This window comes from Phaenicophaeus curvirostris, chromosome 1, assembly GCF_032191515.1.
Source record: "Phaenicophaeus curvirostris isolate KB17595 chromosome 1, BPBGC_Pcur_1.0, whole genome shotgun sequence".
NCBI classification, from domain to species: Eukaryota; Metazoa; Chordata; class Aves; order Cuculiformes; family Cuculidae; genus Phaenicophaeus; species Phaenicophaeus curvirostris.
In genome coordinates, this window is record NC_091392.1 from 34913937 (window position 1) to 35022659 (window position 108723).

The following is a 108723-nucleotide window of genomic DNA, read 5'->3' on the forward strand; positions in this document are numbered from 1 at the left end:
GTGCCCAAGGACCCTTTCTGTGAAGAATTTTTTCCTAATGTCCAGCCTAAACCTCCCCTGGTGGAGCTTGAGGCCATTCCCTCTTGTCCTGTCCCCTGTCACTTGGGAGAAGAGGCCAGCACCCTCCTCTCTACAACCTCCTTTCAGGTAGTTGTAGAGAGCAATGAGGTCTCCCCTCAGCCTCCTCTTCTCCAGGCTAAACAACCCCAGCTCTCTCAGCCGCTCCTCATAAGGCCTGTTCTCCAGCCCCTTCACCAGCTTTGTTGCTCTTCTCTGGACTCGTTCCAGAGCCTCAACATCCTTCTTGTGGTGAGGGGCCCAGAACTGAACACAGGATTCGAGGGGCGGTCTCACCAGTGCCGAGCAGTTTGGATTGATGCTGAAGTAAAGTTAGGTTTTAGCTAATTATTTTGAAAATTAGGCTGAATGTCCCACCAATATCACATTTTCTTTCAAACGGTGTTTGATAATTCTTCGAAGACGGCAATGCCTTGTGTGCGGTGTGATCCGTGCTTCTGCCTGCTCCTTGGGCCCCTCTGTTTGAAGCCTCTCCCCGGCTCAGATGCAAAGTCAGCCCGAGCTGGAGCCAGCTCCGGCTTAGCGACAGTTTTGACTGTTGTGAGTCGTAGAATTGCTCGGCTGGAAAAGACCTTTGAGATCATCAACTGTACCTGCCTACTGCTAAATCATATCCCTAAGGGATAACGTCTTTTAAACACCTCCAGGGGTGGTGACCCAACCACCTCCCCGGGCAGCCTGTTCCAGCGCTTGAAGTGGTGAAGAAATTGTTCCTAATGTCCAATCTGAACCTCCCCTGGTGCAGCCTGGGGCCATTCCTTACTGCTCCTCGAATCCTGTGTTCGGTTCTGGGCCCCTCACCACAAGAAGGATGTTGAGGCTCTGGAGCGAGTCCAGAGAAGACCAACAAAGCTGGTGAGGGGGCTGGAGAACAGGCCTTATGAGGAGCGGCTGAGAGAGCTGGGGTTGTTTAGCCTGGAGAAGAGGAGGCTGAGGGGAGACCTCATTGCTCTCTACAACTACCTGAAAGGAGGTTGTAGAGAGGAGGGAGCTGGCCTCTTCTCCCAAGTGACAGGGGACAGGACAAGAGGGAATGGCCTCAAGCTCCGCCAGGGGAGGTTCAGGCTGGACATTAGGAAAAAATTCTTCACAGAAAGGGTCATTGGGCACTGGAACAGGCTGCCCAGGGAGGTGGTTGAGTCACCTTCCCTGGAGGTGTTTAAAGGACGGGTGGACGAGCTACTGAGGAGCATGGTTTAGTGTTTGATAGAATCATAGAATCACCAGGTTGGAAAAGACCCACCCGATCATCTAGTCCAACCATTCTGGTTGGACTCGATGATCGGGTGGGTCTCTTCCAACCTGGTGATTCTATGATTCTGTCCTGTCACTGGTTGCTTGGGAGGAGAGACCACCACCCGCCACTCTACAACCTCCTTTCAGATAGTTCCAAAAAACGTTGAACATTTTGAAGTTCATGGTAATATGAAAATGAGTTCTTGGAAAGTAATGGAATATGCATAAGATTTCTGGGAAATGTTGTACACATCCCTGTAGGGGGGAAACACATTCTGTCCCCAGCTCTTGTCTTGATTGATGGAGATCACTCCCTTGCGTTGCCCAGGCCTGATAAAGGATGCTTGCTTTATAAAACTCCAAAACAAGGCTTAGAGATTATATTTGCTGGCATTTTTGGTATCATCAGGGTGCGTGGGGTCCCTCCCCGCCTGGGGTGCGCTGGGGCACTGCTGGCACTGGGCATGGGGCGCAGGCAAGCTGACTCCTGTTTCCCGCAGCCTGTGCTCCCAGGGAGGTGCTGCCAGCAGAGGAGAAGCGTTTTGATTGCTTAATAACCACAAGCTGTAATTGGTACCTGTGAAAGGAAGCAGATGCTGCATCTTCAAACCAGGGGTGCACATGCTGAGCTCAGGAGCACAGGATAATGTGCGGAAAGGGGGTGAGCAAGCACACTGTTCTGCGCTTAACCAGGCTCTGGAATACTGGCTGCTACAGAGCTTGGTTTGAACACAGAAACATAGAATGGTTTGGGTTGGAAGGAACCTTAAAGATCATCTAGTTTCAAGCCCTCTGCCATGGGCAGGGACACCTCCCACTTCTCAAAACACCATCCACCCTGGCCCTGAACACCTCTATGGATAGAGCATCCACAGCTTCCCTGGGCAACCTATGCCAGTGCCTTACCAAACAAGCCAAAGCAAAGTCATGGGCTCTCAAGTTCTTCATGTCTCTCTTTAAATAAATATTCAGGTTTTATGCAAGGTCTTCAAATGCAAGATAGAGTCACGAAGTGAAGATAATTAGTGTCAAATGAAGACGGTTGGGGGTGTTTTATGCATTCAAAACAGTTAGGGTTGCAAAGACAGCTTCAAATTATTTTTGAATGAACTCAGCTATTACTCAGATCTGTTTTGAATCTCTAGGTGATTTAAAAAATCATCATGTACTGGAACAGAATGCACAGTGTACATGATGTTCTACATCATAGATTATGTTCTAAGTTGTAGGTTATGTTGCACGTCCAAAAATAAAGCTTCTTTTTTTTGCCTTAAGAGCCGGCAGTGAGATTATGTTTCTCAGACTGAATTAAAATAATGTTAAAAAAATATCACTGCAAGGAATAAAAATGCTAAGTGTTATTTTTAGCTTGGCTCAAAATTTCCTTTTACATATCTAGGAGTACTTCCCAGTTCCTGGATGAGCATCCATGTCCCAAACTGTCCTGATTTTACATTGGGTCCAGAACCTGACTTGAATACAGACCATCCTCTATCTCACTGCCCCCGCGTTGTAGTGTCCATTGGAAGGAAATACGAGCAGGCTGGAAAAAAGCTGGAAAATCAGAGACTCATAAGAGATATGCTCTGGATATGCTGAAAGTCCTCAAATCCCGCAAGCATGGAGATGCTTAGACATTATTCCTGGAGTTCTTATCCAGCTTGTGGATTTATTATATTACATTTATTAGCTACAGATCTTGTGTTAATAGTTCTGGAAGATGGGAACCCTGTAACTGAGTTTGTTTTCAATTCTGTTGGAGTGTCCTGGTTAGAGAAACTACCAGGTCCCTGACCCTTTGGAAAAGTTCAGAGTATCTTCTGAAAAAAAAAAAAATTTAGAAGTGATAGTTGGGAACAAACAAAGAAAAAGTCTTAATTGAACTTTTGGTTACAATTGTGATTGATAATACTATTTTTGATCACAGGTTGAAAGTACAAGTTTACATTCACGAATGTTCAAGTCGTATGTGAATGAAGTGACTCAGTAGTTTTGCAAGGAAGATTCACTTTTATTCTGGATTTCCCAGAGTCCATACAGGTCCTGTTGAAGTATTGAGATCTAACTGTCTTGCGTTGTTAGCTGTGTGCAGTTGTATGTTCTATATGTGTCTGAACATCTTAAGGAAGTTATGCATAAATTGTAATGATGTTTCAAAGGGCAAGGAAATGAAATATGAATGAGAAAGTCATTATCGTCACTCAGAATCCACCTCAGGGATTACCACTAGCATTTGAAGGACCCTGCCGGGGGTCTTTGAAGAGGCAAGAAAATACATTGGCCTCTTCTTTGCTCTTTAAGATAATGAAAGGTGATCAATGAAGCTTGTGGAACCTGGCAGGGCTGTGTTTTATGCTCAGGGGGCTTTTCCACTTTAGAACCTTTCTAAATAGTTTGACTTGCTAGATTTGTTGCCCGCAGGCGTTTACAGAATAGACTATGAGCATTTTTATTCTTATATACATACCATTAAGCAAATTCTGTAAACTGTGTAGAAGACTAAATATTACGCAAGCTGTTCTATTTATTTTCTGCTGTATTTTCATGCTTTTCATGAGTAGACTTACTAAATATGTCTTCATCTTTCTTGTGGTCAGCAACAGCTTCTTTGTAAATTATTATCTCTCCATGGAGAAACTTCATGGTCGATCTACTTTAATTAAAATGTTAATGCTTCGTGGTTTATACACATCAAAATTATTTAAAGCCTGTGTCGCCTTTACCTGGTAAAATCTAGAAGGCTGAGGTGGAGCATGGGCTGAAACAGAAATGTGATCATAAGAGAAAGAGTTATCAGTAGTATAGCTTGGTCTGGGAGAAGAGTCCTGATAAGGCTTGTTGGGAATAGCAGAAGCCAGAGGTTTTGAGGTAATTGCACGCCTTCTGGACCCATAGCCCACCATGAGGACAGGTGGGAGCAGATGAACCAGTGTCTTCCATCAGCTTCTCTTTCACACCATGGGATATTCTTTCGTCTGACAGCAACAGCTTGAGCTCCCTTGATACCAAAAGCAGGAGGAAAAAAAGACACTGGCAGCTCAATGTAAGGAAGTGGTCTATACCTTAAGTCTCTGTTTCTGACGGATCCACAAGAGCCCATTTATTTGGATATTGTTACTTTGCTGTCTTGTGTGGTAACAATGCAAATTCAAGTATAATCCTCATTTTGAACATAAATGTAGCAGCTGGAGCTCTGAGAACCTTATGACATGTATCGGAGCCTTTACTACTAGGATACAGGAAAAAGGAAGGGAGAACACTTTTCCTACGCATTTATATTATATGTGATTACTTCAAAATTAATACATGTAAATGTATTACTTCAGGTAAGAGTGGCAGAGCCACTGTTTCAATATAATAATGACACCAACACAGCAAAAATACACCTTTATATTAAAAAATCAATTTATTTTAGAAATTTCCCTGAGGAATTGACACTGAGAATGGTGCAGGAATTTTCAAATGGACTTTTAATATCATGCAGGAGTATTAGAGGCAACAAAGTGAAAAGATAAGATATAAGAAAAAGTGCTGTGTAAATCAGAATAGTATTCAAAATTAGAAGAAGCCTCAGCTTAGTCAAGATCTGCAAGTATATCTTGTTGCATAAACTCAAGTCCTAGCTATGTTAGTCCAACTGCATTATGTTTTGTTTCTTTATTTGTAGTCCTGAAGCTTTTGATCTTTCCAAAGCTGCTTGGAACTACTGTGCACATTCTTTTATTGTCTTTCTCCCAGTGAAATAATCCAAATAGTAGAAGTCTGTATGCCCTAAACTGTAATAAGTTGTCTTTGCCAATGAAATGCCTCAATTTATAATACTGCTCAGACAACAAATGAGGAAAAAGATAGCTGTGTTCTAAAGGAGGTAGCAAATAGACACAAATCCTTGACTGTGTGCTTGCTTTCAAAGGCCAAAATTCAAGTCTTATTATCTTCAGTGTAACTGAAGGCTGACAAGAAAAGGGATAATCATGTTCCCAGTTCCAAACAAAGGTAAAAACAGCCTGGAAAAGGAAGAATATTACCTCATCTTTTGGTTATGGCTCACAGTTAAGATTGGATTAAGTGTAGCATGAATCTGCATCTAAATAGCATCCACAAGACCTCCTACTGACACAACTATTGTTGGAAAGTATTATTCATCTCTTGCCCAGAGTTGTCTTTCTGTAGATATTCAGTTGTTGGGGGCTCATGCATGTGACATGTTCCAACTTTCCCCTGCCCCTTTATAACTTCCCATCAGTCTGCTCATTCTCTTGGTTTAGCTATTCACTCGCTGGTTCAGAGCCAGGTTGAAAATTATGGGTAATCAGAAGATGATTTGCAAATGGCATAGATATCCCAACCCTCAAGGCAGGGAAGTGTGTTACAAGAAGGTAAGTATAGTGCAGGAGGTGATGATAAATTCAGTTGCCCTGAATCAATCCACTTCCATAGGAGCTGCTAATCAGAATGCTCGGTAACCTCCATAAAAAGTGTGAAGTTGAATTTTCAGCTTTAAATCATGTACTGTTAAGGTTTTGTTTGTTTTGTTTGGGTTTTTTTATACCTTTACTTTCCCTTTGTTTAAAACCTCCACCCAAAATTTCATTTTTACCCTTAAGTTCAGCACTGATGTATTTTTTGCAATACCTTTCTGCAGTTAATCTCCTCTTCTAAATTGACTGAAACCTTCTGATCATGTTAAGGGCATTGAATATGTCTTTCTTTATCTGAATTGACTGTGTGCGTACACAAACAAAGGAACAGCACTATCTAGATCACTTTCAGATAATTTTGATTTTTCAAAGAATTTAAGCTCTAGGATGACTTAGTGGCATAGGTTTCTGTTAATTTTCTTTTTCCTTTTTAATTTCTGTTTACTTCCTATATCAGGAGTCACTGAATTTGAAAAAAATTCCCTGCTCACTCATGTATTGCACCTGCCTTAGCTCTTTGAGCCCCTGCTGATACAACACTGTACCACAGGCGGTACCTCTCTTTCAAGCTCAGCTATTTAGAGATACAGTTTCAGACAAGAGAAGCCACCTCCATAACATTCAGGTTTGTTTTTTTGAAACTTAGAATCATAACATAGTTTGGTTGGAAGGGACCGTAAAGATCACCCAGTTCCAACCCCTCTGCAATGGGCAGGGACACCTCCTACTAGACCAGGCTGCCCAAGGTCCCATTCAGCCTGACACTGAACATCTCCAGGGATGGGGCAGCCACAGCTTCCCTGGACAACCTGTTAACTTCAAGTTAACTTCAAGCTGTTGTTAACAACTTGTATGCTTCCAAATTTCAGGAGTGGCAATATCTCTCTTTACTGTGTCATATAGTAGCAGAATTAGTCTGGGACTGGGAAGAGGTGTTTCTTATTCAGCAAGTCATCCTGTCTGACACTGGTTCTTGTCCATGCCTACGCAGCTCTGTCGAGTGATGTCTGCATGAGCAGTTAGGGGTGGATGTTCAGAGGAGACATGTCCATGCCGGTGCCCTCCGGGCGTTCATCAATCCTCTTGCCAGGACTGTGGTTTTCATGGCGTGGCAAGTTCCAACCTCTACCCCACTGCCATGTTTGCAGCACAGGGATTGGGTGTCCCATTTCATAGAATCATAGAGTCATAGAATCATAGAATCATAGAATAACCAGGTTGGAAGAGACCCACCGGATCATCGAGTCCAACCATTCCTATCAATCACTAAACCATGCCCCTTAGCACCTCGTCCACCCGTGCCTTAAACACCTCCAGGGAAGGTGACTCAACCACCTCCCTGGGCAGCCTCTGCCAGTGCCCAATGACCCTTTCTGTGAAGAATTTTTTCCTAATGTCCAGCCTGAACCTCCCCTGGTGGAGCTTGAGGCCATTCCCTCTTGTCCTGTCCCCCGTCACTTGGGAGAAGAGGCCAGCTCCCTCCTCTCTACAACCTCCTTTCAGGGAGTTGTAGAGAGCAATGAGGTCTCCCCTCAGCCTCCTCTTCTCCAGGCTAAACAACCCCAGCTCTCTTAGCTGCTCCTCGTAAGACCTGCTCTCCAGCCCCCTCACCAGCTTTGTTGCTCTTCTCTGGACTCTCTCCAGAGCCTCAACATCCTTCTTGTGGTGAGGGGCCCAGAACTGAACACAGGATTCGAGGAGCGGTCTCACCAATGGTCTCACCATTTGTACCACTGAGATTTCAAGGAGGGGCTGTGTTGGGGTACAGTAGGCAGGTGCAGTGGGGTCGGCTGCATCAGGCACCTTTGCAGAAATGCAGCAGGGAAGAGGGATTGCTCTCATCTGTGGCTCTCTTGAGGATCCTCCTGGGACATGGGAGAAGGATGGCAGTTCAGAGGTAGTCCTCCCAACGTGCCCAGAGGGTGTCCAGGGTATGAGGTAGGACAGAAAACCCAGCGGTTTGGATTTATTGGTGTTGTAGAATAAATCACTGCTGTAACTGCCATGGCAGCTTCTTGCTGCCTTGCAATTCAGGGTGGAGGGGACTCACCCCAGAGGAGGAGCCGTCAACCACTGCCCATGATGTAAATCACAATTATGTGTGCACTGGTTACAGTTCTTAAAGGACAAAGACAGGAAAGGGAAACAAATAAGCAGAATATGAATCGATGAAAGCCGCATGCACTGACGAGGTGACACCATCAGACTTACTGTCAGAATACTTGTAATGCAGCAAAGTTGTGTTCTTCAAAGCCGTTCTCAAAGAGTGCTGCAGCGTGATTTTCACATGTATAAATAGAACATGCTTTTGCCATTAACACCTTAGTGGCAGAAAAGTATTATTCTCAACAAGATTATTTGTTTAGTAATGTTAGGACTAAATAATATTCATATGTAAACATTAACTTCTGATGTGGTAAGTCTCATTTTGAATCAGTTTTAGCTGAATTTCCTTTTGTGTTACAGAAAATACACAAAGAACGCATAACTATTTTGCATTTTCAGAACACTTTAAAGAGATTTTGTATAATTTGCAAGCGTTTTAATAAATTCATTAACTCTCTCTGTAAGTTAGGTAGGTACACCATGATATTTATTTTAAGCAAAGGAGACATTTGGGGTCAAATTTTCACCTACTGTATTTGGGAGAATCTGGAATCTAGAGTGCCAGCCACAGCAACATTAGCTGAAGTTGGTAAATGCTGATAGAATTTATCATCTTTATGTATTTTAGCTGCTCATAATGAGTGAACATTTTTTAAAACATTGATTTTTCTCTTTCTGTGGGTGTGAGGTCTTAATATATCATCACTAAAGCCGAAAAAAAGAAATAGAAAATTTCAGAAATATTGGTAAAACAACTCAATCAATGAAAACAATCACAAAAATCATATAATTTGACTCACTTAAAAGGTAAGTAAGTAAATGCAAACTGCTGGTTTGTGTTTGTAACCCATCTGGGGTGACTGAAAATGAGCAAACTAGAAGAATAAATGAGAATCTATATTAGATTCATTAGAAGGGCGATATCATCCTAATATTAATCTGATACTCACTTTATTGCAACAGAAAAGGAAAGAAAAACTGTCTATAACTGTAATTTTGTTTTGTGTAATTTTGTGTGACTTTATTCCTTTTGTTTGGTTGGTTTTTAACTAGATACGGATATTTTTATTAGGAACTGACCACATGTATATGTGGAACAATAATGAATTGCACAGACAAAAATAATAAATTTGTATTTGTGTTCTGGGTAGAAGTTATATTTCTGTCAGACATTTTGCATGGAAATAAAAGCGAGACATGAAAGAAAAAAAAAAGAAAAAAAGGAAAGAGAAATCAGAAAAGCAACAAAGCAACATCAGAAAATGTGGGGTTTGTCAGACATATAAAATAGCTCTAATAGCTGTTTCTATAGCAACTAAAAATGAATGGCTCTGAAGATAACTGAGTTTTTTTTTTTCAGCAGGGACCTTAACATTGCTGTCTACTGGCACACATTCCAAATTATATTCTCTGGCCCAAACTTGGCATGTAAAGATTCAGTATTATCATCATATAATTTCACACAGATGACCTGCAGCAACTTTTATGGACAAGGACTGGTTGCTGGTAGAGTCTCAGCCGCCCTCCCCTGGGCTATAAACCAGAGCCCTGATCCATTTCTTCTGTGAACTAAAGCCCACTGGTGCCCACACATCTTTTGCTTAGCATATTTTAACTGCTTGGAATTAGATTCCCTTTCATTAAGATCAGTTTATTACACATCATTGTCGTGAAAGTCGTAGTGTCCTTCCAAGACCAGTGGAAGCCCTCCAGGCATTTGAAGTGGACATTGCTACCAGAGGAAGGGGAGCTGCCCTTCCGCAAACTCTCCATCTCCTGCCTCCCTGTCCCCTCTGTGCCTGGGTAGGTTCACAATATATTTCACTCCAGGATCCCCCTGAGTTGGCAGGATGTATGAGAATTTGCTAATTATGCATCCCACTGTCCTACACAGTCCTGCAAATTTACCCTGTCTTCATCCACCCCCACCCTGCCCACATTACTAGAGAGTGTGCAACACATGCCCACTGCTTCATGCAATAAAAAGACCTCTCCCGGTGAGCTGCAACACAGCCATCCCATTCTTTCAGACTCTTTGAACTGAAAAAAAGCACACAAAAGAGCAATTATGACTTGAGGCCACAATGGCACTATGTGTGATCTGTACAAGACCGAGGACCGAGTGTTTTGTGGAGATGAAGAAGCTGTTCTCCAGAGGCAACCAGCCATAAAGAGAGTAGCCTCAAGTCCCTCCGCACCACTTGGCACTCTCTTAATTAGCAATAAAGTAATAATCTCTGTAGGCTGTGGCGAACTGGATCAGTACAATTGTCTGGCTCAAAATTACCATGGTAAAAAGAATAAAGCTGATGTGAGGCCATATGAGCCTTTGTGTGAGCAGATGGGAGTGGCCGGAGCTGTGCACAGAGGGGTCAGGGAAGGACGGAGTGACCTCTTTCAGTGCCAACTTTGATTTATGCCAGTTCCAAACAACTGTGAAACTATGGACTTGTTTAGCACCTGAGCTTGCCTTTTAGTTTGTTAAATGGTTTTGGTTTTTGAAGTTCTGGTGCCACCACACCCAATGAAAAACAGCAATTTTTTTTCAGTTATGAGTGCTATAAATGTGTTGAACAAAGGACTTTCAAAGAACGGTGCCTCAAATAGTAAAGTGTTTTTACACAAGCATACTAAACTGCCCAGTGTCAAATTCAACCAGCTGATGCAGAATTAATCCTTAGGGAGATCCTTCTGGGACACAACCAACTCGCACCAGGCTTTATATGAGATGACCCCGCAGTGAACTACAATATCATGAGTTTCTTTAAGTTTTGTTTTCCGTTGCTCAATTAAATTTCCAACAGAGGAATCATTTGGTATACAAGCACAAAGGAGAAGGCCATACAATGCAGTTCACTTGAGAGAATTAACCAGCTGTAAATCTCCGCTGTCTTTGCAGTGCAACTGTCAGCTGCAAAACGGTTTGAGAAATCAGCAGAAAGTACAGGCTGGTTTCAAGAAGTAGGTAAAGAAAAGAACAGAGCCCCTGTCAGTTTAAGACACAAAGCAGCATAGTTTTGTATTGAATTTGATACTTGGTGATGCAACCAGATGCATTTTAGATATGAATCCTCCTGACTTTACTTGAAAGCTGATGTAAAGCTTTTGAATCTTAGAACAGAATCATAGAGTCATTTGGTCAGAGAAGACCTTTGAGGTCATCGAATCCAATTGTCCACTACTAAACCATATCCCTAAGCACCACATCTACCTCCAGGGATGGTGACTCAACCACTTCCCTGGGCAGCCTGTTCCAGTGTCTGATAAGATACGAAGGAAGATTAAGGAAGATATGAAATGTTATTTGGCTACAGGTTCAGTAAATTAATTCATGTTGTCTAAAGTACAAACCGAAATCATAGACTACAAATGCTCCCTCACTCTTCGGAGTAAAGATGTCTTTCTTTGCATTTAGAAAACTAATCCTGAGACGGAAGTAGTGCTAGCACCTTTTACTTTGTAGTGGTATGTGACGTAGTTACACATTTGCATCAATGCAGAGAGTCTCTGGGACATAATAACTTCTTGTCTAATGAACATGTAGAAAAATAAGATGATTGTATGTCATTGGCTGCTTTACAGGGCTGTCCAGACTGCAGCAGCACAATGAACATATGGGCTGCAGAACTGTAGGCTGTGTCTCTACTGTTCCTGTCCTAAGAGCCGGTTGTATCCCAGTTAGGATACCACTGTGGACTCTCTGTGGGCTACCCTGTATTTGTCTCCACATTGCTTGAATCAGGGGAATAGTCTCTAACTAGCATCTGTCCCAGCAATATGTTGTTGTCGACTATGAAAAGGCAAGGTTTGCAGCCCCAGTTCTGTCTTTGAGGTCTTGATGTCCGTGTCCTGTGGTATTTTACATACACTGATCACACTGGAGCATTGGGGAAGGACATGTATGGAAATTAATAATATACTTTGCAGTCCTGCTGTAGCAGATGGGTGCGGAATTCAGCTCTATGGCATGTTTTTTTGAGAGGGAGGGGATTAAGGTAACAGAGCAGAGTACACAAAAAATACCTCTTTCTGCAGAGTGGTTCATCTCTCAGGGTATCATATTCAGCAGCTGCACTCTCTGAGGTTTAAAACAAAAAAAAATGTGAAAACTCCATAACTGGCAGGGATAGGAAAACTCACCAGCAGGAAGATTTTATTCTAATTTCACTATTTAAAGGCTGGGGGCTTTGGCCATCTTGGATGCTGAAGCGAATTACACACCTTCAAAAAGTCTTAATTGTTCATAGATTTGTCTGGTTTCCTAATAGCAGCTCCTAACTATGTTGTAACTCTGGATGTTCCTTCTATTTAACATATATATCTGCTGCTATTTTGAGCACTTCTAAATTTGTAGCTGTGTTTTATTAGAGCTATGGTGGAAAATAATTGAAAAATAAGCTCCGGAGAGATAAAATTTTTAATATATCTGGATTCATTGCTGATACTACTACGGTAGATGGCACTATAACTTAACTCAAATGAGCAAGTCAGCTGGACTGGGATCTTGCAAACCTCTAAATAATGAGATTCTTTGTGCATTTTTAAAGAACATTCCAACAAAGTAAGTAAGGACCAGGCCTTTGGCGTGCCTCTGTGCTGTGGCCAAATTCCAGTTTTAGATTTTTCAGGTCAAATTTTTTCCTAGAAAAACTATGAATCATCCATTTGCGTAATAGTTTTTCCATCTGCTTGCATCTCTCCTCTCAGAGACCTATTTGTGTTCCATTTAATACTTCACCTGAAAATGCATACATGTTGTTTTCTCTATTAAATACTGTTAGAATCTTTGGGTCAGTATCAGGAACATGCAACATAGTGATCTAATCTTGTTATGCTTTTAACTGAAACAATCAAGTTTTGCTATAAATTGGAAGGATCGCATCCTGGAATGATACTGCACATACTGTGTATTTGCCCATTAATTTGATCTAGCTGAGCTACAATGTATATCTGACCCTTTATCAGGCCCGGAGAGTGTTACTAAACTGTTTCCCGGTTACTAAACCTCTTTTCAGTGTATTGACAAAATCACAGACCAATAAATAAATTACTTCTCTGACTTGATAATGTGTTTGGAAGGTAAGTTGAATCTCTCCAAGAAGGGAAGAAGTAATTCCACAAGAAAGCATAGGAGATGTAGAACTTCCCATGTGTATCGCTTGATTGTCCAGTGTATATTGAAATACAGCTGTGGGAGCTACTGCATTCCATCAGGGTCATTGCTTTCTTCAAGATAATTTTGGGTATGTATGGACTTTTGTCTCCTCACTAATACATAGCTGAAATAAAACCAGATCTTGAGGTGTAAGATTTTTTGACTGAGTTCAAGAAGAAACGCAGAAATAATTCTGGTATTTTTTGCTATATTTCCTTGGTGTCTATATGGCTGCGTTCATCAGACCAAGTACGCTGCTGATAGTACTTCCTATAATGCGAGGGCATGTTTTTCTAGTATTAAAAAAAAAATTTGAAACAACAAGAGCTGAACTTGAAAGTCATGGAGAACAATGTCTTGCTGCCTTAGGAGTATTTTTAGTTTTGTAGATAGCTCACAAAGCCTTTCCTAAAGCTAAATCTTCTGTGATTCAAGTTTGCACTAGGGTACACTGGGTTGTCAGAATAAAAACAGAGAACATACTGTTATGTGAACAAGGAAAATTCTCAGAACTGTTATTCATAATGCCTGTTTTTCATAAGATTGGGTTTTTTCCCACCTTGACACATACACAATCACATAAGAAACCTCAAAGGAGAAACTATTCAAGACATAACTTGGAACAGTAAACAACTGGGTTTGGGTAAGACAAACAATTCCAACAGTGTAAGAGTGAATCAAAATAAGTAAGTGCAAACTGCAGGCACGCTTTTTTCATTCCAAAAAGAGCAGTTACCAATGTCTATTTTAAAATACAAATTTACAAAGCAGATTTTGAAGGAAATTACATCTGTTGTGAAATACAGTAAAGACAACTCATCTTTAGTTACACTGGTGTCTTCTTTCTATGGAAATAGTCTTTAAAATGAACCTTAATGATGTTTTTATATACCTCATGCTTAAGGTCTTTGCGTAGTTACTGGAAATAAGCTTCTAAGCAAGGTTCCTTGAGCTAACCTGCAGAAGAGCCTCACTCACTCCATTAAGAAGGGGCTTGCAATCTAGATGCCTTAATTAAAAAAGTGTGGGTGTCCTTCTCATACTGCTGTAATTTTATTATATATGTCACTGAAACATTACATACTATTCCAATAACTTGTTTATTGGATGTTATGATTACATCATTAAATTACAAATATGATGTATAACAGTCAGAATCCTTGGATCCAGGGTTCTGCTTTAGAGAACATGTCATTGAAAAGTGTATGTTTTTATAGAAGCCAATTATATGTATAAGAAAAAGAATGATCCTGAAAATATGTTATTAAAGTAGTGGTTCTATTGATTTTATAGGCAGAATTATTCTTTTGATCTGCCTGTAACAGATTTAAAAATGAAAACAAGGTCGCCATGAATGTACTCAACCTACTGTTTGATTCTGCTTTGCCAGAATTACCCAAAGTCTTTTATTTCTTCTACAGGTACTGTGAAATCATGAGAAGTACTAGAAAAATATTATTCACTACCAACTCTATATCAGTAGGCAGTGTAATTACCCTTCTAGTGAGCCCCTGAATAATCTGGGAAGACTCAGACTAACAACTTTACATTTAGGAAGGTTCATTTTGAAGTGCTCGTATCAGGTTTTTTTCGACACATTATTTGCACATATCTTTTCTACCCTCTCAAAACTTGAAGTGCAGTTTGTTTCCTAAAAAAGAAACTGTCATATAGACAGTGCCTACTCCTGATATTCACCTGCTTCTTTTCCAGTTCCTCAGCTTTCTCAGCGTCGACCAAAAATATTTCGTACTTTATACTTCTTCTCTCAGGAATGCAACACCTACACAAAACTGGTCTCATGATTTAAAGTGTTTCTTTATCTAGAATTACTTCTTTTAAAAAACTAAAAGTAATTGTATTTTTTTATATTGTATTTAGCACACTTATCAGAAACAGTACCTTTATAATAATTCTTTGATTTCACGTAGTAACTGATACATGACCACGTTGACCATGACTGACATAGGCATTACTGAGAATTTTTTTTTTTAATTTTTAAGGGAAATTCAACATTTGAGTCCCCAGTAGATGACTGTGTTCTCGTAGATGTGTTGATATTACACCTGTTCTGATTAATTTAAAAACCATAAGCGAAATGAAGCACATTGGCTTAACAGAAAAGCTTAAGAACCAAACAGAAACAGAGGGAAGTCTTCAGTGTGACACTTCCATTTGGAGGCAGCAGTAATGGGCAATCACATGGTTTCTTGCATTAGTAATTCGTGGTGCTCTGCCGAAGTGATCAGAGTTGTCATCTGATTTTTTTCCCAACTTCAAAAGCGTCTTCCAAATGCCAGCAAACTCTTCAGCCTTAGTTGAAAACACCTTATTGCTTGTGTTTGCTGTGCGGAGGTAAAATGTCAAAATATTTATCTTAGAAACGAATTATTGGACAAATGATGCCCTGTAACTAATTTGTTGGGACAGAAGCATACTTGGTTTGAAAAATGAAGTGATTATGTAAAAATAGATTTATGACTTACACTACACAGTTCTCTTCCCAAGAGTCAAATCTCCTAGTAAATGAACTTTTCTTCTGGTTCTGTGTTGTGCCATGTAATTTTAATGCCAGTGGTGACGGAGTTGCGAAGAACGTCAGTGAGTAATACTCTGAAGAGTAAGCAGACATTACTGTTTGCTTTCAGACACTTGAGTTAATGCTTTTTCAGCTTAGAAGAATGGATGTGAGCTTTTAATTACTAGTTGGATCTCAGAATAGGCTAAGCACAGGGTAAGCAGACAGGAAATCTGAAGAAAAAACTAGGAAGTAATATAATTGTTCTGGTGATTTAGCAGCAGCATCTGTAACTCATACAAACCTTACCTTTCCAGGAGGTAGGCAATACCTTTCCCAGTTACAGCAGGATGCTGAGTTTCTGAAACAAGCTTTTATTATGATCATGCTCACAAGGGGATGCTTAATGCTTAATGTGGATAATCTCTCTAATCATCATGCAATCTGAAAGTTTGTTTTTTCTGGAAAGGTCACTACAAGAGTTCCTGAGAGAAAGGATGAAAAGGGTGTGAACTCTGAAATGTTGTAAACTGGGAGGGGAGTAATATCCTGTCCATTTGGGGCTGTCGAAATGAAAGAAGGAAGGAAGATTAACCCAAGAGCAGTGGGAATACAGCAAAAACATTACAAGAAACATGAAATGTCTCCTGTAAGAGAATCAATGGGAATTATCTGCTATCAGTGTCTAAAGCTGGTGACAGACACTCTCAGGGCAGCAATGAACACTAGCTGAGGAAAGATATAAACAGATGTTGTTTAGTCTCTTTTGCATTCATCTTTCTTTTGTCTTTCTGGTTCATATCCTCTACGTTTACCCTTCTGTATGTGAACAGGTACACTTCTACTCTAAAAGCATTCTTAGTCATATATAATGTGAACTTGCAGCTATGATAACTGGAAAGACTGAAATATTTTCCTTATGCATTTGGGTGGGCAAGGGATATAACCTCGATTTGGTTTTTTTTTCAGTGTAGATTGTAAAGATGCTTAGAGTCTATGCATTGTTATTTTGACTAGCTAAAATTATCACAAGCACTCTTAATTCAAGGGAAAACAAGATACTGTATGGACTTCATTGGCTTACCCAACCAGGGCGTCTAATGTGATAGTGTGAAGATTATCTAATATTTGATAGCATAGGTACCCAAACTCACTGGGAAAAAAAAAAAGTTATTTCCTTCCTTCCTTCCTTCCTTCCTTCCTTCCTTCCTTCCTTCCTTCCTTCCTTCCTTCCTTCCTTCCTTCCTTCCTTCCTTCCTTCCTTCCTTCCTTCCTTCCTTCCTTCCTTCCTTCCTTCCTTCCTTCCTTCCCTCCTTCTTTCCTTCTTCTTTCTCCATTTCTCCCTTTGTTTCTCTTTCTCACTTTCTTCCTTTCTCTCTCTTCCTTTCTCTCTTTCTTTCTCTCTCTCACTCACTCCTCTCTCTCTCTTTCTCTCTCTCTTTCTCTCTCTCTTTCATACCAGGATTCCTGAATTATGTTTTTTAACTGTGCAGCATGTGTGTAATTATGTATAGTTGTGGAAGGCTGAAGAGAATGCAGAAAACTGCTGATTTAATAGAGAGCTTCAAAAATGCCTAGCCAGCCAACACACAAACCAGATTAGTGTCTAAACAAAGCTAAAATTTGTACATTCAGGTGAATATTTTATGATATGTAAGAAAAGAAACATCTGTGGTTCCAGCCAGCTTCTCATGAAAGGAAATTCTGCTTACAAAGCTGTCATAGCAGTGTACACTGATCTGTACACTTAATGGAAATTTCAAGGAGGGAACACTGAACTGTTCTTACTCTCTGGAGCTAGGAAGTGATGTGAAGAACAACCCTCCAAAACCCTAGAGACAGAACCTAATGATTCATGAGATTAGGTTAAAAATAGCAGGGTAAAAAGTAGTAAATGTTCTTTTCGTTGATATGCTGGTTTCAAATACATATAGTTCACGTTTTCTGGCTACATGGGCCTGAAATCTATTGAAAAATGCATCTACTTAAAAAGAAAACAAATAGCAACTGAAACCATTTTATAGGGAAATGAAACTATGAGCTTGGCTTTATATCAACAAGTAAGGCTTTTACACTGTAAAAGGGCCTTGGTGTAAGCAGGAATCAGTCCCAGGAGCTTTAGTCCAGCCAGATCAGTACCCTCTACGGCAGGAGGGTACTTAAACCCACAAAAACTAAGGCATGAGTTTCTGCTTTTTATTAATGGAAATCTCAGCACAAGAGAGAAGAAAGCTGATGCTTTCTTCTGAAACACTGAATTCTTGATCCTGCTTTATAGATCATCCCTCTTTCCTAAATTATGTAGAGGTGCCAGCATAAGAAGACAGCTGGATCTGATGTCAGCTGTCTTCTGCGTGCTACCCTGCACACTCTAAGAGCTCACTTGACATCAGTGCTGTGTGCTACCATTCTGTTTCTGATGTACCATCCTCTGCTCTGACCTTGCAATGTCCTTTGCACTGTGACCTGGGGGGGTTTACTGGAAGACAGTCCTACAGCTGTTTTCCTTAGTGCCTTCTCATGCTCCAGATATCATCTCAGTTACAAAGTGTTTAGGATTCTTCCAAAATGCTTCTCATTTTCTTCAGGGCTTAAAGGTTTTAGGGTGACAGTGAAAATCTTGTGAAAGATGAAGTCCCAACATCCTTCTTCAGATATAATTTAAATTTTACTCAGTCAAAACTCCCACCAACTTCACTCAGTCTTTTGAGATCTGGCCCTATCACATCAGCACATTGCAATCAGCAGTAAAAGCAGTAAGAGAACTGAATCCCAAAGAGTAACATCAGAGCAATGTACGTTATTTCTATCCAAGTAAAAAGATCTTCCAGGATTTTCTTTCCTGGCCAAATCTAAAGCTAAACACATTACTCATCTGTGCACAAGTCTGTTTGCTTTCCAAGCCAAAACTCACTAGAAAAACAGGAAATAAGATTGTGATACATAAAACTAGGTTGCTCTGCTCTGTTAATTTGTCAAAGCCACAAAATGTGTTTTCCATTAGCTTTCAAGAATGGGGTGAAATGTTTAGTACATCTATCTACTCATGAATCAATTCATCCATCCATCCATGCACTCATCCATGCATCTTATTTTTTTCTGAGTGGAGCAAAAGTTCAACACAGTTTTCAGCTGTGTTTCTTACAGCTGTATTTCTGTGTTTCTAATTCTTTTTGTTTAGAGAAAGCAACTGACATCAAACTTTAGATTGTGTTTTGCTATTACTGATAAGACTCCCCCAGTGAAAGGGGAGTAAAACAGAGTAAAGAACCTTACACTTAAATGCGTGTTTCAGCCTCAGTAGTCCAGGAAGCATAGTCCTTCTTAAACTTCTTCCCAAGGGCAGCTAAGAGTGAAGGAAAGTTGTTGGAAGATCCCATGGATTTCCAAATGCACTACATTGCTCCCTAAAGAGCAGTGTTCACCCTCCATTTCCCCACTTCTTAACTTGCATTCTTTTACTAAACCTCCATGCAATAATAAACCCCTACAGCTCTTTATTTTCTGCCCACGTTTTCAGAACTGAATGAAGTGACTAGGTGACTGGAGATCTTTGAAACAACTTCAAGAAATCTTAACAGTGCATGTACTGCTTTTAAGCCTTGGAAACTGTGGCAACTTTGGCAGCTTGTGCTGAAAACAGAACTCCAAATATTTAATGTAGCTCTTTATTTTCATAAACTCAAAAAATGTACAGATGTGGGAAATGATTGTCACCAAGTCTCAATACATCCAAACGCTGCAATTTTTAACAACAAATTTTACTAGGAACACACAGGCTTTTTCACATAAAATTCTTCTGTGAAATTAAGACTGGGTCAGGCAATCAAATGGCAGATGTTAAACTAATTGTCAAATAGTTTTTCAATTTCATGCAATTATTCTAATCAGTCCCTGTCATCCTCCTTCATTCCATCCAAAGTTCATATTTTATGACAGAAAGGTGGAATTGCAACATCAATGTGTATGGATAATGCAGTAAAACGTGATTTTTCACATACTTTATCGTCTTCCCAGATTGTTAGCCCTCCACTTGCATAAAACACAAAAATACAAATTTAGTTGTGTGGATTAGTGTTTACAATAGACAAAGAGTTACTGCTGTGTAACTGAAATAGTATATTAGCCTTTTTTGCCCCTTAAAAAGTGAGTTTTAAAAAAGACAGAAGCTGTAATGAGTTTGATGAGGATCACACAGTGATGGTACAGGTATGATGTTGTAATTAGCTGAAGCCAGAAAATACCATGATAATGGAGAGTGTGTAGACTTTTTGTCAGGACTAACCTCATCTTCGTCCAGGTGAGCTCCAAATGTGAAGCTGAAACTAGATGCAGACTTGGTCTTGTGTTGTGGAACAAACTACATTTTAATGTATTAAGTAATTAGGTGTTTAAGCCATTAAGCCAAATTTCTCATTGGCATGTACAACCCTAGGTGCCAGTATTCTACATACGTGCAACCTGTGTTATAGCTATGATTATTATTGCTAATTTTTAGGTAAACATTTCAAAAGCAAAACTGGATTTTGCAGCTGATGTGGATAGCTAAATGCCTACACTTCAAAGAATATCCAACAGTGTTAAGCAATTCCACAATTCTTCATAGAAGCAGAGCTGCAAAATAGGACCCAGCAGCAGAGCTAAAAGGTGTCCAAAATTGTACACAATGGCTGGAACGTGTTATTTCAGTGGTGACTGAGATGGGTTCAAATGTGCTACTGTACTTCAGTCTGGGTTTTTGAAATCTGAAACATCATGCATTGATGTTCACATCTGTTCCTGAGGCTGAATGACCAGATCATGTGAAAGACTTGGTACCCGTATTGGACCATGAACACCAGCACTCAAAATTGCTACATTTCAGATTAGTGCTCAGACATGACTTCAGCTAGGAGGCATCTAAAATCCCTGATTTTTTTTAATGTCCTGAAGGTTCAGCCTCTGGACATATGCAGAAGTACTTCAGTTTCAACACAGCTCAGCAAATTTTTTTGTCTCATGTGCTGTGTGTACCTCACCAGAATTCAGAAACAAGAGTTTCTTTGTTGATGTGTCTTTGGTGGTCTGCTCCAGGAGGTCTCGAAGCCTCTCTCTTTCACACACCAGCAGGGACAGTCTCCAAGGCTACTGATTCCACTTAAATCATGGTGTGATTGGTGTGGCACCATCAGTCCTTTGTCCCAGAGCTGTCCCAGAGCTGCAATTCTCTCCTTTGCCTGGAAGCATTTAGAACTCCTATTTCACATCTCACATCTCTTCCAGAGACCGGTTTAACCACTAATCTGTGAGTTACTCCACCTTCCAGCTGAATCTGTGTCTCTGTGAAGGAAAGAATTAACAATTTCTGAGGCCTGAGGGAATACCCAGACTGGTTTTGTGACTACATCCCTCTTGCTGTTGAGTAGAATGCTACTGGTCTTTTGGCTGCAAACGAGAAATTCAGGAGTCATAATTAAGGCCAGCATGGGAAGGCAGCCCCTGCGATACTGAGCAGAGATCAGTTCCCACCAGCTACTGTTTCTCCAGACGGTGGCTGGGACTAGCCACTGGCAGCAGCGGAACAGATGGAAGAAGCTGGAAGGGAAGGCACTGGGAAGGGGCCACCAGCAGCAACTGGACGTGGCTATAAGGAGATGGAAGGCGTATCTGATGGATGAGTGTGCCAACCTTCCTCCCCATCCTCCTGCTCCTTGCAGCCCCCCTGGCACAGACAACAGTGTGGCAGGACACGCTGGCTAGGGAAGAGGGACAGCAGAGAACTGCATTTCAAGGAAGGCAGCATCAGCGAAAGCCACTTATTTTGGCACTGAATAAAACACAAATGTCTATTCTGGGAGCAGACGCTGTAGCTGAGGTGGCTGCCCTGCCGCCTGGGCAACGCTCACCCTTTCCCTGGCATTTTTGCTGCCTTTGGACATTCCCTGCACCAATAAGGAGCTAAGCGCTTGAGCGGTGAGCACGCTGTGAGAGCAGATTCACACTCTGCAGGCGTGCTCCGTGACTGAGGATGTGTCTGCCTATTATGCCAGCTCTGTGATTTATCACTTGCCAGACTGAATACCCTCGTCAACCGCCTTGCGCCCTCAGCGAGTTGTTACGTGCTGGGGGAGCGTGGGGGTTCAGTGGTGCCCTGCTTCCCCATTCTTCATAAGCAGGCAGCTTCTCTCCTTCCCCCATGCAAAGGAAACATTCAAGTATCAGGGGGGAAAAAATCTGATTGCTGGGACAAATCATAAACTTACTGCAAAAAAAAAAAAGCACAGAATTAAATCCAGTGACTGATTCTTTATTACAAGCTTTTTACTCTGGTTTCATGCATGGGAGGTCTGGATTCATGCAATGTGTGGAGCTGAGCACAGGGGCATAGAGAATAAGGGATTAAATCAAAGGGAGGGTGGGGTGATGGAAACAGTGGGAGGGAAGAATGAGTGGGAAGAAAGAAGGGAGGAGGGGAGGGGCAGAGGAAGGGTACTGGCAGCTGAAGAATGGGAATGGGCCAGTGGGTGATAATACAGATGATGTGAATCATCCTGTGCTGATCTATTCTTCTATTCTGTTGACTACTGGAGCTAACGCATGACATTTTTTCATGTTTTCGTACTGAGAGAAGTAACTCTCATTATTCCAGTGAGCAGAAGAGCTGTTAGAAATTAAGGACTAGAAACTGGTGATTTTGAAAGACATGCAGGTCCTCACGGATCTGGAAATAAAGCTGAACTGAGTCATATTTTTCTCTCTCATAATCGATTTGCGATGTGCAAAATCAGTGCATGATATTTGCAACTGGAGTCAGTTGCAAAACTTTTGCTGAATTAAACTCACAACCTACCAGACATCTTAGTATTTTTGTAAGGAACAGGAAGACAAGCTTTAAGGGTTTGTCTTTCCTTGTGGGCTGCAGGATTTGGCTAATTCAGTTATACAGATGGTGTATCTGTCTTGAAGTCTTTTCTGGATCTTAGCAGGGATCTCTCGTACTTCATCTTCCAGCATAAATATCCCTATCGAGGTTCATACATCTGTCCCAGCAGCATTGCCAAGAGAACTGATTGAAGTAGCATCTGATGGTATTGTTTGACACTGTAATTCTAATTTCCAAAGAGACTACAGTAATATTTTTTAGCTGGGACTTGATGCCATCTTGTTTGACAGGATGACTCTCTGTTCTTCTCCTCTTTCAGCAGAGTCTTCTGTCACCAGATACTTTCTTGACGGTATTTTTGAAAGTTCTGAGATGCGTCCCTCTGGTCTACATGGCCCTCCTGGAGTCCCTAAAGCTGCACATCCCAGGATGGATGACGAATCAGGCAGAGAGGTGGTTTTATTTTGCTTCTGCTGCCAAGTGTAGCAGCAGCCTAAGGACAGCTTCCACCATCTGAGTGTAAAATTTCTATATATTATCAATTAGAGGGGGTTCTCTTGGCCACAGTTTTGCTGATGAACCACCAGTATCACATCAGGCATTACAGAGGCAAAACCCTTAGCTAGATCACCATGACTACCTCTAGGACATTGCTGTATATTAGAAGGAGCTATGTACACTATATGCTATGGGGAGGTCACCTAGCAGCCAAGATCTGAAAAAAAAAATAAAAGACCTGTATGTGAAGGCAAGGAGCATTTTGATAGGAACGGTTGGACTCGATGATCCGGTGGGTCTCTTCCAACCTGGTTATTCTATGATTCTATGGTTCTATGATTAGTTCCCTGTTTGTGAACACATCAACAATGCACATGGCGAAGCTCCTGTACACAGAAAAACCAGATAAGCCCACCCAGGTATTGCTTGCCAGACACAGCAGAAACAGCTTTCACAGTCTCTGGATGTTATATTTAACTCTGTGACTTTGGAATAAACAGCTCTGGGAATCAAAAAGATGCTCAACCATAGAAGCACAGTCCATGGTATATTTCCAAATAAGACCAGAAGAAACATCATATTAGGTGCTTTAAATTGTTTATGTCTTCTCATCACATTGGTTTGTCCGAGGTTGCATTTTATCTGTATCTCATTAAAAAGAGTAAATAACCTATAGTCACGACTGGATAATGTTGCATGGGCAGGTCTTCCTGTAACTCCAGCATCAACATGTGGAACTGCTGTAATTCCAAACCTGGAACTGTTCACTAAACAAAAATAAGCCTCAACTTTTTTTTTGTTTTTAAACCTGATTGCAAATCCCATGTCCTTATTTTTGTTGTTGTTGAAATATAGCCCAGCGTACCACTAAGATTAGAAATCTTGATTAATTCATCAATTGTGCTTAATTTCCAGTGGGACACAGGGAACAGTTTCATATGTGCCTGCTGTCAGAACTTTTCAAACTGGAGATGTATCAACAAAAATTGTATCATATGTTCCCCATTCTTGTGAATGGTGTACAACAAGATAGAAGAGGAGCATTTATTGGGAAAAGATTGCATGATGCTGTCCAGAGAGTAGAATAGGTCTTTAGCTCTGAACTCGCAGGACTGTGAGTGATATATCTTGCAGTTTGCAGACTATCAGAAGGGGAAGTTTTGGTTGCCCATAATAACACTGTGTTTGCAACATTAGAAACAATACCTACTGCATGACAGGTGACAGTGAACCAGGTTTCATGGGCTGGTGCTGCAGTAGTTTCTCCTGGAATCACAAAGCACTTCTCTAATCTTCCTTGCTTTGCAGAGTAATAAGTCTGTGATGCAGCAGGACAGATTTTATAGAAATTTGCCTTCAACTGAAGAGATTCTGAGGCCAAATTCTTGTGTACCAGAATGAAAAGGACATGCTCGTAAGAAGCACAAAGCATATAGTCAGATAAATGGGAACAAAACTGCAGTGTCCCAGATCTCAGAACTGTCCAGATACCATCAGTGAAAGGACAAGATTGGCTCGGAGTGATGTACATCCCAGGAAGGCAGGACAACAGCCCTACTGTAGCTTATTTCTGTGAATACAGAGGACTAACACAGTGACAGCCCGTACCAGAAGGCAATAGTGCTGTGTTAGTGGATTATGGACAATATTAAATTTTTCAGAACGTGGCAAAATACCCCTGCAAAGCAGGGTGACTTTGCAAAGACTTTGTAAAGCAGTCTGACATGTGGGTCTTCTCAGGAAACTTGTTCAAAAAGCTATCATCTAGAACGTTTATGTCGTTACAAAGATATGCAATACCTAGTATCAGTTTGTGGCAGCCCCACAAGCCATTACAGACAGAGATGATGATTTGTTGATGCAGGACAACTGTTGTGTGACTCCACTCAATGAATTTATTAGCTAGAATGCACAGCCTGAAGTTCTCAAATTAACCTCAACAGTCTTAGCATCACGTAGCAGTGGATCTAACAATCTATTTCCCAGTAAAATTGCAGGGTCACATTAGCCTCCTGTGTTAGGGCCTCATCTTATACTACAGTGAAAATAGTCTTCTCAAATGTAATAACACTTCCTGGGAACTGTAGTATTTTATGCGTGCAAATCCTTCTGAATAATACGTTCATACATTTTAAATCTCCTGTCTGCATTTTTCTTTTTTCTTCTTGACTTACCACTCTTGGATCTACAGTAACATTAATGGAGCTACAGCATTTATCATAGGAGAAAGTGCAGAGCACCTATAAAATTAGACCAAATTGAATATATGGCAGTTAAGGCGAAAGAGCATCATTTTCTGCACTCCGTACAAGGCTATTGTAAACTTACTCTCTTGTTTAATGTTTGTTTGCAGTGTGTAACCATAGATTCACTATATACTTCTTTTGGTTTTTGAATCAGCGTCTAATTTTCCCAAAGCATCATGCAGATCATTTTGAAATGCCCATAAAACATACATTTTAAGCAAACAGGACATGAAGTTGTATTTCAGTCTCTGCTTATGCATAAAAGTTAGACGATCCAAAAGTGCAACAAGGCTGCTCTGTTCTGTGCCCTGGAGCAATCTTACACCAGTACGATAAGCAGTTTATTTGGCAATTCGATTTATAGACATTTCTGATTGTAATGAAGTAACAGTATCCTTCCGTAAAAGGAGAGTTTGTTATAGGAATATCTAGTGAAAGGCTCTTTTGTTCTGTTTTTACTATTTTTAAAATTGCTTTTTATTAAATGCATTGATGAGACTCCTGTCAATTTACTTCATGTATAGCCTGAGCATTCTAACTAGAGTTGAAACAGAGGCTCTGATTTTTTAATCTTTTCAGAGTATGAATCATTGTGTTTGTCCTTTTTACAGAGAAAAGGATGAGCCAAGAAAGCTAGTTCTGAGAATGCCTTTAGTCTTAAGGTCTAGATTCTGTGGCTTTCAGAAAAAATGAGTAATTTTGACTTGGGTTTTGATACTCCAGTTTCATTAATATTTGAGTATTTCTGTTTTAATGTCCTGAATATGTGATTTCTTTGTGTATGTCTCGTCACTTCTCTAGTACTTAATATGAAGACTTTCTTTCTACCCCCACTATCTTCTTCTTAGGGCAACTTGTGTTGAATATTTAAATATATATAGAGAAACCTAATTCAGCCCTTACATAAAGGGGTATATCTCCCAGGAACTCGAAGGCACTTTGATCTGTTTATGCAAACCCAAATTTGACCCATTGCTTTCTTTGTGAATAAGGAATGAGGAACACCAAGGAGCTTAGGTCATTACTCGTGAACCATGTCATTAGTTATACAAAATTAATTGGATCCTTTTCTTTGCTGGCATAAATACATCAATGCTTTCATATCTATGAATTGCTTAGCAACTCATGCTTTTTGTGTTATCTTGATAAGACTCCAATATGCTCAATTTTTTCTCCAGATAAATGGTATTGAATCAGAACCTGAGGTCCTTAGATTACCAACCTGATTGCTGTCTCCGGTTTTATGGGTGTCCCATTAATCAGATCTGTATATTCAAACTCCAGGTATGGAAGGGAGCATAACAATGTGAAGACAGTGGCATTTTGAAGGGTAGGAAGAGATACATTCTTACTATGCTCAGAAAATGCTTCGTATTATCAGTGGGCACTTCCAAGTAAAATTTTCTTCTTCTGTCATTTTTGCTGACAATTTATCTTTTCAAAATTATCATATCTGCTCTCCTCCAGCTAATTTAGATATTTTATATACTTTCTCAAAGCTTGTTAGCACACTCCTTTTTAATAGCTTCTCCTGACTTCCCCCCCACACACACAAACTTTTATCTCTTTTACAAAAGTAATCAGAATTGACTGAAAATCACAGCACAGGCTGGCTATTCCCATCAAATTAAGGAAATAGATTAATTAAAATATCAATGGCCTTTAATGCTATCCTTCTTTAAATTCCAAACTATCCAACTTAGACACTTCACTGACACTTTTTATATTAGTGGAAGTAAAACAAAATAACTTAAAAATTACCAGAACAGAGATTTCTACCCCATTCTTAAAATTGCAGGGAGGAGGGCGCTTAATGAACTCTGAAAAATAGATCCTTGAGTACTTTTGGCTAGAAACAAAGCCCACTAATTTTAAATCCTGAAAGCATCACAGCTAATAAACTCTGGAAAAGTATATATTCCATGTAATGCTCAGCCTCAGGTAAGAGATCTCATTTTTCTGTTTAAAACATCCTGTTTGGGCTTGTGACTGCATATGAACTTATAATGCTGTGATTATTACCGAACAAACAGTTTAAACAGGATCTATTAGCATTTTTGCAACTCAAGAATGTTTATTCTTAGGTATAATTATCACTTATGCACTTTATTATCTGTAGAGTTGTGGAATTGCTTTATGTTTTATAAACAAATATTTTTATATATGTCAGCAAGAAAAGAGTTGAATGTAAGGGGAGAATTATGCTAGCCAAGAGAAGAAATCAGATTTGTGAGAACTCATGCACTATAGTATATAAAATCATGCAACTTCTTTCAAACTAGATGTTAAAGTTGAAATTGGTAGCTGGCACGACATTGAAAATCAGCATAATATATTAGGTTATCAAGCAAGGGTTCTGAAAAGTCCCATTATCATTTTTTGTTTCACCCTGAAAAACCTGACATAGAGTGAAAATTGTATTCTTATATTTGCCTTATTTCCTAAGCATTTTCCAACGTAATAAAACGCACAAAGCGTTTTCTATGCCTTGTTGCACTGTCAGAGTGCTACTGGTGGGGTAACAGCAGGTGAAATAGAAACAGCAGAGCCAAAAGTCACTAAACACTTGAGAGATGTGGCCGCTGATGACATGAAGGCACACAGTTATTTAAGAAAAGAGAAGCAGCTGATGAATGAATGGTTAGAATGTCTCAGCCTGCTATGACCTAGACTGCTTCCTAGACATTTCTGAGAAGGCCATCAGTTTATCCCCAGTGTTAACAGAAAGAAAGAAAAAAATGTAGCTTTTAGGAGTGCCCTAAGGACCAGTCGGCTGCCTAGTGGGGCTCAATCATCAGACTGAAGTGGGGAAAGTCTGTTGAGGAGTGTACAGCAAATGGTTTAGTTCACTTTATTTTTCAGTCTTTAGAGTGCTGTCTTTGCAAATTATTAGGCTTTTAGCAAATATGACAAGATGCTAATCCATGTTACAAAGAGAATAGCAATTAACAAATACTTGTGCAATAATTCACTTGAGATAAAATAAATAAGGTAGACAGGAGTGGTGGGAAACAAGCACATTAATTAACTAATGTTATGCACCCTGACCATGGAAAAAGACAGGATGTAGGCATTTAAGTGTTGTCCAGATTTACCTAACAGGATAGGCAAGAATTATATTGATTTCAGGGGTGCAGGAGTTCTGTTTAATTCCACAAGTGTACAATTGCACGCAATGCTGGGAGTAGAAATATAAGCATAGAATTTTACTTTCAAGAACACCAGGCCTAACAAGAGGATGTTTTTATTGCTTTTGTCTTAACAGAAAAGAAGTCACAGGGGTAGGTTTGAGGCAGATGGGTACTTTTAGTGTTCAAGTTTCTTAATACCAGCTTCATCTGGAGGTATGCAGTTTCTCCTCTATATCCAGGATACATCTAAAATTCACTCAGTAAATATAGTGGGTGAGACAATACAGAAATAAAATAATAACTTGGTTTAGGTAAATGGAAGAATGTCTTTGGTACACCTCGTGAGTGTTGTTAAGTAGAGGAAATGGAACTGGAAAAAGAAGCCAAGCACTAGGATGAATCAGACTGGAAAAGAAGGAAGTCAGTGTGCAGAGGGTATGAGAAGTTCAGCCAGGTAAGAACAACTTCTGTACCCTCCTTGAGGCCAAGAACAGATCCCTGAGGTTCCAAACCTCGTCTGGAACCAGTTATCTTTGAAAGGTGCTGGCACTGTCTCAAATGCATCTGTTGACACAAAAGATAATAAACCATTGGTGGTCTCATTAACTCAGTCGACAGAAAGCAAATATAACCTTGTTCGTGCACTGTATAGAGGATGACATTTCACAGAACTGAATACCTGTTCTTCTACTCAGTTTGCATTTTTTATGTGGAAGATTAGATAAAAATTCTCTTCACTAAAACAGTGTCATTACAAACTAGAGCATCCATGCATCGTTTTCCTGGTTCCTTCATCTGTAGGCACTGAAACAGGCTTCCCAAATGACACCTGAATTTAGGCTGTGAGGGTCATAGCTGAGTCTATGCTCATTTACTGCTGAAGCTGGAAAGGATTATCTGAAAACACGGAGTGAAGGAAGGAAATGTAGGATTGTGCGTTTAAGGTTGCAAATACTGTCCAGCTAATACTGTCCAGCTGAACATAATTATGTCTCTATCTCTGCTGTGGATGCAACTTTGTAAAATCAGACTTACCAGATGCGGCATCTTCCTTATTTTTGGGGACCTACGCTGATATGGAAGGGTCAAATTTGTAGAAAGGTTTAGTATTTACAGCTTCATCTGAAGTTGGTGATAGCTGCCTTTTGAGCATAAAGAAAGTAATACAATGCTAACTACTCTCAAAAATCAGTTTGGTGGTGTTCCAGATTGTCTCCTAAGACCGATGAAAACTTTTGATCCTGTTTTTTCTGTACTCCAGTACCTTGTCTGTAAAATGAGGATAACATCAGTTTTCAGAGAGGCTTATGAATATACGTTAATGCTTGTGAATTACTCATACTCCATTTTTATGAACGTGACAAAAAACCCAAAATCTGAGGAAATTAACAATTTCATCCTCCTAACAGAGTTTTAAATTACTTTTTCTGGTTAAAATAGTGGCTTTTCAAAAGGTACCGGTATTATGTAAATGAAATTATTTTTAAAGTTCACCCTGAATACTAAACAGGAGGATTACACTTCTTTTGAAAGTAAGTCGGTTGCAAATATAGGTTATCTACAAAGTTGGTCAGAAGCTGAGCTCCCTATCTAGATGAACTTTACTTGGAGGCACTGGGCATTGTTTGATAGAGATGCCAGCAGATACAGGACAGAAACTAATAATGGCAGAGTTAATGAGTGTTGCTTGACAGTGTAAGAAAAGAAAATGCTGCTTCTTTGATTCCTATTGAGTTCAGCAAAATACCTTTTCATGACGGTCCATTCTTTCTAAATTAAAGGAGTTGAATTAACAAAATGCTTGATTCCATCCCTTAAAAGGGAACATCCATGGGATCTCGAATGTTGACTCTCAGATGAAAACAGGTCACTCTCTAAAAACTCAATATAAAGCAAAACATTAAACAGTCGCTCATGAAGCAGCACTAGTTATTGTGTGCTCTGACCAAAATAGGGGCCCCGGGTAGAGGGGAAAATTGAGTTCATACAATAAACATCAAAACACAAGCACAAAGTATCAAAGTAACTTTTGCACCAGAAATCATTATTCTGTGCTACATTTATTCTTTAAATCTTTATTCTATACTAGATTTTACATTTCTGCTTTTTTCAATTCTGTGTATACATTAGGTAGAGGATCACTACATAAACTGAGATCGGCGCACTATCAATTCTCCTCAGAGAACGCAGTCCTATATATAGCAAGAAGTTTTATATAAACCTTTATGAATTGATAGATAGAAGATACTTTAAAGGTAGAAAATAAAATACTGTGTTAGAAACTATTATTTATATTTATAACCATATTGAAATTAGAATCGTGGCTGAGATTTGCAGAACAAGGTGGAGAATATATACTAAAATCTTTCATTAAAATTAGATAAATTCATAGCTGATCACAGCATTTTAGCCACGTATTATGTCTCATTAAATAAAAAACGTGTGGTAGAAATATATCTGTTTTTTTGTAATACTTCTCTGTGAACGTCTTTTGAGGTCATTTCTGACCAGAGAGAGAAAGGAAGTGAGTGAGAAGTGCTAAATGAAAACTTGAGAGTTGTTTTAATCCCCAGACAGATCCGTCATCTGTGAGGCTTGCCCTTCCCACTGACTGTGGTCCCTCTGGTTGTCAAGTCCATTCAAATACTGGAGCTGTTCTTCAGCATTGCGCAAGCAGTAAAACCAGCAGCAAAACTGCTGGTCACAGAACTCACAGGCAATAATGTGGTGGTGTTTGGCTTTTCCAGCATTCAGAAGCAAAGACCATTTACTACAGCCTCTGCATTCTGTGGAAGGTCATGTAGTTGCTAGTTCAGCATCAGTCAGTCCGTACATATGAACCAGTTTCTTACCAGTGCATTGTTGTCTTGTTTTTAGAGCATTTTTAGAGCATTTTTGACTTTCACTAAACCTTTTGAATAACCTACCTGCAAGTTCAGCTAAAGTCAGCAGAAGTACAAGCACCATGTCTTTCTAATTAACCCTATTGACATAATTCAGCAATTAAATAAATACAAAGCTTCTGCAAACAGCTCTGTTTTCATTTCACTTGCCCATGGTCTTTGCAGAATGTCAAATGATAGTAGACCTATTCTCCATGGCCCAATCAATACATCAGTGCCAAATGTATGGAAAATGCTTTATCACTTTTGTGTATTCTTCAATTACTTTACGTACACAAATAATCTTTGAAGGGACTGGAATAAGATTTTTTTTTACCACGTTAATCAGTTCTGAATAGAACATAAACAAAGAAAAGAAGATTCTCAAACAAGAGTAAACAATAATATCTTATTTAAACAGATAAAATGCCAAAAGTAGACAGAGAAAGTTAATGAAATCGCTATTGGCCTAGGAACTCAGTAAAAGCTTGTTTCCAAATACGAGGGAAGGAATTAATGATGACCGAAGTTGTGAGCCCAAATCATTACAAGAAGACACAATAGAAATTACAGATGCATGTGTTCATAAAACCTTGTGTTTGTATAAAGCAATGTAAACTCTAGAGTGACTATTCATAATTGACATTTTCAGAACAGTGGAAACCCCAGCTATGAAAGCTCCCAAGCCAATTCCCTTTCCTATAAGATCACGGACATATCATCTTCATAATATATTTAACTATGATTGAAGTCAAGGGCACTTTGGCATAAGTTTAAAGTTGTGGAACACATGTTTGTGTGATTTACTGGCTCAGATTCTCTCTTTGCAGCTGGGGAAGGCTGGACAACAGATAAAGATCTTTTTTGTAATTCTAGATCTAGTCAAAAGTACCAAAAATTCTGAAAGAAATTAGTACAATACTGGCTGGAGAGGAAGAAATAAATTTTGGTGCTTTTAGAAGGAATAATGTCATAAATATAAGCTTATGCAAGGAATAATATCTTTTGTGGGATTTTTCCTCACATGAAGAGAAAAGAAATAATCCTTTGTCTAAAAACAAAGGAAGAAGTCTGATAAAATTACCTAGTAGAATGACCATGCATTTTGGTTACATTTAGACTAAAAGGACAAATTTAGAGGACCAATCTCATGAAACGTGTCCATAATAGAAATAAGACAAATGAAAAATCAGAGTTTACATTAACATAGCCTACATCATAGGATCAGGAGAAGATGCAACTTCTGCTAACTCAAGTTCTCCTTCAAGTTTAGTCCATTATTTAAAAAGATTAGAGGTAAAATAAAATCAAGAACTTTCTTCAGTTCACGTAAGAGCTGGCTAACATTTCAGTCCTGTAAAACATCTCCCTGCCACCACGAAGCTAAGATCTGTACCATGAGCCTGTAAAGCAACAGTCACATTAGGCTTATGTTGTAACACACTTATAATTGCGATAGTCACTTTGAAGTAATATCAAATGCTGGAGCACAATAGATCTGTGAGTATTAAGACAAGATGAAAAAAACATTTTCAGGCAGATATGGAAAGTGGAAATTTTTGAATGATCAAGTATCCATATCTATGGCAATTTAACGCATTAGCTCACAAAAAGATAGTCTTAAGAGCCAAATAATTCTCTGAACTGTCCAATGTTTGATCAGAACCAGAATACTTCACACAGATATCTTGCACAGGAGCTGTCATAATAAACAAAAGGCTCAAGAGTTACTCGGCTTGTAATGAAAAGAGCAGATTTAGGCTCCATAATCATCTGTTAGGATGAACAACAATTAAAACAAGAAAATCAACTAAAGACAAGCTTTTGGTATGCAGTGTGTCAGCCTTTGCAGTGCATGCAACATTCAGCCTTGCTATCTGTTATGGAGATTTAGGTGTCTTGAAATGAGGGCATCCTTCAACTTATTTTAATTCGGTGATCTCCTTACCACAGGCTCTCCAGGGAATTCATGTTTGGGTTCTTGTACATTTTCAGGCTTCTTGTGTGGGAGACTGGCAAAAAGGATTACTAATACAAATGAGATGAGGCTACTCTTTCTTAAACACTTGAAATCCTCATTCCCAGTGGAGAGTTTTATATTACATTAGTACAGTCATGTAATAACAGAAGAAAAAGGAAGACATTTAACCCCCAAGATCTGTCTCCTTCCGAAGCTGGTATAGGATTTTGTTCCCATCTGAGGCTTGCCCAGATGTCACCTTGGTGCCTGATGACCACGCTTAAGGCTGCTGTAATGTATGTGGTTTAGAAACACCCCTTCCAAGGATTTGCCTAGAATATCCCCTATCCTATACTTCTTCTCTAAGCATGGATTTGACTATGCAGGAAAAATTGCTGACTGGTTACTCATAGGGGAGCACAGTGGTAGCAAAATTAATCTTCTTACACAATTTAGTTTAAGCACAAAGCATCCTAAAGCAGGAAATCACCTAAAAGTCTTTGCAGATAAGTAACACTAGAAGAAGATTAATCATATAAAAATTCCATAAGTCAAGACAAAATCAAGGCTTACCTGGTCTCCCTTGCTCCATATCAAAACCTGACTACTTCTACAATTTTCTGATCATTCTGTAAAACATGAACTAGGAAAAAAGTTTTCTGATGTCAGCAACAAACCTTCAAAGCTTCAGGATTGGAAGATTCCTTCTTTCCAGGTTGTGTCTTGTTAAAGTTGCTCTTCAGCCAGCCTCCATAACCACCACAGGAGCAGCTTTTTTTCCATTGATTCACAAACATTTTTGAAGAAAAGTTATTATTTCCAATGTTCTTTTGTGCAGGTTATAGTGTTTGTAAATACTGATTGTATCAAGATAATAAGCTTTCTGTCATGACAGGTTGCCTTCGAAGGCAAGGATCTGGAGGACCTGTTCAAATATTATCACTTTCTATATAAAATAAGAAATAACATCAGACTAAACCTGCCAGAGGCTTCCATATTTGAAATATCATTTTTTCCTCTATTTTTTATTTAATTTGCGTTACAAAACTGCCTGACAAGCACTAATTTATCTACAGTTAAATTCAGCGATACTGTTCCCATATTACTAGTGGGATAGAAGAACTACAGGATTTCGTGCCCAGACCATCTCTAAGGAGCAAGCCATCGCCTGAACTGAAGCACAGCATGAGTCTCCTTCTTCTGACCACAGTTCATTCTCCTGAAGAAACTCTGCCTACCTCTAGCCAGCTGATTCCACTTAGTTAATTCCCACACTCCATGAGCCCTCTAACCCTTCTGTTCCCTCAGTCCAGGCCAGTGCTTTTATGGGCTGGATCATGGAGCTAAGACAGGTGAAAAATGAAGATATCTTTTTGGATTGTCTGTGTATGTTTGGGTTAGCTTCCAGGTACACCAGTTCCCTGATCCAGCCAACCACGTGGCTTCTTGAGTGCCCAGACTGGCAAAAGGGAGGCAGCAGGGTTGGGTGCAGGGATACATCTCTCAGGGACAGCTCAGTTTTAGGTATTAAACCATATGGTTTAATAAATGACAGTCTAACCAGTGCAGAACCAGTACAGATTAATCCAAGAAAAGAAAAGACCTGCCAGCTTCTTTCAGTGAGGTCAAGCAAGTGGCATATTTGTTTACTGCACCACTAAACATTCGTTTTCTAACTGCTGATCAGCATGTTCATAGACATTGTATATCTAGTAAGCTCTGTTTTCATTTCCCTCCCAAAATAAAAAGCTTAGTTCAAAACATCACGATGTGTACTTTTCACTGAGATTTGAGCACATACTATTTACTTGATCGTCTGTGTAGAGGCTCATCATGCATAAATCAGTGCAGAGAAATAGAGGATTGTTTTATTACACAACAAAGTTTTCCAAAAATATCTTAATTTCTTGCTCAGGAAATAGCACTGTTGTTTACTTGAAACAGATATGTTAAGAGGCCTGGAGGAATTTTCGTTAAGGAGACAGACTAGCCATCATTGTGAGTAAGTGTATTACATTGTTCCTGATAATGGCAACTAGGAAGATACTTTGATTTGAAGGTAATTAGCAAAAATAGCAAAATGCTATTCCAAAGCTTGATGAATTTTCCAAATGTTGAAAGTTGAAATGAGTCTAATTCTTGGGAGTAATTTCAGATTATTCAGAAGTATTGCTTAATATCAACAAGAAATCAGCTCTGAAGGTTCTCTGTAATTTCCACAGTATTAACTGCAATGCTTTTCATATACAAATTAGCAGACCTGACAAGATGGTATGTCAACATCTTAAATCCCTCAAATTTTGTTATCCTAGATTCAGATTAGCAAGGTGTTAGTGAGCAGAAATACTACTCTCAGTCTTTTTTCACATGACCCCTCCCCTGCCAAATCCTCTCAGTTGTTTTTTCCCAACAACAGTGTCCATAACCCTTCCATCTCCCAGACATTTCTCCCCAGATTCCAGTTCTCCAGCCTCCTCAAAACCTCTACAGATATTCTCCACCTTCCTTCTTCCCATTTGCATACCTGAAATCTATGGGTCCCCAGTCCACTGAACTTCCCACCAAACTTTCCTGTCTTTCCCAGTTCTTAATCCCGTTCTTAATCCTAGGCTGTTGCCTGCCTAGGCACCCATTATGCCACAGGTACAAAATTAAGTTCTGCCTTTCCAGAGGTAATTTCTTTTCACATTGCATCTAATTCTGTGTGAAATGAAAGGGCAATTCAATTGAAGAAAGATAAAACCGAAACATTTTACAATTGCATTACCATACCCAACACACAATGCTCAATATTTGTCCTGAGTGAGATCGCGTTCCCATGCTTCAACCCCCTGAAAAGAAGAACCGGCGTGTTCCATCACAGTGCATGAAAACGTGTTGTCATACGGTAGCCTAAAATCTCTGCTGTATGCAGATTTTGCTGTTCACAAGATGGAATGAGTGAGAAGTTTGTCAGGCAGCTAGTTGTGGTTTCAGATTCTTCAGCTGATTCAGTGCCTGTCTGGAGAGCTCTAAACTATACCAGCTGCTAATAGTCCCCCTCGAGATCATTTTCTAATTGCAGATTACTAGACACAGCGGGGCATCCCTTTCTTCTCTGGGGGTAATCCTTGTGCTGGGATGGAGAGGAAGAGATTTATGAACGAAGTACGCAAGCCTCAGCTGAGAATTGCCTGTGTGGTCGAGACAACTAATGAACTGGTGAATGCTTGAGCAATTTCTGGTGCATTTGTGCTCTTTCATACAGGGGAATCCATCTTTCACCATGCTAATATCAGCCTGTTAATTCATCAGTGTAGGCATTATAAATCACAATAGCTTCATTGCTGTTTATTCTTCTGATTGGTATCTGTGTTTATGCTAATGTAGCACCATGCTGTCCTATCAAATTCATGTGTCTGTCTTGTGACTAGTACTGAACTCACTTGTCTGATCTGTCTCACTTGAGAAAGCTTTTATCTCGTGTTTTTCCCACACCAGAAATCTGATTGTCGGGTCCTTCCTTGATGCAAAGAACCTGAAGCTGCAGTCTGTATGCCTGAGATATGATTTCAAATTAGAAAGTTTTAATAGCAGCAGTGATCCTTAAAAACTTAATCCTTGTTAGTGCCCTCTGTGTATTTCTTGCCAAAAATATTTTGAAGCTGCAATTATAACATGGGACACTAATTTTTCTTACTAATTTTTGGAAAGGGTAGAAATTCCATGCAAAAGGTGACAAAACACTGAGGAAGATTTCAAATTCCAAGATCGCCTTTGTGGATGGCTCCCTAAAATCACAAAAGCTTCTAGATCTTTTTACTGCTGAGACCTATATTAACTGTGTGTCTGCAAAGTGTCAGTCTAGGTATCGCATAAAGAACAATTTCTCTTACCTGTTGCTTGTGATAGGATTTTCTTTACCTGTCACTAGAGGGCAACAAAGCTACTCACGTCATTCTACCCAAAACAGTCCGAAGCAACTCCCCTGAGATCCACGGGCGAAAATTTCATGTCAAACCTTGTGGTTTATTTCATACCAACCCCACGCTCAGGTGCTAGCTTTAAAACTTACTTGTTGAATAGTTTTGAATGGAGGATCTGGAATGACAGTAAGAGGAGAACAATTAACGCTGTTCACAGCAACAGAACTTTTCCTATTGGGGTCGTTGTCTATTGCTGTGCTGAGAACAAAAGCTACAATAAGTTTTAGACACTGAGTCCCTGATTTTGAACTACCAAAGACAATTTATTGCGGATTTAATTTCGTACAGGATTTGGTCTTTGGTATTGACTTTTACCCACAGCTGCGTACACCACAATATTATTTGCCCGGATTGGATTAAACTGACTTTCTGAAAAGTGATTCAAGAAAACAGGTATGTTGGAGTTCTGTGCAGGCTAGGGAAAAACAAATGAAAAAAAAGGTTGATTCTGCCACATGTAACTCAAATATTGCCAAACAGGCTGACTTGTCTTAACTTGCAAGTACCTGACATGGAAACAATCTATCACTTTGAACATTCCTGATGTAATGCTCTCATTTAATCATGACTATGTTGGCTACATTTAAGGGTGGTGTGACTCTCAAAGGAGATGATGCTGCGAGATTACCTGTTATCAAAGCTGATTTTAGTTGTTTCACTGAGATTAAGTTTTTACAGCCCCTGTGATTTTTACTGGGTTGCCAACACCCTACTCTGTCTTGCAGAGTTCTCTGATTTTATGTGATTATCTCGGGATGGTTTCCAAGTATGTACATGTTGGATTACCATCCGAGTATATTTTCTTCCCTGCTTACTCAATCGGTATCTCCAGATCATCTTTCATAGAGCCTATATATATGCATATTTTTTTCAAAACTCACAAATTCAAATGTGAAGCTCAAATATTTGACTCTTTTCTCTTGCTCCTCTGCAGACACATTTGCAGAATAACCTCATGGTTTCTCTCCCATTCTCTCCCATTCTCTCCCATTTCACTCCAACCAACTATTAATTTATATCTATAAAGAAGGTTAAAGAGCCATATTTGGGTCTTGCAAGTATTTTCTTTCGTGATAAGTGAGAGATGGTCCTGTCAAGTTATAAGTGTTAAAACACAGTGGAATCAGAGTATGCAAGAAAGGCTCTGGGGCTGTTCCCTCCAACAAAATTCCTTGCTTGAAGGAGCACTATTCAACAGAACCTTAATATGTCTCTCTTAACTAAGTAGCCTTGTACATTGCATACATCCCTTGTCATACATGATATGGAAGTCTCTCCTGTGAGCTAAGAATACTTCAGGAGTCTAAACATAGATATCTTAGCAACATTTTTAGATATATTGGGATTATCTGCTACATTGGGATACTATAGACACTTGCATTATAGTTTGCTTTGGTTTTTTTCTTAAAGCTTTGGAGTAATAAAAGATAAGACACCGTTAAAATTAAATGGTAACTTTTTATTTAACAAGAATTTCTTATCTAATACATAATCTTATATTTGGGATGCAGGATTTGTTATCTGGGATTGGTTTATAGGTTCATTTCCTTTAGTAGCCTTTATCTGATATTGGCAAGCATAGAAAACTTCAGAAGAATGAAGTCCTGCAGCTAGTTATAATGAAAACTGTAATTTTTCTGTCTCAGAAAAAAAATAAACAGAATTTACAAGTAGCTGTCTTCTAACACTCAGCTTACACCCACATCATATTTTACAAGAAATTTAGATGCCATCCTAATTTTTGTTGCTGGCAGCCATCTTCACTATTTTCTCTTAGTCCTTTTCAATCTTAAAAACAATAAAAGGTGATGAAAAATTCTTTGTGGTGAATCCCAAGACTAGGATGTCCCCAAGGCAATGTGGTTAGAGCAAAACCAAGAGAAGCATTTAATTCTATAGATATAATCCAGTCCTCTCAGTAAGCAAGCACAAGGCTATTAAAAACTCATATTAAAAACAAACAAAAAAAACCCCCAGCAACAAAACAACTAGAGGGAGATTGTGTGTGATTTAAGTAGTTAAAACCTCTCAAGAGCAGCTCTGGTTTGTCTCTGGGCCCCAGGTGCTGACACCTTGATCACAATCCAGGACCGCATAGGCACTGCCAGGCAGAAGGGATGGGCAGCTGACACCTCCTATGGGACAAAAATGAAAATCATTTAAAAATAGTTTTGTTTCCTTTTTTTATTTATTTATTTTTTAACTAGCCCTTAGGATCACAGAATCGTAGAACAGGTTGGCTTGGAAGGGACGTTACAGATCATCCAGGTCCAACCCCCCTGAGATCCTATAATCATAGAATAGAATCATAGAATAGTTTGGGTTGGAAGGGACCATAAGACCACCCAGTTCCAACCCTCCTGCCATGGGCAGGGACACCTCCCACCAGCCCAGGCTGCCCAAGGCCCCATCCAGCCTGGCCTTGAACACCTCCAGGGATGGCGCAGCCACAGCTTCCCTGGGAGACCTGTGCCAGCGCCTCACAGCCCTCAGAGTGAAGAAATTCCTCCTTACGACTAGTCTAAATGTGCCCCTCTCCAGTTTACACCCACTGCCCCTCGTCCTGTCACCACCAGGGACGGGCAGGGACCCGTCTCACTAGCCCAGGCGACAAACCCTCAGCGACTGAGGCCGGGCCGAGCCTCCCCCTGCCCCCCGCGCTGCCCCCGCCGCCCTCAGGCCGCGGAGCAGAGGGCGCGACGCCCCGCGGAGGGGCGGGCGGAGGAGGAGGCAGGGCCGTGCCCCGCTGCCCCGGGGCGGGCCGGGGGGACCCGAATGGATGGCTCCCGCGTCACTCAGGGCAGGGCAGGGCAGGGCGAGGCGCGGGGCCGGAGCGCTGGAGTAGAGGCGGCAGCATGCGGGCGGCAGCGGCGGGATGGGGGGACGGTGACAGGGTGGGGGACGGTGACAGGGGGAAGGCCAGGAGGTCTCGCCCCGCGGGGGGGTTCGGCGGGGTCTCTGTGAGCATCCCCCTCCTCCTCGCCCTCCTCCTCCCCGTGGCGCGCCCGGCGGCCGCGCTGGAGTTCAGGTACCACCACACCGAGGAGCTGGAAGCCTACCTGAAGGGCGTCCGCGCCGCCTACCCGGCCATCACCCACCTGCACAGCATCGGCCGCTCGGTGGAAGGTAAGGGGGGAGCGGGGGGGGCGCCCTCTGGCTTATTTTCTGGTTGTTTGGTTCCAGCTGGGCTTCGCGCGAAGCGTTTCCTGCGCTCTCGCTGCTCTAATCGCCGGCGCTCTCTGCTTCAGCCTCTGCCGCGCTGCCTCTTCCTCTCGCTCCGGCGTGAATAACAAGCTCTGGTGCCTCGGCTGGGGCACAAGTTCTCCCGACTTTCTCGGAGAGCTGGAAACCTCCCGAGTGGCGATTTCGGCCGCAGGCTTTGAGGTGCCCCGTGTCCCGAGCGCCTGTGGCAGGTGGGGCGCTGCTAGGAGGGTCTGTTCTCCGGCTAAAAATACCTTCTCCTTTGGCTTTACCTATTATTCCAGCAGATCTGGACTGACAAGGAGAAGGATTTCGAATTCCACACTGACACAAGGTCGTGTTTTAAATGAAGAATTGGGTTTCAGCCTCAAATCCCACTGAAATCGATGATCACCTCTCTGGCCTGACAGGGATATTTGAAATCATCTCTCTGTGATTGGAACTTCCTTACAATAAATTTCTATGAAAAAGAAGAATGTTTTCATGTGTTCAAAGACATTAGAGAGGAAGAATTTCTTCACCATGAGGGTGGTGAGGCCCTGGCCCAGGTTGCCTGGGGAAGCTGTGGCTGCCCCATCCCTGGAGGTGTTCAAGGCCAGGTTGGATGGGGCCTTGGGCAGTCGGGTCTGGTGGGAGGTGTCCCTGCCCATGGCAGGGTGGTCAGAATTAGATTATCATTAAGGTCCCTTCCAACTCAAACTATTCTATGATTAGAAACATTAGTGTTTAGAATCATAGAATCATAGAATAACCAGGTTGGAAGAGACCCACCGGATCATCGAGTCCAACCATTCCTATCAAACACTAAACCATGCCCATTAGCACCTCGTCCACCCGTGCCTTAAACACCTCCAGGGAAAGCGACTCAACCACCTCCCTGGGAAGCTTGTTCCAGCGCCCAATGACCCTTTCTGTGAAAAATTCTTTTCTAATGTCCAGCCTAAACCTCCCCTGGTGGAGCTTGAGGCCATTCCTTCTCGTCCTGTCCCCTGTCACTTGGGAGAAGAAGCCAGCTCCCTCCTCTCTACAACCTCCTTTCAGGTAGTTGTAGAGAGCAATTTATTAGCATATAAATACTTTAATACACATCTGTCTACTTTTAAGCAAAAAACCCCCAAACTTTAGTAGATTTCAATTCAGAAAACTAAATAGCGAAATTCATTCTTTGTAAATATCATATAAATATTGTATGTCCCTCAAATCCAGTTTTGTACCACTGAAGACAATTGTATCTATTATCAAATCTATGCTTACGTTCAAAGAAAATCGACAGTGTTTTGGGTAGATAAAAATGAAGAACACTAGTAGTTTCTTTTCATGCTTCCTTCCTTGTGTTACCATGTTTGTTTTCAATTTTTATTAAAGATAGTTGTATTTGTCTGGGATGCAACTTTTAGTTGAAAAGAGGGCTCTGATCCAGTTAGGTATCAAACAGCTGTCATGCTGCTGTGGATATGTGATTTTGTTTCTGTGTGTGTCTGCAGTTACCTTTTAGAAAGTCTCATAGGAAGGCTGAAGCTAGAGAAGGAATATTAAAGTTATTCATGTTCTTGATTTCATCAAAGGCAGAATCATATTAGGTTTGTTATTCTAGCACAAGAGAAGGCTAGTCCATTTAAGTACAGTTCCCTCCAGTGCAAAGTGCGTATTATCCACGTCCTCATTTTCCTGCCTTGAGGGGACTTAACTAACATTTTAATGATAGAACTAGTTTCTTACTTCTCTGGCATGAATTCTGCTGGCTTACCTTTTTGCAGGTAGGAAAAGAACCTTTGATCCAGCCTGAGAGATTGAAACTTTGGCTTTTTGTATCTACATACCTGAAAGTTGGTAATATGAGGTGTTCAACTCATCTGAGTTCCACTAGCATGAGGACTGGAAATGCATCATCTCTTGATTGTGATTGAGCAATGCACCAAAACTTTATTCAGATTTTGGTATATTGCCTTCTGTTTGCCAAACTGTGTGAGAAAGGAGAATTATATGAGCTTTCCCTTGTTCTGCCAGCTACATATCATGATTCACAAAAGGGTGATCAGTTATGCTTTTTGCATGCTCTGTGTGCCTGCAGTATTCCTCTGTATGGAATAGGTAGGCGGTGGAAACTGTGAGTGCCATATAAAGCAAAAAGGCGTTGAAAAAGTGTTCAGTGATTCCCTACTCTTTTCTTTTTTTTCTAAATGTTAAGAGATTTTTACCTCTAAGAAATGTGCCTTTAGAGTCCCGTGAAGTATTGTAGAGGATGGAACTGAATTAGGGTCTCTTTTTTTTTTTTTTTTGCTCACACTAGAAGAAAGTTTTGTGGCAACAGTGGTTGTATAATTTCTGTGAAAATGAAGTTCCAATTTTGGTTAACATCTGAAGTTCTATTTCTCTTTTGTTAGATAAGCTGACAAAACCAAGGACGTGTGTATGCACGTATGCTTAGTTGTGTGGGTTTCCTAGTGTTATCCCACTGCCAGTTAGCTAAACTATGATAGAAAATTGTGTTTATTGATGATGAGAAGCAGAAATTAATTTAAATATAAAATCAAGATCAATGGAATGTAGTAACTTTTCTATTAACTTGTTGACATATGGAAATTGTTGATAATGAATACAAAATCCAGTGAATCAGAGTGGTGGCTATAGAGCCACCAGACATAATTCTACTGTTGCTATGAAAGGATATTGTTACCATGTTGTTCTTAAATCTAATATAGATTTTACTCTAATTTTATTTAATAATCTAGTATTATATACAGCCACCTAGACTTGGATTACAAAGAATGTGAAGGAAGGGCTTGACCTTTGATTGACATGCATAGACCTGGAGCTCTGTGAGGGTATAGAATCCACTCATAGAAGCCCAAGTGGGGAGAGTGACAGGGACATGTGTATTACCACTTTAGAAGGTGATTACATCTGTTTCTTTAACAGAAACATCTAAATGTTCTTCGTGTCAGAAGCTTCACATGCTCTAGGCAGATCACAAACTAGTTTAGGTCTGAAGGCCATCTAGTTTAAGCTCCTGTTCAAAACAGGAGTAACTTGAAAGTTAGATTATGACGCTCAGGGCCCTCTCCACCCAAGTTTTTAATATCTGCAAAGGTGGAGATTCTGCAGGGTCTCTGTAACTTAATCAGTGCTCGACTACCTTTGTTTTGGAAATGTGTTTTCTTGCATCTGATTAGGATTTCCTTTGCTGTTGAGTTGTCACCTGTCCTTTTGCTGTGCACCTCTAAGAAGAGTTTAGCTGTGTCTTCTCTGTGATGTCCCTTTAGGTAGTGGAAGGTTGTAGCTGTAATATTCTCCAGGCAAAACAAACCAACATCTCCTAACCTCTCCTCAGATGCAGTGCGATCATCTCGGTGGCCCTCTCCTGGACTTCCTTCAGCGTGGTGTTGCCTGTTTTGTGTTAGGGAACCCATAGGTGTGTGGGGTTCTCCTGATGTAGCTCTACAAATGCTGAGCAGAGGGGAATAATAATTTCCCTCTAATTGCTGGCTTATGTTCTTGCTGATGCAGCCCAGCATACAAGTTGCCTTTTCAGCTGCAAGAGCACACTACTGACTCACAGTTTTCTTGTCCACCTGTTCCTCCCACACCCTGCAACGCTTGGGTTGCAGAGCTGCAACCCAGCCAGTCTGCAGCGTGTACGAGCATGGGGTCATCTTCTCGGGTTAATCCCAATATAGTTCTTCCATTGCAGGTGCAGGACTTCGCATCCGCCTTTGTCAAACTTCACGAGTCTTTTGTTGAGAAATTCCTTCAGCTTGTTGAGGTGCTTCTGAATGATATCCCCGGCCCTGAGGAAGTTATTAAACACTATTAGCTTCAGTATTGGCCCTTGAGGAATGCTGCTAATAGATTGCTAATAATAATTTGTTCAAGTGACACTTGAACCATCTATTGCTTAGTTCAGCCAGCTTCTGACCTCACTGTAGTCTGCTCCTCTAATCCGTATGTTTGTAGCTTGTTTATAAAGATATTGTGTGGGTGGCTGAGGACTGGAACAAGCCACACAGGGACCTTGTGGAGTATCCATCCTTGGAGATATTCAAAAGCTGTCTGGACACAGTCCACCTGTAGGTGGCCCTGCTTGTGCGGGAAAGTTGGACCAGGTGACCTCCAGGTGTCCCTTTCAACCGATTCTGTGATTCTATTGAAAGCATTGCTAAGTTCGAGGCTAAAGAAATAGAGCTCTTTCCTCTCTCCCACTAAGCCAGTCATTTCTGCCTAAAAGTTAAGCTGTCAAGTATGATCTGTCATAGATACATTTGAGGCAGGATTTACAAAGTGTATTTACTTGATGAATGTAGTCTGTAACAGCAAAGTACACAGCAGAACCAGTACCAAGAGCCTCATTGGAAAACAAACTGCAAGATGTCCAATCTGTTCTGTTGTGGTTTACATCACCATATGGAAATTCACCACCTCTCTGCTGGATTACTGTGAACACCTCTGCTGGATTACTGGGAAGAATGTTTACTAGACCAGTAATCACCTTGTTCTGTCTCCAGGTCTGTACATTTGGAAATGATGATGTTTAATTATAAGTCTCATCTGCTAAGCTATTATCCTTATAAGAGGTGAGAAGGGAGCTTAAAAAGGTGTAGCCTATTAGCTGACAAAACTGAGTCTTACCTGTTAGGTTTAATTTAGTAAGTAACCTCAAATCCATGAAGATTTGTAGGTGATGTGTAGCGTTTTGAGAGACCTGATAGGGTGTCGTAAGCAGGTAGGCAGAGCTGGGTAATGGCCCAGAAAATACCTTGGTTCTTCTATATTGTTTCAGATGTGTTGTTGAATAAGCTCATAAGAGATCTTTGACAGGATCTCCGTTTTCTTATATGTGCAATATCCAACCTCAGTACGTATGTGCATGGTATAATAATAGAGGAGACAGCAGAGCTGTGCCAGTCCAGAGAATGGGACCCTGTGTAATCATATTAACCTGTCCTGCCTAGTGCCTCCCCAGTGAAAGACTGGCTCTTCAGCAAGCAAATCATTATAAAAAAGAAAATATTTGATGTATGTGTATCATCTATGTCTTTTCATTGTTCAGGATACTGTGCGGCTGTTACTCTTTGAAAAAAAAATGAGGGTGATGGGATGGTGGGAAAGGATCCTAATAGGTAGCCCTGATGACCTTATTAGGAGAACAAAGACAAGCAAGGGTTGAAAGTGCTGAGTGGCTTTTGGAGTAGATCCACACTTTTTTAGATAAAGTGTTAGCATGCCAATTACAGCTGGGTTTAGACTTAGCTTTTCTGGAGGCCAGTCTGCATTTTTAGAATTCCAGTCAAACTGGAATGGTTGTAAACATAATCCTTAAGCCAGATCCTTCTCACTGATTAAAAAGTTGCACGTGGTTAAAGCACCTCTGTCTTGACCTAGTGAAGAGCTCCAAACTGACTTAATGGATTAACATCTCTCTGGCAGATTCTACCATTGGAGTGACAAAAAAACCCCCAATAAACGCCAAGACAAACTGACCAGGTTTTATTGTGGCTTCCACAGAAATTCTCAGAATTAGCTTCTTGCAAGAAAAGCTGCCCTGGAAGCCTTTTTGGGTGAGGACTAAGTGTTTAAATCATCCTGTTCTGCTACTTAGTATTCAATTGCTCTCTCTGTTGACTTTGAACTGACATATTCCATGCATTAATCTGAAGTACTTTGCTAACTTTCACTAGTCCACCAAAACAACAACAAAAAAGATCTCATTTAATAGCATTCTGCTATCCCTGCTCTATAAAGAGAGCGGCTGAAGCATGCAGGGGAGCTGTGCATTTTTGGTCGGTTTGGTTTTTAAAGTTCGTGCAGGACAGAAGGATGTTGAGGCTCTGGAATGAGTCCAGAGAAGAGCAACAAAGCTGGTGAGGGGGCTGGAGAACAGGCCTTATGAGGAACGGCTGAGAGAGCTGGGGTTGTTTAGCCTGGAGAAGAGGAGGCTGAGGGGAGACCTCATTGCTCTCTCCAACTACCTGAAAGGAGGTTGTGGAGAGGAGGGTGCTGGCCTCTTCTCCCAGGTGACAGGGGACAGGACAAGAGGGAATGGCCTCAAGCTCCACCAGGGGAGGTTGAGGCTGGACATTAGGAAAAAATTCTTCACAGAAAGGGTCATTGGGCACTGGAACAGGCTGCCCAGGGAGGTGGTTAACTCACCTTCCCTGGAGGTGTTTAAGGCACGGGTGGACGAGGTGCTGAGGGGCATGGTTTAGTGTTTGATAGGAATGGTTGGACTCAATGATCCGGTGGGTCTCTTCCAACCTGGTTATTCTATGATTCTATGATTCTACGACTTCTGTGTGGCTGTGTGCATTGAGGCTACTGTGAACCACAGGGAAGGTGCTCTCTGCAGGGCTTCCAGCTGGCCAGGTTTCTCAGGGGCTCAGGTGAGGTGTGTTGGAGTTCATTATGTCTCTTTCCTGCCTGCGTTCATGGGCTTCCCTCAGAAAACAGAAGGGAATGGTGCGTGCACCGTTTTCTTTCTGATAAGCAGCTGTGACTTCAGCCAAAGGGCGCACTGGGGATTAGGACTCAGGTAGGACAATGGGAAATGTGTGCCTGACTGTGGTAGGGTTAATGGAGACCTAGGCAATTAACCTGTCCCTGACATCATTCTGCACAAACATCAGTGCCCAAGAAATGCCAGGGATCAGTTTAAATCTCCTGACTTTTCTGACGCAGCCTGATTGATACTTTTAGGTGTTTGCAGGAGGCTGTTTAACGGAGGGGTGATAACTTCAGGTTTATTGAACCCCAGTGAAAATATTTAATGATAAAAGACCAGGTATTGTACTTGTCTAGTCTATATATCAGTAGTCTACATGTAGCTGAAAAATTATGTCTACCTGGGGAAACACATGAACTTATTTTCAGATGTTTCTTGTGATATGGTATGGAAGGGCCCTTGGTTGCTATCACCAATAGTAAAATGCACTGTACATTCTATTGAATTTACATTAGAAATGCTTGTATTCTGGATGTTTTTACTTTATTTGAAGTACTAGAAAACAAGTTTTACTACTGGAAAGGGACTGAAATACACATCCATAAAATCTTTGTATTCTGCTGGAATTGTGCTTAGGTTAGTTTCAGGGGTCGTGTCACTCTACAAAAATAGAATGAGAAGTTTATACATAGGCCAGTGTACTTTGAGGTAAGTTTCTCGTTATTAAATGTTTGTACCAAAAAAAAAAAAAGCCAGTACTGGTGTATTTAAGAAGAACGGGGGGAGGGTGATAAAGACACTTTTTTTTTTTCCCTTGAAAATAAACAAATTGTCTAGCGGCTAATCCACAGAGAATGTGATGTCTTCAAAGACAATATTGTATTTTTATGTGTTTACATGGTGCGGGGTGTGTTTGTGTTGATGAGTATTAGCTTTTGTTTGTTCCATTTGAATGACTGCTGCAGATGGCTTTCCTTCTGTCTCCAGTCCTTGGTAATGTCTCCCCTCCTCCTCATCTCCCACCCTACAAATTTCTTTAGTCCTGTGAATTACAGGCTTATTGTGCAAGCATGGCATGAACAGATAATATAAGCATTGAGATTTTCAATGTTCATTTTTAGAAGCAAAAGTGAATGAGACATTTCCTACTCCAAAGTCCCGTTTAAAGCATACTGAAGTCACTTGGCTCAAGGTCAGAGTTTTAGATAGAAATGGGCATTGTAAGACTTATCAGGATAGTTAAACTTACCCATTTGTGCCTGCTTCTCTTCTGAATTTTTTTTTCTCCTCATGTGCCACTTGCTCTTTTTGGTCACTTTCTTCACAAACATCTTTGTTCTAATCTTTGTCAATTATTGTGGCATATATGTATGTTAACGAGATTCTAGGTTCATTTTATTATTGAAAGGGTGTTTGGGTTCATGGGTGGGCTCAATCTTAGCAACCTTGCAAACTGTTTGCAGCATGTTACATGAGTCCCTGTGATGGGATGGGGAAAAAGAGAGGAGGAAAGTGACGGTGTCCTTTAGGATTTATCTGTTCAAGGCTAAATCGTGACTTTGGAAACAAGAAGTATTAGCTTGTATTTAAAAATCTTCAGCTTCCAGTTGAGCTTTGTTCTAAACCATGTGCTTAAATAGAACTCGCCACTACTGCATTACTGCAAATGGACTTCTAAGTCTATTTGCCCAGACTGAAGCTAAAAAGTCTTTAAATGTTGAAACATAGGATCATATTTCATCTAATTACACCCTCTAGCAATTTAGTTACCAGAATTAGGTTGAATGTGAATACTGCGTATGTCTACTTATAGGAGAAAAGCAATAGCACTTCTACCTTCTGCAATAGTGGTTTGACTGCTGTAATGGGACACAGGTAGTTTGTGTGCAATCAGTCTTCTGATAGCTGAGCCCTAAGACTTTGTCTGATAACATGACTTGATGTTGCTTTCCTGTCAGCATGATTATGCTTTTTACGCAAATTGTTTGGAAAAAGTATGCAGCTTGGTTAGCATCAGATGTTTCAAAGGTTGGTAAGTTATTACTCTTGGAGATGCAGTCACTGACTGAGTGTGTTCCTATTCTCTTGCAGTGGAAGTAAAATAATTTGCTTAGATCTTCTCTACTTTACATTTGCTGTGAATTGCATGCACACAAATGAAACTTAAATGCAGTTTGTGCATAAAATCACATGGAAAGTTTGTTTGGTTTGGTTTTTTTTGGGTTTTTTTGTGAAACCTGCCATGTTGGAGATTGCTGTCCCAGCCTTAAGAAAAAAAAAGATTTTTCAAATAACTGTTTGATGAGAACCTATCCTAGTAACACAGACAAAATAGTCCTCATATAAAACCTGTTATCTAGTACTGGCATCTTTATACTGTAATTTTGAGATGGAAAGCTCTGATCTATTTCGAGTAGTCCACTGTTCCTGTGAGCAGCATTCATTTAAAACCAGCATTATCGGAAAAATCTCTACTCTCCTGCCTCCTCTCTACTGGTTGCTTTGTAATTGTCTAGTTGCAGCATGTGTTTGTCGAGCTTTTCTTCAGAGCAGTAAAGACCTTAAGCCTGCAGCCGTCCTGTTTTCCCTCAGCAAGGCTTTTCAGCTTTCTGTGTTTGTTTAGAAGTAGACAGAATCGACCACTGGATGCTGTAAATCACACCAGTGAAGTTAACAATGCTGGGAAGCTTGCATACCATAGAATCAGCGATTGCAGCTGGTGGGTGCAGTTTGATTCTTGTCCATCTCCATATCCTTTGGCTGGTGGTGAGAAAGTAAATATGTAGATGATATTTTTAAAAAGAAACAATCAAACACAAAAACATAGAGCTCAGGATACGAAGAATGGTGCACACTGAACAGATGAATTGCTGAATGTATTTTTCCTCACTTCTTATAGGATTAATTTTTTAGTCATGTAAGTATAAGGTATGATCTTGAAACATGGCTTGTAGCCCTTTGTATAGCTCATAAGTATACTGAAAATTTAACTGTAATTTATGGTCTGCTGATTGCAAGGGACAAATCAGACCTGGATGCTCACTACAAGTTACTTTTCATATGTACTTCAGTGTTGACTCGCACTGGTCCTAAATAAATATTCACTTCCTCAGATTGCTGGGTTTTGGATGCTGTGGAGGAAAAGAGAGAAATTCTTCAGTAAAGGAAAAAAAAAAGAAAATCCATAACCATTAATCAAGACATGACCTTCAATTGAGGGTCTTCTACAACCAGATTGGGTATCTTTATTAGCCTGTCACAGCCTACATTTGCTGGTCTTTGGATCATGCTGCAGGGCCCACGTTTCCCTGGGAATAAGGAAGATTGGGTGAATACTGATGTTAGTGATCAGTGCTATGGGTTGAATTGCCCTTTTGATACCATGTGGTAAATTTTTCAACAAATTCTAATCAGAAACTTACTTTACAAGAAATAAAACTCTTATTCCATGCCTGCATTTTACCCAGATATTCAATCTGTCTGCATATTCCTCTTGCTTGAGGAAAGCATCCCTCTACCCCACTTCAGGGGATAAGGCTTTTTAGTAATGTTTTGGTGTTTCTAGTAGCTTTCTATTCACTTCCCACAGAACGGGAAGAGCAGTGCAGCTTGCATCCCATATGGATGGTGTCTCTGACAGTAGATACTTGGAGCTACCAATGTCACCAATCCTCAAGGCTGCCTAATCAAAGCTGTACTGTATGTTGCTATAGTATGGCATATCGTGTTCAGCTAGTTCACATAAATACAAATGGACACCTACTCATAAAATATTAATTAGTTGATAGGCAAGGTGTGCCTATGATTTGTGCCTATCATAAAGCATTTGTTTCCCAGGCAGCTGTTCCATGCATAAAAGAGATGTAGGGTTTTTTTTTGAAGGCTGGTTTTTTCCTTTGAATGAAAGCTGGATGCACACATGACTGCTAGTTCTGCATAGGACTGGCTGTAGCTCTCTTCCTCTCCCAGCTGAGAGATTACCCTCCTTGTACAAACTGTTCCATTTCTGGCACTGTAACTCTTATAAAAACTATGCAGTGGTTCAGATGTGAGGAAGGGGTTATAGGATACTTCTAAGCAGATGATTCTGCAATTTGATGTCTATGGTTTACTTGTTGTTATGGGAAAGGTCAGTCCATGGCAGTTGGAGTTATTTAATTAGATGTAGCTGCTGTGTTACATGCTCACAGTGGATTTAGTACAGTTGAGTGTTTCCTGTTTGTCCCTAGCCAATGTGTTCTACATCCATGGATGCGCCTTGCAGTTACGTGGAGCACTTAACCAGAGCTTGAGCAGGTCTGAAAAAGTAGCGTTTATCCTAAAGTTTAAGTAAAAGTGAGCTGTGTTCTCAGTAAGAAATGCAGTCCTATTGTGTTCGTTCAGAATCCAGTCTGGTCTAGTATTCTTTTTGTTCCGTTAATAGCTAGAGAAAAATCTAGGAATAGGACAAGCACAGAATGATACTTACCCTGTAGGCACTGTGACCAACGTGCAACCTGACTGTTTCTGACAAAGCATGTTTCCTAATCCTGGTAGTCCTTAAGTAGGTTAAAGTACAAGGCTTGCTTTGAGACAAGATTGCACGAGGCATTGCGATTACTCAATGGAAATAAAGGCCACCAGAACATCTTTCTCAAAGACACAAAGAACTAAGTTACTCTGTTTCTAGGTAATAAAGCTGCCTGAATTTTAGTTCCTTTTAGTGTCTGTTGCCTTCCCTAAAAGGCAGTTACTAATGTTTTTAAGGAGACATTGTGTTACCGTTCTGGAAGCAACTGGACAAAGTAATGTATCTTGTTAACCAGAAAGAGATGATGATGATGATAACGATGATAAGGATTGGATTCTTTTTAAAAGCTTAATCTATCTTGCATTTTTTCCCTCTGTCCAGTTAAAAAAAAAGTGTGTGGATGGATGAAAGTGCTCACTGCATCAATTTGTAGGACTCTGTTTGCCATCTTGTTGAGACGTGTATTTTTTGGAGCTTCCAGCTCTTGGAGCAAACACAATTTCTGGGATCTGCTAAGAATGTTTACAGGATGTGCATATCAAGCCCCTTGAGGCACTTCAATGCACTAAAACCCTCAAAGTAACTTCTCAGCCTGTAAGAGAAACAACCTGAAGTCTTCTCCTGGCTTTCTACTCCTGGTTATCTGCCTCTGGTGGCAAAAGGGTAGACCAAACAAAACTGTTAATCTGGATAAATTGCACTTAAAAACAAACCATCCTCTCCTTGTACCTGGCTTGTGTTGTAAGCAATCACTCTTGTCATGACAATCCAATGGTACTAACTGTGAATGGGTAATATTACTTTCTTTTATGTGGTATACAATAGTATTTCTGAAAATTGCCAGGTGCATACAAGTTTCACGCCTTTCTCGGAAAATACAGCACACGTTTTTAGAACAAGGTTTAAAAACCCTGTGGTAATAGAAGCAGGAATTGGTGAAAAGGAAAAATAGTCTGTTTGGTTTCTGGGACTAAATATGAAACGAGTTAGTGTAAATAGTGGTGAAAGCGTGTTCAGGCTAATTCTATGTGTCTGTGGTGTTCTCAGACAGGCAATACTGAATAAGATTAGTGTATATTAATTTAAAAACAGTATTCCCTTCTGGGATCTTGTTGTTTGGATTTTTAAGATTTATTTTTATTTCTCGATTTGTGTTCAACTTAACTATACGGTGCTGTTATAAAGACTGCTCTGGACTGGCAGTTTTTCATGTTTTTATGTATAAAGAGTGTGCTCTGCTTGATTATGAGAACTGGAAATGGTGCAGTGTGAGTCATGCATATGTAGGAAAGAAAGGGTGGTGGTTCTCATAAGATACAAGTCCTGTGAAAATATCTAAAGCAACTATGGATGTCCCAGTCAACCAAAGATTTGTAACCCTTTAGGAAGATAAGCAATCACACGAATCATGAACTCTTTTGATTTCCCTTCTTAAGTGCTTTGGTTACAAATAAACAGTATCTAGGGTTTTTTTAAAGAGCCATTGATCATTCCTACAGTACTGACTCTAAATTGGATTGGCTGGCATAATCTCAGGAAGTAAATAGGTGCTTATTAAATAGTGAGAAATTGTTACTTTTATATTTTCCCTTTAGAAAGAAAGACGTGGCCTTATGCCCATAAGAAGGGATGCATGGGAAGAGGCCAGAAGTATTAAGTTAAGCAGTGGACCCAGCACAGTAACTCTGTTGGTGGTGTTTCAGCACCTCTTGCTGAAACATTCCAGTCCTTTGTATCTCAAGAAGTACCACAAGTTGGCTGAGATGGGACTGTTCATATTAGCACTCAGAAAGTTGACAAGGGGAAACGCAGAGCACAGCATAGTCCAGATACTCTGAAATAAAATATAAAAATGCTATACAGGTACTGTACCAGTTGGTCCCTCTTGCTGTTATCCTCAAGCAAGCACTTGTTTACTTCTCAATGATTTTCACTCCTTCCAGTAGTTTATTAAGAGCAGCATGGTTAGAGGAGTTCTTGCTAAGCATGATCTCTTTTACAGTCTCTCCGTTAAGAAGTATACTCCTGAAAACAAAACAAGTAGTAAAACCTTTGCTCCTCTCCCTAGATAACAAGTACTAACAGTTTGGGCTGTATGGGAGGCCATGGTAGACCTGCAGTCTGATGTTAAATTTTCCTCTTTGGGGCTTGTTCTATGCATCATGTTGAATATTTCCTGGTTAACCTGAGTGATTGATCTGTACCTTTTAATCCTTCAAAATACCTGGAAGAGTTTCTTATATTTAAAGAGCCCTAGCTCTTCTTGGGATACCAACTTTGTTCCTTACTAGTGATAATCCAGGTCAAGTCTTTAAATAATCCTTTCTGTCTCAGTGGACCATGAGAACATGGTGTACTGAAAATGAGGATAAACGCTCACAAAAGAATCTGATGTGCTAAAGTTCATATAGATGTCTATCCGATCCCAACTTCAGGTGTGTGGGTTATTCCAAGTATAAACTGTTCATCTGTTTTCTGAGTGGAGACAGCTGCCTTTTTTGGCTGATACTTTACAAAATTTACATCCCCTAAGGATACATTTATCTTACTTACCATAATCTGGAGGGTGCTTTACTCCATGGTCTGGTAAGATTAAGCTCACATATTTGTTCATGTTTGCAAGGCTACTTCTGCCATGCTACTCCATCAGTCTGTCTGACTGAGTGTTTATGGTTGTATAAATAATGTCTCGGTAACTCAAATTCTGAATCAAGTAGTGTGTGCTGCCAATGGGCAGACAAATTCCGAAACAGCTTTAGATTTTCCAGCTTGAATTGATGATGGCAATCAGAATGCCACAGGGCAAGGATGCTGCTGGTGCTTGCTTAGCGAAAGGGAATTGCTCCTAAAGTCCTTTATTAGCTGTTGTAGTGTTTTGCCAGAAGACAGTGTGTTGCCCCACTGTTATCACGGCAAAACAAATATTTTTGTCTTCACATTGAAGCTTGTTAGTGCAGTACGAAGTTGCACAGGTATTTAATTTCTTTGTATTTCCATCTTTCTGCCCTTTCAGAAATACCTCAAGAGTGTGTGCACACAGGGGGCAATTGTGCTGCTCCATTATGCATGGACAGTACTGAGTTTGGCAGTGAATGCAAGTACACATCACAAAACTTAAAAGCCAAAGAATGGTTTATCTTAGCACAGAAACAAATCTCCTAGGAATGTAACATAGAAGTTAGGAGAGAGAAAGCCAGGATTGATTTCTTAATCTCTCTCTTCCTGTAAGATAAGGAATTTTGTGTAGTAATATGTTTGGTATGACTTAGTCTCAGAATGCAGGTGTCAGATGCAGCTGGGAAGGTGCCCTGACATAGCTGTGCAATAAAACTATGAAGATGCCTTAATATCTTGCATAGTAACAATTAACCTAGATTTGCACTAGTATTACAGGTTGTCAGTAAAGGATGGAGTATCCCAAGACTTAGCAGAATATGTTGCCAAATGCAGGTAGGGTAATGTTTCCAACATCAGTATGCGTAATTAACGTGGATTAAAGAGTATGAGAGATTGTGGGAGTTGTGGTATATCTACAGAACAGTTTATCAAGGAGTGACTCCTAGGCCTTCCTGTCTCCCCACAATATTTTTGTATAAGTAATGCAGATGCTAGTTATTTGCATCATTTCTCTTTCTTCTGTCAAACCATAATTACATAGTGGTTGCTTTTGCAGTGATATAAAAATCAGCCAGTATGGTTATTTCTCTGCTGCTACGTGGTGTTCTCATCACAGAATCTAGGCTGAAGCTCTTCTGCTTACACTGGAATTGAGCAAGATCGATACAACTTATGCTTAAGGCATAGCCACCACCCTTTTATGTTCTCATTGAACAAAATCTTGCCTGTCTGGTCCCCCTTCTTTCTTTGCATTGCTTTTGATTGTGTGCTTTGGGAGTCAGAAACATTTATTTTAAAAGTTTGTGTGGAGCATGGTAGAATAAAGCCCTGTTAGGGTGAGCTTTCAGAACTGCTGAAATATCAGCAGTCAATTACAGTCTGAAGAATAATAATAAAAGCCTTTAAGTTGTTTGCACTTTCTATTTAACTTCTCTCTCTTTTCTGACTACTAAGGTGGCCTTCCCTACAGCTTAGGGACAAATCTTTCTGGGTAATGTGCAAGCCACCTTGATAATATGCTACTTGGCCTGGATAGTTTGTGGCCAAACACGGGATAAGTTAGCGTAAAAATTACTAAGTTTTAAGGAAGAAGATATGATATGAAATGAAAAAAAGAAGGAAATTGTGGCTTGTGTCAAATCTCAAGAGTATATTTTTTCAAGATCATTACTTTGATTTGGTATAGTGTCATGTTGTCTCTTTGTAATCGGGCTTTATATGTTTTATAGGTAATAGAGATGAATCCAAGCAGACTCATATCTGAAGCTTGGACTTAGACACCTGAAAACTCAATTTTCTAGCCAGTGTCAGAGCAAGTTTTGTAGGAGCTATGTTCAGTGCTGTGCTGTTCAGATAGGTATTCAGTCAGATCTGGAGCCAGAGGAAACTGTTTTCGACACTGTTTCCTGCAGCCTCCTCCTGGACAAACTGGCAAGATGCAGGCTTGATAGGTGGCCTGTGAGATAGGTGGGAAACTGGCTGTCAGGCTGTATTCAGAGGGTGGGCATAAAGTTTTTTGCTCAGGCTGGCAGTCTGTCACGAGTAGAGTCCCCCAGGGATCACTACTGGACTCTACGCTGTTTAACATCTTCATAAATTATTTGAACAATGATATTGAAAACCTTGTTGCCAGACTTACCGAGGACATCATACTGGATGGTGAGGTGGACAAGTCAGAAGGGTGAGCCATCTTGAAGAGGTTGGAACAGGCTGGGGGAGTGGGCTACCGAGAACAGCATGAAGTTTAACAAAGACAAATGTGGAGTTCTGAATAACCAGAGTCTGATGCAGGCTGGGATTTGTGTGGCTGGGGAGCAGCTGGGGTCCTGGTGGACAACAAGCTGAACATGAGTCAGCAGCGCGCCACTGCAGCAACAAAGGCAAATCGAGTCCTGGTCTGCATCTGCAGGGGCATTATTAGCCAGGTAAAAGATGTGGTCATCCCACTCGGTATGCTCAGGCTGCATCTGGAGTACTGTGTCCAGTTCTGGTGCCCACAGTTCAAGAAAGATGTAGACAGACTGGAGTGGATCCAAGAAGGGGGTTCATGAAGTTGATCAAAAAGCTGGAGAACCTGTCCTACGAGGAAAGGCTGAAGAAGTTCAGTTGTTTTTCCTTGGCGAAGAGAATGCTCTGGTGGGGAGGGAATCTCATCACAAGATTCTAGTACTTAAAGGGTGGCTGCAAAGAGAGTGGAGGCTCTCCCTTCACAAGGAGCCAAGTGGAAAAAGACAAGGGGCAATGATTACAAGTTGCACCAAGAGAGGTTTCATCTCAATATACAAATTTTTTTTACAGTGAGAACAACTGTTCACCAAAACAACTTCCCCAGGGATGTAGTAGAGTCTCCATCACTGGGGGTTTTCGAGATGCAATTGGACAGGATGCTCGATAATCTCATCTAGGCTCCTTCGCCCATGAAATGTTGGAACAGATGAACTTTTGAGGTCTCTTCCAACCTGGGCTGATCTAGGATTCTGTGATTGTTTCTACAATTAAGTTTTTCTTGGACCTTGCATTCTAATGAGAGTCATTCTTTCTTCCTCTTCTGTCTGTCCTGTGCCTTCCTAGGTAGGGACTGCTTCAACATTCAACATTCAGCATTGCTGCAGTTCCTACCTATGCAGTCAGTGTGCAACACATGACCAGCCCAGATCAATTGTAGTCAGCGTCTTGCTTTTTCTGGGTCAAAATGGACCTCCAAGAAAACTTTTTAATCTGTAGCCTGGCCTGAGGGGATACTGACAGTGGGATATGGGGGGGGGTGTGGGGGGTGTGGGGTGTCTGTTGCAGTGCCCAGCAATTTCACCTCGTTTCCTAGCCGTAACTTTCTCTGAGGTGAAAACAGGTCTTTTTCATAAATGATGCTGTGAAGAGCAAAGTGAAGAAAATTAGAAACAAATTTCAGAACAATACAAACCAGAGAATGCAATCCAGACTGCAACATCTAAAAATAATAGAGGTTTTTTTCCCACTAGATCTGGAGAACATTTTCAATTCTCCCTCTCAATTCCTGATTTTCATAGATCTGTTTAGATTACTGATACTATGTAATGAACTGTGGCAAAGACAGAAAGTTTCTAAAAGTCTGCTGCTTATACTAGAAGCAGTGTGGTCTGGCTCTGTTCCAGGGCAAGTCTTATTACTTGTCCTGAGACACACAGTCAGAAACACACTTTTGTCTTGGTTACTTGAAATACAGCTTACTAATTAGTTGAAGTCAGTTCTAGCTTGGCAGTGAAAAATGTTTTTTTGATATAGCTTAGCTGTTCACTTTGGGTACAAAACCAGAGCTGTCTAGGCTTTACTGATTAAAGGAAACTTTATCTATATGCTGAATCTTTTTATATGCAGTAAATTACTGCTGTATGGAAGGAAGTCTTGCATAATCCCTCATAGGTACATTATCCAGCACTGTAAACTGAGTAGACCCAGGAATTTCTTTTAATTGTTAATGGTAGGTTTAATACTTCTCACAAGCTGCAAATGCCAGGAGATAATTGGTGTTTCAGTTCATGGGAATGTTTATCATTTAGATGGCCCTCACACAAACTATAAACAATCTAAATACTAATGCTGGAAAGACCAATTTAAGTCAGTACTTAGTGCTAGTCTATACTTAGCTCTTCCTTGTATTTCCCATGAGTGCAATTTCACAGTGATAGCAGCAGGAATGAATGCTGCTGATGGCAAGGCTATGGTAATCTTTTTAAAATTTGAAATCAGAGTACAGTACTATTTGTATAAAGTCTTGAATGACAGAAATAACTATAGTATTTTAGCAGTACTTGGGCTTTTGTTGCTTCAGTTTATACAGTACTGTATTGGTGTTAATGCTGCGGTGGGGAGGTGAGTAAAGAATGTAGCACAGTTCAGCATTGGCTCACAAGATGCTCCAAAAAGTCTGTAAGCAATGGATGTGCGTGTCATGGTTTCTAGAATTTGGGTTTGAAATAACCTTTGTGATCTCTTCCTTTCAAATAAAATCAGGAACTAATCTCCATGTCTGATTATTGGTGAGGTAAGGTACTTCATGTTCTAGGGACTACAACATTATTTGGCTGCTGTGATTGGTTGAGTATTCTATCTATTAGATAATAATTTACTACATTTATATTGCCTTCCTGACCATATATTGGTTAGTTTAATGTCCTGATCCTGCACTAAGATATATCACCTTTTAGGTCACTGCTTTGTGCTTATGCCAAAATCATCCAGGACTTCAAGAAGCTAAAACTTTTAATCAACACTTATTTCACATCCTCTGAAAGGACTGAATCCATTGGCTCTGAGATATTTTGAAGCCCTGTCTGTGTGCTTTGTATTCATGCTGATAACAGGCAGTCCCAGGGCTGAATGAATTTATAACTCTATAGAAGGCGTATGTCTCTTCCATAGGAAACTGTGTTTTACAGTTTAGCTGTGTCCACCTCCATCTGGGAGAGAGCTGGGACACCATCATGTCTCCCATGTAGGTCCTTTGCTACCTTAAACTTATAATTTCACCACTGTCTTTTAGATGTTCAGTGTGCTCTTCTGGCACTGCAGCTTGGTCTCCCTCACTATGGAAGCTGCACATTGCAGGTTCGCTGTAACCACCTTAAGTTTAGGCTGTGGTGGAAAGGCAGCAATCTGTGTCTTCCTCTTGATGCAGCAGTCCATGCGGCAAATAACAAGGTGGGAACCAAGGAGGGATGTCTGAAACTTCATTCCAGCAGAGAGAAGGAGAGCTGGGCAGAATGGCTTAGAGGACATAAGGATAATGAAGCACTCTGGAAGGACTTCTTTGGTACTTACTTCGTTGCAGGTTGGCCTTCAATACAACAGTAGAGAGGATGACACGTTGCAGAGATGGAAATAGAGATTGTTGTTCATGCTTGATTATGAATAAAAGTAGCCTGGTTTTTTTTTCATTTCTGGGATTTTCTTTTCAGTTCCAAGCATATAATACTGCAGCAAGACTTGTCATCTGTTTTCACAGAACTGCAGGATGATTGAGGTTGGAAGGGACCTCTGGAGAGGAGAAGGGCTAGGATGGTGGGGACTGGTGGTTCTCTTTCTTTCCTTTTTGAAGAAGGACATGCTTAAAAAGTTAACATCTCTGGTTTCCCCACTCTGTAACCTGTCTAGACTAACAGAAGTCAAATGATTTTTTTTTTAATGAAACAATGGCTCTGCATACAACAAAGCCAAATAAAAATCTTCCTCACCAAAGAACTTACTGGTAACTTTTGAAAATAAGCATAGATTGCTTGCTCACATTGTCCTTTAATGAGAGTCGATAGCAGCATCTCACAGCTCTGTGCATAGCATATGGATGTAAGAATTCAACACCAATGCTTTTTAACGGTTGGACTCGGTGATCCGGTGGGTCTCTTCCAACCTGGTTATTCTGTGATTCTGTAGAGTGACTATGTAAAACTAAGGGATCCTGAGGCCACTCCTTTTTGAATCTCTCTGCTCTCAGTGCTGTCTTGTTGCTTCTTGATCCTAAGCCTGAGACTCCAATTCAACTTGTTAAGTGAGAATTTAGTTTGACAACACCCGTTTTCAGTTTTGCCTGTCTTGATCCAGTGCATCTTGTAGTGTACCTTCTGTCCTCTTCAACTTTTTTCTCCTGTTCCTGAAGGTACTGCAGTTGCGACATAATTTATGTTTCCCTTTATAGCTACGAGACTGGCTCACTGCAGCTTTACCACGAGGATCATGGCTTTCACCTCTGGGAAATTGTTATGCTCCAGAGTTTATTTACTGCAGATTTGACAATTCACAAAGAATTAGGAAATAATGCTTTTTATAGTACTGCATATAGTAGCACCTACATTTGTCTTTCCTGTAAGTAACAATGATGGCTGGAATCCTCCAGGACAGCTCATGGGTCCCAACAAGCCCTTTGAGAAAGGTGAGGACAGGTGGCATGTGTGCAAGGTCTGGAAATTAGCAATAGGCTGTGATTGCTGTTATCAAGTAACGGGTCCAGTTTCATCGCTGCCATCTACTGAAACTAGAGCTTTCCACCTCATTGAGCAGACCATTGGGAAGCATAGTTTTGCAAATCAGATCTGAAATGCTACAATATCCCTGAAAAAAAAAAAATATTAAATGTCCTTACCCCCTTAAATAAGGACTTCCAAAATGTATGCATGTTTGTTTGCTTTGTTATTTAAAGTTCAGCTTCCTGTGCAGCTATGGTGGTCCTAACTAATACTTTTTCTGTAGCTATTTTTTCCCTGCTGATTTTTTTTTAATATCTCTCTGATTCAACTCTGCCCAGCATCTCATCTTTTCTGAGCAGTAACTCATGAATGTGTTTAGCTTTTTTTGCATTGTCTTTAATGCAAAGAATAGATGTTCTTTCTTTGTGACAATGAAATCTTTGCATGTCCTTCAGAAAACTCTTATAACTTAATAGTTGAGGGAGGAGACTGTATTTATTTTAAATACTCTTTAGTTGCTTGGCGACTTTGCTTGACAAAATCTTGCTTGTTTATTTTGATTTGAAAAGTGTTTATTAAAAGAAAAAGCCAAAGTATTTTCTAGCACTGGTTAAATGCTTTTGAAATTGCAGAGTTCAGTACACACTTCTGGTCAGAAGGCAAAACATCTTTATTCCTATAACTACTATAGAAAGTACTTACACACTAAAAAACCCACAGTCTGCATTGATATGCTATATGTAGGACTGAGCAACAATGACATATAAGAATTTGTATGGTGGTCTTAATGACCAACTATATTTTTTTTTCTCTAAAGTTTATATGATTTTACACCTGTTTAAAAAAATGTCTTTTCCCCTTCCGCTCCTAAAGGTAGAGACCTGTGGGTCCTTGTTCTGGGAAGGTTTCCAACCCATCATAAGACTGGCATTCCAGAGTTCAAGTATGTTGCTAATATGCATGGGGATGAGGTACGTTTCAACTTTTGCAATGTCATTCATACCAAATACACTTACCAGAGCTTTAGAGTGAACTTCTCTCAGGCTTTTGCTACTTAGCATTGAGGTACGTCATATGTGTCTGGGTCAAAAATAGTGTTCCTTTGTTTGGGTGGAAGGACTTTAGGAGACCTTACATCAGAGTAAAAAAATCCTATAATTCTGCACCTAAGATATCTCTTAAGTGAAGAGCTTTGTATTCTCCACATGAATAAACCCGGAGGCTTTAACTTTCCTGGCAATGAGTCAGATGCAGTAGCTTGCTTATACATTGTTATTGCCTAGGCACGAAGTGTGACTGATAGAACTCTTCAAATACATCCTAAGATAGAATAATAATTGCTGTGAAGCACCATATTATTTATTCTAGGAAGAAAATATCTCTTGGGAAACTTAAGCTAGGAACACCTAGATTCACCTGAGATACACAGTGAGTACAAACGAAAAAAAATATTTCAGGATTAACTGGCTCTGGAAAGAATGCCCGCTTATTAACTATAAAGGAGAAAATGGTGATTATGAACCTTCCTGGTGTAGTACATGAATCTGGAACAGAGAGACTCAAAGCTTCACTCTTCTTTATAGTCTTTTCTTGCTTTCTCTTTCTTTTATTCTTTAGCTTTACCTGCTTGTATTAGTCATGTTCAGGATAAGTTTAAACTGCACAATATATTTCTATGTAGTCTTTAATGTGAAATGTATAAATAATTTAACAGAAATAGCAGATATTATTAATATATTTATATGCTAGACTGTGAATTCCCAAAACTAAGGAAAACGGATGTAGTATAAAGTGTATTATGTGTAAAGTGTTACCTATCACATACTATTGCTATTACCAATACTCTGTGTGAGCACTTGCACGCCTACAGGCACTTACAACATTACATGCCAAGAATTTCCCTACGTTATACTGGTTTCACCTTGTTTGACAGTGGCTACGCTCAAAGTGTTGCTGGGAGTCTGACTGCTTTGGAATTTGACTCTATGTGGGAGGAAGCTGATTCATGCTTTCAGATGGGTACATGTGTTACTGGATGACCAAGATAAGGATTGCAACTCCTAAAACTTGGTGTGTCAGCAGGGTAGTCAGGGTTCCTTGGAACTGAGGCTCCACATGACATCCCCTGCAAACTGCCGAAGGGAATTACAAATCTATGGCTACAGATGACCCAGCTTTGCTGGGAAAGAGATGGAGGGCAGGATATGATCTCATTCAGAATGGTCTGGTTTTCAGATCCAATATTGCTGGACTGCGGAAGGCCATTCCTGATGAAGCCTCCACAATGAAGTCCTCCTGTCATTAACAGCTAAATATGTACAAGGAACTTGGACCACAGGGACACGTATTCTTTACATATCTACAGGATTAGGAATTGCTAGGTATTAGAAAACCTGAATCATTGCCTAGAATCTAAGTTTTCAGATTGACTTTCATAGAATCATAGAATAACCAGGTTGGAAGAGACCCACTGGATCATCGAGTCCAACCATTCCTATCAATCACTAAACCATGCCCCTTAGCACATCGTCCACCCGTGCCTTAAACACCTCCAGGGAAAGTGAATCAACCACCTCCCTGGGCAGCCTCTGCCAGTGCCCAATGACCCTTTCTGTGAAGAGTTTTTTCCTAATGTCCAGCCTAAACCTCCCCTGGTGGAGCTTGAGGCCATTCCCTCTTGTCCTGTCCCCTGTCACCTGGGAGAAGAGGCCAGCTCCCTCCTCTCTACAACCTCCTTTCAGGTAGTTGTAGAGAGCAATGAGGTCTCCCCTCAGCCTTTTCTTCTCCAGGCTAAACACCCCAGCTCTCTCAGCCGCTCCTCATAAGGTCTGTTCTCCAGCCCCCTCACCAGCTTTGTTGCTCTTCTCTGGACTCGCTCCAGAGCCTCAACATCCTTCTTGTGGTGAGGGGCCCAGAACTGAACACAGGATTCGAGGAGCGGTCTCACCAGTGCCGAGTACAGAGGGAGAATAACCTCCCTGGACCTGCTGGTCACGCCGTTTCTGATACAAGCCAAGATGCCATTGGCCTTCTTGGCCACCTGGGCACACTGCTGGCTCATATTCAGTTGGCTGTCAACCAACACCCCCAGGTTTGTGAGGAAATGAGGCAAGACTATTTATTTTAAAATATCTGACACTGTCTGTCTGAGCAGAGTTGACCCCTGAGCTGCCTAGGTAGCATATAGCACTACATGCTGTGTGACATTCCAGCTTGTTCATTAGGCCAGGTGTGCACCTAGGAAAGATTCTGCAAATAAAGCTTCTCCTCCTTTTCAGGCCCTCGTCATGATCTTTACCTTATGAGGTTTTTTGTGTATGGTTATAGTGCACAGTTGGTGTTTGATTTTTTCCTATCTGACCATAAATGTATTTCAGATGGCAGGAAATGAATTCCTCATATAGAGAAGCACTGGAGAACTTGGATATTTTTTCCCATAATCTAAGATTCTGCTGGAGTAGTCACTGGGGAAAGATTCAAGTGTCCCTATAATATATTAAGCAGATAAGTTTTGCACAAACTATATGACAAGCTTCAGCTTGTGTTCCAGTCTTCCATAACTTAAAATTGTGGGATTATGGCTTCATTGATCTAGTTAAGTCTTTTGTGATTCAGTGGTGCTTTCCATAAATAGTACAAAGTGAGAAAAGTTCTGTTCTCAAGTGTTATTTGGTGATGCTGCCCTTCTAACCTGTCATAATTGCACAAATAACACTTTTCTTTTGACTCAGCTGGCTGTGGGCTCCTAAAGCCTAAAAGTTGGAGGGCAGCCTGAAATACACGTTTGCAGGCTGTTCACACATGCCGCATGAGGAAAACCTAGGTTATTTGGAAAACTGCCCAACAGGGAAGTTCTAATAAAATAATGTGGGTACACAATACTAGGAAGAGAGTATTTTTTCAGATCTGGAAAGATTTAAGTAGGTTAATCCTTCTTAATACTATAAAACATGACCAGCCAAGGTTTAAATTACTTTATTTTGTGATCACCATTGCCAAACAGAGTGAACTTTTGCCCCAGATCCCCAGAGATGCAACAAAAGGCTTCCTCTATTCTTAGTGTGCCTGTATGAATTTGGACACCTTTATCAGCAGTACTTGTTTAATCCAGGACAGGTTAAAACTGGTAATTAGAGATAGTTCAGTCACTTGCAGCTACGCAAGACTTTAATCAAAATAGCACTAACAAACTGTACCAAACGCACAAGCCTGTGAAATGTTAATAAAGTCTGCACTGAGGAAAATGAGGGAGAGGTTACCTGCTCTTCTGGAGCAGCTCTCATTCTGAATTAGGCAGCCACCTCTCTTGTCACGGGCTTGTACTCTTACTTGAAAGATCTTCTCTTCCTCAGTGGATTCACCTGTGTGTTTCTGCTTGTTTTCCTTTGTACTAAGTGTTTGGCTTCCTTAACTTGCTGCAGTTGAGGTGCAACTGGGCCATCACAAGATAAATTTCCAGGATGGTAATGCTGATACCAACTCTTTTCTCCTGTGTTATCCACTTCCATCACTTTCTTTTCTTAGTGTAGTATTCTGACTCTTCCATTATGTGAAGCTGAGCCTGTACTGAGAGGTATGAGCTAGCCTTCATATAAGGATGTGTTTCTCTTGCTGGCTTATCTTGTGGTTCAAATTAAAGCAACCAAACCCTATTTTCCATGTCATCATAGACATAGTCATACCTACATGAGAGTTTCCTGAGATACAGTGACTTATCAGGGCTTGGGTGACTGAGGACTGGGGTCGATTTGTGATAAATATAACTGTGACTTAAAAAAGCCCCAAGCAACAGACTAATGAGGCTTGTGTAGAATTTGTAGCTTTCATTTCCAAGAAATGAATGGAAGCTGCACTTTACACTATCAAAATGCCACTATAACAAAAAGGCGCTTTTTTTTTTTATCACCAGGTTGGGCAAAAAGAGTTGTGTCCACATACTACATAATCTGCTATAAGGAATTTTCAGCACCTATTATGTCCTTTGTACTGTGCAATACTGTATGGAAGTGGTGTGGCATGGAGACAAGTATGTGCTCTAGAAAAGAGAATAAAAAGAGTTCACCATGCAATAAATATTTATATTTTCACCTGTCTTCTTTATGAGCTGATGTGATATAAAGAAGGTCAGAAGCATCAGAGATTTGAAAATTCAAACTAATTTATTTGCTAACAATGGACTTTTAAAAAAGCTAGATGTTGCCAAGATGTCTTTCAAGACAGGTGGGGCTGCTGCCTTACCCAAGTTACCTTTTTCCTTATCTCTACTCCCACAGCTCTGAGAGGGAAAAGAAAAAGTGATCCATTTCTCAGCCAGGTGAAGCCTGTGCTGAGAAGCCTGAAGCCTGTGGAATTTCTGCAAATGGTAACATCTTTTGCCATTTATTAGTTCAAAAAGCAGGCTTTATGTTGCCATTTCCATCACTGATAAACAAAGGAAGTACAATTCCTTGCCATATAGGTAGTAGTTCTCCTTTGTTCATAGTGATTGCGGCTATAAAAATAAGTGGCTGTGTGCCAAGCTGTATTTGCACAATCACTTTAACACTGGTGTATTTTAATAAAGAAGGACAGACACAGTGGGGTGTGTCACAGCCATGCGTAATTATTAGTGCTCTACAAGTTTTACAAGGTGTTCTTTTTTCAGTGTGGCATTTATGTGATAGACGAGGATGGACTATCAGTTTCTCTGCTGTAACTCAGGTTCCTTAGGCAGGATTGCACCCAGTTAGCTGCCCCAGGTCTTTAGAGCAGTCAGGGCTGGACCAAGGAGACGTCATTGCTCTCTACAGGTACCTAAAAGGAGGTTGTAGAGAGGAAGGAGCTGGCCTCTTCTCCCAAGTGACAGGGGACAGGACGAGAGGGAATGACCTCAAGCTCTGCCAGGGGAGGTTCAGGCTGGACATTAGGAAAAAATTTTTCACAGAAAGGGTCATTGGGCACTGGAACAGGCTGCCCAGGGAGGTGGTTGATTCACCTTCCCTGGAGGTGTTTAAGGGACAGGTGGATGAGGTGCTGAGGGGCATGGTTTAGTGTTTGATAGGAGTGGTTGGACTCGACGATCCGGTGGGTCTTTTCCGACCTGGTGATTCTATGATTCTAAGGAGAGTGGCAAGACGATATTGCTCTGAAACAGGTCCTACCTGATGATTGGGATCTTTCTTTCAACACAGCTCAACATAAGAAGCTGGCCACATTTAAGGAAGAAGTTTAATCATAAAAATGGGCAGAGTCTATCCACCCATAGTCCCCTGGTATTACGTCTCAGTCATGTGGTAACAAAAATGTTTTTAAAACAGGAGCGCTGCTGTGGAGTGTTACAGTGCAGGTGCAATTGGAGCTAACCTTGATCTTTTAACTGGCTACCGCTAGGGCTTCTTGAGTAAGGGTGCTGACCCAGCTGTGCCAGAAGTGATAGTCAGCGAGTTTAAGGGGTATGTCAACAGAAACAGCGGTCACACCCTTTTCTACAGTGTTGATCCTTGCCCTGACACATACATGCTGCTTCATTCACAACTTCCCCTGAGGATAACTGAAAGCCTTTCCTGTTGACGCTCTCCCTTTGGGGCACACAAGGAAACCTACATCTGAAAGCATACAGGGAAACTTAATGTCTAATTGTATCCCTAGAGGCAAAAGAAAGGGTTTTTCTTTCTTTAGTGTCACCCTTTCTCTGAGCTACAGCAAATCAATGCACCTGGGATCACTCCTGGGACGCTGTAATTGAAACCAAATATTCATTTCTTCTCAAAGCCTACAAATGCTGTCCCCTACTCTCTTTGTATTAGACTAAAGCCGGGTCAAGATGTCTGTTCTTGAATTTACTGTCAGCAACCTACCTCTGTGGTCACTAGATCCTTTATTTGAAACTCTAAAATAAAAATGATTGTCTCATAACTTTTCTCCACAGGTACAGCTGACCTCTCTAGTAACAGGGTAAAGCTTGGCTGGGTGGCAGATGCCTTCCAGGGGCTTGATCACAACTTGAGCTATACTTTCCAAGAAACAAAAACTTGCCCCCCCCAGACACCTCCAGGTGTGCTTTCTCAAGAAATGCAGGGTCCTGTGGACCAAAACAAAACCACCCCTCTGTTACCCCACCAAAACAGGGTGGTAGTAAGTGTTTGTAGATATATACTCACCAGGGATTAATCTAGGTACCAACTTTCTGTGATCAAGATTAGCTGAACTGTTTAATGCACTACATAGTTGTGCACAGCAATAGCTATACAAGGAATTCTGTAAAACAGGGTTAGTTTTTAACATACACTGTATGTAAGTAAGTCTTAAAGGTCAAAGAATGTAATGAAAAACTGGTCATCTTCCATTCTTTATAGACATTGTTCTTTTCCACCACTGTCTCTTGTTGCTTTTCTTTATCTTTTTTCCCCTTCCCATTCCTGCTTCTCTTCTTTTTCTTTTCTGGATGTCTTTTTGTCAAGCACTGTAGAGAGGTAGGAGCAGAGGCACTTTCCCAGTCTCTCCAGAGAGCAGTCCACTCTTGTCTGTCATTTAGCTGTCTCTGGGGTAGAGCCACTCTTGCTGGTTCTGAGTCTGCTAGCTTTATCTCTCGTGCCCAGGGCCACGATTTGGCTGACTTCTATCCCCTCCTTTCTTTCCCTTCAGTCTGTATGCTTCCCGAGATGTCTGTCACCCAGAGCTGGAACTGAGCTGCCCATACAAGACAGGTTCTGTTGCATCCCTCCTCAGATTTCACTGAGTAAATTTATCAAACCTGCAGAGCAGCCTGCTTTCACATGCTCAGCCGCTGTTTTGAAAGCTACTGGCAACGGAGGAAGTTAGGTACCTTTTCCTTCTTTGTCAAAGCCTGTTTGCTGTAGTGTCTAGAAAAAGAACGGCTTAGTTACTGGCACAGTGCACGCATTTGTGTCACAGCTTCCCGTAGGAGATTGCCGATGGTGGCTTGCAGGAGCTGACAGACAAGGAATAGGAAACTTGTGAACAAATCTGCTGGGGGGCAGGGTGGGAAGAGATCCTTCTCTTTCCTTGTTCAAACAGCATGGCAGAATTGCTTGAGTACCAACTCAAAGACGTGGCTGCTTTCAAGTATGACACTTTAAAACAGCATGATCTGTAAATTAGCAGTCTTGCTTGGCACTACGTTTTTTGTTTGTTTGTTTCTCCTGCAATGAACAGCAATTACCAGCTAACTGCCAAGACACCGTTTGCTCCCAACCTGAACAGCAGTTACATCCAGCGCTCCTCCCCACACCGTGTTCCCACCACATCTCCTGCTGTATGTTGTCTGTGTCCCTGTTTACCTTAATACCCAGAGCAGGATTTGCTACTTAAAATGCACCAGTGTGAACAGTCAACAAGATACTAGTGCAGCAACTAGCTGTGGAGAAATATTCCTTTTCCTCTGCCTGATTTCACCTATCTTTTACCTCAGCCTGTACAGGTCTGAAGGCAAGGAGAGGTTTATCTCTGACACCAGGTTCATCCTCTAATGCCACTCCATGTTACTTGTTTTAGGAAAAAAGTAAATCCTCTGCAATACTTTAATGGTGCAAGAGTCATTCTAAAAGATACCAAGACGCTGTAGCTCTAAATTAGAGCCTGCAGTGATTTACCAGGCTTTGTTCTTGGAGATAAGGTAGAGATAAACTATCTCCAGAGAACATCAAGTTGCAAGTCTCAATTTGTTCCCGTCTCAGCCAGAGCTTCGGAACCCTGCAGTGCCCTTGAGGCATGGGTCACAGTGCCACAGAAGGTGCTCCTGGAAAGTATGGTCCAGCGAACACTGTACTGGCGGTTTGTTGGGTAGAATAGGATTGTTCTTAACTTGCTGGAGGTGGAACCTGCCACTGCTTTGCCTGAAATCTGATAGAGTAGACTAAAGGAAGGTGTCCCGCCAGCTTTCACAACCTATGCAAACTTACACGAACAAAAATACGTGCTTAGATTTTTCGTTGCCACTGCCCATTTTTGATCCAAAGTCTGCATCCAAACCTCCTTCCATATCTTTTGCCAAGGAGATATATATACCTGTTTGTTTTCTCTGATCCCTGTGTTTGTGGCATTAAAATAGAGCAATGTAAGACAGAATATAACAAAGTGCCTATGGAGCCTCTCTTGAATCCTGTGTTAAAGTGGACTATCTATAAAAGAAGGTCGACAAGTAAAAAATCCAGCTCTGTAGCACCATGGAAAACATGGAAGGTGTCTCCTTCCTTTCTTCTGAAGCATCACTGCCAAGTGGTGATGCTCAGTGCTTGTGTACAGGGCTCAGGGTCCCTGGGGCATCAGCACAGAGCTGACTCTGCAGTGTGACTGAGATAATGCAGTGATGTGCTTCCAGAACCACCTGATCTTTAACAGTCAGCCTCTGCGGTTTTAGTCTCTGATAAGGCTATGACTTACCCATGTGGGATTTAAACAGTGCAGCTGACACAGTCAGTTTCCCATTACAGAAAAAGTTCAGGTTGGTCTGGATTTAAAACCCTTGTGAACACCCTTTGGTGATTCCTTTCATCTATTAAATTACTTTAAATATATTTAGGGGAAAGCATAAAACAAAACCGTGTTGACCTGAATGCTCTTGTATACCTTGTATGTCTGCATAATCCAGTAAGAAAAATCTGTAAATGCAAAGTGATGGGTCTTTTTTTCTTCTTCCAGAGCAGACCTAAAATAAAACCTGTGCTTCTTTATACAGACTGTTGGGAGAGAACTCCTGCTCCATTTGATAGACTTCCTGGTGACCAGCTATAGCCATGACCCAGTTATTACCCAGTTACTCAATAATACCCGCATTCATGTCATGCCAACGATGAACCCTGATGGATTTGAAGCTGTAAAAACGCCTGATTGTTATTACTCACACGGACGGTAAGAGTGGCTTCGGAAGGTGGGAGTAGGTAAAGGAAATGGGTGGGGAGTAATAATCGGAGATAGCCAAGAGGCTGAATCATACTTGATGGAGAGGATGTCAACCTGGTTATTCTATGATTCTATGATAGCCTAGAGAATGTGTTAGGGCTAATTTTGGCCTCTGTTGTTCTGAAGACACGCTGTTATAGCACACAGGTTTTGAAAGACTGAGTCAGACTGGTGTTTATATGTGGTGTGGCCAGAGAAAACTGGTCAGAGTGGTGTAATGACCATTCCTTTTAGGGAGGAGGCCCAGGTTGCAAGTAGAAGTACAATTACCTATTTAGACCTTTAGGGTGCTACAAAAAAAAGAAGGAAAACTCCACTCCGAGGGATCTGTTTCAATTGGAGAGCTCTGTAACCCTTCTTAATGAGAAAAAGGTCTGTCTAAGCTTGTTGAATGGACTTATAGAAATGTGCTCAAAGATCATGTTGAGTGCAGATCTAATAAGTGAGAGGAGTTAGGTGAGCAGAGCTAGCTGTCACAGGTGCTGTGACAATAGTAGTGTAGGGAAAAAACTTACACAGAATTAAATGTTATCTAGCATTGATTGCATCCTGTGACACTCCTGCATTCTTTAATGTAACTATTGCAAAGGCCAAAAAGGGGAGTTTACCAAGCTGGAAGAGGGAAGAAAAGAAGAGAGTGAGAGAATGGAAAGAAATGCCAAGGGGACAAAGTTGGAATGTGCACAAAAAGCAAACTCATGATCTGGAAGTTCTCTTGGATCACTGGCCACAACAACATCAGAAGCAAGTGAAAAGGTAGTTTAGTTCTCTAGGGAGTTTAGTTCTCTAGGGTGACTGATGTAGGATCTCCTTTTTCTTAGGAAAAAAATGTGTTCCTCAGCAAACAGAGAGGACTTTTTTGGAGGGTGTTATTTTTTATCCCCTTGCTGTCAAATAGATAGAATTAACTGTGTTTAAAAATCAATACAGCTGCTGCTGAATGCCCTCTCTGTGCTAGTACTGAGCTGTCTGAGTGAAAAGGGAAGAAAGCTTTTGCATAGGCTGGACCTTCAGGTACAAGGAGAGGAGAACACATCCTGTGTTTCAGTCATTTTTTTTGCTGTGTGTCTGGAGTGACAGCAGTACAAGGGACACAGCCATCCAGTGGTTACCTCGGGTCTTCTATACCAGTAGGATAAACAGGTGCAGAAGGACATCCTCCTCCTTATCTGGCTTAAGTTTTTCTAATTCAGGTATGTGCAGGTGTATGCATGCTGTGTGCACATTAAATATTTTTCACCATTTCCACTTGAAATACTGTAGAAAAATTGTTTTATTGTATCCTATGAAAACTCCAGTGCTTCCAGAAAGCAAACTAGAGTTCATCTTTATTCTTGAGAAGATTTGCACTGGTCGTCTTGCCTGTTTCCTGAGGACACTGGCCTTCCACAGACCTTAAGTACTGGGAGGCTGGCGAGTGTCTGTAGGAAAAACAGTAACGGGAATGTCTTCTCTCTTTCTAAGGTACAATAAGAATGGAGAAGATCTGAACAGAAATTTTCCTGATGCCTTTGAACATAACAACGCCAGCATTCAGCCAGAGACTCAAGCAGTAATGAACTGGATAAAAAATGAAACGTTTGTTCTCTCAGCAAACTTGCATGGGGGTGCCCTGGTTGCCAGTTACACCTTTGATAACGGTAACTCAGGTAAGCCAGTAACGCATTCTCTACTGCACAGCTGATTTGGTTTAGGAACATTGACTAACAACATTTATAAGGATTTCTGGAAGGTTTTTCCAGCTTTTGAGCTGGGGTGGGCAGACTTTGATAAGCCCCATCAAAATTCACTGCCTGATATGGCTGTTTGGGAGATGTCTCTGTACGTAAGCCAGCGCTGGATGTTTTACCAGTAATGAAAGTTACTTGATGACTGTCTTTATCCTGCAGTTACTGGCTCTTTGCAAGGCTATAGCAAGTCTCCAGACGACGATGTCTTTATTCACTTGGCAAAAACCTATTCCTATAACCATGCCAGCATGCACAAAGGCCTTGGGTGTGACAACAGACCAATGTTTTCAGAAGGCATTACCAACGGGTATTCCTGGTACCAGCTGGAAGGTGAGAATGTCAGCAATATTTTTTTCAGCTGCTTCAGTTACAATGTTCTTGTTTTCTCCTCTGTCTTTGATGATGAAAGGGTTTTACCCAGAGTAGAGGGTTGATGAGGGGAGCAAGCAAACGCGTTCATGTGGATTCTCAGAGAAGGACGCGGGTGCTCGCAGACTCTCCCAGTCAGCAGTTAGACAAGTGAATGAAGCACTTTCTGCTGTCTAGGTGCTTCTGTGCCCTTTCTTAAGGCCTGTGCAGATTACACACACACACCTGCAAGCACTGGTGTGGCACCAAGGTTTGTCCTTTCAGAAAGCAAACTAATCTTCTGTTCATGTGGCATCCTTTTTTAAATGCTTTATTACTGAAATAAATATTTTCATTACTGCATAGTGCAGCCTGGTAGAACATGGATGGGTCCTGTGTACTGTGGCACTGTGTGGTGCCTTCACAGTCTGAATTCAGAGATTTAAAAGGCCCTTAGGGTGGCTTTAGCAGTGGCAAACTCTATGCCAGCCTGTGAATTTATCTGTTCCTGTTTAGTTGGGCGCGCTTGAATGAATTTAAGTCAAAGACCCACCCTTCCTCAGCCATAATAATCATCATTTCTGAAACCCCACTGTGCTTTAGAAAACAACACCCTACATGTAACTGGAGTAATTAAGTTGGTTTTCCACAGGAGGCAGTAAACAGGAGTGTGGCATTAAGGAATAATTTATCTGATTTATTTTTCTAACAGGCGTGGTGCAAGTACTAACATATTAACTCTCCTGTTTTTCTTCTAGCTTGAAATTGTTGCTTCTCTGCAGCTGAACGTGGTTTGTTTTATTTCAATTTTTAGGTGGAATGCAAGATTACAACTATATCTGGGGACAATGTTTTGAAATTACATTGGAGCTGTCGTGCTGTAAATATCCTCCAGCAGACCAGCTGGAACAGTTCTGGAGAGACAACAAAGTTGCTCTGATTGAATATATAAAACAAGTACACCTAGGTAGGTATGGAGAAGGGGAAGGGAGTTAAAACTGATCCCAGGCCAGAAGGCAAAGTAGGAACTCTTTAGCAGCCTGGGTCAGCATCAGAGCTTGCAGGTGAGGAGCTCTGGTGTGAACTTGGGAGCTGTACCTTTCAAGGAAGGATCTGAACAGGGAGTACTACGAGGTGAAGGATGGGTAGGGGAGGAGAACTTAGAAGTATGTGTTCAGTTCTGGGCCCCTCACCACAAGAAGGATGTTGAGGCTCTGGAGTGAGTCCAGAGAAGAGCAACGAAGCTGGTGAAGGGGCTGGAGAACAGGCCGTATGAGGAACGGCTGAGAGAGCTGGGGATGTTTAGCCTAGAGAAGAGGAGGCTGAAGGGAGACCTCATTGCTCTCCACAACTACCTGAAAGGAGGTTGTAGAGAGGAGGGAGCTGGCCTCTTCTCCCAAGTGACAGGGGACAGGACAAGAGGGAATGGCCTCAAGCTCTGCCAGGGGAGGTTTAGGCTGGACATTTGGAAAGGGTCCTTGGGCACTAGAATAGGCTGCCCAGGGAGGTGGTTGAGTCACCTTCCCTGGAGGTGTTTAAGGCACGGGTGGATGAGGTGCCGAGGGGCATGGTTTAGTGTTTGATAGGAATGGTTGGACTCAGTGATCTTGTGGGTTTCTTTCAACCTGGTTATTCTATGATTTTATAAATCATTTTCTGTTTTAGTTCCCTTCAGTAACATAGAAGTGACGCATGATGCTATCGGATGTGCTTGAAGTCAGCAAAACAGCCTTGGAGTGCATCCAGGAACAAATACTCTAACTTTTTTGGGGAAGGCAGCTCACTGCAATTACAGGTTGTGATCTTTCTTTCCTCTTCCTTTTTCATAGGTGTCAAAGGTCGAGTTACCGATAGGAATGGGAATCCTATTCCCAATGCCATTGTGGAAGCCAAAGGAAGGCCTCATGTCTGCCCTTATCGGACAAATCAACACGGGGAGTACTTTCTTCTCCTTTTGCCTGGGACCTATGAGATCAATGTAAGTGGGCGGCCTCAGTACGTTGTTTGTTTCTAATTGCATTGAGTTGCTGGTTGAGCACAGTGACTGCATCCTTCAGGCCAATGAGCAGAACTTGTTCAAGCCACACACAGGAGCTGTAAAGATTCCTTAGCAGATTTAAAAGAAAATAATATTTTGAAACACAAGCGAGCAGAAAGGGAATCCTTTGGTACAGTCAGATCTTGAGTCCCCAGAGCGTCTAGAGATAAAGACTTTTCCGACCTGGATGGTGGAGCCAGCTGGGATGAGTGTCTGGACCACTGTGACGCTAGTGTGGGGTGTTTGAAACAAACTGCAGAGCTCCTGAAGTGTGAAGAGGTGGAAGCCAGGATCCACAGAGCCCCAGGCAGTGATGGGCTGGCAGCACCATGAGTGCCAGTTCCTTTCCTCCACTTCTCCGTGGAGGCTCTCAGTAGCTGGTGCTAGAGCCCATGCAGCATGGGCTCTGCCTTCAATCAGCTTGAATTACGCTTAAGCGTAATTGCAGGATTCCCCCTCTAGTACAGCATGTGGTGCCCCCTTGTTCTAAATAAATATTCTGTTACTATCTCGGTTTTTGGGGAGTTCAGTTTTATTGCTACTATGTAAACACTTTTCTCTCATCCTGCGTTCTTAAGTTTGTTTAAAACTCTTCCTACACATCAGAAGTGTAAGGCAGCACTTGACATAATGATTGTTTCACAGCTGAATTCAACATTTCAAACCAAGTAAGGAATCTTCCATGTTTGCTTCTAGGCTACTGTACCGGGATTTAAATCAATTGTGAAGACAGTGGAAATACCTGACAACACTGGGAAATTCAGCGCTTTGAAACAAGACTTCTCTTTCTCGGAGGTCTCCCTCCCTTTCTCGGAGGTCTCCCTCCCATCAATAGTTGCTTCGTGTCCCAAAACACCCCTTTACAAAGAGCTTGAACTGTTTTCAGCCGCAGCAAAACCAATTCCACACGTCTTGGCTTTAATAACCGTTGTGCTTGTAATTTTCAAATAAAGCCTGAATGACATCAGGGGGCAAGGCAAAACCTTCCCGCTCAAATGTGGCTTCTCAGACAAGGAATTGTATATGCAGAAGAATGTATGTGTTTATAAATCAAATTCTCAGATTCACAGTATTTTGTAAAATTATATTTTGTAAAATACTGGCTCAACAGTCAACGTTTTACTTCAATTGTAATAGCCTGTGATATTTTTCTACATAAGTATTTTACTCTCAAGAAATTCTGTCCGGCCTACGGAGACGACTGCGGAGTTTTGATGCAGAAAATACAAACACATCCTCAAGAATCTGCTAGGATTGTACTGCAAATGTTTCATGTAAACTCAGGTTCCTCATTGAGCCAACAGCTAAAGTGCCACACAACTGTAAGTAATTCAAGTCTAATTTTTCGTAATAAAGCTACTGCTGTCAATGAGGAATGATATTTTTACATATGCTGTTTCTTACCTGGACAGATGAGACTGCTCAGGGCTGAAATAAGTTAGAGACCAGTAACACAGAGATATTGTTAAGACCAGAAGGAAATGAAGTAAGCGTGCACCAAAGGGCTGTGTAGCTGGAAGCCTGATGATCATCTGTGTCATCGGGAAAAAAGAGAGGAACTCTGGTCTCTGAAAATGGTGTTGTCCTAAGACAGAGCTACTGAAAGCAACGTGGGAACTGTCATCGACAGCTTCGTACTGTTAGTGTTGTTCCTTTGTTACTGAACTCGCTATGGAACAGAACTGCATACAATTCTGAATTTTTTAATCCCAGTAGTTTTAGCAATGACATTAGACTAAGTGTTCTGTTTCCCAGCCCCGTTACTGGATGTGCCAGAAGCTGGCAGGACACTGGGCAGTGAGCAAACCACGGGATCCTTTTGCAGAGGCTGTTTCAGTGGCGGCTGAACTCCCGCTGTCCCCCCAGCTGGGCTGAACTGCCTGCAGAGTTAGCAGATTCCTTTCCCCTTGCCAGTTTCAAGTAATTTCCAGGGCCCTTTGAAGCTGTCCAATAAACACAAAATTTATCAGGAAAAGCCAGTCAGTACCATCCCGTGTTTATTTTAAACCTTTATCTGCCCGTAGTTTTCTTAAGCAACTTCAAAAGTAACCAGAAACGATTCTCTTTGGAAACATCACTCTTTCCTGTACACAGTAAATAAAAAAGGCAGGAATGCAGTTAATCTTTTGCTGCCTTTTTAAACACGGCACCTCTGTGGAAGGGATCCTCCTGCCTGTCACACCAAGTCCTGCCAGCAGGGCTGTGCAGTTTACGATCAGCCACTCGCCTGCTGGCTGCCTGGGTTCTGCGCAGCGTAGAAAGCGTTAAACATGCTCTAGAAATTCAAACAGCAATGCGGTGTGTGCAAGATCCTGGGTTTTGAATGTTTTCATCCTATCCATTTGAGTTTTCTGCCTTTCTCCCCTGCTCCTTAACTGCTGTGGACTGTTCACCCGTAAGAGTAAATAATTATCTGCTAATCCTGCCCCTAGTCCTCGGTTCTGATTCTATCACCTACAGCAAGACCCAGAGAAAGCTCGAGTTTAAAATCTTCCTAGAGCACGAAATCTGTGAGAAGCCAGTGGCCCCACAGCCAAGTGAGGGCAGAAAGCCTGCACGCTGCTTCACAGCATTAAGAACCTGTCAGAAAACCAAGCAGAACTTCTATCAAATCACTGACATGAAAACAGAGGACCGAGGCATATATAAACAAATCTTTATTTAAAGCTTTTAAATGGAACACACCATTTAGTTTCCTCAGAAAAGGAAAAACTGAAAACAAAGTGACAAACACAATACACACAAAAATTTGTGCCTTAAATGCATCTACGCTCCGTGTGATTAGAGTGGATATTTCGATTAGAGTGGATATTTGTATTTTAATGGTTACAGAGTGTGGTGGGAGGTGCGAGGGCTCGCTAGAACGTACACATCATGGCAGGTCCTTGAAAGTGCAATCATCTAGGAGCAATGGCAAAATTGCATAGTTATTTAAACTTGCTATAAACCGGTCTGTTTAATTCATTTACAGTTGGACTTGATCTCAAAGGTCTTTTCCAGCCTGGGGTGAGGTGGCTTTTTGGTGGTTTAGGTTGTATGTGATCATCACGTTGATAGCTGCTCATTGAGCTCAAAACCAAGACCTGTCCTTTAGAAGTCAAACAGTTAAGTTAAAGCAACCTCTGCTCGAAAGCGGAGACAAATTTTACACATGGAACACACACACGACAGAGCCACTTATCCCTCGAGGCTTTCAGTGCATCTGTGATAAATTATAAACAAGCACTTCAGTAAAAAGCAACATATCTTCACCTTGAGGGAGTGCAGGCTGTTGGTAAAAGACCTTTTTTAGGTGGAGGGGGTGTTGTGTTCTGCTTTTCATTGCTTGTGCAACCTTACAACAACTCACTCCAGGTAAGACTTTGACTCGGACATGGATGAGCTGGAAAAGTTCAGTTAGTCGGGTAGCTGGAAGTACAACAGCGCAGGGACGTAACGTGCTTTGTAAGCACAAGGGGGACCCTAAAGCCCCTCAGAGCCTGCATCCACCTGCCAGCACCGTGAACAGTCGAGAGCTCAGAAGAGCTGCGCACGCTGCCTTTCCACGAGTCTGACACAAGCACACATGTTCCATGCTTTTTCCCACAGGGAAGCACCACAAGAGTCCCTTTACGCTGAACGCTGCACAACAAAATGACAGATCCTCCTGGGATAACTGCTGCGCCATCTATGCAGCAAGTCAGCATGCTGAATAAACAAACTGCTTTAAAATTAAGAGCTCTAGTTCTAAAGCTGCGCCCTAACACGACAGCAGCTTCAGATTAAGATAGGAATCTTCACTCCTATTTGAATCCCATTTGTTCATTTCCGTTTATTCAGTTTCATTATGCTTGTAATAATTTTCTAATCTCTTTTCTGAAAGGACACAATTTTCTAGAACAATTATTGATGCTTTCTGTAAGGATGAGGAATTGTATTTCCCTTATATTAGTCTTTAAGGGGAAGAATCTGCCTGAAGCCTTGCATATGGCCTCATAACCACACAGAAGTTTCAGAGACAGCAGCGTTTAAATAAATTCACAGCTAACAGAACTCAGCGGTAGGATCGTACCACACTGTCAGAATAAACAACAGGCTTCAATCAATTAACACTTTATAGCACTTTTAGCCTTTCCAAATCAACCTGCTCACCCAAGCAGCAGCCGCAGCCTCCTGTGCAGCACAACACAGCACCCGCTTCACCCAGGGCACCCAGCAACAACGTGAACAACCAACACTCGGGGGATGCTGCTCCACAGAAGGTGTAAAATTCAATAAAATCAGCAATCCAGCTACATCTGTTTCAGCTGTGCAAGTTTTTTTGAGTAGCAGACTTCATAACCAACAAATCTTAAGTGAAGTCTCTATACTAAAAGTTCTGAAGTATTTTAATACTCTGTGCTTCTGGCCTTTTTGAGAGATGCCAAGACACTGAAACAAAGCAATTTTGCCATCTGCCTCAAATGTTGCACTTTGCTCCTTGCGTCGAGTTTAATTTCAACACTAATAAATGGCTACAGAGTGAAAAAAAGTCAGATTTAATAAATAGGTTTTTTACTTTATAAGAAATAATAAATGCAAATTCTTGTAGCATGTGGATGTAGCTGCCTTAAGTGCACAAAGGAGCAGGCTAAGACAGTTATTGAAACTGGGTGCTGTCACACTCCCTCAGCATCAGGCCATCCCTCCAGCTTTCCTGACCTCATGTTCAAAGGCAAAACTGCAAATTAACCCCTTGCAAATTAACATCACCCCATCTTCCAGACCGTGACTTCTGATGTTAACAGCACAACGAAGCAGCCCATTAGCTTCCTGCCTCTACTCTGAGAGGCAAAAGCATTCCCAAAGTAAACAAACGCCATCAAAACACTTTTACCTTACTAATACCGCACCAGCCTCCCTCTCTACTTAACAAATGTCATTCAGGGTCAATGCAGTTGTTTCTAGGGAAGGAAAAAGGAAAACAAAGCCATATATCTTCCTACACACCTCAATCTGAATATAATCTAAATATTTCTCTTTTTTAATGCTACAATTTCTTAAATATTTGTCTCGTGGCTTTTATTTACTCAGGATGCCTATTTCTGTATCTACACACGTACCAATATACTAGGTCAATAAATTAGAGCTCAAGACACTAACTGTAAGCAGAATATTTACAAACTGCAATAAATTAAAGATTAAAGTGTGTGCAATATTAAATAAGGATCTCAAAGTACTATCAATCAACTTCTGTACTGAGGTTTAGTCAAACCTTGTGCTGCTACTGGAGGCCAGAAACAGGTTTAAAGGCTAGAAAGCACAGGCTGATAAACCCTAGGCCGGTGACCCTCACCCACGGGTACTGAGCACACACCACGGTTACGGCGCAGAGATGGACCCACAGATCTCAGTTGTTCAGGCTGAATTCTTGGCCTGGGCTGAGGCTGCAGCATCAAGTATGCAGACCCCAAACCCCAGGCGCCCACTGGCCTGCCAGCATCTCCTCTAGGAACTGGAACAGACGTGGATACGCATCACTGCCTTATTTATCAGGTATGCTTGGGATGGGGGCAAACAAGCCAAACCTTAAAGCCTTACTGGAAATTGTTAATAATAATATAAAGCCACAAAATATAGTTCAAAATAAAGACTCATTCTGACACAGTAGCTTGCTATGGATGCAGAAAACAAAACTACCAATTTCCTCAGCATTGCATGGAGTAGAAGGTACTTCCCTGGCTATTCTCCACAACAGAAAACATGCCAGGTAAGTAGCTTTAGATAATAAAAGGGAAAATTCATTATGCCGTATGCTCCCACTTTACCTTTTGCCAAAACAGAAAGCGTTGATGGGAGATGAAATTGGTTTTAAAGAAAAATCCCGAAGCTGAGTGATCATAACCAGCAAGGACCGTCACTATGACTGCACCTGCCTTCCTGGGAGCACAAGTTTTGGGTTTTTTTAAATAAAGAGATGACTTAAGGGGACTGACTGAAGAGAATGCTGAGTGGGATGGTAGAGCTTGCCCCAGGAGGAACTAGGCAGGAACAGCTGCTCCTCCAGCTACACAGCCATCAAGACAAAGGAGACAGTGCAATAGATGAAGTCTTTAAAGTACAGTCCCTGCGTTACCAATGCTCCTCCTGAATACACGTCTACAATTATCTTTCGGCTACAGATTCCAGACCCCATCTGACCGCTGGTTGGTTCTGACCTGCAGATGCAATGGATGAGCCTCAGCAAGCTCTACTGCATTTGAGTTTATCAAATAAAAAAATTGAGAATAATAAATAGGAAGCAGTGTGACTTCCAGCAGGCAGCCACCTGCCAGAAGCATCACCACTTGACAAATGTAAATAGCTGCCCAAAGGGCTTCCCTGTCTCAGGCTGAAGGATGATCAAATCCCAAGAAAGGTTTCTGCTGCCCAAAAAGACTTCCAGCCACCTGCACGGGCTTTACAAATGGCAAGGGGCAAGAAATTCACAAACAAGAATCTGAAAAAACACACACAGCTGGGGTTCATGTTTTGGTTCAGTTAAGATGAATTATGGCAAAACTTCAGATACACCAGTACCTTTTAGCAGCATTTTTCAAAAACCAGCTCAAATGTAAAAATAGAAAGTGACCGATCCCAGTACTTCAGTCTTTACCTATAGAGTTATTTCTTTGGAGGCAAGCAACAACCCAGCATTTACTGAGTCCCTCCTGTACAGCTGTGTGTCCTTCTTCCAGGTACTTCCTCATCTTCCAGGCATCTGCAGCCTTGTTTTACAGATAGCTTATAGTAGAGTGACTGTTTCAGCTCCAACACGAAGGTAATTACAACAGTCAAAGTCTTTGCATTAACACTCAGGCGTCACCAGTTTTGTCCTGATGTTTAACCTCGGCCTGCAGGATGGTAACGGCACAATTCCTGTATTTCGGCTACATCTCCATTCGTGGCACTCCCTTCACTACTTCTTTGGCATTCTCTACTGCGCAGATGATCAGCAACTACCTGCACAATTAAAAGGTGCTAAAAACATACAATACCTCATGTAATCTTATTTTAAGATTTTTTTTAAGATCAACCTTATTTAAAGATTATTTAAATACAACTCACTGGTACGGAAACTGTCCACCTGAAAAACAGCTCATCTGGGTGATCTAGTTAGCCTGAAGATACCCAAGCTTAGAAAAATATACACGTTACCTTCTCTAACCACACTACAGAACTGAATCAATTAGTAAACTCCTTACTAAGGGAAGTAAGTTGCACTGAGTTTTGACAAATTACAGTGAGGAAATGAGAGCTAAAAGCAGTGAAGGACAGGTCCAATGAGACCACTTCTGAGTTGGCCAAATACTCTGCAAAAGGTTTTCAGGATTCTTGCAATAAGGGCAGAACCAGTGTAACTTGGAAAGACTACCGAATTTTAAAAATGTCTCTGTGAGCTAGACCTACACAGTTTCTTTGTTTCTGCAGAGGAAGGTGGACTTTTTTTCCCTTAACTATATTTACTCTAGCAAACATAGTGACCAAGCTGCAACCTAAACTGCTTAAGTTGTTTTTAACCTCAGCAGTTTAGGTTGCAGCTTGGTCACTATCTGACTGGATATTCCATAGCATCTCCTTCACTTATCTTGCCCATTCCAAATCGTTTCTCACTCTGCTAAAATAATAATCAGGATAGTACAGGCCTCCAAACCTATAAAGAATTTTAAAAGCTAGTTTCTCAGTACAGTTAAGAGATAATTTTAAGACTGACTTGAATCAATGACTTCGCAGGGCACACACAGCCCTGAGATGCAAACTATAAAAATACAGGACACACAACAGCCTTTTCTATTTCCAAAACCCTAAATGGTTTTCTATTGCCTCTTTCCCCACTTCCTGGCAAGCACTCCCTTGTCATGTGATTACCAGGAGGAATTAAAGGTCTGGGAACGAGGGAGACAAGATTCTATTAATTTGCTTTATTGACTTTTTCAGAGGGCTCTAGTGGAACCTAGTGTCTTCTCCAGGCAACACTGGAATCTAGAGAATCTTTTAACTTCTTAAGAGGAGGAACTCACATTAACAAACTCTTCAACATGCCTCTCCTCTCATAATCATATATTTTGGGGTTTTAATATGTGTATTTAATCCAGTAAAAAATAAAGTCACCGACTTGTGTAGAACATAAAACACTTGGGAGAGGCAAGTAGGTTACAGGAATCAGTTCTTTCTGTTGAGAAGGATTTAAACTCTTCAAGCTGACTTTTGAATATTAAGCTAACCCCTTAACAACTCCAGTGCATTTATTTCAGCAATTACTTTTTACACCAAGTGCAAAGAGACTCAAAATATCAATTTTCCAATACACATACAAAAATAATTTCTTACTCTCTTAACCAGTTTATGAAGTTTCTTTTGCTGCTTGCCAGTCAACATCCACCTAACTAAAATAAGTTAGTACAATCATTTGTATGGGCTGTCTGCACACCGGACAGGGTTTGTTCCTCTTCTTCAGTTTCCTTGCACATGTAAAACACGACATGAGGTGTCCTGTTTTGCCATGTACTATGCAGCCATTTTTAGGCCTGCTCTGACAAATGACGCAGGGCTCTATGCTGGTAACAGGCAGACTGGATTCTGTGCTTTCCTCTTTGTCTTGCACTTCTCTTTTCTCAGGTTCCTTATAGTCCTCCTGACTGCTACAAAACATGCTGCTCGACGTTGATGGCTGAGAATAATCTTCACTTTCCTGGGACTCAGAAATTTGTGCTGCTTTATCCTCGTTTTCCTCCAAAGCTGGTTCTTTGTCTTCAATCATTTTCACTTTCTTGCAGTCAGGAACATCAAAACCTTCTTCAGCCTCTAGGGGGAGTGAACTTTCCAGCTTGCTCTTTTCAGATTTTTCACTCTTTTCAGATTTATCACTCTTTTCATCTGGAAGCCAGTCCTCTCGCAGAGCCCAGCATCTGTGGCAATGTCGTGGAAGCGGAGGATTCATTTCGCTACATTCGGGACACTTCCAATAATCCTTTAGTGAATTAAAGGTTGGAACAGCTTAAGCTACTTGTAACACAACTTAAGTATTCAGAGATCATAAACAATTTATTTCTGCCAAAATAATAGTTATCTTGAGCTACTGAGCGGTTTCTAACTTAAAAATTCCATTCAGTGTTTGGCCCCATTTTACAGTTCTAGACTGAAATAGTTCTTGATTTTAAAAAGACCCTAATTTTCCTTCTATTTACAGTAATCTGTAAAATAAAAGTAGAGGCAGAACAATCATTTACTATTTCTTATGTAAAACTGAAGAATTCAGACCACAAAAGTCTTGAGAGAACCTTACGGAAAACGTTCCTGATCAAGTGGTCACCATTCCCATTACTTTCAAGAACTGACTTCCGAAATGGAAGCTCTTCAAGGGACGTTCAACCTGCATGATGCTAAGCTGTGGTGTGCCAAACGGCCAGCTGAGGGCACTCCGACTCTGCAGTATCGCTGAGCCATTTGAAAAATGCACCGCTGACTCGGGAGGCTGCTGCACACGCTACACTGAAAATACGCTACACTGAAAATACGCCGCTGTCTCATTAAAAACACGTTTCATTTTTAAGGACAAAGGCCCGGCTAAGAAATAATCCATGCCACAGGGGAATGAGAGCCAAACCAACCCAAAAATTATTTAAAAGATTCAAATTCAAACTACAAGATTTTGGGTTGAGTCCTTCATAGCATCAGTGACACCAAAAGCTTCAGAGACCAATTTTAGTTCCTAAAAATAGATATATTTTTCCACACATAAGCCGTGCTATGTTTTTAGGTGGTGTTTTACACACACAGAGTAAAATCCCTCAGTCCTACAGACCAGCAGGGAACTGGAGCATTTCAAACAGTTTTGGACAACAGCTTTGCTCAAGCTTCAACCGTGAAAAGCAAGTATAAATAAAAAGGTGCACTGCTTTTTAATTCCAGTGTGTGCTTTTTTCCACGTCTGCATACGTTGCCTCAACATCCCCAAATTTCTTCCCACGCTTCAAGAATGGTCTCACAGAATTCAGAAAATGCATCAAAATCTATTAATTTTACAGTACTGTCCTGAAAACAAGTTTGCCTTCACATCTGTATTGCTACAGATCCCTCCACGCAAGTTGTACAATAAAACTAAAGATTCTGATTTACTGGAAGTTTTTTTACACAACTATAAAAAATTATTTTACATTTTGTTCAAACATTCAGATTTAGGCTCCAATTTTTTTCATGGATTAGAAGTTTACCAAGCTTGGGGTATTTTTTAAATATCAAGGTTCCTTAATAGTCACGTGTTCAGTAATTAAAATAGTCTTGGAATCTTCAAGCATACAAGAAAAAGTTGATTTAATTCAGAAAAAAAAAACCAAACCCAACCCAACAAAAAAATATCACTGGTAACCACGGAATTCATCTCTACTCCTTGATCTACTCTGTTTGCCCAACTTATGCTTTGCCAGTCATGCTTTTTTACTCACAGCTAGAGAAATCTCTGGATCTTCATCAAATGAATCAGCATCACTGTCTTCATCCTGGTAAATAGTCAGCTGATATACCTGGTTTAAATAAAAAGTAGTATCAGTGTAATTGGGTTTTGGCATTCAATCAAAAATCTGACAGACTCTGAATCAAATGTAATAAATAGCACACATACATTAATTTACATTTCCAAGTAACTCCACAAAACCTGATGACTGGTTTGGGGGAAAATTCTGTTCACACTTGGAACACACTGTTTGAAGAAAAATGTAGACTAGACAGAAGGTACCACTTTCAAGATCAGAGGTGTTCTTGCCTCTGCTCAGCACTGGTGAGGCTGCACCTCAAGCAATGCGTCCACCTCTGGGCTCCCCAGTGCAGGAGAGAGGTGGAGCCACTGGACAGAGTCCAGCAAAGGGCCACTAAGTTGATTAAGGGGCTGGAGGAGCTCTCACATGAGGAAAGGCTGAGTGGGCTGGGACTGTTCAACCTGGAGGAAAGAAGGCTCTGGCAGGATCTTATCGATGTGTATAAATACCTGAAGGGAGGGTCTAAAGCAGACCGAGCCAGGCTCTTTTCAGTGGTGCCCAGTGACAGCATCAGGCACAAATGTCAACGCAGAAGATTTTTTTCTGATCAGGAGACACTTTATTACTGTGAGGGAAACCAAGCACTGGCACAGACTGCCCTGAGCAGCTGTGAAGGCTCCATCCTTGGAAACATTAAAAAGTCATCTGGACATCGCCCTGGGCAATCAGCTCCACCTGAGCCAGGGGGCTAAGATGACCTCCAGAGGTACCTTCCAACCTCAACCACTCTGCAACTCTCAACACTATTGCTGGGAGAGGAGCACATCTCAATCCCTTCTTCCTTCAAACCCTTGTCTTATCTCAGGGTGCAGCTCCACAGCACTATAATTCGGGGTACATCAGTACGGTCAGTTCCCTTCAGCCTTTCAAGTACCACAATCACGTACATCCCTGGCAAATTCTGCCTCTGGTATTAACCATCTTTCCATGAGCTGATTCTCCTCTTTGAAGTAACATAAAACTAACCTAGGAAAAATAATTCTCCACTTCATTCCTGACAGTTCAGTTATCTAAATCTCACGAAAACTATGACAATCACAATTTGACTATCTTCTTACGTCCTAATGAGAATTTCTAAAATTGTGTTTCAGCATCTCTAAGAAACATTTGTATTCATGGAGGCAAATGATTCAGAAATATCTCTTTGTAAAGAGTTACTAGTAAAGTTTACATTCAGTATCACAAGTGTTATCAAAGCTCAACACATACTTCTATAATTAAAAATGTACAAACAGGCTGCCATCGACTCCAACAGCCAGTGAGTGAGGTTAGACATGCTTCTCCATACCATCAAGAGTCTGTTTCAGAGCCTATGGAACCTTAGTACCATTCTGGTTACTGCACCGTTCTGGTCACTGCTTGGTGGGCCTGTGATGCTGACCCAACTGAACAGGCATGTAAATTTGATTTAACGAACAAGTTGATGCAGTTTGTCACAACAGCAAAGACAGTTCTGCTGGAACCTCAACATGAATTATTCCTTTAAGTTTGCTTCCCCCACTCTTAACCCTCGAGTCAAAAAAAAAAAAACCACCAAACAAAACAAATATGCACCTCATCATCTTCATCTGTGAGCTCCTGTCCTTCTTCATTATGGCTATAGTCTTCTGAATAAACAGACTCAACTTCAAATTCTACACTGAACTGGTCGGAAACAGAACTGTGGTCAAACCAGTCGGAGTTTTCACTTAATGAACTAGCATCAAGATCCTGAAAAAAAACAGAGAGAAAGAAAGTAGACATTGAAACCTCACCGCTGAGTCCACCATTTGTTCTCACTAGTCCCTATCCATAACTGTTAAGACAGCTCATAAGATAAACCTGAACTAGTTAGTATAATTAGCTATGGAGGTAATGAGACCAGCTGCTGTAGGCAGAGTATCTTTTATGAGACAAATTATATGTCATAAAAACAAAACTACATCTGAAAGCCTTTTGTCAGCTCTGTCTGTATTAGAGGCTGCAGTTGCCGTCAACCTACAGCCAGCTTCAAGACTGCTGCTACTATTTCGCAAAGGTTCTCATAAAAGATGAAAGAACAGTTGCAAGAAGATGGTCTATTTTGGCTGTGTCATTGTATTTTCTATCCTCAATTAACCAAAATCAGACAGAGTGCCTAAACAACTATAAAATATCAAAAGTGAAGACAGAAATAGTTCTGTCAATTCAGAATACAGTATGTATTCTAGGAATACTAGGAATACTATTAGTTTTAGCTCTTCATGACTTAACCTAACCACAGATATTTTTGCCACAGTGTTGCTGAAAACAGCAATACAAAAAAAAAAATCACTCAAGGCTTAGAAAATTAATACAAGGTATCACCAAGTCAGTACTACCTGCAGTTACTGCAGCTGTACTGTAACTACAAGATGCCCAGAAGCACCAACTATTCTGAATTATGGAACAGTCGTGACTGATCTTCTTCTCTCAGCATTCTAAGAAATACTTAATGTAAAACACAATTTATATCCGGCTTTTTTTTTTTTAATACTGTGCCAAGTAAGAATCTGTTTTTTAAAGAATATCAAGAATTAATATTTAAAAAAATTTCTCTTCAGTTTTGTCAGAAGATCTTTGAAAAACCCCACTCCACCCAAACATCAACTTTTCTTCCAGCACCTTTTCCTTGCCTAGACACCACTGAAGGAACTGTTGTTTTTAATTAAGAACATGCTGTTTAAAGGCGTGTATTTGCACTTGTGGTATCCGCAAAATTTGTACCACAAAAATATATTATTTTGACTTACAGGAATGGAAAGAGAATCTGTTGAATCACTGCTATTGCTCCTTTCGCGGCACAGACCACTGACTACACACCATGAGAGGCTTTCATCAAACGTCAACGAAATGCTGTCTGACTTGTGGCGTTTTCTTCTGTCACTATGCAGATCATCTGAAGAATTTTCTTCTGGGCATATTCAAGAATTTGCATTATTCCAAAAACATCTATGCAATGTGCACTTTTGAATGTTTTTAACAGAAGCTTAAAATAGTATTCACTTATACAGTAATTTAAGAAAAGTCTTTTGGCTATTATTTTATGGGGAGAAAAGGCACCAAAAACCTCTTTAAAAGACACAGCAACAGTGAGAAACACAAAAAGTTTAAAATATTCTGGAAAACCCTGTTTCAGGGGCTGGTTTTCCCCACTTGTCCCATCAGTACAGCTTGTAAATGGCAGTCTCCACATGCAGGAAATAATTGCAAATTTGGAAGCATTTTAACTCCCATTCACACAGGGCACATTATACCCCTCCTAATTTTAAGGAATAACAGTCAGCAGACAGAAAGGCACTTTTAGAGGACTTCTTAGTCCATCAAAGAATTTGGAAGGAGACAGAGCAACCACCTCCCATCTCACATGAATACTAAGGTCTCATGCTACGCAAGGTAAGTTTGCGTTCTAGTTTCAGATAACTCAACAAATTTATCAGTTAATAGCTGCACTATATGCAATTGTATTTACTCAACCGGATTTTTCTAACAATGCATTTCACCACACACTAGCATGAAAATCTTCAGTGCATACTGAGTAAAAATTGAATTGAAATTGAAAGCATTGCTGTAAGCTATGCTTATTAAATATGCTTGGTATGAAGGAAAAAAAGACAATACTTTTTAAATCTATCATGTTTTGAAAAAAAAAAATCTGTAACAGCATAACGAGTAGGGGGACAGCATTTTAAGAGTAGGCAAGTCAAAATTCAGCTCCACTGACTTCTAAGTGTTTGCTAATAAACAATTTTACTTAAAAAGGCGTTGCAAATTCAGTATGTAAGCACAGTGGAGTGAAAACTCCCCAAGAGGCTTGACAGCTTGGCTCAGCAAACCTCATTAAGAGCCTGCTGCTGCCTACAGGTGCCTTTTGCACCCACTCTCTATGGCCCAGCTTCTCCCTTGCCTCACAAAACACATCCTGACAATCCACGAGTCTTCAAGTGTTGAATCTTTCATTGTAAAAGAAAAGAGAACAAAACACTTGTACATACTTTGAGATTTCTCTTACTTTCCCTTGGTGCTTCTTGGCTCAGCCCCTTTCTTTTCTTTTTTCGCCCTGTGAGCCCCACCAAATTTGGTGCCCCCAGGCCCAAGGGTTGCTCCTGTCCATCGTTGTCCTCATTTAGTTGTCATGGCTCCATGCTGTACTGATACTGTATCACCACAAGGTTTCTATATACTATATAAAAGGGAGCCGCTACCATCCCAATTTAACAAGAATAGTGGTTTAAAAGGAAGATTTCCTATAAATTAGAAAAAAAGTGTATATAAAAACACTATATTAAAAGAACTTTTAAGGTTGTAACAAACTAATAAATGGATGCAAAGGCAAAGTTAATAATCAAACCTACAATAAGTAAGCACAACACAGGACCTTACGTGCTCCAGGTCATGCCTAAATATTACAGGTTATGATGCATAACTGAGACTTTCCATCCTTTCATTAGTTTGTTACAACATTAAAACATCCTTTTAATTTAGTGCAAACCGCTCAGAAACGCAGCACAGTTTTGGACTGACTAACATGACAGTGGCCTATGGTGAACACAAAAAAGTGCTACAAGAAAGCCAAGGAACTGAAAAATGTTCCTGAATAACTGAAGACACAAGGCTGTTATCTATGCTAACTATGCAGTGAAAGAAGACAACAGTCTTCACTGCCCAGGCAATTACTGGGCAATCACTGCCCAGGTAATTACAACCATCAAGTCATGAGGTAACAAATTCCACAGAACAGTATTTAGGTAGAACGGTAGAGAACACTTCCATTGAGAGATTTAAAGTCATTCTGATTTATGTGATCAGTTTGTTATTTACTAATTATCGCATGAAACATTCCACATTTTGAAAAATGCATCTGCTGGTGATTACTGAATAACCACGGTAAAGAGAAAGAGGAGACAAAGACAATGATTAAGGCACCAGACTTTTTAAAAGCTCCGAATGAATGGTAAGGAATCTAAATATATGCAAAATCACCCCATGTTGCTACCAGACCTTTGATGTCTTTGCCACCAATCGAAATCCAATGAAAACTGCTTTAGAGAGCAAACAAAACTGTAAAACTTTGTGGCTGTCTACAGAGAGATCTGAAATGAGTTTGACTACATTAGTCTACTACAAATAGAGTTCTTATGAAGATAATTAAGTCCTGCCGATGTGAACAAGTTTAAGAGATCTGTGGAACAAGTTATTCCACTGTCTTATTAACAGTTCTAGAGATCCAAACTGCAACATGACACTGGAGGAATCATGTATTTCTAGACTGAACACTTTGTTTCAGATAAGCACAGAAACATGAACAGTATTGGTCAGAATCTTTCTAAGCCAGGAAGGCAATAGAGTACACTTTTTATTTTAAGTGGCCACGCTACTGAAAGCTTTGCAGCATCAATCTGCACATACCAGATTCGCTGTGTGTTCTCCTCCTGGAAGATGTAGTTGGCCGGGAAGTCACATTTGATGAAGTCTGTTTCTCTTCTAACTCTTGCATGGATTCCTGGTTAACAGAAATACTGAATAAGCCTGAGCACAAACATGAGGTAAAAGGCTGGAATCAAATAATGGCAGCCAAACAATTGAGGCTATTGTGCAAAATGAAATACAATTTACATCTCAGAACATGTATTTAAAACAAACAAACAAAAATCACCTTTAGACCATTTTCTTCTTCGAGCTGGAATCTGGCATCATCCTCTGGTGTGTCAGCAAGCCCAGAGTCTGGAAACAAATAAACAAACAAAACCGTTAAAACAGCACAGAAGAAAAAGTCACTTTAAACCTCAAAAATATGGGAGTAAAACAAGGCAGAGAAGTTAACTGCACAGATCATTTGCAAAGTGAAGAATTTACAATCCAGACAATCAATAAACTATCTTTCAAGAAAAGAATTTGAGAGACAATTTAAGTTTGCAAGCTTAATAATAAGCGATAATAAAGAGTTCATATTTCCTATCTTCTGCAGCTGAACACTTGCTTTGAGGAAGAATCAGAAACAAAGGATGATTTAGTACAGATTTAGAAGCCAACTGACAAGATGGCTTGAATTTTTTAACTTCTGGTTCACTCCTTTTATCAGCCAAAAGTTACAGCTATACTGAGCTTTTTCACACTGCAGGAAAGATGACTGTAGGTACCGATACTCCACTTAGGGAGAGGCTATCCACAAAGTTACCACAAAGCTGCTTTTTGAAGTACACAGACTTTCTGAAAGAGGACTCAGTGTAGCTGAGGGTGACCAGCTCTAAATGTCCTCCATATTCAGCTTCAAAAATTAAACTAAAGAAAGAATGAAAGGCATTTGTTCTGACTTCACTGCTGGCACAAGTTCAAAAGCTAATTTTTTATATTAAAACTTTTTATGCTGTTGATGGCTTTATGTGTAGGGAATGCAAGCAAATGACTAATTTTTCAATATAGTCCTCTTTGTGTTCAGCTCTGATTGTGCCTGTTCTTGTTCTTGTCTGACAAAATTACCCCAAAAAGCTGGTTTTATTCCCCCACCCACAAGAAGAGTGTTATTTGCTTTGATTCAGTATTGATGATCACTCTGTACAGCAGTGTGTAAAGCCGAATTGCGGATTAAGGAGAAATTGACATTATCCGATGCCTACATGCAATTCCTGCAAGTTGTCTTTTCCCTACTACTTTTTTCCCCAAAACAACAGGTCCTCCCAAACTAGCTTACCTTGTTGATTGACCGCTATCAGATTCTTGGAAATCATTGAATATAGTCTCCTTAGATGGGGATAAAGAAAGAGATTTTGCAAGTTAGCTACAGGTAATTATAAAAGACAGCTTACCATCCTTGAAGATGCTAAGGATTAAAAAAGACCATACGCATTACGTTCTCCACCACTTCACAACCAGACTCTCAGGAAAAAACATCCCATTTTACCTGTGTTCTTTTACTGAAAAGCTTGTTACTCCAAATAAATCCCCCAGGAGATCATTTGCACAGTGTACAATATGTTGCTGTTTCTCATCATATAACTGTTTAGACATAATATATTGTCCAAGATAGAATATTACCTGTAAAATAAATGACATACACAGACAGTAAATACCGAGTTTATGCTGTTCCAAGTTTAAGAGAAAACACATTAAATTGCTAAACACCACCTAACAAGTCATCAAGAAGGGAACAATAGGAGTCCCCTGTCTCACCATCTTCTAGATAAGGTGTGAACTATGCTGCCCACCATTCACCCCACAAAAACTCCTCCAACCTCTCTGTATTCACAGAGATCTGCCTTTAATGATTAAAAGTTCTCACCTCCTTCATAGTAAATGTGTCCTTTTCTGCACCAGCTAACTTTAACAACTTCAACAATAAGGGCTTTGGTTTGACCTATGTAGGGAAGAAAAACAGTAAGCACCGATTATTCACCACACAAAACACTTTTTATACAGGTCGGCTTCCTCCTGAATTGATCCAATACACAAACACACAATGACATTAAAACCTACCCTACCCACATCTAAGTTTTTTACTTTGCGAAGTTAAACTTAAAATAACTTGAACTCAATCACACTAAACTTCTCACACACTGTACATCTTATTTTAAAAATCTGAACTTTCATCGGTATGCAGATCCCCCGATTTGAGCTACAGGATTCATTTGGTGGTTCCAAATTCAGGGCTGGGTCCTAGAGAATTCAGCTTGACTCCTTTGGGTATTACAGTGAAGAGGAGGGCAAACAGACCCTTGCGACTGACTATCTGTCAGGTCCAGAGTGCAAGTCAAAGCAAAGCACTAGTCCACCTCTCTCCTAGTCTCTTCCCGTAGACACCGAAAATGCTGGCAAGTAAAACTCTCTAAGACTTGTTCTTGAGTTCCAGAGAGCAAGCATCCTTTTTCAGGCCTGAGCAACATGCAGGAGCTATATCCATCAATTATGTGCAACGAGACAAAGGCTAATTACAGAGTTTATTTCCCACTTACATAAATTTTCCCAGAAACCTCATGCATATACTATTAATTTCCAAGATTTAATTTTAATGTTATGAAACTTTGCAACAGTCAAAACTCTTGCTAATCTGGAGCTGGCTCCAGCTCTCTGCTTGACCTTGGCTTCAAGATAGATAAAAACTCCAAACAAAGGTGATTACAGAAGAGACATCTGTTCAGCACATTACTTTATCATTTTCAATCAAAGAACAGTGTCTGAAAAACACCATTTTAAAGAAAACATGCTATCAGAGTGACATTCTAACTTGCAAAAAACACAACTGCTTAAACAAAACTTTAGCTTAAATGAAAATATTCCCCTTTGAAATATTCTACATATTTTATCACTGTGACTAGGGCTTCAGTTTTGTTTTTGCCAGCTGGCTGAAGACTTACCACCCCCAAGGCCGCAATGGCCTCCCAATGCTAGCAGAGTTATATTTACAAACAGTCTGTAACAATATCCGAGACAAGGAAGAGTTAAAGAAAAACAGAATAAAAAATTAAAAATAATTTTCCTCCCCTCCTCCTGCCCCTTTCCACCTTCTGGCCAAAGTGTCCTGATCCCATTCACTGCACTGTTCCACAAACAGCACTGCCAGTACCAGTGCAGGAGATGAGAAAAGCTGCAGGGGCTGTCTCAGTCGCAAAAATGATGCCTGTGGAGCCACTGACAGTTCCCAGTGCAATATATTGTAGTACTGCCACTTTGACAGCAGCACGACCAGACTAAGAATGCACTAATTTTATCTACGCTAACATATTCCCCAAAATAAGAAAACAATATTACAGAAAAGAAACATTTTATAGGAATGCATGAATAAAATATCGTGAGACAAGGAATAAAAGCTTAAGGAAGGGAGGGTAATTTTCCTACATTCCTTTTCAAATAGCTGCTAAAACCAACTAAGTTTTAGTGCATTGACAAGAGATTAGTTGCAAGATTCACACAAGCAAGTCTGTGGACAATGTTAAATATCTATCTATTCATCCCTTCCTCAGTGCTGAATTATTTAAAGCACACGGCATATATTAGTTTCATAAAGTAACTTATTGAACTACTAGTGACAGCTGAGCAAAGGAAGGCAAAGCAGTTTCAAATCTCAGAATCTGCAACTAGACCCACAGGTTCAGATTCTTTTACTCCCCAGTTCCTCTCTCCCTTATTCCTCCAAGTAAGAAGCTCTTCTGCCACAGAGATCGGACAGCAGATGACAGCATCATATCATGATTTAAAAAAAAGAAGAAGCAAGCGAAAAAAAAAATCAACTTTGGATAGACTCTGGTCTGTTACTTCGCTTTGTTAAGTTCTGCTATCAGCCTACACTTTTAAGCTTTACCCTTCTACAAGAAAAATAATCTAGTTCAACTGCCACCGTACACAAGTCGTTTTTAAATGTTAGCTCAGCGTAATACACAGGCTTCCATCCTCAGGAAAACAGAGACAGCAGAACTGTCATCGTGCCACAGAAAGTCTGGACATGCAAAGCAGAAAGGCTCTTACGACAACTTGCATACGAATTCCAGTCGAAGAGAAAGAAAAGTGTGAAATTAAAAAAAACGCTTCAGTTTTAATAACAAGATTACTTCACAAACCGTGCACGTTTTGCACAACGGATATGATCCCCAACTCCTCAGTTATGAACTGTTAACAATTTTCACCACGAAATATTTACTAAGATCAAATCGAACCATAAGATACTTTCTTTTAAAAGGAAACAACTACCTCTCTACAACTATCTGAAAGGAGGTTGTAGAGAGGAGGGTGCTGGCCTCTTCTCCCAAGTGACGGGGGACAGGACAAGCGGCAATGGACTCAAGCTCCGCCAGGGGAGGTTTAGGCTGGACATTAGGAAAAAAATTTTCACGGAAAGGGTCATTGGGCACTGGAACAGGCTGCCCAGGGAGGTGGTTGATTCACCTTCCCTGGAGGTGTTTAAGGCACGGGTGGACGAGGTGCTAAGGGGCATGGTTTAGTGTTTGATAGGAATGGTTGGACTCGGTGATCCGGTGGGTCTCTTCCAACCTGGTTATTCTATGATTCTACGAAACAACCCGACTATCTCCAGGAAGACCTGTCTCCAGGAAACAGCGCGGACCTAAACCATCGCTCTCAGACACGAAGGAGACGCTTCCTTCACGGGTACAGGGCGAGGAGAGCCCGTCCTCCCTGCCCTGCCCGGCTCCTCTCTCCTCACCGCACCCTGAGCAAAGCTTTCCTTTCTAAATTAAGAGAGAGAACCCCCCAAAAAAAAACCAGCACGAAAACCCCGCGCGTCCAACCAGAGCTACTAACCAGCGCCTCTTGTTCCGAAGCGGTGACAGCGGAGGCGTCCGGGAGGGAGGACATCTCGGTGTTGCACATCTGCCTGCGAGCGAAAGGGAGAACAACCTCGCAACGCGGAGCCCCCGATCCCCGGGGGGCGGTCGGTGCCGCCGGAAAGGGGGAGGGAGGGGAGACTGTGCCCCGGGGGGATGAACCAGCCCGTCCCGGGGGGCGGAGGAGCAGCCGGGACCCCCGCGGGATGGGGGAGCAGCCGGTCCCGGGGGAGCCGCCGCCCCGAAGCTGCCCACTCACCTCGGCGCCCTCACGCGGCCCGCGGGCCGAGGGCGGCGGGCCGAGCCCTATATAGCGCCGCCCGACAGGCAAGTCGGGGCTTGGCCGCGGCCCGACAAGCCCGAGCATGACCCGCCCGGGCGGAGCTGACCGAGCTGCGCGGGGCTGAGTCACCCGAGGGGAGAAAGGGGGCGGCGGCCTAGACAACGCAGCCGCGGCCCCGCACCGCTCCCCTCCCCGCCGGCCCCGAGCGAGAAATACCGCCCCACCCCACCCCACCCCACCCCCCCATCAGCCCCCGAGCGAGGCGAAGTCCCCCACGCACCGCCAGCCGCGCCGCTCCACCGCCCGGCCCCGCGGGCCCTACCCCGACGCGCCCCCCGGCGCTGCCGCCTCGGCCGCCATCTTGGAGCGCGCCCGGGCCTCCCCGCCTCGCGGCCGGGGGCGGCGCGCGCCTCACACCCCCCTCTTCCCGCCAGGCGCCCCCTCGCGGCCGGGGAGGGTGCGGGGGACACGCCCGCTCCTCGGGAGCCACGGGGATAAACCGTGCGGGGCCGGTACGGGGAGTCACTGCTGTTACAGCAGCTGGAGTGGTTTGATTTGAGCAGCAAAGCTGGTGAAGGGGCTGGAGAACGGGTCTTACGAGGAGCGGCTGAGAGAGCTGGGGTTGCTTAGCCTGGAGAAGAGGAGGCTGAGGGGAGACCTCATTGCTCTCTACAACTACCTGAAAGGAGGTTGTAGAGAGGAGGGAGCTGGCCTCTTCTCCCAAGTGACAGGGGACAGGACAAGAGGGAATGGCCTCAAGCTCCTCCAGGGGAGGTTTAGGCTGGACATTAGGAAAAAATTCTTCACAGAAAGGGTCATTGGGCACTGGAACAGGCTGCCCAGGGAGGTGGTTGAGTCACTTTCCCTGGAGGTGTTTAAGGCACGGGTGGACGAGGTGCTGAGGGGCATGGTTTAGTGTTTGATAGGAATGGTTGGACTCGATGATCCGGTGGGTCTCTTCCAACCTGGTTATTCTGTGATTCTATGATTTAAGCTCAAGTAGCGTTGAACTCTTCCCAGTAACTGCGTTTCTTGGAAGTTAGACAGGACATCCCCCTGATAGCGTGGGGGTTTTTTATACCACGTTCTTTCATAGCCTGTGTTTTTCATAGCCTGTTTTTTTTTATAGCCTGTTTCTTCTGCAGTGGGTTTTCTCCAGACACCGTGGCATCTTGCGTTCAGCGCTGAACAGATGTGTATTTTTCTCTAAGCACCTCTGTCTTTCCCCCACCTCAAATGCAAGGTCAGGCAGAGCTGGAGCCAGCTCCAAATGACCAAGAGATTTGACTGTTGTAAAGATCATAACAACATTAAAATGAGTCCATGGGAAGTAATAGAATATGCATAAGATTTCTGGGGCAATGTACACATAAGCATGTAAGTGGGAAATACATTCTGACCAAGCTCTTTTCTCGCTGCGCGCAATGGATGGAGGTCGCTCCCTCATGTTGCCCAGCCCTGATGAAGGGCGTTTGCTTTCTAAAACTCCAAAACCAGCCTTGGAGAGCTTATTTGCTGGTGTTTTCCGTCTCAGGGGACCAACAGGGCTGACGGACAGACAGGCGCTGTGAGCCCTGTGCCAGGGCCTGTGGGAAGCAGCACTGCTTAGCCTGCGGCACTGAAGGCTCAGTCTACACTTTGCCAGAGGCTTGTTCTTGCCTCCTCTGAGCCCCTCTTCTTCTTGTCCACTGTCCCTTTCACCCTCTCCGTAAAAAAAAAAAAAACAAACAAAAACGTGTCTATGGCCACTCCATGAAAACTGTGAGCTTACAGTAAACAAAACATGTTAAGACAAGAAATTACTACAGGGAGTCCAGAGAGAGCGCTGAAGGTGATGACGGGGCTGGAGCATCTCTCTTACGAGGAAAGAGCTGGGGTTGTTTAGCCTGGAGAAGAGGAGGCTGAGGGGAGACCTCATTGCTCTCTCTGACTACCTGAAAGGAGGTTGTAGAGAGGAGGGAGCTGGCCTCTTCTCCCAAGTGACAGGGGACAGGACAAGAGGGAATGGCCTCAAGGTCCACCAGGGGAGATTTAGGCTGGACATTAGGAAAAAGTTTTTCACAGAAAGGGTCATTGGGCACTGGCACAGGCTGCCCAGGGAGGTGGTTGAGTCACCTTCCCTGGAGGTGTTTAAGGCACGGGTGGACGAGGTGCTAAGGGGCGTGGTTTAGTGTTTGATAGGAACGGTTGGACTCAATGATCGTGTGGGTCTCTTCCAACCTGGTTATTCTATGATTCTATGATTCTGTGAAAGGCTGAGAGCCCTGGGTCTGTTCAGCCTGAAGAGAAGACTGAGAGAGGACCTTAACGCCAGGCTCTCTCCGTGGTGCCCTGCAACAGGACAAGGGACAATGGGCAGAGACTGGAACACGAGGAGCTCCACCTGAACATGAGGAAAAACTTTTTTACTGTGAGGGTAACAAAGCACTGGAATGGGCTGTCCAGAGAGGTTGTGGAGTCTCGCTGACTGTGGAGATACTAAAAACCTGCCTGGACATGCTGCTAAGCAACCTGCTCTGCATGAACCTGCTTTAGAAGGGTGGTTGGACTGGATGGTCCCGAGAGGTCCGTTCAAACCCCTGTGGTTCTATGATCTTGTATGTTGTGGCTTGTGGACATGAAAGAGACAGAGCTGAACGAGCTGGGCTTGTTGCTAATAGCAAGCCTGAAAGAACGTGAATGTTCCCTACAGATCCTCACTTCTACTAAGAATTTTAAAAAGCGTTTCGTTGCAGGCAGGTCTTGAATGTCCCTCAGGCACACCGGGCAGTGTTGAGGCACAGCCCTGCCTGCATGAGGTGAAGGTCTGAACCTTCAGGCCTTGCTTGGGGATAAAGAGCCTTGAGACTTCCAGTGACAACATTGCACTGCCATAAATCCAGCTGCATTTTGTCAATTTATTTTGAGGTTAATAAAAGCAGACACTCCTGCTCACAGTTCACAAATTCAGGGACACAGTACTATGAGTCTTGTTTCCCTGGCTAATATGTAATGACACCTTTGGATACTAATTTGCCTTGCAATGCTAATATGTGCTTTTTTTAATTGCTTTTTCACTGCTCTTCAGGAGAGGAAACTAGGAGTAAACATCCAAAGAGAACTGGATGCTCTCACATTGTTCTTTATTCCTGTCATCTCCCATTCTATAAATCTGAATACCTTTTAGGTGTAGGGTATTTGGTAGTATGTGATTTTGAAAAGTACTTATTAATTAATCACTACGTTCTAACTAGAACTGGTTAGTTTTCAGTCTCTTTCCCCTTTCTAGTTCTATTTTTTAATTTGCCCATGGTGACATTTTAAAACTGTGTTAGTATAGCTAAAAGATTTGTTAGAGAACATCAGCACTTCAGACAGTGTTTAAAGATACGCTAGAGCACAGTGAGCATAATGCTAATTTTCCATGACAACTAACTTGTCCAAACAAGCAGTGGATAACTGCCTGGACTTGTCCGTTGGCCAAATATAGAGTCTCAGCAAATGTAGCACCTTGTAAAAATTCCAGCAATGGTTTAAATCTAGATATTTGTGTGATGACAGATTTTCAGGATGAGTTTGTTATCCCTCGAGCTCAAGGTCTAGTGAGGGACAGCCAAAAAACTGCCAGAATTTTGTAAAGTATGTTCACCTCCTGTTAGCACCAGGGTTTCAAAGCAAACAGAAATCTGGTTTAAGCGGAATATTCTGCCACCAGCAAAGTCAGGTATCTCTCATTTACACCCAGCACCACAGTTCCTGAGATCCTGAGCTAGCTGGCTTCATCATCAGGAGAATATCCTGTCTACACAAAAATGCAAGAAAATAGAACTGAATGGCTACATTCTGTTGATGTGACAATGAACAGCAGTATTATTGATGCTCAAACTTGTCCTGATGTGGGATTAAAACTATTTAACTCCTATACAAAATGCATTTTACTGAACTGAAGCAAAACAAAAACAGAAAGTATTCTCCCCAAAGTATATCACGTTATTGAGCTTTATTCATGCATAGCATCACAGAATCACAGAATCACTAGATTGGAAAGGACCCACTGGATCATCAAGTCCAACCATCTCCATCAACCACTAAACTATGTCCCTCAGCACCTCATCCACCTGTCCCTTAAACCCCACCAGGGAAGGGGACTCAACCCCCTCCCTGTTCCAGCACCCAATGACCCTTTCCGGGAATCCACTTTTTGTGCCCCAACCCCCTGTGACTCAAAATCCACATTTTGTGCCCCCAAATCCTCCTTTTCTGGCCCAAAGCCCATTTCCTGTGCCCCCAAATCCACCTTTCGTGCCCCAAAACTCCCTTTTCTGCCCCAAAATCCAGATTTTGTGCCCCCAAACCCACCCCCTGCACCCCAAAATCCACCTTTTGTGCTCCTAAATCTACCTTTTATACCCCAAAATCCACCTTTTGTGCTCCTAAATCTACCTTTTATACCCCAAAATCCTCCCTTTAGGCCCCAAAATCCACCTTTTGTGCTCCTAAATCTACCTTTTATACCTCCAAATCCCCCCCTTAGACCCCCAAATCCACCTTTTGTGCCCCCAAATTCACCTTTTGCACCCCAAACCCCCTTTTGTGGCCCAAGATGGGTGTTTAGGTGGAGAAGAAGAAGGAGAACAAGAATGAGAATGAGAAGGCAAAGGAGAAGGAGGTGGAGAAGGTTCAGTCAAAACCAAGAAGAAGGAGCAGGAGAGGCAAACGGAAGGGGAACTGTTAAGTCCCTTCCCAAAGTCCTGCGAGTTTCTGAAATTCAAGTGGGATCGTGTCCTAGAAGTTTCCTTCCAACTCTTCCTAGAGAGTTGGATCCTAGGAGAGTCAGGGAGTAGAAGAGTTTGGTCGATGTAGAGTTGGGTCGGAGAAGAGTTGGGGTCCTAGAAGAGTGAGGTCAAGGTAAGATCGTAGAAAAGTTGGATTCTAGAAGATTGAAGCTCATGTAGAGTGATAAGAGTTGGGTTATAGTAGAGTCAGGAGAATCAAGAGTTTGGTCTTAGAAGATTAAAGTCATAGAAGAGTTGTAGGAGAGTGAGATGAGAGAGGATTCCTCAAAGAGACGGGTCCTACATGAACCTACATGGTTCAAGAAGGCCCTAATGGGGTCCCAGGTGGATCTAGAGGGTTCCTCAAGCTTCTAGAAGATCCTAAATGGGCCCCAGGTGGATCTAGAGGGTTCCTGGGGGTTCTAGAAGGCCCTAAAGGAGTCTCAGGTGGATCTAGAGGGTTCTTCAGGCTTCTAGAAGGCCCTAAAGGGGTCTCTGAGGATTCTAGAAGGTTCCTGGTTGTCCTAGAAGGCCCTAAAGGGGTCCTAGGTGTATCTAGATGACTCCTGAGGATCCTAGAAGGGTCCTAGAAGGCCCTAAATGGGTCCCAGGAGACTCTAGAGGGTTCCTCGGGGTTCTAGAAGACCCTAAAGGGGTCCCAGGTGGATCTAGGGGGTTCCTGGTGGTTCTAGAAGGGTCCTGGAAGGCCCTAAAGAGGTCTGAAGGGGCTCTCGGGGGTTCTTTGGGGTCCTAGAAGAGTCCTAGAAGACCCTAAAGGCGTCTAGGAGGCTCTAGATGGTTCGTTGGGGTTCTGGAAGGCCCTAAAGGGGCTCTAGAGGAGATGAGGAGATACGAGATCGACTTCTGGAGTGACAGCGAAGCCAAGATCAGCTCAGAGAGGAACCGAAACCCTCCACGTGTCTTCTACAACTTCTTCCACCTCTTCTTGAACTAATTAACGGGACGAGTCTTGAGGGCTGGATGGAAACGAGGGAAGCGACACAGTCTTCTTGGTCTTCTCTGATAACCACAGTCCCACCAAACATCTCAGACCCTTCGGGGGCTTCTAGAAGTTTGTCCTTGATGGTCCTAGCATGAAGCTCCACCTGAAAACGTCAGAACTTCTCTCAAGATTGGAAAAAAACCAACCCCCAATTCCACTTTTTCATCCCCCGAAACGATTCAACGCTTGCAATAAAATGTCTCTGGAATTTCTGTGCTGCCAAAATGTGAATTTCCAGAAGGTGTGAGAGTTGTGGGAAGAGAATTATTGGGAGGTGAAGCTCAGTTCTCTTTCAGCCCTCCAGGACCCCTCTATGACCCCTAGGATCCATCTCGGACTCCCAGAAGCCCCCTCAGAACCTCCCAGGACCCCCAAAGCCCCCCAGGATCCATCTAGGGCCCCCAGAAACCCCCAAAGCCCACCAGGATCCATCTAGGACCCCCAGACCCCCCCCCCCCAGCACTCCTCTAGGACCCCCAGAACCCTCCCAAAGCCCCCCAGGATCCCTCTAGGATCTGCAGAACCACTCCAGGACTCCCAGGGCCCCCCAAAGCCCCCCCGGACCCCTTTAGGGACCCCTGGACCCCTTTGGGACCACCAGAACCTCATTTTGCTAAGGATGTGTAGAAATTAAGCAGACTTTTTAAAGAAAGTCTTACTAAACTTGTAACTATGGCTTTCTTTTTCCACTTTTCAACCAATGTGACCAATGACTTCAAGATTAAATTGGGATTCTTCAAATAATAACTTCACTTACCAATTCACTAACAGCCAAGGATGAAAAAGAACCCAACTGTTTCTGTCTAGAATCTTTATCAGTCTTCAAGGACAATCTTATCTCTTTTTCAGACAGACTAATCTCAAGTAAGGGGAGGCTGTGAGTAGGTAAAATATGCTGTCTGCGCTTGCTTAGGGAGATAGGGGGATGTTTTGAGACATGTAGTGCTGCACCACTTCTGTCCTGTTTGTCACTAACACAGCACGTGCTGTGTCATCAACATATGTAATTATTTCCTTATGCTTGATAACTCTGGACAAGTATAATTAAGAACTTTTACTTGAAGAGTGAGCAAAAAGCTTGGATAGTTAGGAGAGCTGACTTCCCCACTATTTCAAGGTCGTAAAAGGTAAAGGAGACTTTTTTATGGCAAGACCCCACCTGTGTATCTGATTTATAAAGCTACTGAAAATACCTGAAGCAGATGTAGCCCAACTGCCTCAACTGTGGTTAACTAACATGATATGAAATCCTATTAATATAAATTCAGATTCTAAGTGTTGACATTTAATTTTTTAAGGCTTGAAAGCTGAATTCTTTTCTGAGATTGGTCTGTTCTACCTGTAGGCACATATGCCAGAAGAAAGATGGGCTGCTGTTGTGCAGGGATGCCCAACTCAAATGAACAAACAGGCTGTTAAAAACTTCAATTTAAGATTTTTGTTCAGCACTTACCCATTCCTACTTACGCATTCCTAGCTGCTGCCAAGCCAGCATCCAGCATGAAATTGTCCAGAGTTCCCAGATGCTGATCAGAGGCATAGGTGGCCAGGTTTGTCAGGTCTCATCTCTAGCCTGTTTACTACTTCAGATAGTCAAGTGTGGCAAGATTAAAGGACAGGGGAAAAACTGATGCTGAAATGCACCTGGGGGTTTTCTGCCAGGCTTGTCTGCTGCAGCTGTGACCCCACCTGCCAGCCTGTGGGTCAGCACGCTGCTATACAAATATGAGAGAAAGAATGTTGTTTTCTTGACATTCCTTTTTCTGTTGTGTGAGAAAAAGCACATTGATAAGAATTCCTCGTGCCAGTAATATCATTTGCGGTTCAGAGAACTTACATTTTAGAAGCTAAGGCTTAATGGAGAAGTCTATCAGTACCAGCACCCAAATTCTACTGAATGAAAAGAGGACACGGGAGGAGGGCAATTTTGAACACACAGTATCAACAAGCAGGAATCAAGAGCGAGGCAGTGGGAACCCAAAGACCACACATCATGCTGTTGCAGGTATTTAACAGGGAACATCAGGCGGTACTTTGCTGTTAAACTTGTGTTTTTCTGGTGTGCAGGAGCTGGGTCTTTGAGCTGCCCAGGGCCACACTGCCCTTCCCAACAATTCCAGCTGCTCTGCGGGGTGGGTAGCATGGCAGGCATTCTGCAGCTTCACCTGTGTGCACGCCCAGGGCTCAGCTACCTGCAGTACTTTACGGGTGCTTTGGATACAAGATCAGCGGTTTCCTACACCTCCATAACTTCACATTCAACCTTGTTTGTTTTCAAAAATGTAAATTTACTTCAGGTGGACTGGCAAATATTGTCTAAACCAAAATGTTTTTTTAGCAGCTGTTCATGAGCTCTTGCCTCCTTCCTGCAGGTATTCAGTTCAGGTGTGCTCTGCTCTTACAGGCATTAAGTACAAGCCGCTTCAAAACCAACTGGAGTTGGAACAATCCCACATCAGAAGACAGAAGTTCTTCGGCTTGCGTTTAGTTGCTGTATACATTCCTTCACTCATCTGGGAAACAAAGGTAGTTTGTCTGCCCAAATCTGATTCCTATTTGGTAGCAGCTCACTCAGCCACACGAAACAAGCAAAATTAACTAAAGCAATGGTGTATGCCTTCTGAAAGGAGGCCAACTGGCAAAAGTATAAACCAATTATCTTGAAATTCTGCTTAGAAGTGCTCAATATCTAACATAGAAGGAAAGGTTTGGGTGTTTTTTCCTCTCTGGTTTTCTGTTTAGTTCTTGCTTTTGGGGTTTGTGGAGCAATTCTAAAAACTGAAAGGGAAAAATCTCAGGAAAAGTGTCTCCTTACTCCCAGTAGTTTTGTTTAGGAACACCTCTCAGTGACGAAACATGTTTTTCTTGTACTCTTGTTAAGCAGGGGTGAAGTGTGGGGCTAGATTGTGACAATTCCCTGGTTTACTAATCTGTAGCTGTGAAAATTAAATAATCCATTGATCTCTCTTTCTGTAGGTGTACCTGATTGCATGTAATTAGATCAGAGAAAGCCTCACTTTAACAATACTCATGTGCCTTGTTTAAGCAAACTAGGGTGACCCCAGTTCAGTTTTGAACTGTTCTATTAGTTCAGTGTTCATTTGTCATTCAGTCTAGCACAAAACACATTTCTGTGCAAGGGAGCGGCCCAGAAGGGCATGTGGGGTATGCACAGACTCCTGTGAAAGACTGAGGTGTTTTTTCAGAAGCTCCCAAGAGGAAACACTCTGAAATGTATTCAGGGACAACAGAGAGGCTGAGAGCAAATATAGCAGACAATCCAAATCCAGTCTGTTTGGGTGCCGCATCAGAATTACAGTTGACAATGAGGTCAAGCCTGAAAGTACTATTAAAGTCAACCTGCAGTCTGGGTTAGTGGAGGGGAAGACAAAAAATTGATTTTAACTGTTTGGCTCCTTTTTGAACAAAGAAGGAGATAGTGCCCAGTTGCCTGCATGTGAATTAATACTTGTTTAAACACAAACACAAAATTATAGCATCTGAGTAAGGAACACCTTCATGCCACTGAAACAGAAAGGTTTCCTCAGTAAACTGAGGGAAGGGAATAACAGTAACATCAGCAGAACCTATGGGAGGGAGCTGGTGCAATTTTACAAGGAGGGGAGCTCTATCAGTGCCAGTTCTGTCATTTTGCAGTCACTATAGTAGACTTTTCTGTCTGATACACAAAACTGACAATTTCATAGAATCATAGAATGTCCTGAGTTGGAAGGGACTCACAAGGATCATCAAGTCCACTTCTTGTAGTGAAGTCCATAAACTCTGACATGCACAGACAGCATCCTGAATGACAGTCAGCAAATCAACCCAAACTCCACTTGAGACCCAAACCAAGCAGAAGACTGAATCTACAGAATCCTAATCATAAGTTTTTTTGCACTGTTTTGTTTCCTTTGTAAACAGCCAAACCCAAATCACTGTGTAACTTTATGTCCAGACAGTGGTTATTCAATCCTCTTGCCCTTTCCTTTCAAAACAGTGGCTGTATTTGGTCTGACTGAAAGATTCTCTTATGGGAAAGACAGAAGAAAAAGGCATGTTTTCTCCGTCAAGAGCCAATGCACTTATGTGCAAGGATGACAGACTGGCAAAGTAGAAAATAAATTCAGTGATGAATACCAGACAGCTACAGACAAACTTACACTAAGTTTTCCTTTTACTTATCTAGCAAAATAGCCTGTGAGCCAGTGCTCTACATCCCAAGCATATTGAGCTTTACACAGAAGCAGGCTATACTGGAGGGGCAGTCTTCTTGAAGCATGTGGTCTTGTGATCTTTTAAGTTTGTACAGCATAATGAATATGCCATAAACTTGGGGTTTTATAATGATTTGTGTTTCCAGTGGTATACTAGTGCTCTTATTTCAAAAAGATCCAAAGCAAAGTGGATTTACACATGACATGTACAGAGGCTCTTGTTTAACAGCCCTAACACCCAGACAGGCTTGTTGTGGCATAGTTGCAGTGGGCCATTTTTTATTCTTGAGTGATATTTTACCAGATTTCTTCTTTTAGCAACAGCTGGAATTGAAGGGTTAAGATTTCTGAAATCTCTTAGAACTTGCATCTGCTGTATGGCTTGTTGCGTGGCTGATTTCGTCCAGTCCACACATATAGCTCCTCTGTACTTACATTTCCACAAAGAATAAAACCAGCTATCTTGCTCTCCACTGGCAGTAACCTGCCAGGATTGGCCAAGTACCTTATCAATATTGCATAATCATGTTAAGGATGTGATAAATGCTGTTTATTCACTGATGGCTCTGTTTGACCTCTTCTTTCCATTGATCCTCAAGGTTTGTCCCTTGCTCTCACAAAGGCTACCTAAAACATGGAAAGCAGCTGTTTAGCCTCAGCATTTAGGCTCCATCTCTGCATCAGTTGTATCAATTTCCCATTCTTCAGCTACTCATAGTACGCCTTATAGCTCCTTTTCCCTATTCAAATGTCTGGTAAGGAAACGCTGGCACCCTTATCTCCTAAAATTAATAGACTACTACTGTGCAGGGAAACCAAAGCAGGAAATATTTCTGTGCTGTAACAGAAAAGGCAAATGTCCCTCAAGATCTGAGAGATCTAAAGATCTCTGCAAAAATTACTTGTCTGTCAATGGCAATCCATAGAGAAAACCCTTCTTCTTTGGAAGATTATAAGACCAGGTGCAAGGGGTCAAGCATAGGCACCTAGACTCTTCCAGAGGCCTGGACAACTTCAGGGAACTGAGCTGGCTGAGAAGATAACTGGGTGTTCCTGGGAGGAGTTCTGTGACTCAGAGGTGCAGGGGGCAGTTCTGGTGCAACAGCCTTGATGATTAATCTGCTTGTGCTAAGCTGGGTGCCAAGGCCCTGGAACATGACAGTCACAGAAATCAAGGGGAAAGCTTTCAGACATGTTTTCCCCCTGAATCAAGGGAAAAGCTCTCATACACATTTTCCAGTCTCCCATTTGTAATAAGAAATACTAAGAAAGTGGGATTTTGGCATCCTGGAACTCAGGTGCCAGACACTGGTTGGGATGACCAGCATTCTCTTTGTGGTCCAAGAAGTTGGATTTGCTACCCGGCATGCAAATAGCTAACCTCACTTGCCAAGCTGAGACATTGATTTTATTACAGAGTTGTGCAAGTCTGGGTGACCACAGCACACTCAATGGGAGCCTCCATGCTCCATTTAATACAAAAAGTTACAAAGTGTATGCATGCCAAGTACTTCCCTCTACAAATGATTCATTAGTGATTACATAAAGTTGCAGGTGATTTTATCATGCATGCTCACTGAGTAAGGGATTTACTTCTGGAGGAGGTTTTTTATGTTCCTTTGCCAGGTTGGCAGATTTGGTAACAGGGCCTGATTAACATTGTCCTCACTAATGCAGATGTCCAGGATGTTCTATATCAGATCTTCTGGGTCCTTTATTCTCTAATTAATTCAAGGCCCAGATGGGCAGGACATACTCTGTCAAGATGTACTTTTATCAGATTCCCTGGGTGCTTTGTTCTTTTAATTAACACAAGGTTTGCTATACCATTTCATTTAATATTAACAAATGTTAGTCTGCTCTATTGTTTGCTTATTGTGATATTTAGAACAATGCTCTGTTTTGCAACATCTTGAGCATCCCTTTTACATTCACCTCTGAGTTGCTCCACTTTGCACTCTACGGAGTTTTTCCTCACAGTATATGCACAGTCTTTGTCTCCTTCTCTCCTTTGCATCATTGGTGCTTTTCAGGTTTTGTTAACATTTTCATGGTATATTTAATATGTATATACTCTCAAGACATATAAAAAATAGTTTCACACAAAGAACTCTCAAACTATTCTGCAAATACACTTCCATGTCCTAATTTTTGGTAATTACATATGAAAATGTTTGTAGAACTGGATCAGTAAAGAAGCATATATCAAAAGGTTTAGTCCTTTTCCAAAGTGCTTTAATATCCATATATTTCATCCTCTGCCTTTCTTCTTTCCTAGGTCCCAACTGAAAGCCAGCTGGTACTGGTTTCCAGTATGCGGTGTGTTTTAGCCTGAGGGTCCAGCCTGAGGGTCCAGTTTAACTCTGATGGGTCCAGCTGCACTAGAGAAACTTGAACAAGACGGGTGGTTGTTGCATGTGACTTGTTTTCATTACCAGAATACTTTTTTTTTAAAAAAATAAATACGAAACAGGAAAAGCAAGGGGAATCCCCTATTCCAGCTGCCTGACAAATTGAAAACTCTAGGTACCGGTGGGCAAAACAGATCAGGATAACATCCACGGTCTTTATAAGGAAGGCAAGGTTTAGCGAGAGAGACAGGGAGGGATTATTAATCCAAACGGTACATGAATTTCTGAGGGATGTGTGTGCCATTAAGCTTGTTTTTCTGCCACTTCCCCTGGCTCCATTAGCGGGTCTGACAGACAGTACCTCTGTTTACGAGCCTTCAGACCGTGCCGTCCTTGCAAGGTTTATCTGGGAAGGTTTGTTGGCGGTTGTGCCATCTGGTGGAGAAAAGGTTTTTTTCCATTTACAGCACGCAAAGGCCCTTAGAAGTAAATGGAGAAAACTTCCACAAACCCATTGATGCCATTGAAAAAGCAGGACACAAACTAAACTCTGACTGCAAATGAAGGAGACATGCAAACTATTGTTCTGTGTTTTGTTTGGTTCCATTAAAGTATTAATAGCTCTGTTCTCCCTTACATCTGGAGAAAGCAAGCACATGGATTTATTGTATTCCTTCGTTTCACAGGGTCCATCTGAGCATCTTAGTTTAGATTCCCCCCATCACTTAAAAATAATATTTTTGGCTGTGGAAGCTTGATTCTGTACATTTTTCTTGGCAGTTTCTTCTGCCTTTCTTTGTGTACCTGGAGAGAGACGCAGGCATGAGAGAGATGGGCTTGACTTCTGACCCGTATTACTTATCTTAACACCATGCTGTTTAGATACGAGCCAAGGCCAGAGGGGACACAGCATGGTAGAACACTTCGAGAGAAATACAGCACAATAGCGTTAGTTACAAGGGAAAAAATCCTAAATCCAGTGTTGTGTGTCTGTAAGATATTGCTGCATCAGGATTGGCTGCCAGGACACAGGCTGCA

The 108723-nt window shown here is 41.6% G+C and overlaps 2 protein-coding genes across 4 annotated transcripts; one reads left to right on the forward strand and one right to left on the reverse strand.

The window, feature by feature from the left end:
• The first annotated feature begins 40015 nt into the window (after positions 1 to 40015).
• Positions 40016 to 75646, forward strand: CPM (carboxypeptidase M). 2 transcript variants are annotated; one of them, XM_069852469.1, is made up of 8 exons: positions 40016 to 40184; positions 61132 to 61229; positions 69935 to 70107; positions 71623 to 71807; positions 72048 to 72218; positions 73051 to 73203; positions 74066 to 74214; positions 74971 to 75646. In XM_069852469.1, exons 2-8 carry the CDS (start codon positions 61215 to 61217, stop codon positions 75223 to 75225), a joined length of 1101 nt encoding a protein of 366 aa, XP_069708570.1. In that variant the 5' UTR covers positions 40016 to 40184; positions 61132 to 61214; the 3' UTR covers positions 75226 to 75646. The 2 variants fall into 2 exon arrangements, with proteins under 2 accessions (XP_069708570.1, XP_069708561.1); XM_069852460.1 differs by lacking the exon at positions 61132 to 61229 and having other exon boundaries at positions 40048 to 40184.
• A 1268-nt stretch (positions 75647 to 76914) lies between these two features.
• On the reverse strand, positions 76915 to 95127 carry MDM2 (MDM2 proto-oncogene). 2 transcript variants are annotated; one of them, XM_069852447.1, is made up of 10 exons: positions 95055 to 95127; positions 92083 to 92157; positions 91705 to 91838; positions 91495 to 91544; positions 90460 to 90527; positions 90213 to 90306; positions 87557 to 87714; positions 86361 to 86516; positions 84717 to 84794; positions 76915 to 83242 (listed from the first exon to the last, which is right to left on the reverse strand). In XM_069852447.1, exons 1-10 carry the CDS (start codon positions 95121 to 95123, stop codon positions 82655 to 82657), a joined length of 1470 nt encoding a protein of 489 aa, XP_069708548.1. In that variant the 5' UTR covers positions 95124 to 95127; the 3' UTR covers positions 76915 to 82654. The 2 variants fall into 2 exon arrangements, with proteins under 2 accessions (XP_069708548.1, XP_069708539.1); XM_069852438.1 differs by having other exon boundaries at positions 87557 to 87717.
• Positions 95128 to 108723: the final 13596 nt, after the last annotated feature.

What these genes read in the sequence shown, in the direction of transcription:
- CPM (XM_069852469.1), top strand. An exon ending in TGTTATTACTCACACGGACG is followed by an intron (nt 70,108 to 71,622) that starts GTAAGAGTGGCT and finishes TCTCTTTCTAAG; the next exon opens with GTACAATAAGAATGGAGAAG. An exon ending in CTGGGACCTATGAGATCAAT is followed by an intron (nt 74,215 to 74,970) that starts GTAAGTGGGCGG and finishes GTTTGCTTCTAG; the next exon opens with GCTACTGTACCGGGATTTAA.
- MDM2 (XM_069852438.1), bottom strand. Translation starts at nt 95,123, where the DNA reads ATGTGCAACACCGAGATGTCCTCCCTCCCGGACGCCTCCGCTGTCACC. An exon ending in CAGATTCTCTTTCCATTCCT is followed by an intron (nt 86,517 to 87,556) that starts GTAAGTCAAAAT and finishes GTTTTTTTTCAG; the next exon opens with GATCTTGATGCTAGTTCATT. An exon ending in TCACAGATGAAGATGATGAG is followed by an intron (nt 84,795 to 86,360) that starts GTGCATATTTGT and finishes TATTTAAACCAG; the next exon opens with GTATATCAGCTGACTATTTA.